Source organism: Pygocentrus nattereri, chromosome 11 (genome assembly GCF_015220715.1).
Source record: "Pygocentrus nattereri isolate fPygNat1 chromosome 11, fPygNat1.pri, whole genome shotgun sequence".
Taxonomy (NCBI): Eukaryota; Metazoa; Chordata; class Actinopteri; order Characiformes; family Serrasalmidae; genus Pygocentrus; species Pygocentrus nattereri.
This window is the reverse complement of record NC_051221.1, coordinates 31,177,516-31,313,447: the sequence shown is the minus strand read 5'-3', so window position 1 is coordinate 31,313,447 and position 135,932 is coordinate 31,177,516. Positions and strand designations below refer to the sequence as shown.

The 135,932-nt window shown below is 39.1% G+C and overlaps 6 protein-coding genes and 1 long non-coding RNA gene across 18 annotated transcripts; 4 read left to right on the top strand and 3 right to left on the bottom strand.

Annotated features, from left to right (window-relative positions):
* Nucleotides 1–10,774: 10,774 nt before the first annotated feature.
* On the top strand, nt 10,775–20,942 carry LOC108429448 (aldo-keto reductase family 1 member D1-like). Its single transcript, XM_017701183.2, has 9 exons — nt 10,775–10,915; nt 11,130–11,297; nt 11,631–11,747; nt 11,929–12,006; nt 12,494–12,616; nt 13,076–13,185; nt 13,428–13,593; nt 20,205–20,287; nt 20,675–20,942. The coding sequence occupies exons 1-9, from the start codon at nt 10,793–10,795 to the stop codon at nt 20,715–20,717; spliced, it is 1,011 nt and encodes a 336-aa protein (XP_017556672.2). The 5' UTR covers nt 10,775–10,792; the 3' UTR covers nt 20,718–20,942.
* On the bottom strand, nt 17,038–22,661 carry LOC119264352. Its single transcript, XR_005130977.1, has 2 exons — nt 22,229–22,661; nt 17,038–18,542 (listed from the first exon to the last, which is right to left on the bottom strand). It is a non-coding gene; the product is annotated as an uncharacterized LOC119264352 (long non-coding RNA).
* A 2,280-nt stretch (nt 22,662–24,941) lies between these two features.
* Nucleotides 24,942–34,566, top strand: LOC108429446 (aldo-keto reductase family 1 member D1-like). Of its 6 annotated transcripts, XM_017701179.2 has the most exons (11): nt 24,942–26,776; nt 27,733–27,785; nt 27,900–28,012; nt 28,208–28,375; nt 28,733–28,849; nt 29,277–29,354; nt 29,841–29,963; nt 30,278–30,387; nt 30,631–30,796; nt 33,246–33,328; nt 33,814–34,566. In XM_017701179.2, the coding sequence occupies exons 3-11, from the start codon at nt 27,914–27,916 to the stop codon at nt 33,854–33,856; spliced, it is 987 nt and encodes a 328-aa protein (XP_017556668.1). In that variant the 5' UTR covers nt 24,942–26,776; nt 27,733–27,785; nt 27,900–27,913; the 3' UTR covers nt 33,857–34,566. The 6 variants fall into 6 exon arrangements, with proteins under 6 accessions (XP_017556668.1, XP_017556669.1, XP_017556667.1 ...); XM_017701180.2 differs by lacking the exon at nt 27,733–27,785 and having other exon boundaries at nt 27,905–28,012; XM_017701178.2 differs by lacking the exon at nt 27,733–27,785.
* Nucleotides 34,567–43,092: 8,526 nt separating this feature from the next.
* slc6a13 (solute carrier family 6 member 13) lies at nt 43,093–61,852 on the top strand. Of its 2 annotated transcripts, XM_037542837.1 has the most exons (16): nt 43,093–43,294; nt 44,757–44,866; nt 47,636–47,836; nt 51,654–51,788; nt 51,879–52,019; nt 52,174–52,261; nt 53,278–53,410; nt 54,017–54,151; nt 56,258–56,361; nt 56,500–56,624; nt 56,963–57,075; nt 57,659–57,796; nt 58,491–58,593; nt 58,872–58,972; nt 59,175–59,345; nt 59,444–61,852. In XM_037542837.1, the coding sequence occupies exons 3-16, from the start codon at nt 47,659–47,661 to the stop codon at nt 59,606–59,608; spliced, it is 1,830 nt and encodes a 609-aa protein (XP_037398734.1). In that variant the 5' UTR covers nt 43,093–43,294; nt 44,757–44,866; nt 47,636–47,658; the 3' UTR covers nt 59,609–61,852. The 2 variants fall into 2 exon arrangements, with proteins under 2 accessions (XP_037398734.1, XP_017556664.1); XM_017701175.2 differs by lacking the exon at nt 44,757–44,866.
* A 3,453-nt stretch (nt 61,853–65,305) lies between these two features.
* LOC119264238 (ubiquitin carboxyl-terminal hydrolase 37-like) lies at nt 65,306–67,878 on the bottom strand. The gene is made up of 4 exons (XM_037542342.1): nt 67,803–67,878; nt 66,616–66,890; nt 66,100–66,166; nt 65,306–65,830 (listed from the first exon to the last, which is right to left on the bottom strand). Exons 2-4 carry the CDS (start codon nt 66,688–66,690, stop codon nt 65,688–65,690), a joined length of 285 nt encoding a protein of 94 aa, XP_037398239.1. The 5' UTR covers nt 66,691–66,890; nt 67,803–67,878; the 3' UTR covers nt 65,306–65,687.
* Nucleotides 67,879–70,288: 2,410 nt separating this feature from the next.
* Nucleotides 70,289–107,401, top strand: mon2 (MON2 homolog, regulator of endosome-to-Golgi trafficking). 5 transcript variants are annotated; one of them, XM_017701169.2, is made up of 37 exons: nt 70,289–70,761; nt 76,859–76,922; nt 77,096–77,223; nt 80,692–80,823; nt 81,833–81,962; nt 82,986–83,083; nt 83,395–83,520; nt 83,690–83,887; nt 85,198–85,322; nt 85,425–85,564; nt 85,668–85,821; nt 86,049–86,254; nt 86,824–86,905; nt 87,023–87,204; nt 88,055–88,167; nt 88,393–88,497; nt 89,548–89,628; nt 89,702–89,775; nt 89,872–89,962; nt 90,815–90,916; nt 91,241–91,243; nt 95,264–95,374; nt 95,549–95,724; nt 95,927–96,089; nt 96,447–96,740; nt 98,069–98,267; nt 98,676–99,310; nt 100,931–101,074; nt 101,655–101,672; nt 102,148–102,276; nt 102,706–102,896; nt 103,095–103,155; nt 103,902–104,025; nt 105,066–105,273; nt 105,488–105,523; nt 106,250–106,332; nt 106,579–107,401. In XM_017701169.2, exons 1-37 carry the CDS (start codon nt 70,654–70,656, stop codon nt 106,740–106,742), a joined length of 5,178 nt encoding a protein of 1,725 aa, XP_017556658.1. In that variant the 5' UTR covers nt 70,289–70,653; the 3' UTR covers nt 106,743–107,401. The 5 variants fall into 5 exon arrangements, with proteins under 5 accessions (XP_017556658.1, XP_017556659.1, XP_017556660.1 ...); XM_017701170.2 differs by lacking the exon at nt 91,241–91,243; XM_017701171.2 differs by lacking the exon at nt 101,655–101,672 and having other exon boundaries at nt 70,290–70,761.
* A 2,076-nt stretch (nt 107,402–109,477) lies between these two features.
* ppm1h (protein phosphatase, Mg2+/Mn2+ dependent, 1H) lies at nt 109,478–129,964 on the bottom strand. 2 transcript variants are annotated; one of them, XM_017701168.2, is made up of 10 exons: nt 129,348–129,964; nt 125,592–125,778; nt 124,698–125,057; nt 123,390–123,502; nt 122,973–123,057; nt 121,679–121,797; nt 119,529–119,592; nt 116,275–116,382; nt 112,108–112,259; nt 109,478–111,098 (listed from the first exon to the last, which is right to left on the bottom strand). In XM_017701168.2, the coding sequence occupies exons 1-10, from the start codon at nt 129,575–129,577 to the stop codon at nt 110,942–110,944; spliced, it is 1,575 nt and encodes a 524-aa protein (XP_017556657.1). In that variant the 5' UTR covers nt 129,578–129,964; the 3' UTR covers nt 109,478–110,941. The 2 variants fall into 2 exon arrangements, with proteins under 2 accessions (XP_017556657.1, XP_017556655.1); XM_017701166.2 differs by having other exon boundaries at nt 124,698–125,060; nt 129,348–129,962.
* Nucleotides 129,965–135,932: the final 5,968 nt, after the last annotated feature.

The window sequence follows — 135,932 nt, the reverse complement described above, 5'->3', positions numbered from 1 at the left end:
TCTTTGGGAAAGGAAACTGCAAAATAGGACAAATTTCATTTAATTACTAAGGCTTCGTGACTAGAGTGCCTTTTTAAATCCTGCATTATAATCTAAACATTGTCAAGTCTTACTGCCTAAGCAATCAACAAAACAATAAAACATAATACAACTGTCTGACATTTTCACATATTGATAACATATATACTGTGTTCCTGTAACATCTTTTACTTCAAGCCTCTTTTAGAAATGTGTACAAGGATGCTTTTTGTCTGAATTTAGTCCTCCTGCAGCTGAAGATGTCCTGCTGAGGTCAAATGTCGTCACAGTATGGATTCAGCCAGCTTTTCTTCAGGAATCACAGATAACTAGGGGGTCATGACCTCAGACTTGACCTCAGGAGAAGTTGGATTAGGTAAAAAAACATTCTCAGAGGTTCCTCCAAAACTCGCTCTGTGTTCTTCCCAGTCTGGGAAATATCCATGCCTGTCAAAATGAGGCTAAGGTTATTGATGAAGTGACCAATTGACCCAGCACAGAGCAGTGTTCTTGTTTTTTGTTGTTCTTCAGAACAACTGAACATGTTTGCGATCACAATGTGCTGGGCGGCCCCTGCCCTTTCTCAGTTATGGTAATAGATCTGATCTAGTCAATCCAAGTGTTCTGAAGGCATTAGCTGAAGCAGATATGGCAGATTATGTTTGGAACTACACCCTGCAGAAAGGTAGCTCTCCAGGAGTAGCATTTATTGCCACTCATTACTATTGTTCATCATTTTCTACGATGAACATTTCTGAAATGTAGCCATCCAGGCTGTGGAAGCCTTGTTTGCCTTATTTATCAGAGCTGGATTCATGTGAGTAGCCTCCCGATATATAACCAATTGCCTGCCCTGAGTCCTGAGAGGAATTTACTCTAGAATTTACCCCAGATTATGTGTTTGTGGCCTGTGGAAAGAGTTCTCTGGATTTCAGCATTGAATGCATTTTAACATAGAACTCATAAATGAGAAACACATTTTCCAGGTATATACAAAAGTAAGTCCTGTTGTATGTTTTGCTATTTATGAGTTCGGTGCATAAGTGTATGCATGTGTCTGACATGCAAAGTCATAATTGTGCTGCCCTGAGGCAATGAAGACATCTCAGTTCACCTAATTACTCATCTCAGAATATGTGAATAAAGTAATTGTTGCCTAAACACACCTTAAGTGAGATAAGAAGAGAATCTTGGTTTATCTGGAATATCAGAAAGATGAATCCAGTCTAAACCTGTTTCATAAACCTTTCTATCTGTAGTAAGCATCACAAAACCTCAATCCTTTCTCAGTGCTTTGGCTTTCTGAGCACTGCCAGTGCTTGTTTCATCTTACAAAGAAGCAAACAAATTATTTTCCACTACCAGAACCAAGAGAGATGGTGTATAACCAATTATTCAAAATCCTAATGTTTATCTACAAATAAACATTTAGTTTGCTGTTCTTTGAGTCCAAATTCCATTTAGCAAATGTGAGGCAGGCGTAAGCAAGTATGGAATGTGTGGCAAGAACACTGTACAGGGGGAGGATTTAGGACTAATTTGCAGAATCAGTGCCCAACCACACCACAGCAGATTTACACTTAATGACCAAAAGTAAGTGGACACCCATTTAAATTATTGGTTTGGCTGTTTCACAAGAACTGTTTATCAGGAGCTTCATGGACTGGGTTTCCATGATGACTATGACAACTGAGCAGCTGCAAACACACTCACCATGTGCAGTGCTAAGATCACCGTGTGCAATGCCAAGCGTCAGCTGGAGTAAAGCACACCACTGTTGGACTCTGGAGCAGTAGAAACGTGTTCTCTGGAATAATGAATTGTGCTTCACCATCTGGCAACCTGGCAGAAGAATCTGGGTTCAGCGGATTCCAGGAGAAAACGACTTACTGGAATGCATGGAGAAGGAATAATGGCCAGGGGCTGCTTTTCATAGTTTTGCCTTCTTAGTTCCAGGAAAATTTATAATACTACAACATACTTATACTGACATTGTGATTATTGTAAGGAATTGTGTGCAACATTGTGACAGCAGTTTGGGGAAGGGCTTTTTCCTGTTTCAGCATGGCAGTGCAACCAGGCCTACATTAAGCTCTGAGCCCAACATGATCAAGCACCTTGGGCGTGAATTAGAACACTCACTGTGAGCCAGGCTTTCTCACTCAACATCAGTGCTCAAATTAATTAACTTGTGGCTAAATAGAAGTGAAACCCACCGGCCATGTTCATAAATCTAGTACTAACCCTTCTTGGAAGAACAAAGGCTGTTAGAGCAACTCTATATTAATGCTCTTACTTTTAGGAAGAGATGTTTAACAAGCATATTTGTTTGTGATGTTCTAGTGTTCACATTTTTGTTGCTATGTAATGTTTGTCATTTTGGTTCTTTTGTCTGACATTTTCCTCCAGATGCTCTTCTTGTCTCATCTCTTTTCTTGTATTTGGTTCTGTAGATGGAGATGGTAGTTCTGGTCTGAATGACCTTGTTTTGAGATTTTTGATTGTTGGTTCTCCACTGTCACTACAATTTAGCGTCCTATAGTGGAGATATCTGCCATGCTTTCTGTGTTCAGTTTTTTGAATGAGGTCAGTTACATGCTGTTTACTTTGGCTAAACAGGGCTGCCCAATCACTTTGATTAGCAAAGCTCTTTGATTAGATGGATCCAATGTGCTTGGTGCCAGGAGGTGAGTTGATGTCCCTGGCTGTAGAGGGAGAGCTTCATGCTCTCTCATGCTGAAGTGAGGGCTTATACCTTGGTTTACCACCATACTGTACCTGAAATGGATATAATAAAAGATAAAAACAGTAACCGGTAGAATATATCAGTGCAGGCAACAATTCACAATAACATTTTATATGATAGGATAAAGTTGTTCATGTAGTGGCATCACCTAAAAGGAAGGGTCTATGGATTATCTTCAGCTTTATAAGCTTGATTTCTGTGCTGTTTGATTCAGCAGGTGTGCCTAAGAAATGTTTCTTTTAAAGCTGAAGAGCTGGCAACTGAGCAATATTTCCACAGTATATCAAAGTGCTTAGGTCCGCCTAAGCAGTAGATCTGCTGAATCAGTTGGATTACTCCTCCTGTTTAGATAAACAAACTCTATTGTATTTCCATTTGGATAAACAAATAAATAAACAAACTGATAATTGAGAGGTTTTGTTGTTTCACTTCAACTTGTGGATTGTTATGTTGCTTGAAAGTTTGTGAACCTTTTATCAATTTGGGAATTTCCACAATCTGACCTAAAATATCGCCAGATCTTCATTTAACTTGTAAGAATAGATAAAGAGAATCTAGTTAAATAACTTACACTAAAACCTGTATCATTTTTTATTCTTTTATTGAATCCAATGTAACCTGGCATCAAATGTCTTTCTTGGGAAAAGTATGTGAACCCCTTATGACCACCAAATCCAAATATTTCCAATAATTGGTGATCAGTCCTGCATTTTGATTTGAAGGAATCTTGGCCTGTTCCTCCTTACAGAATTGCAGCAACTGTTCGTGTGCTTTCTTGGACCAGTCCCACACCTTAGGTTCTGCTTCAGCATTTCTATTGGATTCTATTGGTCCATTTAGGAAAGGTTTCCAGACCTTAATAGATAGATAGCCATTCCAAAATGCAACATTTCTTCTGATTTAACCATTATTTGTGTTGTTTTTCTGCAACACCCTTCTTCTGTTGACGTTATGTTTATGAATGGATATGCTAACATTCTCCTGTAGAATCTTTTGATAAAATCTACAATTCATAGCTAATGGCAAGCTGTCCTGGTCCAATAGCAGCAAAACAGCCTCAAACCGTGACACTGCCACAACTGAGTTTTAAAGTTAGGATGAAGTTCTAATGCTGGAGTGCAGTGTTTAGTTTTGGTAAACATAACATCTCTCATTTAAGCCATAAATATCATTTTTTGCCTTATCCATCCACATAAGATTATTTCAGTCTGGCGTATCCCTGTGTCTTTGAAATGAATGAAATGTATGAAATTTTAAAGAGGCAAAAATATTCTTCCTGGAGAGAACTGGCTAGAGAGAGAGAGAGAGAGAGCAAGGGAGAAAATGCTTGTGTGAGTGCATGAAATATCTGTTAAAAAAAAGGCAATACAAAAAAGACAATCATATTAACTTAAAATGTAAAGCAGCTGTTTTAATATTTCAGGGCATGCACTAGAAATATATGCATTGTAGACCAGGCTTGGAAACCCAGGTTGATGTTTTTTAAACAGAGTATGGTCAGTCACATTCATGATCAAACCTGACCCAAATGATCAGCTATACCAGACTGACAGTTCTAGAGGTTCACATGCTTTTGTCCACAAATTTAACACCAGATTGCTTTGTTCAATAAACAGATTAAAGACAATATGTCATTTCTTTAATTTTGTTCTTTACTTAAATGAAGATCTGATTATATTTTAAGTCACATTTATGTAGAAATGTACAAAATGATAGAGTTCACAAAGTTTCAAACAATACTGTATGTATACACATATACACATAAAATTCAATTAGATAAAATACAATATAAGGACATCGTGCTGTAGTTGGGGCTTGAAGGGCAAGAAGGGCTTGGGTTTGATTCCCCAAACAGGCGACCAGGGTCCTTTGTGTGTGGAGTTTGCATGTTCTCCCCATTCCTCCGGGTTCTCCAGTTTCCTCCCACAATCCAAAGGCATACAGTCTGGCCAACTGGACATGGTAAATTGCCCCTAGGTGTGAGTGTGGACATAGTGAATGTATATGTCTCTCTGTCTGCTCTGTGATGGACAGGCGATCTGTCCAGGGTGTGTCCTGCCTTCTGCCAGATGACAGCTGGGATAGGCTCCAGCACCCCCTGCGATGTGATAGTTAAGTTTGTCTGTATATGGTTTTTCACTTTCACATCCCAAAAAAAGCAGTGTTGTCTCAGGCCATCGGTGTCAGTAATGGCTTCTCGACAGCTACACATTCTTTCAGAGACATAGTGTTGAGTTTTCTCACAGTGGAAGGATAGACAGAAACACCTGTGTTTTTTCATGTCTAAAGCAAGAGTGGAGCTTACTTTTATCTTTCTGATTTTTGGATACTTTCTTTCAAACTCCTGTTTAAACTCCTATTTTCAATCGTTTTCCTTTGTCTTTCGCTTTTCTTATGCATGTGGAAGTCCACATATATACAGTATATCTGTGGTTTGACCTCTGAACAGGAAGCATCTTGTACTCTGGCTGCTACTATTTTATTTGCATGAAAAAAGTCTTGTTGAACCTGTGCCTAGTTTATAAACTACTGTACCATTTTGAAATAGTGCAAATATTATTTTGTCATCTGTTACACATTTTTGTTCAAAGCTGGTCAAGATATGGCATGTATTGACAGCCTCAAAGTATTCTGGAGCTTTTAGAATGTCAAAATGTAGCAAGAAACCTCAGTGGCATTTCCAGATCCAGCTGTCCTCACATGGTATAAAACGAAAACTGCTGTGTTCTTAAAGCTGGATAGTAAGCCCTGATGAAAGATATAAAAATGTAATTACACTATTCATGAAATTGTTTCAGTGTTCAGACATTTAACAAGAACCATTTGTCATTATCATGCAGACACGTCTACTTGATGACACAGATAATAAATGTAACTTGCTATGCCAAATAGCAAATGCATTAAACCTAAGAAAGATGAGAAGGATTTGGAGCTGATATATAGTCACGGTTTCAAATTTGTCTCGTGCAAAACGTAGTGCATACATGTGAAGTTGGTTTAGTCATTTTTTTCTGCAACAGCTTGTTCAAATCAGCATGACGCCATTCAGTTCGTGTATTCATTTGTATTTTAAGTCCAAACACCAGAATGTTCTGTATTGTTCCTTATCCGCCGCAAACCAAAGCTTTCGGATCTCAGACAAAAACACCAGGATACTCCTCCAATAACCCTAAGAGCCTGCACAACTGGGAGGAAGCCTAGACTAAACAACTTAACAAAGCAGACGTCAGCACATGCTCCTCTCTGCCAGCATGTGTGACCAGCTGCTCACAATTTCATGCAATTTACAGTGTGATTTCTCAGTGTTTTAGTAAGTGTCTGACGTATGCCTCTAACAGATCTTCACCCTGCAGGATTCACAGTGCTTTGGGTTAAATAACCGTCAGCTCCATTTGGGAGCAGATCCATCTGCTGACAGTGCCTGCTATAAATTCCATCTGGTGCTTCTGCACTGACACCCACATTCACCTGTGGCAGAACTCCTAGGGAGATGTGTGTGCTTCATATGGGGGTTGTAAACCTCGGGCCCTGCAGAGGCCCAGCAGGGGACCACAGTGTGGGAGTAATGGAAGTGAACACCCCTTTGCCACAGCCAGGCCTGTGGATGAGAAGAATGAATGTCTAGCTAGGAGATAACACCAGCAACCTTTCCTGCATTCTTACTTAGAATAGTATAAATGAAGCCCAGTGAGATTCTGATTTTGTTATAGCATTTTTGTTACAGCATGTAATAACTGGTTAGCAATAAAAAGCTGTCATGATAAAGAGGTGTTGGCTCCTACAACTGTCCTCTTCAACAAAGTTTATGTTGAAGACCCAGAGTTTGAAGACTGTTTGCATTTCATCCTGAGGAGGTTCTTGATCTAGAAAAAAGTCTAAATCAAAAAAGGCATCTTACGACAAAAAGACAATCATTTCGAAGCAAGTGTCAGACAGTGAAACCTAGGGTTAGGGGTAAGTGATTAACAAAGAATGCAACTTGAAAGAATTCTTAAAACTACTACTATATACACTCACCGGCCACTTTATTAGGTACACCTTGCTAGTAAAATGTTGGATCCCCTTTTGCCTTTAGAACTGCCTTAATTCTTTGTGGCATACTTTCAACAAGGTGTTGGAAACATTCCTCAGAGATTTTAGTTCGTTATTTGAGTTCCTGTTGCCTTTCTATCATCTCGTACCAGTCTGCCCATTCTCCTCTGACGTCTCACATCAACAAGGCATTTTTCGTCCACACAACTGCTGCTCACTGGATATTTTCTCTTTTTTGGACCAATTTCTTTAAGCCCTAGAGATGGTTGTGCATGAAAATCCCAGTAGATCAGCAGTTTCTGAAATACTCAGACCAGCCTGTCTGGCACCAACAACCACGCCATGTTCAAAGTCACTTAAATCACCTTTCTTCCCCATTCTGATGCTCGGTTTGCACTTCAGCAAGTTGTCTTGACCACCTCTACATGCCTAAATGCATTGAGTTGTGGCCATGTGATTGGCTGATTAGCTATTTGTGTTAACAAGTGTGGGATTTTTTAAGAAATATGTCCTTAAATCACCTTTTAATAAAAGTTTTGTAATAATCATTACCTTAGAAATGATTAAAGACGGAGTTATGAGCATAAAAGAGAGACAGACAGGCCTATAAGTATTTAACTGAGGCAGGCAGACAGTACAGCAGGCCCAAAACTTCCAAATATGGATTTTCTGCTCCATGAACAGACAGTACAGGCTATGAAAGGAAATCTTTGACAGTGAGTGCACCTGGCCTAGGAGCCTTGAGAAGTGTTGCCCAATCAGTGAAAACAAGCCTGCTGTTAGTGAGTAAAATAGATAAGAACCGGTAGAAACTAGCCCATCAATCAAAATTAATGAGAGCACCAAACAGTTGGTTAAGATGACCTCATGTGCCAGGATAAGGGAATTATAAAAAATATAGGAAACAAGGGTTCCTAAGAAAGCTAGAAAAACAGTTCTATTGATTGGTGATTTCAGGATGTATCAAGAATAGGTGAAGCGATGATCTCACCCTTCTCACCCCAGGGAGGGGTGATGGCTTCACTCATAAGTTGTATGTATGGTTTTTGAAGTGTCTGTACATTTTGGCTTTCAGGTGCCAACTTGTCACATTGGAACTAATAAAGAGGGCCTTTTCTTCCCTTCGAACCGAACCTGCGGCTGAAGTTTGGTTGTTTCACCTGACTTTGATGTTTTTGCAAGATTGATATTTCACTTTTCTTTAACTTTTGCAAGAATGCTTTTTCAATCTTTTTAATTCGCTACCCACTTTTGCATTAGAAAACTGATTAAATTAAAAGTAAAACTTTGATTTGACTTTAATTAATTAGTAACTTTTTTCATATCGTCGGGAACTTCAGAGCAGAGGACGGAGAGCTCTCTGGTCCCGACACAAGCATCTGAACTGTACCTAATAAAGTGGCTGGCGAGTGTATATAACGGCGTTGTGTAACTTTTTTTTTAATGAAGTTGATCAGAAATAATACACTGAGAGTTGATCGAAAGTGGCACAAAAACCTCCATATCTGTAACTGACTGGAAGTTTCCTTAAGCTTTACTCGTTATCCTCATTGAAAAGTTGTGATAATTGATCTCTTGTGGTAACTCTGTAACTTTTCTATTTGCTAGAAATTATAGTATTGGCTAGTAATATACACTGCTCAAAAAAATAAAGGGAACACTCAAATAATACATCCTAGATCTGAATGAATGAAATATTCTCATTGAATACTTTGTTCTGTACAAAGTTGAATGTGCTGACAACAAAATCACACAAAAATCATCAATGGAAATCAAATTTATTAACCAATGGAGGCCTGGATTTGGAGTCACACACAAAATTAAAGTGGAAAAACACACTACAGGCTGATCCAACTTTGATGTAGTGTCCTTAAAACAAGTCAAAATGAGGCTCAGTATTGTGTGTGGCCTCCACGTGCCTGTATGACCTCCCTACAACACCTGGGCATGCTCCTGATGAAGTGGAGCATGGTCTCCTGAGGGATCTCCTCCCAGACCTGGACTAAAGCATCCGCCAACTCCTGGACAGTCTGTGGTGCAATGTGGCTTTGGTGGACGGATCAAGACATGATGTCCCAGACGTGCTCAACCAGATTCAGGTCTGGGGAACGGGTGGGCCGGTCCATAGCTTCAATGCCTTCATCTTGCAGGAACTGCTGACACACTCCAGCCACATGAGGTCTAGCATTGTCCTGCATTACGAGGAATCCAGGGCCAACCGCACCAGCATATGGTCTCACAAGAGGTCTGAGGATCTCATCTTGGTACCTAATGGCTGTCAGGCTACCTCTGGCGAGCACATGGAGGGCTGTGCGGCCCTCCAAAGAAATGCCACCCCACACCATTACTGACCCACTGCCAAACCGGTCATGCAGAAGGATGTTGCAGGCAGCAGATCGCTCTCCACAGCATCTCCAGACTCTGTCACGTCTGTCACATGTGCTCAGTGTGAACCTGCTTTCATCTGTGAAGAGCACAGGGCGCCAGTGGCGAATTTGCCAATCCTGGTGTTCTCTGGCAAATGCCAAGCGTCCTGCACGGTGTTGGGCTGTGAGCACAACTCCCATCTGTGGACGTTGGGCCCTCATACTCCTCATGGAATCGGTTTCTAACCGTTTGTGTAGATACATGCACATTTGTGACCTGCTGGAGGTCATTTTGCAGGGCTCTGGCAGTGCTCCTCCTGTTCCTCCTTGCACAAAGGCGGAGGTAGCGGTCCTGCTGCTGGGTTGTTGCCCTCCTATGGCCTCCTCCATGTCTCCTGGTGTACTGGCCTGTCTCCTGGTAGCGCCTCCAGCCTCTGGACACTACGCTGACAGACACAGCAAACCTTCTTGCCACAGCTCGCATTGATGTGCCATCCTAGATGAGCTGCACTACCTGAGCCACTTGTGTGGGTTGTAGAGTCCGTCTCATGCTACCACGAGTGTGAAAGCACCACCAACATTCAAAAGTGACCAAACCATCAGCCAGAAAGCAGAAAGGTACTGAGAAGTGGTCTGTGGTCCCCACCTGCAGAACCACTCCTTTACTGAGTGTGTCTTGCTAACTGCCAATATCTATTCCATTTGCACAACAGCATGTGAAATTGATTGTCAATCAGTGTTGCTTCCTAAGTGGACAGTTTGATTTCACAGAAGTTTGATTTACTTGGAATTATATTGTGTTGTTTAAGTGTTCCCTTTATTTTTTTGAGCAGTGTAGTTGAAAGCTAGGGCTGAATATTGTGACCCCAGGCCATTTTGATAAGATGATTTAATACAGAAATTGCTAACTTAAGCATCAAGAATTTCTAGCCAGTATTTTTTTTTCTTTTTCAGTATTGAGAGCTGCGTAGAACAAAGAGTAGAATCACCAATGGATTCCAGCTAAATAATCATGTATAATCTGATTTTAGGTTCATTTTAAAGCCGTTATCTTCCAGTTAATTGGCCACTGGGAGCTTTGATTCCCAAATGATCTCACACTTAAAGAGCAACAACACACCACTATTTTCTCCTAACTCCACCCCTGGACACCCCACTCCTAGCATCACAACCGAGCTTTAAGCATGCTGTCTGTTTGATTCCAAGCACAGAAGTATAACAGGGAGACTATCCAGACTAGCCGTACACTGCCTCATCTGTCATCCAGGGTTCGCTGCAGTGGCCCTAAATCTTTACGTTGTGCAAACTGTTCATGGAACTTATCAGCAGCTGGAAACTTGCAAGAATTTTCACATAATCGGGCCATGTATTCACATTCCAAGCAAGGCTGGTGTATATTATTATTACAGAACAATGCCCTACAGCTAATAATGAAAATAATGTCTTAGGGTGTAGGTAGTTTTTAAACATTTATCTAATGATCCCCTTATATCATCATATTTTGTCCTGCAGACAAACCTAGAAGTTTTCAGGGAGATATAGATGCTTATGAACTGGTGGAGACTGAGACCAAAGGTACTCAATAGATTACACATTTCTTTGATAAGGGAAAAAACCTTGAACCTAGTGCATGCTCTCACACCAGAGTGAAAAGATGAGCCTCATGCTGACTGCTAAGAACCACTCCATTCCACTAAGTGATGGCAACAGGATACCCATCATAGGACTCGGGACATATGGGGATCCACGGACAGTAAGACTCTGAATCTATGCAGTTGCTAATGCTACAATAAATGCTAATGTACAAATGTGATTAGGTTTAATTGGCATCAAGCTTGAGAAGAACTTGAGAAGTCTTCACAAAGTTTCAGGCTATTGTATACATTTTTCCATGTAAATAACTGTGTATTTGGTAACATGCTAATATTACAAATAGAAAACACAATGAGTAATTCTGTCTCTTACAGACTCCTAAAGGTACAGCGCGAGAGTGTGTAAAGCTGGCTATAGATGTTGGCTACAGGCAGTTTGATGGAGCATTGGTTTATTTTAATGAGCATGAAGTTGGACAGGCCATTCGGGAGAAGATTACAGATGGAACTGTTAGAAGAGAGGACATCTTTTACTGTGGAAAGGTACTACAGTTGGAAGCTACACCTATTCCTTCCTGTGGAGGTGCAAAAAAGGTCATATGTAGAGTTATACTGAATTACAGATTTAGCCAGTACAGTATATGTGCCCAAACCTGTGGGCTTTGGCTACTTAAAAAACACTTAAAAAATAGATTTGTATTCAGTAAGTGATTATATGAAGCCATTAAAACTTGAAAATTCAAATGTATGATCGCATTTCTTGATCAGCCCACATTGGTTGAATATGATTGTGGGTTTTTAATATTTTATCTTTGGATAAATTCAAACACTGAGTTGCTCAAACTTCATTTGAAATCTTTGTTATTTGTATTTCAGTTGTGGAGCACCTTCCACCCACCTGAGCTGGTTAGACCTGCACTAGAGAGAACACTGAAGACTTTACAGCTGGATTATGTTGATCTGTACATTATTGAGCTTCCCATGGCCTTTAAGGTAAAATCTCTCTAGTAACACCGAACAGGAAACTTATCCAGAAAGCACTCTGAAAAGGTTTGGCAGAGGGAAAGGTTCCATTATTATATGAGAGCCCATATAATGCAAAATGTACCCTGTAAATCACGGCACCGACTGATGTGTTTAATGTTTTTGCTGAAGTGCTGTGTTCTTGTTTCAGCCAGGTGATAAATTCTACCCTAAAGATAAAAATGGTAAATACATCTACCATGAGACAGACCTGTGTGCTACATGGGAGGTGAGAGCTGCTTTATAATTGTGCAAGTCTTTGCAGCACACACTTATTGCTAAGTAAAGCAGTAACTTCATGAATGATTGTGTGGTGGTTTTCCTATTTTTGTTGTATTTCCTCCACTAGAGGTCTCTGCATTGTCTAGTAATGACTGTGGTTACTGTTTATTGGCTGCACCTGTTCCCTGTTTCTGTTGTTTGCTCCTGGTATACACACACTGTCTTTCCATCATCAAGACATGTTTGGATAAAGCATTTCTGTGCTAAATTCTTTGTGTTTACTGTTCTCATATTTCACGTCTCTGATCGTTGCCTTGCTGTTTGTATAGTGTCTTGCTCCTGTTTGCCTTGGACATTTTCAGTATCTTATTATGGCTTCTGGTTGCTTGTTAATGATGTTGGACTATGCAATATAGATTTATTGTTGTCTGATACATTTTGTACTTGGACCCAGCCGGCTCCACTGAGTCATCTTTATGTTGTGTGCTGGATAGGCATTAGAGGCTTGTAAAGATGCAGGCCTGACAAAGTCACTTGGGGTTTCAAACTTCAACCGAAGACAGCTGGAGCTGATTTTGAACAAACCTGGACTCAAACATAGACCTGTTTCCAACCAAGTAAGTTCATTTATGCTTTAAATCTGATGCTGTGCCATGCTTGCAAATATGATCTAAAAATACTCACTAAAAAGCATCGCACAAGAGTCTGAGCTTATAGCTGTCTCTACTAAACTCACAGTTTCTTACAACTTACTATTGACCTAATAAAAATGCTTGATTAAAGCCATATAGACCCATATCACAGCTAACTATATCTGTACTTATAGGTGGTCAAACCTCTTTGGGAAGTGGTTTTGCGGAAAATGTACAAATAAATCTCTGTTGTTTGTGTGATGGTTAGTAATTTGTTTATAAAAGAAAGAAATCCTGCAACTGTAAGACACTGACTGATGGGCTATAGTGAACAGTGATGTGAATGTATAGAGTCAATGACTCCCACAATTTTAATACTTGCTTTAGGTAACTTGAAGTGCTTCATACATACTTGTTATTATCTGTTTCTCAATATTATTCCAGGTTGAGTGCCATCCCTACTTTACTCAGCCCAAGCTTCTGGAGTTCTGTCGGCAAAATGACATTGTCATTGTGGGCTACAGCCCTCTTGGAACCTCTCGAGATGCTTCCTGGTACTAACTGGTCCATATTTGTTGCTCTTTTTTACATGTGTTTTTCACTTTAGGCCTAACTACAACACAGAATTTGGTTTAGTATCCTCAGGAACAGTTGCAGCAGCTCAGAAAAAACAATTTAGTACTGATGCAAACTAGGCCATGCTCTCTTGATGAAAGTGATTGTGGGGCATGTAGTGATTTGATAAACAATCCAGAGTTCACAGTATCATATCTTATTGTGCATTCTTTGTTGTCAGGGTTAACTTGAAATGCCCCCCACTGTTGGAAGATGAGGTGTTAGTCTCCATTGGGAAGAAGTACAACAAGAGTCCATCTCAGGTAGCCCTGAGGTTCAACGTTCAGAGAGGAGTGGTTGTTATCCCAAAGAGCTTCAACCCTCAACGGATTACAAAAAATTTCCAGGTGAGTTTATGGTAATTATTTCTGGAGCTTTGCTTACAAAAGCAGACTGATCCAAACTATTAAACCTAACTCTAGCCCTGTTGCCTTGGTGTTTCCAGGCTGTAATGCTGTCATGCAAGCATTTTACTATGGCTTGGGTGGATGAGGTTTTTCTTTCAGTACATTTCAGATAAATTAGTTGGCTGACATAAATTCATACTTTAAGTCAACATAAAATAAAAATATTACCATGTTAGTTCCATATTAAGCACAATTCTTCAAATCATGCCATTTAACACTTATTTTTCAAGTAATCTTTATTGAAGTGTGACTGTCTCTAAAAAGTCTATTGATTTTTCATTAAATCATCATACACGATCTTCTTCTTCTTCTGTCGGCTGCTCCCTTTAGGGGTCGCCACAGCGGATCATCTGCCTCCATCTTGCCCTATCCACTGCCTCCTCTACTTTTACACCAACCATCTCCATGTCCACCTTCACTACATCTATAAACCTTCTCTGAGTTCTACCTCTTCTCCTTCTGCCCGGCAGCTCCATCTCCAACATTCTTTGACCAATATATCCACTATTCCTCCTCAACACATGTCCAAACCATCTCAACCTGGCCTCTCTGGCTTTATCTCCAAACTGCTCCACCTTCACTGTCCCTCTGATCTGCTCATTTCTAATCTTGTCCATCCTTGTCACTCCCAACGAAAATCTCAGCATCTTCATCTCCGCCACCTCCAGCTCAACCTCCTGTCTTTTAGACAGAGCCACAGTCTCCAAACCATACATCATAGCAGGACGCACTACTGTCTTGTAAACTTTCCCTTTCACTCTTGCTGCTATCCTTCTGTCACACATCAGCCCTGACACCTGTCTCCACCCACTCCATCCTGCCTGCACCCTTTTCTTCACCTCTTTTCTGCACTGTCCATTGCTCTGGATGGTTGACCCAAGATATTTGAAGTCATTCACCTTTACGACCTCTACTCCTTGCATCTTCACCTTTCCACCTGCTTCCCTCTCATTCACACACATGTATTCGGTCTTGTCTCTACTGACCTTCATATTACTCCTTTCCAGTGCAATCCTCCACCTCTCCAGATTCTCTTCCACCTGCTCTCTACTCTCACCACAGATAACAATGTCATCTGCAAACATCATGGTCCATGGAGCCTCCTGCCTGACCTCATCTGTCAACCTGTCTATCACCATTGCAAACAAGAAGGGGCTCAAAGCTGATCCCTGATGTAACCCTACCTTCACCTTGAAACCATTTGTCACTCCAACTGCACACCTCACCACTGTCTCACTATCCTCATACATGTCCTGCACCACCCTAACATACTTTTCAGCTACACCTGACTTCCTCATACAGTACCACAGTTCCTCTCTTGGCACCCTATCATATGCCTTCTCTAGATCCACAAAGACACAATGCAGCTCCTTCTGACCTTCTCTGTACTTCTCTACCAACACTCTCAATGCAAAAGTTGCATCTGTGGTACTCTTTCTGGGCATGAAACCAAACTGCTGCTCACTGATCTGAACCTCTCGCCCTAGCCTTGCTTCAACAACTCTTTCCCATACCTTCATGGTGTGGCTCATCAACTTTATACCTCTGTAGTTACTGCAGCTCTGCACATCACCCTTGTTCTTAAAAATGGGGACCAGTCCACTGCTTCTCCACTCATCAGGCATCCTCTCACTCTCCAGGATTTTGTTAAACAACCTGGTTAAAAAGTCCACTGCCTTCTCTCCTAAACATCTCCATACCTCCACAGGTATGTCATATGGACCAACTGCCTTTCCATTCTTCATCCTTTTTAAAGCTGCCCTCACTTCCACCTTATTAATTCTCTGCCCTTCCTGATCCACTATCTCTCCCCTTGTTGTCCTCCTCTCTCTCTCATTTTCCTCATTCATTAGTTCTTCAAAGTACTCCTTCCATCTACTCAACACTCTCTGTTCACTCACTAGTACATTTCCCTCTCTATCCTTTATCAGCCTAACCTGCTGTACATCCTTTCCAGCTCTACCTCTCTGTTTAGCCAAACGATACAAGACCTTTACTCCTTCTTTACTGTCCAGCCTCTCATACAGCTCATCATAGGCCTGAGCCTTTGCCACCATTCTTTTTGCTATGCGACTAGCCTCACAGTACTCCTGCCTACTTCCTTCATCTCTCTGGTTATCCCACTTTTTCTTAGCTGCCTTCTTCTGCTGAATACTCTCCTGGACTTCCTCATTCCACCACCAACTTTCCTTGTCTTCTTTCCTCTGACGAGACGAAACTCCCAACACATTTTTGCCAGTTTCTCTCACCACCTTAGCTGTAGTTTCCCAGTCCTCAGGTAGCTCCTCACTGCCCCCAAGGGCCTGTTGCAATTTTTCCCTGAACTGCCTGCAACCATCCTCCTCCTTCAGCTTCCACCATCTAATCTTTGGCTCTGTCTTCACTCTCTTCCTCTTCTTCTAATCTCATTCTACAGACAAACACCCTATGCTGCCTTGCTACACTTTCCCCTGGCACCACTTTACAATCTCCAATCGCCTTTAGGTGGCATCTCCTGATAAAGATATAATCCACCTGTGTGCACCTCCCTCCACTCTTGTATGTCACCCTGTGTTCTTCCCTCTTCTGAAAATACGTGTACACCACAGCCATTTCCATTCTCTTTGCAAAATCTACAACCATCTGACCATCCGCATTTCTGTCTTTCACACCATACATACCCAGCACCTCTTCATCCCCTCTGTTCCCTTCACCAACATGTCCATTGAAGTCTGCACCAATCACCAATCTCTCCTCTCTAGGGACACCATCAACCACTTCATCCATCTTACTCCAAAATTCCTCTTTCTCCTCTAACTGACAACCAACCTGTGGTGCATATGAACTGACCACATTCAAAATTACACCATCAACCTCCAACTTCAGGCTCATCATCCTGTCTGACACTCTTTACATCCAGAACACTTTTCCCAAGCTGTTCCTTTAGGATTAGGTAGAAAAAGTAATATTAACCAATAATATCATGTTTCACCACCTTCCATCTCCCCTATCGATCATCTAGTGAAAAGCTCAGCTTCTTCAGAAATCCCTCCCTGATCATGCTTCACTCAAATGTGTCATGTTACAGAATTAAAATCTGCTCATTACAAATCTTTTACTGAATTGAAGTGAGTGTAAACAGAGAAAGCACTAATGTTACCACTTTACAAGAAGATTACTCATATGAATTGCTTAAAATGTGGCAATTAATCATCATTAATTAGGTCAAAAACACATTAAAGTATCTATAATATAAAAATAAAAAGGGTAACAGTGTCCTGTTGCTTGCCAAATAGTGAGCCCACCTTCATTTATACTGTTAAACCTCTTGCTGGTTACAGGTCTTACTTTGTCTTCTCTGTCTTAAACCTGATGTAAAATGACAACTGGTCAGACGCTTGTGGATGTGGTTAAAAAAAGAGGCTTTACTGTTTGAAACATGATCCAAGCTTGTTGTCAGAAAACAGGCATAGGTCAAATCCAAAACAATCCATAAAGGCAAAAAGACAAACATCACAGAAACAGGCAAACAAGATAAAAAAGGGCAGAGACAAAAATCAAAGTCCCAAATACACAAAAACACAGCCCAAATACACAAAAGGCAAAAGACAATAGAAAATGCCTGCAAGCTCATGGGAAAAAAATAAGTTCTAACCTAAAAGCCAGTGCTTATGTACTAACTACTCTAAATCATGTGACAAACAGAACAGGTATGACAGTATTAGTATTTGGGGAACATCAATTGGCTGTGGATGAGAGAGCAGCAGTCATGTGAGGTCCAAGGGAATTCTCTTATTGTCATCCATCGAACCCCCATTCAACCTAATGACATACCCAAGAAAGGCCACATACTGTCAATGAAATTCACTATTTCCACCCCTGGCAAACAGACTGCTTTCCAGAAGACGCCATAGGACACAATGGACATGACTGACATGAGATTCAAGGTTAGATGAGTAAATGAGGATATCGTCCATATAGGTGATCACAAATTTGCCTACCATACTGTGTAAAATGTCACTGATAAGGGCCTTAAAGGTAGACAGAGCATTAGAAAGGCTGAACAGCATTGCTAAATTTTCATGGTACCCCCTAGTGGTGATGAATGCTGTTTTTCATTTGTCACCTTCTCTGATTCTCACTAAACTGTAAACACCGTGGGGGTCTAATTTTGTGAAATATTGGGCTCTTCTGAGTTGTTCAAGAGCTACTGTATTGAGAAGAAGAGAATACAGTTATTTCTTGGTGATCTGATTAGGGCCATGATAATCTATACAAGGATGAAGGCCTCTGTCTTTCCTTTCAGTGAAAAATAAACTAGAAACCACAATAGAAGTTGATGGTTTTATGAAGCCCTGTTCCAATGCTTCTTGTATGTATGTGTCCATGGCTCTCTCCTCTTTCTGATTAATGGATAAACTCTAAATTTAGGTGGGGTGGAGCTCTCATTTGCACAGTCATACGGAGGGTGAGGAGGTAATTTAACTGCATTGCCCTTACTGAAGACTTCTAGAAAGTCTGTATATTCAGCTGGAAAGTCAGGGAGTGCCTATGAATTAGGGCTCTCTGTGGAAGAAGATCTAAATGAAATGGTAGGGAGAGTGATGCAATTCTGGTGACAAAAGTCTGACCATGACAGTAGTTCATGTTCTGCCTGAGAAATTTGCGTGTTATGTTTCACGGCAATCCGAGGATTACAGAAAATACTGAAGAACTAAGTATAAAAAAGGAAATAAGTACTTGATGAAGGGCATGAGTGCTAAGCTTAACCAGTTCAGTCTGTTGTGTTAATCTGCCTCTACTGGCTCCCCATCTAGCACGACGACTTAACATTTTCTTCTGGGGCTCCACTGGAACCTTAAGTTCCTCCACCAGCTTGAAGTTCCCTTCAGCTCCGAAATCAATTAGACCTGAAATGACAGAAGAACTCGAAAGGCAGTATACTTTCACTGGTAAAAGAAAGGTTTTTTTTTTTTTTTTAAAAACAACCAAAAAAATGGAACACTGGAGTGAAAATCCACAACACTTATCTAGGTTGCCATCAAACTTGTCAGGTTTACTCACAGAAAAATTATGAGTAACCTCAATACTAGTAGCATGTATAAAAGCTGTAACTGGGATGTCAGTCTCTTAATGTTAGTGAGTAGCTGAGCTAGTTGAGTTTGTTGTTCCGCTTGTTGCTAGAGATTGAGTAACCTGGACAGTATCTGCTGATGGTGTCGGAAGGGGATATTGATTAACAATGGCCTTCTGAATGGCCTCTAATAATCAAAATCAAGGGGAATGTTGATTGTGGATGACAGACCAGCAGTCAAGTGACACTGTCACCTACATATTCAGATATTCATATTTATCAAATGTAACAGCTCACTGTTGCCATTTTTTTTGTTTTATAACTATTTAACAAATTTAAGATATTTAAGATATTTATAATGTAATTCATAATTACAAATACACTCATTTGAAATAATTGATAAACTTTTTAAATTGGTGGTATTCTTGTAAAGTGATATCACATTAAATGTGCTGAGCAGGGGTCCTCCTACACCTCAGCTAGGAAAACACTGATGTAAACCAAAATCGTTTTACCAACAAGGCTGAGCCAAGCAAGCAGTAGTGCTTTGGTTTTATTTGTATGGAAAGGTACAGTCTCTTGGCACCAAGAAGGCTGCCAATTTTATTTATTTGCTGCCAAATGGTTATGTTGATGCAGTTTATATAGCATATAATGCATCTTTTGTCCTTTTGCAGTATTTGTGGGCTTCTTTTATCAAGCACAGTTAACCCGTTAAAATCCCAGGCTTATTACAGCCTAAGGCTTATCATTCAGTAACTACAGGGACTTCAGTGCAAACTGACTGAGCTATTCTTAGGTTATAGAAGTGTGTTATAAAACTGGGTTGGCTAGTTCGCTCTGGCCATTCAAGGGTTTAAATGTGAGTATGCTGTATACTCGTGTGTGACAGAACTGAATTTTGATCATTTGTGACACATATGGGCTAGTTCAGAGGTTGGCAACACGCAGCTCCGGAGCTACATGTGACTCTTCATGCCATGTTGTGGCTCCACAGCAGAATTTGATTTTTAGGTAAAAATAAAAATCCTTTTTGCAGCTCTGTTGATCATTCCAATACAGTTTTAACAATAAAAGTTCTGAAACTATGGAGCTGTATAGTGTATAATTCACCAACCTTTAAGCCTAATGTCAGCGACCAGAATGCAGGTCATCATAGCAACGCAGACTAGGTAGTGACCAATGAAAAGATTGAGAGAGATTTAAGATTAATATTAATAATGTGGAGATTACTTTTTGCATTCATAAAGAACTCTGTTGGTTTCCTGATACGTTTAATCTGCAGTGAGAAACTGTCAAACACTTAAGTCACAAAGTTGAAGTTTTCTCGCTCCACCTTAAGTGGTGCAGCAGTTACCTTCTGGCGCCTCAGGCACTATTTAAGGAGGAACAGCAAAACAAGAAGTTGGAACAAGAAGCGACTTCAGCCTCGTAAAAGCCGTTACATATGTTACATAATGCTCTCCGTTAATGATCATATTGTTATTATTTTGTTCAGATATTTGATTTTTCTCTTACTGATGATGAAATGGAACTCATTGAAGAACTGAATAAAAACATCCGCTTTGTGGAGCTCCTAATGTAAGTACCAGCTCTTTCAGGATCACTTTTTTTTCCTCCCTGTTGTCAGCTAGATTTAATTGATAATGAAATCCAGAACATGCATTCACAAACCATACACACACACACACACACACACACACACACACACACACACACACACACACACACACACACTCTCATGTAAAATGAATGGATTCTGCTGTCCCTCTCTAGCAGTTAGAATACAAATCAATTGCATTTGTAAAACAAGAATATTTAGTACATTTACTTGATATTGTACATTTAATCTGATATTGTCTGACACTTGAATAAAGAGTTTGTAATCATATTTTGCATTTAGTCAGTCATATGTTGCAGACATGCAGGTTGCCTATAATACTGAAATTCGTTTCCTCTCACTGACAGGTGGAGTGACCATCCCGAGTACCCATTCCATGATGATTATTAAGCCTTAAGATGACCGACTTATTTGATGTCTGCATAAAGGTTTATAATGTTCATACATACCCATTATAATGTAATTGGCCAATAGGGGGCATTATCTTACCATTCATGGTGTAATGTAAAATATTGTTGTAAAAAGTTGCCTCTTTAAACTAATGTAAAACCACTGGAGTAAAGAGCATAAAGGCATAAAGAGCCAGAGGACAGATAAAAAGTTCTGAAAATCTCATTCAGTTCCTTTACATTTTTAACTTCACATTTGACATTTACTCATTAACATTTGCTGTGTCTTTAATGTGTGAAGTTGACAAAGGTGTCATAAGTATTCAAATTCATTACTCAGGTAGAAGTATAGATACTAGGGTTTAAAAATACTTCTGTAGAAGTTGAAGCATCAACTCAAGCTTTTTACTCAAGTGTAAAAGTACTGCTTTCAAAACTACTTAAAGTATAAACAGGGGTGCAACTACATACTTTCTGAGGCAGATGCAAACATAACTTAAAGTGACTGAAAAAAATTAAAATCAAATATTTAAGCAGGCAAGCTAAAATAAGGAACTTTATAAACAGAATACAAATTAAATGGTAAGAGCAAAAAACAAGCAATGAGGATTTAATTAAGGAGAAATAAAATAATTCAGAATAAACTGATAAGTGGACAGGCTAAAATGTAACGCAATAAAATAGAGATTAATAATTAGAATAATAAAATAAGCACAAAGAAAGAGGGTTAAAACACCAAGTTTATATAAGAAAAGTAAATTATGGAAATAAAATAAACAGTAAAACAAGACAGAATAAATGGAAGAAAAATGAAATAAAAAAGGTAAAAGGCGAAAGGTATGGAATAAAATAAATAAAGGTAAAACAGAAAATTCAATAAATAAAAGGACAAAAATAAAAATGTAAAGGAAAACTCAACTAAAACAGTTACAGGCTGAATGTGTCTGAATGTGGCTAGAAACTAAGAGTTTAAGATGATTTAGTGCCACCAGCGAGCTGAGCTTTAGACCAGGCTGCCACGGTTAGGATATTTACTAGAATGTTGACTAGCTAGGTTAGCTAGCTAAACAGGCTACTATAAAGAGCTATGGCTTGACTAATGTCACTCGTTTTGAAGTTAAACCGAGAAAATAACCAGTTCAGGGTTAATCAGGTCGTAGCTGGAGAACCAAGTTTAGCTTTAACGTTAGCTTGCTGCCTCACTGCTATCATTCATCTGGCTGGCTGGGTAATATTAATATGGCTAGCCTTAGCTAGCACAGTAACATACATCTTAAACTGAAAAGGCGATCTCTTCTGATTGTGTGAATCTATTCACGGTGAAATACGGGATCTTTGGGGAAACCATGGAAGGTTTGACCTCTATTAGATTCCTTTATTTTTGATTAAGTGCATTTGGGAACGCAGCAGTGAGGCAGCTTTGCTAGAAACCAGTGGTCCAACGCTACTTTCGTACCCTACAGTCTCGTTTTGGTAGACAAGTAGGTGAATAAAGCGTATAAATTGACCAACCTGCTGTCTTTCAACCACTTTGAGAAGCTTTTCTTCATCCCTACAACATCTTTTTCTCTCTCCTTCTTCCGTTTTCTGTTTTGTGCCCCGGAGAGCTTTTTTTTCTGCCCCTCCATCCTGAACACCCTGCAGGTGCTTGCGCCACGACGGGAAAAAAAAAAAAAAAAAAAAAAAAGCCATTAAGGACAAAAGCTTAGGTCACACCACAGGGGTCTATAGTGCACTAGCCCACCTCCCCAAAAACCCCATTCTTCTAAAAGCCATAATGACTATGTTATATTAAAATGTTAATGTTGAAAAATGGGCACATATGCCCATTGAAAATGAATGTACCTTAGTACAATGCAAAAATTAAAGAACCATATACAGTATGTATACTACTGATCATTAACATGTGTTCATAGAGTGGAACATTATGACTAGTTGCCTATAAGTATTGCAATGATGCAGTCAAACTTCAAAGGCATGTTATCAATAACCTTTATTGGAATGTAAATGTACATCCAAGCTTAGTTGCAGGGCAACTGATAAAACTAAGACAAGAAAATTGGTGTACCCAGGGCAGGTTTAGTAAAAATTACACTTGTATGGTTGTCTATATACAGTAGAAGTTAGTGCTGTCAAAATGAACGATTATCTTAGTGATTAATAAAAAAAAAAAAAAAAAAAAGAAAATTATAAACCTCAATCCTGATTGATGCCTTCCTCATATGTATTATGCTCAATTCTATAGCTAATGGCAACAAGGTCCAACTTTCAACATCAGCATCTACATCAGTCAAGCACAGAATGTGCAACAAAAAGTTACCAATAGGCTTTGTTCAGCCGCAAAAGCAGCTGGTTAAAGTTCTTTGAGCCAGTGCGTGCTCTTTTTGGCCTGAAGATCAGCCCTGCAACAGTAAACAGTCTTTCACAGGCTGCTGAAGCAGGGAGTGCCATATTAAGCTTAAGTGATAGCTGGCACACAGCTGGGAAGGACTTCAGTACCTCTGTGTCTCTTGGGCACCCCAGGTACGCATCCAACTACTGGGTCGTTTCAAGAGTGCTGGTCTTCAAGGAGGAAAAGAAGTCCTCTTCCTCAGATGATTGGGAGCCCTCACTGATGTGATTCTCAGCCTGACAGTCCAAGTGGCTTCTGATATAGTCAAGGCCTGTGGAATAAAGAAAAACAGTACAACTTACATTATATGAACGTACTGTAATTATGTATTGGATAGTGGGGTGTGAGATTAAATGACATTTCAACCTCATTTCACTGTCTCCATAGAAATTATACGTATTAAGGGGAAGTTGAGAAGTGAGACACCAAGTTTGAGGATATTTTCGTCACTTGTCCAGCAGGTCTTAAATTTGGGAACTAAAATGGCTGCGGCTATCAGCTCTGGATCTGTAAGCATCTCTCCGAAGCGTTTTCAAGGCCTAAAAGAAGTGCAGCAATCAAAGGCTCACAGAACTTGGAGGCAACGTTAAGTTGCTGGAGCTTGGTCCTTAGTAGAGTTATGGTGGGGACCAACCGTCCCATCTGCACACTGGTTTCGCCTTGAAGAACATCAAGTGCCTTTGCAACTGGCTCATTGTCTTGCATTTCTTGCAGAATATGCCAAGTTCCACTGGAGTAAACCTGTAGAAAGAAGAAAAGACAAACATGGAACATTTAGCCTACATGATGTAGCATCTTCAACTGGAGGAACTCATAATTAAAGGAAAAATATGGTCATCTGAGACATTTAGAAATGTAGTTGTGTTTCTACAAATCACATCCATAGTAAATATGGGGACTGCATACGTGTTCTACAGCATTCAAAGTATAAAACTGTGACTTAATCTATTGTTAAGTCCCTTCATTAACTGAAAGGCAGAAAAAAAAAAAAAAAAAAAAAAAAAAAAAAACACAACAGCAACAGGCCATAAGAGTTGGAGTTTGCAGTGGTCTTCAATTACTTCAGATGCAGTTGTTGATCTTGAACTTTTGTTCCACAGGCTAGAGCATTTGGCAAATGTTGACCTTGACACATGCTTGTACAATGGGTTGACCTCTGCTTTCAAAGCATCAACTGTGGACACTAAATTGAGAAGGTGGCAGGCTTGGGTAGCTGGTATTCCAAGTAGTCATCTTCATCCAACAGGGCTCCGGCATCAACAAATGCAACACCCTCAACGCTTTCCTCTTCATCGTCATCATTTTGGCCACCTCATCCTCTTCTCCATCACTCTCTCCTACAGGTTCAGGATTGTTGTTCTCATCAGTCTGCCCATAAATTCTGAAGGCTTTCAGGAAGTTTGATCCATTGTCAGTTGTAGTGCAAACGATCTTCTCTCTGACATTGAATTCTGTGTGAATATCATTAAGGGCACCAGCAAGGGCAGAAAAGGTATGTGACCCTTTAAGTTGCTTGCATGCCAGGGCGGCACAAGATCTCTGCAAAGTCTGGGGGTTAAACCAGTGTGCAGTGACACCAATGAAACTGCGGCGGTGTGCCGTCCAGCAGTCTGTTGTTGTTATGAACTCAATTTCCCTAAGGGCAGCTTTCAGATTTCTTCTTATTTCAATAGAGGCCTTTGTGACTTTGTTTACAACAGTATTGCGTGTCATGACATTTGTATTTGGCCGAAGATGTTGCACAAGATCAATGAAGCCCTGTTGCTGGACAATGTGCGGCGGGTGCAAGCCTTGGACAACGAACTTGAGGACAACTTTATCCACACTTGCCTGGGACACTCAGTCTCCCACAGCTTGGTTTGTTAGCAGGGTGGGGCCAAAGAACCTTCAGTGGATGACTTCTTTTGAGGGATGCTGAAGTAAGTTGCGTGTACCTCTCTAGACAAGTGGGGTGTTTCTTCTGCGGAGAAAATTAATGCACAGACACAGATTGAGATTCGTATTTTTTTCTCAAACTACAAGCTCAGACTATCTAGGACTTCCTCTGTATTAAGTGTCATGCTTGAAGATCATGAATGAAGATCAGACTACCAAGTTAGGGAGCAGTTTCACTGGTCTATGCAATTATGTTGAGCAGACCATAATATTGCCACTAAAAGCTGTTTTAGGACCACAAGCAACTGCTGGCATGGCTGAAAAGTAGCATTATTGATTACATAGTCTAAATTTAATTCATTTTAAACTGCATTTGGCTGATAATGGGCCCAACTACCAACTACCTCTTTACAAGAAGCCATGGGGCCTACTATATAGCTTTGCACAATTAACTTACAAATATTGCAAATAGCAATAATATAAGCTCAGTTAACATTTGGCTTAAGTCGAATTTCAAATCTCACAAAGAGCCCAACAAACGAACTTGCAATGTTGAATTATAGCCTACTGCTAGCAAGCAACCATAGCATGTGTTGGCATGAATCTAGTTATAGCAAAAATAGCAAACTTACCATTAGTACGTCACTAGGTTACTACAATATTTTGTCAATTAGCTCGTGGTGCTTGGGTGCGCAGAGCTTGCAGCGCATTCGAAAGGACTTGTTTTTGCATCCAACCACTTCGGAAAATTCATCCAGGCACGGCCAGGGATGTACAAGGGTTGGTTGGTCTTCCTGGCTACCAATCTCCTCGCTGGTGCTTAGTTGGGACACTCCGCTCGAATTCTCTTGAGTCTCTGCCACGGACATCTTTATACTAAGCCACATACGTCTGCTACGTCCTCGCTGGAGTGTGACGTGACGTGTGCAGGTGCGATGGATCACGTACAAACCAATAGGGTGTCGGAATATTATATGTTTATACTTCTCATCCAACCACAATCAAATTCACTCTATCCGGATGGCGCGATTAGTCAGGATAGGGGTTTTTTAAACGATGACACGCCGGAATGAAAACAAGTCGAAATGAAACAGCAGTAACGAGGCTTTTTTTAAAATGTAAGGAGTAGAAGTAAAAAGTCATCTAAACAATAATTACTCCAGTAAAGTATAAATAACCAAAATTTCTACTTAAGTAAGGTAATGAAGTATTTGTACTTCGTTACTTGACACCTCTGAGTTTTGTACAGTATTCTGTGTATTTTAGAGACTGTCTGTTTTCAATGAGTTCTCTCTGTCCTATAATATTTAAAAGTGTTATTCCGTTACTAAACAGTCAGCCTACATGAACTTATCTGTCTTCCTTGCTTTTTGTTACTGAAGCTGTGGACTAAACTTGAGTAAGGCAGGAAAAGGTCCAATCCCTTTTCTTGTTTTAGCCCTACACCTTGTGTGTCACCTTGCCCCTTGGAACTGAGTTATGATATGAAATGGGACAACCCTCAAATAAAGACGAACATTACTTCATTAACTGGCTATTAGGCGCCTGTAGTTCTGTAGGCGACCCTGCAGGTCTGCAGTGATGGTGTGAGAGGTCAAAATGAATGAAGATGTAAAGCTGTTTAATTCTGGGAACCTGATCTAGAGCAATACTAGTATTTCCTGACCTGCAGTACCTGACATCGCCTAAAGGTGGAGTAGTGAACTATAAATAGAGCAAGCAACTCTCTCCCTCTTTATTCATTAAATGTGTTAAAAGAGCTTGCGTTGCTGAACCTGAATGAGCCGGAATAGGTCGGAATACTGTTTAAAAGTTCAAGTATTTGTTGTATATAGTTTGTATATTTGTTGTATATAGCGCGTTTGTCGAAAACGCCGGCATTTTCTAGAGGAATCTGTTCTTTTTTTAAAACCAGTGTACATATGCTAGCTAAGGGAAAAGTTAACTTAATGGTGCTGTAGATAGCTACATAGCAACGGTTTTATGAGAAAAACCAATATGAAGCTACGCCCAGTTTATGTAATATAAGTACTAAAAGTGTGATTTAAAAGTTAATTTGTTTTTTGCATGTTCTCCCTGTGTCTGCGTGGGTTTCCTCCCACCGTCCAAAGACATGCAGTCAGGCCAATTAGACGTGCTAAATTGCCCCTAGGTGTGAGTGTGTGAGTGACTGTCTGTGTCTGTCTTGCGACCTGTCCAGGGTGTATTCATTGTTGCCCACCCCTAATTCCTCAGTAAAACGAAAGTTAGCTGTTCTCCAGCTCCTTGTTAGAATTTTCCTGTTCCACACTCAGCTTGGAGTGTAGTGGTCTACAAAAATTGGACACTCTTACCCTAGACGTGAATGCGCAGAACGGAAGGCTAAGGGCTAAGTGGTAGGGGCAAGTGGTGAAATGGGATTGGGCCAAAGAGTTGATCAAAAGTGGCAAAAACCATCCGTATCTATAAATGACTGGTCAGACATTTCCTTTCTCTTAAGCTTTACTCATTATGCTGTTGAAGTCTTGTGATAATTGCTCTCTTGCATCAACAGTTTCTAGCCAGTTTTTCCTAACTGAGATGTGTTGAGAGCTGAGTAGAACAGGTAGAGTAGAATCACTGATTGATTCTAACTAAGCAGAATTATGTTTAATTCGATTTTGGGTTCGTTATAAAACCAGAATCGGGCAGTTGTGTTAAGTGGCCTTTGGAAACTTTGACTTTCCAAATGACCTCACACTTAAAACATTTTATCTAATGATCCCATTAGATAATCTCTTTGCTGTCCTGCAAACAAACTGAGAAGTTCTCAGGGAGGTTCAGGTGAGGTTTTCAGAAAGCATTAATCAAAATGAACTGGTGGAGACCAAAGGTACTCAATAGATTACACATTTGTTTGATAAGGGAAAAAACCTTTAACATGGTGCATGTTCTCAGACCAGAGTGAAAAGATGAGCCTCATGCTGACTGCTAAGAACCACTCCATTCCACTAAGTGATGGCAACAGGATACCCATCATAGGACTCGGGACATATGGGGATCCACAGACAGTAAGACTCTGAATCTGTGCAGTTGCAAATGCTACAATAAATGCTAATGTACAAATGTGATTAGGTTTAATTGGCATCAAGCTTGAGAAGAAGTTTCAGGCTATTGTATACATTTTTCCATGTAAATAACTGTGTATTTGGTAACATGCTAATATTACAACTAGAAAACACAATGAGTAATTCTGTCTCTTACAGACTCCTAAAGGTACAGCACGAGAGTGTGTAAAGCTGGCAATAGATGTTGGCTACAGGCATTTTGATGGAGCGTTGATGTATTATAATGAGCATGAAGTTGGGCAGGCCATTCGGGAGAAGATTACAGATGGAACTGTTAGAAGAGAGGACATCTTTTATTGTGGAAAGGTACTGCAGTTGGAAGCTACAGCTCTTCCTTCATGTGGGACAAATAACAATGGACAAGGTCATATGTAGAGTCGTACTGAATTACAGATTTAGCCAGTACAGTATATGTACATAACAATCATATAAAAATAGATTTGTATTCAGTAACTGATTATATTAAACCATAATTACACATTTGAAATCCAAATGTATGACCACATTTGTTGAACGGCCCACATAAGTTTAAATATGATTGTGGGTCTTTTATCTTTGAATTTATAGGTCACATGTACACTTTTTAGGTAACATTAAAACAATGAATTGCTCAAATTTCATTTGAAGTCTTTGTTATTTGTATTTGTTTCTTTTGGGTTTCAGTTGTGGAGCACCTTCCACCCACCTGAGCTGGTTAGACTTGCACTAGAGAGAACACTGAAGACTTTACAGCTGGATTATGTTGATCTGTACATTATTGAGCTTCCCATGGCCTTTAAGGTAAAGTCTTTCTAGTAAGACTGAACAAGAAATCTTATATTCATTTGTTCTTAGAGTACCTAGAAAGCCCATATGATGGAAAATAGTAGTAATAATAACTGAAATATATATATTTTAAACTAAGCTACAAAAAGTTCTGTTTTGTATTTACCATAGTTATGAGATTGCAAGTGTTTTTTTTTTTAACAAGGTGCAGTGCAGGACAGCTAATCAGAACAGAGAATATTTACATATATCAGTTTTAAAGACAAAGTAAAAACAACCTGTTTAATTCAACATTGTAAATGTGAAAATTAATTATAACTTTATAAATCACCTGTCTATAATCAGTAATATAGATTATCGACAAATTATTATAGACCCTGTAAATCACGGCACCGACTGATGTGTTTAATGTTTTTGCTGAAGTGCTGTGTTCTTGTTTCAGCCAGGTGATGAATTCTTCCCTAAAGATAAAAATGGTAAATGCATCTACCATGAGACAGACCTGTGTGCTACATGGGAGGTGAGAGCTGCTTTATAATTGTGCAAGTCTTTGCAGCACACACTTATTGCTAAGTAAAGCAGTAACTTCATGAATGATTGTGTGGTGGTTTTCCTATTTTTGTTGTATTTCCTCCACTAGAGGTCTCTGCCTGTCTAGTACTGACTGTGGTTACTGTTTATTGGCTGCACCTGTTCCTTGTTTCTGTTGTTTGCTCCTGGTATACACACACTGTCTTTCCATCATCAAGACATGTTTGGATAAAGCATTTCTGTGCTAATTTCTTTGTGTTTACTGTTCTCATATTTCACGTCTCTGATCATCGCCTTGCTGTTTGTATAGTGTCTTGCTCCTGTTTGCCTTGGACATTTTCAGTATCTTATTATGGCTTCTGGTTGCTTGTTAATGATGTTGGACTATGCAATATAGATTTATTGTTGTCTGATACATTTTGTACTTGGACCCAGCCAGCTCCACTGAGTCATCTTTATGTTGTGTGCTGGATAGGCATTAGAGGCTTGTAAAGATGCAGGCCTGACAAAGTCACTTGGGGTTTCAAACTTCAACCAAAGACAGCTGGAGCTGATTTTGAACAAATCTGGACTCAAACATAGACCTGTTTCCAACCAAGTAAGTTCATTTATGCTTTTAATCTGATGCTGTGCCATGCTTGCAAATATGATCTAAAACTATCATATATCACTCACTAAAAAGCATCGCACAAGAGTCTGAGCTTATAGCTGTCTCTGCTAAACTCAGTTTCTTACAACTCACTATTGACCTAAAAAAATGCTTGATTAAAGCCATATAGACCCATATCACAGCTAACTATATCTGTACTCATAAGTGGTCAAACCTCTTTGGGAACACAATTTTAATACTTGCTTTAGGTAGCTTGAAGTGCTTCATACATACTTATCATCTGTTTCTCAATATTATTCCAGGTTGAGTGCCATCCCTACTTTACTCAGCCCAAGCTTCTGGAGTTCTGTCGGCAAAATGACATTGTCGTTGTGGGCTACAGCCCTCTTGGAACCTCTCGAGATGCTTCCTGGTACTAACTGGTCCATATTTGTTACTCTTTTTATACATGTGTTTTTCACTTTAGGCCTAACTACAACACAGAATTTGGTTTAGTATCCTCAGGAACAGTTGCAGCAGCTCAGAAAAAACAATTTAGTACTGATGCAAACTAGGCCATGCTCTCTTGATGAAAGTGATTGTGGGGCATGCAGTGATTTGATAAACAATCCAGAGTTCACAGTATCATATCTTATTGTGCATTCTTTGTTGTCAGGGTTAACTTGAAATGCCCCCCACTGTTGGAAGATGAGGTGTTAGTCTCCATTGGGAAGAAGTACAACAAGAGTCCAGCGCAGGTAGCCCTGAGGTTCAACATTCAGAGAGGAGTGGTTGTTATCCCAAAGAGCTTCAACCCTCAACGGATCACAAAAAATTTCCAGGTGAGTTTATAGTAATTCTTTTTGGAACTTTGCTTATAAAATCAGACTGATCAAAACTATTTATTAAATCTAACTCTAGCTCTGTTGCCTTGGTTCTTCCAGGCTTTAATGCTATCACGCAAATTTTAACATGTTAGTGCCATATTAAGCACGATTCTTTAAATCATGCCATTTAATACTTACTGTTCAGGTAATCTTTGATTGAAGTGTGACTTTGTCTCTAAAACGTCTTCTGATTTTTGATTACATCACCATGCACCAGCATTCAGGGGAAAAAAATATTAACTAACATAATGTTTCACCACTTTACCTTTCCCCTATCTATCATCAAGCAGAAAGTCCAGCTTGTTCAGAAACCCTTCCAAGCTTCTTGCATACTAAGACTTATTATTGAGGAACAACAGGGACCTCAATGCAAACTGATTGAGCTATATAAAAGTTTGTAATAAAACTGGGCCAACCGGTGAGCACTGGCCATTCAAATGGTTAAATATGAATGTGCTGTTTACTTGTGTGTCACACAGAACTGAATCTATCTCAATCATTTGGGATACATATGTATTAGAGACCATATATATATATATATATATATATATATATATATATATATATATATATATATATATATATATATATATATATATATATATATATATATATATATATATATAGAGACCATTTAGGCCAAAATCCTAACCAACCTCTCACACTCACCACCCAACCCTTTTCACAAACTAAGCATAAAATTAAATAACAAAGAAACAACAATGGAATAAAGGGCCATAAATTACTTATCCAAATGAAAAAAGCTGTCACTTTAACCTGAGACAGACGTTCAGAGGGCACAACTGGTTTCAAAAACTCAGAAATCTCTAAAATCAGGCCTATTTGTCGGGGTTGTGCAGAACCATGACTCCCCTTTGTATGCACATGCCTCTCACAGGCATACGGATACTTGAGATTATACTTGTTGTTTCTGTGTGTAAACAATGATTAATCCTCACTTCTCCTTTATAACAAACAGCACATCAGGACCTAAAGCCGAACACAGTCCCGCAGCGAGAGTTTAGTTTAATGTACCGAAGGCGCTGGTTGGTGCCTCACTCTGAGATGACTGTGTTGGTGAAGAAGACACAGGAGAGGCTAGAGAATAACAGAGATAACACACACATACTTTTTAGACTAAAAGAACAACCCTAACATTATTAAACCACAACACCGTTCCTTAAGGGGCGGAGCCACGGCACAGCTCTGCATAAAGCGCCTCTAAAGCTCTGTCCCTAAACCAGAGCCACCACATTATTATATGAACAATATGAACCCAGGACAGCGAGAAGTTTGGAGCTGTGACACAGTCACTATAACTAAGTTCACATCTGACATGACATTCATTCCTCTTTAATTTTGCTGTTAAATGGTGGGAGTCCTATAGAGTCTCTTCCCCATATCACTTCAGTTTTTTTGCTGGTAGAATAGCTGCATCAAATATACAAACACCTATAAAACATAACGTTGCCACCCCAAATTTCAGACTAGTCCTATCCTCTCAACACTCATGTCTGATCTTTTCTGTCTTTATCATTTTAACCGCGATCGCCTGATTTTTGAGCTTGTACGACCATATGTGCCCTTTACACATTTATTTCTGGTTAAAGTGAACTTTTTACATTTGCATAAATAGAATACAACCCTTTTTCTACTCGTGTTTTGATTATATGCTTAGTTTGTTATGCGACAATACACGGACCGCTATAGCATCAAAAGGACTGCATCTGCAGCACATTGTCTATGAATCTGTAGAACCATTTTGCCATGCAAAGAGCTCTTTAATCATGCAAATGGTTCTTTTTGTGTTCCTTGTTCTATATAGAACCACTGTCTTTACTAAAGGACCTTTTGAAGAGTCACCTGTTTTTAAGAGTGAACTACATATTTGACTGAGCGAATCAGAAACTGCTCATTTAAATGATAACTCTCTAGGCCAGTCAGAAAACACGATCATCAAGCTCTCTCATAGTCACCATCAAGAACGGCTTAGAGTGAGTGTGAGAGAGTTTGATAGTGAGTGAGAGAGGGTTTGATAGTGAAAGAGGGTTTGATGGTGAGTGTCAGGTTTGACAGCGAATGTGAGAGTTTGATGGCGAGTTTTTAATGGTGAGTGTCAGAAGGTTTGATGGCGAGTGTGAGAGGGTTTGATAGTGAGTGAAAGGGTTTGATGGTGAGTGTCAGGTTTGGCAATGAGTGTGAGAGAGTTTGATGGCGAGGGTTTGATGATGAGTGTGAGGTTTGATGGTGCGAGAGGGTTTGACGACGAGTGCGAGAGGTTAGTTAAAATTTTGGCTTAAATGGCCGCTCATACATATGGGCTAGTTGAACACACCACACACTAAAATGTACATTGCATAATGCTCTCTGTTAATGATCATTTTTTTAATTTGATCTCCCTCAGATATTTGATTTTTCTCTCACTGATGATGAAATGAAACTCATGGAAGGACTGAATAAAAATATTCGCTTTGTGGAGCTCCTCATGTGAGTACCAGCTCTTTCAGTATTATGAGAGGTTGTTTTGGCCAAAATCCTAACTTACCTCTTATACAGGACCACTCTTTCTCCTTTTTGTCAGCTAGATTCACTCACTTCACTAAATTTTGCTTACTTTTCCATCAGGTAGAATATATTTCAATTGCATTTGTAGGAATGATTTTATATATATATATATATATATATATATATATATATATATATATATATATATATATATATATATATATATATATATATATATATATATATATATATAAAATCATAAAAATATATTTACTTCTACCACATAATATGGTAGAAGCGCAGACTATCGGTCCCAGTACCAAAGTGCTCCATTTAGTCTGTTAAGAGCATTTAGTACATTTAAATGACTTTTAAACCATCCAAGATTGTCTGAGCATATGTAATCATATATTACATGGTTGTGTGTTCAGATTGCCTTATACTGAAATTCATTTACTTACTGACAGGTGGAGTGACCATCCCGAGTACCCATTCCATGATGATTATTAAGCCTTTATAAGACGACCAGCTTATTTGATGTCTGCTTAAAGGTGTATGGTGTTCATACATTCATACCCATTAAATTGTAATTGGCCAATAGGGGGCATTATCTTACCGTTCATGGTGTAATGTAAAATATTGTAAAGTTGCCTCTTTAAACTAATGTAAAACACTGGAGTAAAGAGCATAAAGGCATAAAGAGCCAGAGGACAGATAAAAAGTTCTGAAAATCTCATTCAGTTCCTTTACATTTTTAACTTCACATTTGACATTTACTTCATTTACTCATTAACATTTGCTGTGTATTCTGTATATTTGAGACTCAGTTTTCAGTGAGTTCATCTCCATGAACTCTGTCCTTTAATATTTAAAGGTGTTATTCTGTTACAAAAGTCAGCCAACCTGGAATTGTCTTCCTTGCTTTTTGTAATAGAATGCATTTGCGCTGTTTTTGCTGTGTTTGTGTTGCTATATATTGTGGTGTCAGGGGAATATATAATATTTGTACTTCTTAGCAGGTTGGATAGGTTGAGTTGGGTAGGTTCTGGGACTGAGAGTTTCTGTCACCCAAGTTTGTGTTCTGAGTAATAACCTTAGGTGGGACTAGGACAGACAAGTTATAGGTTCATAATGCATATTTCTGTCTTGAAAATAAGAGCAGTTTTCCTCTCTTGTACACTGGCTGTTGCGTCAAAATAAAGCTGCGTTATGAGCATGAATTCTGAGTTGTTTATGCTTCTTCTGTGTACATCCCATGCTATACTATGAATACTAATGGAAACCATTGATGATAAAAAATATATTCCAGAAACAGCCACAGTCACTGAGGAAGAACGAGTAGGCACCCCTTCCCCCTCTGATGCAGCTGAAGACATAGCGTGTTCCAAAACTAGCTTTTTTTTTTTGGACTTCTAAGCCACTGTTTTGATTAAAATGGCAGGAAATATATTTAAATATATCCTTTTGTTTTGTTATTTTAATCCACTCTGATTATGTTGTTTTTTTTTTTTTTTCTCAAATGGAGACAAAGCATGAAACTTCCTTACTGAACTACAGAAAGATTGATGATTCAAAGCGCACTTACATTGTTGACTGTGAGCTGTTTAACCCTTAAATGCATATCAACCAACCTCATAAAGAGATAAACCATAATAAATACATTATTTTTTTGCTTTTCTTTGTTTCATGTTCCTTTCCTTTATTCTTATTTATAAGGGAACCTATATACGTGTCTCTGAAATAATATTAATCAGAAAATGAATGAAAATGATACAGTACCACCGATATTGATCGGTGAAATAACTCAAACTGAGCCATTGTAGCAGCAAAACAAAAATAAATAAATAAAGTAATTTATCATTGTGGTATGTGTGAGAGAGAGTACACTCCTCTGTATACTCCTCTGTACAGTGGTGAACTGTGACTGACTATTGGAGATTCAAATCAGGCCATAAATGTCAAAACTGGGACAAAACATGAAGAAAAAATAATGCTACTTTTTGCTAGCATCGTTACAGGATTTTAGTAGTTTGTTAGCACTAAGCTAATGGCAATAAACATGAAATTTAATTGCTACTGTAGATTAAACAAAGACTTTCCATCTTTCACTTCAAGTTTGTGACAGACAAATTAGCATATTTTACTTTGTAGTAGTTTCACATTGTAAGGTCGTGAGGCTGGTGTTGAGCTACTGCTGCTGCTGTTTTCCATTTCTAACAGCTCATTGATTAGGCCACAGTTCTTATTCACAGTCAGTGACGAATACGAATCTAGAACTTCCAGAAGGCCTAGAATGATTTGTTTTTACTATACTGGTCCCACTTATTGCAAATCAAAATGTGTTAATTGATTCCTCTATCACTTCGTACATATTTGGGGCTTCTTTTCAGCTGTTGAAGTTCTTGACCAATAGGAAAGCTCACTTAGCTACATCTATCTAGAAACCACAGAAAAAAACTGAATACTTGTAGAGTTTCAATACAAGAATGAAGGTTAGTTCTCAGAAACCAGTAGGCCTCATCTGAAGGCTTCAGAGGCCCTGAGGGTTCTGTGCACCTTTGTCTCAACAGGATCTGAGAGATAATATCTATTATCTAAGATAAGTGAACATACATCTTCTTTCGGCTGCTCCCTTTAGGGGTCGCCACAGCGGATCATCTGCCTCCATCTTGCCCTATCCACTGCCTCCTCTACTTTCACACCAACCATCTCCATGTCCACCTTCACTACATCCATAAACCTTCTCTGAAGTCTACCTCTTCTTCTTCTGCCCGGCAGCTCCATCTCCAATATTCTTTGCCCAATATATCCACTATTCCTCCTCAACACATGTCCAAACCATCTCAACCTGGCCTCTCTGGCTTTATCTCCAAACTGCTCCACCTTCACTGTCCCTCTGATCTGCTCATTTCTAATCTTGTCCATCCTTGTCACTCCCAACGAAAATCTCAGCATCTTCATCTCCGCCACCTCCAGCTCAGCCTCCTGTCTTTTAGACAGAGCCACAGTCTCCAAACTATACATCATAGCAGGACGCATTACTGTCTTGTAAACAGACAAGTTTACATACATAATTCCTGGAAATTCATTGGAAATGCATATGAATTTAAATCACTGGAGTGACTTCATGTGTGTTGAAGTGTTAGTTTAACAGTTTTCAAATGTCTACACAAGTGTAACTTTCAACCACTTGCTCCTGGATAACATCATCGATTCTATTCAAGCGCTATCATGAACATCCTGTGTATTGGATTCTGAACATTTTGTCAGAAATGATTGATGTCACTATGAACTGAATTTCTTCTTAATAAAAGCAAGATAGTGACAGCTATCTTAATTCTTCTGGAACACATTCAAGGAGGCAATTCCATAGGTGTTCTGTAAACAATCCAATGTACTGAACACAAGGCACACCTAGATCACTGAGGAGACAACTGCAGTGTCTCATCTGACCATTCAGTCTTAAAATGTGTTCGGTGTTTGTCCTTGAAGTAACAATGGCCATGCAATGACTGGTTCAGTTGAAGCTCTTATTATTTTTAAAGAAAAGCTTTTATGAAAGAGGTCTCCCACTGTTTCTTTTGGGCCACTGAACAACGGTAATTATTCACTCTATAGGAGTTCTGTAACTGCATGCTTAAACTCATAATTAAGGCAGGCTTGTTATGCCTAAGGCTGTATGATTTTAATAAGGGGAGACAGAGCATCTTCTTCGGATGAGGGCATGGCTAGTCAGTGACCTGTGCCACCAGAGTGAGGAACAGTCTGGACTGTAAATGTCTGAGAGGAAAAACACAATCTCTTGCTCTGCCCATTCCTGTGAAGTGTTGGAAAATCACATAGTGTAACAATTACTTTAGACAAGTGCTTTTGGCCTTTTTTCAGATAAGTGAAATGGAATGTGAGTGCAGTAAAACTTCTAGAGAACACAATATGACCTGTAATGTAGTTGTGGAATGCCGGAAATCAACTCTTTTACACACTTAAAAAGATGGTTCTTCATGTGTTCTTACATATTAATAATAAAGGCACTGGTTCAATTGAGAAAAGTGAGTTATATAAAGAACCATACACCTATATGGTTCTTTGTGTAACACGGAGCGAGGAGGCGGATGCATATGCTGAGATAAGCGAGATTTATTAGGGGCAAATCCAGGGTCATGGTCAAGAGAGTCCAGGGTCGTAGAGCCAACACGGATAGATTGGGGGGCAGACATGACATAAACCAGAATAAACACAGCAAACAGAGACCGAGACATCAAACAAAGACCGGGAAACACAGAGCTTAAATACACAGGGATAACGAGGGTCAGGTGAAAACAATCAGGGTGGAGTAACCAAACAGGGGGCAGGACTAAAACCAAAACAAAGGCACATGGAAGACCAAAACAAAGGAGCGCATGGAGTAGTGGGAGGAGCCAAATGTGACACTTTGCATGGTGAAATGGTTCTTCAGATTGATGGAGAATGTATTGTAGATGGTTCGATATAGCACCAAAATGGGTCCCACTATTGTTTCAAATCAAAGAACCCTTTTTTGGTACAATATAGACACTTTTTGCCAAGAGTGTATGTTTTCGTCTTTAGCATGACATTAGCTAATTTTGTTAATGTTTCACTTTTGGAGACAATCGTACTGTAGTCTGGTCATTTTTGCAGTATATTCTTACTGTGTAGGTCTTTTCTTTTTTCTTTTATTTCTTTTTCACTTTTTTCTCTCCTTCTGGTGGCCTAACAGTCAGTTTTTGCATTATAGTCCATTATAGAAAAAGAATATTACCTACAGGGTTTTAGGAAAATTATTTGTGTTAATACAGTAATCGCATTATTCAATCTTTTGACCATCTTGACCATCTTGTATTACAAGTTAAAAAGTATAAAATAAACTGTCATTTAAATACAGTGGTTGTACACTTTAACTATATTTTAATATACACTTAGTAGTGCAGTGAAGGAAGGTTACATATACAACCTCATTTCCAAAAAAGTTGAGATTCTGTGCAAAATGTAAATAAACATAAAATGCAATGATGTACAAATCATATAAACCCTATATTTAATTGAAAATAGTACAAAGACAGAGAAATTATATGTTTAAAAATATATATGCCATATATATGTATAATGTATTGTATAGTGTATAGAGCACTGTGCTCTGTCTCACACATATACACTTATTTTTTTACTTATCCAACCGTGAATGCATACTTAAATATATGCCATTTTGAATTTGATGCCATGTTCCAAAAAAGTTGAAATGGGGCAACAAAAGGATGGTAAAGTTGTGTAATGCTGAAAAACACCTTGAGATTGACTGGCAGCAGGTCAGTACAATGATTTGGATATAAAAAAGCATATCAGGCTTAGTCTTTCAGAGCTGAAGATGAGGAGGGGTCCACCACTCTGTGAAATGTGTGCATGAGCACATAGTGCAATAATTTAAGAATAACATTTCTCAATGTAAAATAGCAAGGAACTGTTGTTTTTCATCATCTAGAGTACATAGAAACAATAAAAGATTCAGAGAATCCACAGAAATTTCTGTATGCAAGGGACAAGGCCAAAAAACAGTATTTGCTAGTCTCATGATGTGGTGCCTCAAGTGGCACTTCATTAAAAACAGATATGATTCTGTAGTGGAAATCACTGCATGGGCTCAGAAACGCTTCTGAATACCATTGTATATGAAAACAGTTTGTTGCTACTTCCACAAATGTAAGTTAAAAAACACAATGAAGAAACCAGAAATAAACAGGATCCAGAAATACTGCCACCTTCTCTGGGCCCGAGCTCATTTAAAATGGACTGTGGTGAAGTGGAAAAGTGTCCTGTGGTCAGAAGAATCAACATTTGAAATTCTTTTTGGAAATTATGGACACTATGTCCATCGGGCTAAAGACCACTCAGCTTTTTATCAGTGCACAGTTCAAAACCAGTATTCATGATGGCTCCCCCATTAGTGCGTATGGCATGAGTGACATGCACATCTGTGAAGGTGGCAATAATGCTGAACGATATATAGATGTTTGGCAACATATGCTGCCATCCAGACAATTTCTTTTTCAGGGAAGGCCTTGCTTATTTCAGCAAAGCAGTGTCAAACCACATTCTTGATGTATTACAGCAGCATTGCTAACCAGACCTGACTGCAGTTGAGACCTGTACCCCTGATAAAATTTGGTACATTATTAAATGAAAAATATGATAAAAGAGATTCATTGCAAGAGCACAAGACAGCTTCAGCAAATATACTAGACTGAATTTGTAAATGCTAAATGTACACTTGGACTATAAAACTTGATATACTACTTATGTGATTAAAGAGCACACAGCATCAATAGTATTACTTAAGTATTAAGTGACCCTTATTAGTCCCACAATGGGGAAATTTCACCTCCGCATTTAACCCATCCATGAAGTGAAACACCACATGCACTCTAGTGAGCACACACACGCTAGGGGGCTGTGAGCACACTTGCCCGGAGCAGTGGGCAGCCCTATCCGCAGTGCCCGGGGAGCAGTTTTGGGTTAGGTGTCTTGCTCAAGGACACCTCAATCATGTGCTGTCGGCTCTGGGGATCGAACCAGTGACCTTCCGGTCACGAGGCTGGTTCCCTAACCTCGAGCCCATGACTGCCCCCAAAGATACTTTTAGCACAATTTAAAAGTACTTTTCAGTTTTCTGTTCAGTTTAGCAGCATAGACTAGTATACTTAAATCATATCATAAAAGTGGCAAAAATAACACACGATTAGTATATATAGGATACATAAAGCATGACTTTAATATATAACAAGTACACATGAGCAGTGATTTAGTACAGTTTGGTGGTTCCAAAATAACGTAAGTATTTTACATTTTTAGCTGTACTTCACCAGAAACGTTAAACAAACTCCCCTAGTTAAACTAGTTACTTAGCAGACCGTTCTGAAGAAGTGCTCTAAAAGGAACACCAGTGTAAACAGACAGTGTGAGTATACAAAAACTACAACAACTGAATCTTCAAGGCTTGTGGGCTCAAGGGGTCCTTACAATTAATATCCATCCATCCATCCATTATCTTCCGCTTCTCCGGGGTTCGGGTCGCGGGGCCAGCATCCTAAGCAATGAAGCCCAGACCTCCCTTTCCCCAGCCACTTCCACCAGCTCTCCAAGGGGGATTCCGAGGTGCTCCCAGGCCAGCTGGGCGATATAGTCGCGCCAGCGTGTCCTGGGTCTTCCCCGGGGTCTCCTCCCAGGTGGACTCGCCTGTGACACCTCCCGAGGGAGGCGTCCAGGAGGCATCCTAACCAGATGCCTGAACCACCTCAGCTGGCTCCTCTCGACGTGAAGAAGCAGCGGCTCTACTCCGAGTCCCTCCCAGATGACTGAACTTCTCACCCTATCTCTAAGGGAGAGTCCAGACACCCTGCGGAGGAAACTCATTTCGGCCGCTTGTATTCGCGATCTTATTCTTTCGGTCATTACCCAAAGCTCATGACCATAGGTGAGGGTGGGAACGTAGATCAACCGGTAAATCGAGAGCCTTGCCTTATGGCTCAGCTCTTTCTTTACCACAACAGACCGGTAAAGAGCCCGCATCACTGCTGACCCAGCACCAATCCGCCTGTCAATCTCCCGCTCCCTTGTACCATCACTCGTGAACAAGACCCCGAGATACTTGAACTCCTCCACTTGAGGCAAGAGCCTATCCCCGACCCAGAGAGGGCTCTCCACCCTTTTCCGCCTGAGAACCATGGTCTCGGATTTAGAGGTACTGATTCTCATCCCAGCCGCTTCACACTCGGCTGCAAACCGATCCAGCGAAAGCTGAAGTTCGCGGCCTGATGTCCCCAATAGGACCACATCATCTGCAAACAGCAGCGATGTGACCCTGAGGTCACCAAACCGGACACCCTCCATCCCTTGACTGCGCCTAGAAATTCTATCCATAAAAATTATGAATAGAATCGGTGACAAAGGGCAGCCCTGACGGAGTCCAACTCTCACTGGGAACGAGTCTGACTTACTGCCGGCTATGCGAACCAAACTCCAGCTTTGTTTGTACAGGGCCTGAACGGCTCGTAGCAAAGAGCCATGTACCCCATACTCCCGAAGCACCTCCCACAGAATACCCTGGGGAACACAGTCCAATGCCTTCTCCAAATCCACAAAGCACATGTGGACTGGTTGGGCAAACTCCCATGAACCCTCCAGAATCCTGGAGAGGGTGAAGAGTTGGTCCAGTGTTCCACGACCAGGGCGGAACCCGCACTGTTCCTCCTGGATCCGAGGTTCGACTATAAGCCGGACTCTCTTCTCCAGTACCCCTGCATAGACCTTACCAGGGAGGCTGAGGAGTGTGATTCCCCTGTAGTTGGAACACACCCTCCGGTCCCCTTTTTTAAAAAGAGGCACCACCACCCCAGTCTGCCAATCCAGTGGCACCGCCCCCGATGTCCACGCAATGTTGAAAAGGCGTGTCAGCCAAGACAGCCCCACAACATCCAGAGCCTTGAGGAACTCAGGGCGGATCTCATCCACCCCTGGAGCCTTGCCACCAAGGAGCTTTTTAACTACCTTAGCGACTTCGGCCTCAGTAATGGACAAGCCTATTCCCATGTCCCCAGACTCAGCCTCCTCACTGGAGAACGTGTCGGTGGGATTGAGAAGGTCCTCAAAGTATTCCTTCCACCGCCCAATGACGTCTTCAGTCGAAGTCAGCAGCACACCATCTCCACTCAGCTCCTCTCTTTACCCGAGTGTCCAAAACACATGGCCGCAAGTCTGATGACATGACTACAAAGTCAATCATTGAACTGCGGCCTAGGGTGTCCTGGTGCCATGTGCACTTATGGACATCCTTGTGTTCAAACATGGTGTTCGTGATGGACAAACTGTGGTTTGCGCAGAAGTCCAAAAACTGAACACCACTCGGGTTCAGATCAGAGAGGCCATTCCTCCCAATCACACCCCTCCAGGTCTCACTGTCATTGCCCACGTGAGCGTTGAAGTCCCCCAGTAGGACAATAGTCTCCAGGAGGAGTACTTTCAAGCACCCTTCCCAAGGACTCTAAGAAGGCTGGGTACTCTGAACTGCTGTTCGGTGCATAAGCACAGACAACAGTCAGGACCCGTTCCCCAACCCGAAGGCGTAGGGAAGCTACCCTCTCGTCCACCGGAGAAAACCCCAACATACAGGCACCGAGTCAAGGGGCTATGAGAAAGCCCACACCTGCCCGCCGCCTCTCACCATGGGCAACTCCAGAAAAGAATAAAGTCTCAAGGAGATTGGACCCAGAGCCCAAGCTGTGTGTTGAGGTGAGCCCGACTATATCTAGCCGGTATCTCTCAACCTCGCGCACCAACTCAGGCTCCACAATTAATATGGAAATTAAAAAAAAAAAAAGATGCCACAGGATGTTTCTAATCCATATAGTTGAACCAAACTGGATATACACCAAAAGCATGATGTAATGTCATACAGTATGCAAGTACATACTGTATGTATTCACATATTTATTTGCAATATTGCAACTATTGAAACAGCCTCTTGATCATTTCACCCAAAGCCATTGCCAAGTGTCTCTGAGTGCTGTGGCCTTGCAGTGTTTTAATGTCAGTTCAGTCAGTGTGGTCTGGCCAGGGTGGTCTTCTGACCCAGTGCCATATTCTCCCTGCTCAGCCTCCTTTCTCACTAAAGACAGACACTTTGTGAGCAGAATGGGAGAGTAAAGAGTTATGCAATCTTTCAATCACTCTCAGAGGCTGCACAGGGCTCCAGTGTGCTGTTTCATGAATGAGGGAGACAGAAATTGGGGGGAGGTGTTGGTAACGCTTCATTGAGGGCTGAGTGGTGAGCCTTAGCAGGATCCCTCCTGTGCCTTCAATCACATTAAATAGTCAAACCTTGAAATTTATTGGTCACATCTCTGAGCTGACGACTGCACTGCAGAATTCAAATGACAGGTGAGTGATGCCAGGAGGAACTTTTTTTCATTGTCATGCCATTTGTATGCTTGAAAACAAATGCTTTTATAATCTTGAGCAAGTCATCTGCATGAATCTAGTGCTTCAAAAGATGTCATATTTATTAGTTTGCTAATCACAGCTGCTGGCTAAATGTTAAATGTCTAATTAGCAGATTGGTAATCAACCATTTGCTTAATAAAAAATTATATTGACTGTATCTATATTACAATGGCTTCATAAAACATCAGTTTTCTTTTCTTAGTTTAGTTTTCCAGTGATGTGTAGGTCAATGACATTTGTCTATGCACTTGCCTGTGAGTTAATGATTATCAATCTGTTCTTTAAAAGCTACACTATACATTGCATGCAGGCTCTCTAAACTGTGTGACTCTTCTAGGGATTCGCTCAGCACAGCCAGCACTGAATATACATTTGTGAACTATTGTTCAGGATATTTTGGACATTTACAGCTAGCAAATTTGCCATCACTTTTATTGATCAGAGTAGAAACCTACAGTGTGCAAAAACTGGCCAGCGATTCTGTTGCTTGTGTTGGAAAGTTACAAAGTCTCGCCTGAGCTACTGTTGAGAAAGGCATATATTGCACAAGTATGAACTTGTCATGATGTACTTAAAGAATGTTGCAGTGTTTTGCTCTTTATGTGGTACTTATCCATTATGACATACATTATATACAAGAGGTGAGCTGACACATTTATATAAAGATGAAATGTTAAAAACTAATAATTCAACAATGATTTGGGGCATTTTTAAACATTAAGTGGACTGTAAAGACTCAGTAATCAATATTTACTAATGTCAAATGTAATTAAGTATATTTTTGGGCAAAAGAGTAAAGGACTTCTGTACGACCTGTACTGGCTTTTGTATGGAAACATGCCTCTGAAGCCTTAGTTTATTTTAACCCCTTAAAAGCACAGGGCCCACCAACAGGCTTAAACTTTTATTACACACTCCTACAACCTAAGAAAAGCTCAGCCAATTTTCACTGAAGACTGAATTATAACCCTTAGCATGTAATAAGTCTGAGATTTTAAGGGGTTAAAAGGGTGTAAAGTTGTATCATCTGAGGCTCAACCACGTGATCCTTTAGGATTTAACAGGAATACTTTTGCTTGTTCCAGCTTTCAGTTCCTTTTAAATATTTGGAGGGTTTTGTTCTAAAACATTATAAGACCACTTTCAATAATTTTCATTTTACATTGTTCACGCATCTTCTTCTTCTTCTTTCGGCTGCTCCCTTTAGGGGTCGCCACAGCGGATCATTGTTCACGCAAAAAATAAATATTTTTTAATACCATCTGTGTTAGAGAAATACAATGTTTTTCCATGAAACATCAGGTGCTGTTCCAAAAACCTTTAGTATTTTAATTATAGCCAAATTTGTTACAAATGGATTCAGAGCATTTTGGAATGAAACTCCTCATTTATTTTGCAGCCAAATAGCACAGTCTCGAAGAGTTCCTGACCACTGTTTTGTCATCTGACAAGGATCCCCTGAAGTTTGTTTTATTTCTGAGGTGCATACTAAGTCACACCATGTAAACGGTGAGCACATCTTGAGCCTCCTGTTTTTTGTCTAAGGAGCTGCTGTGAGTTTTTTACTGCTTGGTAATCAGGCCACTTTGTCAGCTCCTCGAGCCTGTGAAAATCAAGGTAAACTGTGATCAAACTGCCTGGCACCAAGGCTTCTCCTCAAACACAAAGGCCTCCAAGCCACAGGGCCTTTTTCTGCTCAATGCTGCCAACCCTTCATTCCCACAAGTTCCTTGTTAAAGCAAGAGTCTATTTTTACCCCCCTCGCCAGGCTTTTCAGTACTGGGCTGGCAGTGGATGGAGGGATGTGGGGTGGTGGACCCCCAACCCCCCAAGCCCCCCGCTCCACAAGGGAGAGAGATGGAGAAGGAGAGAGAGACAGAGTGAGAGCACATTCTCAAGGCTTCTGGCACTGTGGGATGCCCTTGTCGTTTGTTGTTTGAAACCTCAAGTATGTTGAGGGAACAGTTGTCTCTGTAACCCCTGGGGAGACAGACAGAGGTCTGGAATATATTTCTTCTCTTGGATCCCTGAGCACTGGACCTCTACTGGCTGAAGACTCGGGGCAGTTTCTTTTAGCTTCATCATTAAATTTGTCTTAGAAATGATCGATTACTGCTAGCGATAACAAAAGTCATCACTTGTCGCTTTTTGTTTTAACAAGCAGAGAAATACTGTCATAAAAAATGATAGTTACTGAACAGCTCTTGAAAAACATCCTTTGAAGGGTTAGATGGGCAGGCTCAAACCTGTTGATAGAGAATGTAAATTAAATAGAAATGTTATTTGTTGTGTAATTTGCTACATAATTATAGAGTTACATAATGGACAAAAAAGGTAATTAATCTCACAAGTAGTAGCCTTAAGGGTTAATTTGCTTGTTTCACACTCTACTGGGATTTTTTTCTTTCTTTTCTATGGCCAAGCCAGAGCAGTGCAGGGCCTCGAGTGGCACGGAGCGGGTTGTTAATGCGAGCTGACAGGAGTGAACACAGTCAGAGAGCGTTCTGTTTGTGGGACAGAGAGAGCTCTTTCACTGATGCCACTGCCAGGTCAGGAGAGCGGCCCACAATGCTGCTGTAATTTAGCACTTATGGCTTGTGTGCATGTAACACAACTGAATGATATGGGCAACAATGTGTCTATAAGGGGTGTTATGAAGAGGAACTGAAATGTCAGTGAGTTTCGTGGGATGTGAATAAATTGGCCTTGGGCTCTTGAGATATTTTGTTTGAAAAATTACTTTTTTGCTGAAGTCTAAAGGTCTAAAGTCTTTTGGGAACAAAAAATAAATGTCTGTAGTTTTTTGCTAATTTTTTTTTTTATAATATTTTATATTTGAACATGTCAAATATAGTAGAAATACTTGTGATTGTAGAATCGCTGTTAGGTTTTAGTTGGAAAGAAAAGTGTTAAAATCTTGAAATTCATGGAAAATGGTCTAATCAGAATTTTTCTCAATGGTATCTAGGTAGACACAGCAAAGCTTATATTCCTATTTGTTAGGCCTTCAGGAGCTGCACAGTAGGCCCTCCAAGTCAGATTAACTACAAACCTAATTAAGAGTTGACAGTGAAATCAACAAATCGCGTTTTCCTTCTCAGATGAACTGGACCAATTTTGAGAGAACAAACATCACCGCAGGTCTTCCAGATGATTCTATAAATCACCAAAAGGGTCCCACTGTTGTTATGAGTCACAGAGCCCTTATTCAGTACTATATATTATCTTTATTCCAAAAAAGAATAGATACGTCACTGACTATGAGCATTAATGCTAGCCTGACCATTTAAGTTTTAAAAGGGGTTAGAAATACTAATTTACTTATTTACTTGAATTGGCAGCAGCCATGAGACTGATATCTTCACTCAAGGGCACACTGTGAAACTACAACAGACAAAGTCAAGTATATGTTGAGTACCAATTACAAGTTTTAAAGGTTTCTGTTTTAAGTTAGAGGTGACATAAAATTTTCATGTGTAACACTGTTACTTTGGCACTTACATAACACTGTAAATACCATAGACATTGTACTATAGCAGTTGGCATTATCAAAGCAGTGGAAATTTGATGAACAAAGGCTACATATACAACATGATAGATGTGTTAAACACTGCTATGGAATAACATGCACAGCTGCCATATATTTATCATTTTATAATTATACCTGTCTCTACTGCATTCGTCAAAACAAAAAAGAAAGGTTATGCAAAGACTGGAATATCCCACACTGTATTTATGTTACTCCAGTTATCCAGTTGTTTTGGTGTGTTATCAGTCTCTCACCAGGTTTGATAAATATTTCCACTCAGGTCCACATACGACCATATTAGCATGTTAGGAGTGATCTGTCTCACCTTTGAAGGTTTTTTGTTCCGTACGTTTTATTCATTTAATAATGACATATGCATTTTTACAGCTAAATAATTCTCATTGAAATTTGATACTGTTATTTTCTTGACATTTATGGCTTAAAATGAAGCTCAGTTTTAATAGTTATGATTCACCACTGCTCATATGGAAATGCATAAGTCCAGCTGCAGCAGAATTGCTCTTTCAAATGCACCCTGTATTATTTACAGTGACAGTAGAAATTTAATAATCTCTGGATATATTCTACACATCTTTATGTGCTGCAAAAACAGGAGCATGTAAGACCTCTTTGCATGAGTGAAGAGTTTTTCATTACATTCCATTCATACAGGAGAAAGTAAACATCACTGCTCTTATCTTTTGCCTTCTACTGTCTCTTTCATTCAAATCTTTCTTGCATTGCTACAGGCGAAAAAGACATCAGGTGTAAAATGGACCCTTCTAATGGTTTGAATCGGTCACTGGATATTGTGCCTACCACTGAAGAGAAGATGAAGGACAGAGGCCAGTGGAGCAACAAGTTGGAGTTTGTGCTGTCTGTAGCTGGAGAAATTATTGGACTGGGCAACGTGTGGCGTTTCCCTTACCTCTGTTATAAAAATGGAGGCGGTAAGCATGAGAGAATGTAAAAAGCAGAACACTGCATAATCTCAGTTTTTAGTTTCTTGGTTTTCTTATTTTGAGCAGAAGTGCTTTAGGCCTTTAAAGAATTATATATTATAGCCATACACGACAGTACAGCAGCCAGAAATATAGATATTAAAGTTAAATATGTTAAGTGTTGAAGAAAGTTTAATAAAGTTTGGGTCTTATTTTAGTACTTATTTAAGTTTATTTAAGTTAAAGTTCTCAGTACATATTTTTTCTCTAATAAAAAAGTACTTCAATATAACCATTATTTATTATTATTGCGGACTCTCCTACAAACACCCCTCTAGTAATTCTGCCCACCAGTTTTACCTCAACTGACACATAAGTATTGTGTGCTTTTTTAAAATCAGACAAGCATTTTGCATTGAACCACTATAACAGCTGTTTGTTTTGTTTGCTGAATCATTCTTGTTCCAGAATGAGTCTGTGCTGTGTTTTATAGTGTAATATTGTTGCTTGTAAAACTAAAGTCAAACACATGTTTCACTAACCTCTCTGTGTTACAAGAATGGAATTTGGTATATAAATTTGTCAGACGAGGGCTTTTTTTAACAGAACACCGTGATTGAGCATCAGTAATTCAGTGCTTAATGATGAAAAGCAGCAGAGGCTAATTACCCAACAGAATGTTCTGCTCTATTTTTGGGCTGTAGTGGTTATTTTATTTTACAACCAAACTTCACCTGAAGTTTGTTGTTTTTATTGTTTTGTTCATTTATTGTTCCATCCAAAAAAAGACCAGAGGTTTTTTTTTTCCATGGGTTTGCAGAAAAGGGAAATTAGTCAAACATGTATAACCAGTCTGCCAGTTTGGTAGCTCCTCTGTAAAATGACAGTGCAGCAAACATTTATTATACAGTGCTGGCCAAAAGTATTGACACCCCTGCAATTCTGTCAGATAATACTCAATTTCTTCCAGAAAATGATTGCAATCACAAATGCTTTGGTATCTTCATTTATTTTGCTTGCAATGAAAAAACACGAAAGAGAATGAAAAAAAAGTCAAATCAATTATTATTTTACACAAAACTCCAAAAATGGGCCGGACAAAAGTATTGGCACCCTCAGCCTAATACTTGGTAGCACAACCTTTAGACAAAATAACTGCGAACAACCGCTTCCGGTAACCATCAATGAGTTTCTTACAATGCCCTGCTGGAATTTTAGACCATTCTTCTTTGGCAAACTGCTCCAGGTCCCTGAGATTTGAAGGGTGCCTTCTCCAAACTGCCATTTTGAGATCTCTCCACAGGTGTTCTATGGGATTCAGGTCTGGACTCATTGCTGGCCACTTTAGAAGTCTCCAGTGCTTTCTCTCAAACCATTTTCTAGTGCTTTTTGAAGTGTGTTTTGGGTCATTGTCCTGCTGGAAGACCCATGACCTCTGAGGGAGACCCAGCTTTCTCACACTGGGCCCTACATTATGCTGCAAAATTTGTTGGTAGTCTTCAGACTTCATAATGCCATGCACACGGTCAAGCAGTCCAGTGCCAGAGGCAGCAAAGCAACCCCAAAACATCAGGGAACCTCCACCATGTTTGACTGTAGGGACCATGTTCTTTTCTTTAAAGGCCTCGTTTTTTTTCCTTCCCAAAAAGCTCTACTTTTGTCTCATCTGACCAGAGAACATTCTTCCAAACGTTTTTGGCTTTCTCAGGTAAGTTTTGGCAAACTCCAGCCTGGCTTTTTTATGTCTCTGGGTCAGAAGTGGGGTCTTCTTGGGTATCCTACCATAGAGTCCCTTTTCATTCAGACGCTGACGGATAGTACGGGTTGACACTGTTGTACCCTCGGACTGCAGGGCAGCTTGAACTTGTTTGGATGTTAGTCGAGGTTCTTTATCCACCATCCGCACAATCTTTCGTTGAAATCTCTCGTCAATTTTTCTTTCCCGTCCACAGCTAGGGAGGTTAGCCACAGTGCCATTGGCTTTAAACTTCTTGATGACACTGCGCACGGTAGACACAGGAACATTCAGGTCTTTGGAGATGGACTTGTAGCCTTGAGATTGCCCATGCTTCCTCACAATTTTGCTTCTCAAGTCCTCAGACAGTTCTTTGGTCTTCTTTCTTTTCTCCATGCTCAATGTGGTACACACAAGGACACAGGACAGAGGTTGAGTCAGCTTTAATCCATTTTAACTGGCTGCAAGTGTGATTTAGTTATTGCCACCTGTTATGTGCCACAGGTAAGTAACAGGTGCTGTTAATTACACAAATTAGAGAAGCATCACATGATTTTTCAAAGGGTGCCAATACTTTTGTCCACCACCTTTTTTATGTTTGGTGTGGAATTATATCCAATTTGGCTTTTTGACAATTCTTTTTGTGGTTTTCCATTGAAGACAAATTAAATGAACATTTTAATATCAAAGCATTTGTGACTGCAATCATTTTCTGGGAAAAATTGAGCATTATATGACAGAATTGCAGGGGTGTCAATACTTTTGGCCAGCACTGTAAATACCAAACAGAGTTTTTTGGAGTGATGCAGTCAAATAAGCACTTTCACCTTTCAACAGATTTTTTGAGATCATTTTTGAAAATGTGAAGCACTTTTTTGGACTTTAAAAGAATCTCCATGTAAAAAGGTTCACAATTAGACAAAAAAGTCAAAAATGCACCATTGTCATAATGTTCTTGTATTGAAACGATAGCAGTGAAGATGCTTCAAAGGTATTCTTTAGGAAGGAGAACTGATAGAACTAGAGGACTTACTACAAGACTTAAACAGAGCCCAATTTTTATTAAATATTAAGGTAGACAGTTATTTCATGGTTAACCAAAGGCATATAAAGATTAATTCCAGAGCACCTCTGCTATGACAATGGAAAACACCTCATTCTTTAAATATGTAAAGTGCATGGATGTAGCTCTGGAACTCCTGCTTAGCAGTCTGATGTATCTCCAGCAGGGGCGCTATGAGCAGTCAATTCACTTTCTGCATTTGTCATTTAGAGAATAAACTGCAGCAGGATCTAACACATGCATATGTTTGCAGTAAAAACTTTCAAAACAAGAGGTAAGAAAGTTTGAAAAACATATTAAGTTACTCTGTATTATTCATCCATTGGAGATCTACTTAACTGTTTGCTTTTTTGAAAAATTTCCAGCCTGGTTTTGTCTTACAGATGAAAATGAAAGGGCTACTTTTGATCATTTTTGGTGGCTTAAATTTCAGTGCATGTCTTTAATAAACAGGTTTTCTCATAACCATCCCCCCAGCCAGGAAACCTTTAGGAACCATTTAACCTTTTAAGTAACTAAGCCCAAATATTTAGAACACACTTTTTAAAGCTAGGAATAGCTCAGTCAGTTTGCTTTGAAGTCCCTGTAATTACAGAATAACAATCCTTAGTATGTAATAAGCCTGGGATTTCAAGGGTTTAATAATGCAATAAAAATGTAAGTTTAATAAGTGTCATATGTTGTTATGAGTTTTGGATTAATTGTTCTGATTCTGTTTTTTGAGTTCAGCATCCCACACAGGCAGAGTATTTGTAACTTGACTGGCAGGTCTTGTCCATGAGTTGTTTTGCATTTACCTGTAAAACTGACCTCTTGATCTGCTCACTGGGGTGTTGAGAACAGAGCTGGGTCACAGATGTTGTTTGATGAGTCAGTGATGCCTGGAAGTGGAACCAAGACATGTTGGGGATTTGCAAAAGAACTGACTCCAAATATTGAACAAAACCTGTGTTACTGTTCTGCAGATTAATTGAAAAAAAAAAGGTTGCTGTGTTTGAAATCTCCTCTTTTGTCCCTCTACCACATAGGTGCTTTCTTCATCCCTTACCTGATCTTTCTTGCCACATGTGGAATTCCTGTGTTCTTCCTGGAGACGGCATTGGGTCAATACACCAGTGAAGGAGGGATCACCTGCTGGAGGAAAATCAGCCCACTGTTTGAAGGTTTCAGCATCACCTGGGAAAGCGCTACAGAATATTTCATACTGTCACATTGTTCTTTTCTCATTTTTAATCACTCTTTTTTATCTACAGGTGTGGGATATGCCACCCAAGTCATAGTGGCCTTGCTGAATGTCTATTACATTATAGTGCTGGCATGGGGGATCTTTTACCTGGCCTTCTCCTTCTCCTCAAGCCTGCCATGGTCCTCCTGCAACAACACCTGGAACACAGGTGCGGATTTATTTATCATAAACGTATTTGACTAAATCTTTTGCTTATTTTTGAACTCGGCATCTGACAGTTCAAAATAATGCAACTGAGAGTGCAAAGTAATGTCAAGGTCATCTTACTGACCCTGTTATTCATATCATATAATGTTGTTTAGATTCTTGCATGGAATTTCAGCGGAGGAATAAATCTTTTGACCAAAATCATATGGAGAACGCCACCTCTCCAGTCATTGAATTCTGGGAGTAAGTATTTTAATGTAGGCTAAAAACATCTTCCTCACAACCACGGCATACTGAATACACTGGACATTTCTCAACAATAGCCTTTTGTGTGGCTAGACAGAATAATGAGCTAACCTCATCAGTTAATCTTACAGTGAGTCTTTTGTTTGACTAAAGGTGTAATGTTTAATCTGTGTTTAGTTAGGGTGCTCTTTAGGGTAGTTGTCTTGCTGTTTGCCTAACAGAACCTTACAGTGATTATTTGATGAAAAATGAAAATGTCAGTCAGCCAAGATATATTTAGTATTCAAAGTTTGCTTCCTTTTTTATACATTAATGGATAATTTGGTGTAAGCTCCATAATTAGATCATCATCCAATTGTCTCAAACCATGTCAAGATTTTGAAAATTCCATCAAATATTTCAGACTGCATACTCAAATTTTTAAGATATAAACAAAATCATTCAGAGTGGTTTGATGTGAAATGCTCCAAAACTTACTGAGCTTCCTCACAGGAAGTTATTACATGAAATTATTACAAATATGCTGCCTGATGCCTGCATTGTTTCATTGTATGATTTTGGGCTAAAACATATTTTAAAGCACAGAGGTACATGCAGTATATTCTAATGCAAAATAGTCCCCAAAGAGAACCCAATCATATTCATTCATACTTATTATTTAGTGCAAGACAAAGCAAGGGAGAGTGAATCCTCGTCGTCAAAGCTGTTAAAATGTGTAGAAGCCAAACAAAATTGGGACATGCGATGGCAGAAAACCTGATGCCCACTGTAGGTTCTACTACATGCTTGCAAAGGGAGGGGTGAAGGTAGTGTATTCAATCAATTGCAAACTGCAACATCACTGCTAGATGTCACAAAATCTTACACACTGCAGCTTTAAGTAATCTCAAATATATCTGCTTATATAGTTTCTAACACTGAAAACTCTGCAACCTTCAACTTTTTCAAACAATTTTCATTAGTGCTGAGCTCCCTTTGCTCACCTACATTTCTGTTTGCATCTGTGTTTTTAGGAGGAGGGTCCTGCGGATCTCCTCTGGGATAGATGAGATTGGTGAGCTACACTGGGACATGGCCCTCTGTCTGCTTCTCGCTTGGATCCTCTGCTACTTCTGCATCTGGAAAGGTGTCAAGTCCACTGGCAAGGTGAGATCCTGTGGATGGTACATTTGTAGTCCAAATGAAAAAGAGAGAAAGACTCATGCTTGCAATCTGGCGCTACAACATGAGTCAGACTAAAAATGTAAAATTAGCTGTATGATCTGATTTAGGTACCTTGATTGAAATATACTTTTTTCTAGGTTGATGGAATTTATTTCGGAAACGTATATATTGACATTTATAAAAGTGTTTAATTTATATTTTTATTGTGTCAACTGTACATATTTTTATAACGATAAAGCTGCAGTTGTGCTGTTTTATCTTTGCACCACTATCTTTGTGCATAGATATACGTTTTTTTTACTACAGAGGGTTCTCACTCCTCCCCTTTCACACTCATTGCTCACTAGCATCTCAACATAGAGAACCAACAGTGCTCTAGTCATTCTGAGAGTTACAAGGAAAGATATTTTATTTCATAATGTTAAATAAAATATCCATTATAGCGCCTGTAGAAAGAGGCTGTAACTCCATTATCTAAATGTTACTAAATGTTTAAGGATAACCTTATAGCATTGAAGTTACACTGCAAATCTGATTGAAGGTGAGTCACTTTTTACTTAATATTTCCATGTTAATGTAATCTACCAGGTTGTGTATTTCACGGCAACCTTCCCCTATGTGATGCTGATAATTCTGCTAATCAGAGGGATCACTCTGCCAGGGGCTTCTCGAGGGATTCAGTTCTATCTCTATCCTGACCTGGGACGCCTGGCAGACCCACAGGTATTGTATTTTAACATGATTTTAAACAGTCATCTGATTTGTTTAAGTATCTTTGAGCTGCAGTGTAAACACAGTAAAAAAGAATAGAATAGCACAATGGTGCCTATCACTTCATTATATGGGACTTTTTTTGGATTCTATAGTGTGTTTTGACCTCTTTAACAGCAGATTATCTTGAGGCTGAGGTCTTCTGGGGTGAAAATAGTAATGGATTTTTTTCCCTCTTCCTACACAGGAGGGTTTCGCCCAGGTGTTTGATATGTCCTAGAACTGGCCGCTCAGCATGAAAACACTGTTTGTTTCATCTCTTGGTTGTGTCCAGCTGTGCATTTTGACCTTTGCTCCACTTCCCCATCTGTTCCAAAAAGAGGGCTCCCCCATGGGGAGGAAAACAGTGTTCAACAGAGCCAAAAAGACCCTGAGATTTAGTACTTACATCTATTCCACTTAAACATCATGAGTCTTAAGAGCTGTGAGGGTCTTTGTTTTGTATTCAGTATATATCTGTTGTAAAACAATGTTCAGAGTATGAAATCTGCTGAACAACCACACTGAGAAACAAAAGTGTCATAAAAGTTTGTTTGGAGTGATGCTATACCAAATAAAAGTGTTTTGTAGAACCATACATTCAATTTCAGTCCATTTAGGAAGATTTATGTTTGAGAATGTATAAATAATTTGATTACAGCCTCATCAGATTCATTATAAAATAAAATTTCCATGTTGATTGGGCACTAGAAGATAAGTGGCATCAATGTCACTCTGTATCAGATTGATACATGTTTATGTACAATCATAGGGAATTTACTTGCTGTTTTTAATAATAATAATAATATTAACAATAGTAACAATAATACTAGTACTGAAAGGTAACTTTACACAAGCAAGATATACACTGGAATACACAGACCAACAGCTGACAAAATACATAAAACATAAGACATGCAGAAAAAGACTCTAAAAAGTTGTGTAGCAGAAGAAAGAGAGATAAGTTTTAAACTGGGATTTGAAAGATGGGAATAAAGAGAATCAGAGATTTTGTGGAAATAGTGATAGTCCATAATGATAGTGAGCAGACCAGAATTGGCAGACCTTTAGGGTGTGGACAGTGAGGAAGATGACCAATATTTCTCAGGTGGAATCCTGGACCTGTCCAAGTTTGACAATAACCTACCAACTACCAGTTTCAGCAGGGGTGGTACCTGCGGTGGCCAATCAAATTCCGCCTCAGCCTCCAGACACGGAACTGAATAGCACCCCCCTGTGGAGTGTCAGTGAGTTACAGTTTCAGGGGGGTCACCACCTGACTTTCCTGGATTGTCAGAAATTTTGGTTGTCTGTCCAGAAACAAAATGACATCCATTCCTGGACACAGAATGTCCTGGAATCCAAGAATTTGCATATGTTAATATTTCACATGAAGTTTAAATTGCTTCTTTTTTAATATCAGCATCTTGACAAATATTTCAGAAAGCTAACGCTGCAACATAATAACTGAGAACTGACATCTATCTACTTTAGAATGTATTATGAGCCATGCTAACCATCCGTTCAACTTAGCAGAAAAACAAACCACTGATTGAGTGTTTAGGAATTTTACAGGATTTAGGTGCCAGCCCATGTTCCATGGTTACCTCATACCCAAACGCCACTCTACATGGAAATACCACGGAAATTGAAGGCTCTGTAATTCAGGCTGGACTAGCTGAGTGGAAAATATTGTCATCCATACTTTTATGAAGAAGCATAGGAGATGGTGTTTTGTCACTGTCAGGGCAGGGTTAGAAAAGCATTCACTACTCACTGCTTTTTTCCTTTCAGCTTATTTTTCTCATGCTTTTGGCCTGGAGCAATGCACAGGGAACTGCTACTTGTTGAAGAAGATTTTAAAGATTATTTGAAATTATGAAGCAGCTGCAAGATGCATTTGCTGATATTGCTGACATTGATTAATCTGGCCTCAATCAGACCCATAATTCTGTTTTCTTTAGTACTATAAATAAACCTCATGGCTAATGTTTGTGAAGCTGGTGAGTTCTCTTAATTTATACTGAAAAAGTGCTAAATCCTGAGATACTGAGTTTGCATTTCCCTGACCTTTTTCAGGTATGGATGGATGCAGGAACCCAAATTTTTTTCTCCTATGCTATCTGTCTGGGGTGCCTCACAGCACTGGGTAGCTACAACAAATACAACAACAACTGTTACAAGTAAGACCACTGTTGCAGGACTGTTCCTTTAGCCATTGCATAGAGGCTAATGTTATTTTAGTTTATTGTGTATGATTTAAATAGAAAAAGAAAGCTTTATAGCCCTCTGTTCATCGGTTGACTCTTTTTGGTTTGCAGAGATTGCTTGGCTTTATGCTTTCTAAACAGTGGCACAAGTTTTGTAGCGGGATTTGCTATTTTCTCTATCCTGGGCTTCATGTCTTTTGAGCAGAATGTACCGATTTCAGAGGTTGCAGAATCAGGTTTGTACTGTCTGCTTTCTCATTTCTGTTGGAACTTGTAGATATAATATGCTTTCGGCAAGCTTGCATGTACATGAAAAGTTGGACTGACAACTAACCACATATAACATAAATAAAGGAATCAGCTGTTTTTTACAAAAGGGATCATTGTTCCCAGCATGATTTGAAGAATGGGTTATCATAGATAACACATGCTGTCACTTGTCTGCTAATGTTTACTCTTATTTATACAATCTATTAATGTCATGTTCATATGTTTCTACGCTGACATATTGAATGATGGCTGCTGGGGAGTACATGCAGTGATTCATGTAGAAACTGATCTTCATATGTTCTAGGTCCTGGACTGGCCTTCATTGCTTATCCACGTGCTGTGTCTATGATGCCTTTCTCTCCTCTCTGGGCCTGTTTCTTCTTCATTATGATTGTTTTGCTTGGCCTGGACAGTCAGGTAAGGGCCACTCATGTAGTAACTTGTTGAATATATAATATAATATAATATAATATAATATAATATAATATAATATAATATAATATGAAACTCCATGCCAAACAAATGCTGCTATTTTATGACACCGTTAAATAAGAAGTTTCAGCAAGTTACATCAGGTACAATTTCAGGTTAATTCAGAATGCTGTCATGTTTTTGAGCTCTGGAGATCATGAAAGGATCTTAAAGCTACTCAACAGATTTTGTGTCCATTAGGAAACAAAGGCTTTATTCTGAAAACAAGGGCATACAGTGCCACTGATGCAAAAGACTGCTTTAATGATGCACCAAAAAATAGCTGTGTGCTAAAGGTGCTCCCCTGTGGAGAATTTTCTAGCTGCTACACATGAGTGAGTGAGTTAGTGAATAAGTGAGATGGATGAGTTGAGGTGAGTGGGTGAGTGAATGAGTGGGTGAGTGACTGTCTGAGTGAATGATTGATTGAGGTGAGATGATTGTGAATAATAGTTTTATTAAACTCTGATTAGCCTCTGCTTTGACTCAGCTTTACCCTTGTTATCCTGCTTGCTCTCTCATCACTTAGTTTGTTTGTGTGGAGAGTCTGGTGACGGCAATAGTTGACATGTACCCATCAACGTTCCGTCGTAAAAACCGCAGAGAACTCCTCATCCTCGCTGTGGCCATTGTCTCTTTCCTCTTTGGGCTAATCATGCTGACAGAGGTAGGACTACCGACAAAAGAACTGCATCTTCAAAACTTAACCACAAATCGTATATATATATGCCCTATACGTAAATTGACACCTGTGGCATGAATTTGTGGTAAGCAACCACTGAAACATTGACAGAGGAAAAACAGAACAGTTAGTATGACCATTGGATATTGCAGCATGAATGTGATGCTGGTAACAATACATCTACAGGTCATTGTTGAGGATGTAGACCTGCTTAAAAAGAATACCATTTTAATGGGATTTGTTAAAAAAATAACAAGTGTTTTTTCAATCTTTTTGTTTTAAAATATTTATTTGATAACATTATACTACAATATTTGCATGCTGTATAACTGTATATTTTGCATATTTTGTACGCTTGTGTAATTGTTTCTAAAATACTTAAAAATGCAATTTTAAAAGGTTTAAAACCTTCTATGTTAAATATAGTATGAAATATATTTGTTCTCTCATTGGGTGAAGTGGTGGGTTTAGAGTAACTTTCTGATGGGCCAAATTAAATGTAATCACTGGCCCAAATTTAGGCAGCCCTGGCTTACAGAGAAAGACAGAGACAAGTCAACAACTCCAATCTGCAGTACTGTTACAGTAGACCTTTAATTCATAAAAATACTTAATGATATTGCTCTCTCTCTCTCTCTCTCTCTCTCTCTCTCTCTCTCTCTCTCTCTCTCTCTCATAGGGTGGAATGTATGTCTTTCAGCTTTTTGACTACTATGCAGCCAGTGGGATGTGCCTCCTGTTTGTTGCCATTTTCGAGACTGTTTGCATTGCCTGGATTTATGGTAAGAACATGATTACAGATTCTTTTAATATAAAAAGATGTATTTTTTATATTTTTAATTCAGCATTAGATCATATTGGTGTCAAACTAATTAACTGTCTAATGATGTCCAAAAACAAAAGCTTCATAGCTAATTTAATGCTATGTTTCTCTATTGACAAACAACAATTGGGTTGTGCCCATTTTAATGCTGCCCTTGACATCTAATCCATCTGGGCTGCATGTCTCTTTATGGAATGGCATTTATCTTAAAACTGACTACTCTCTTTGTCTTGTTAGGTGCTGACCGTTTCTATGACAACATCGAGGACATGATTGGCTATCGACCTGGACCTTACATTAAGTATTGCTGGTTGTTCCTGACCCCAGCCACCTGTTTTGTATGTAACAATTTATTGTTACTGAGGGTTTTAATCAGCATAAATGGCAAAATTAATCTGTTACTGAGACATTTTTGTTAATTGTACATTTTTATAATATGGTATGACCTTAATAGTCATATTTTATAGAACCAAATTCATTAACAATTTACTTCATGTTCAGCCACTTATTTACTATTTCGCCAATTTTTTTTTTCTGTAGGGGACCTTTGCCTTCTCTCTAATCAAGTACACCCCTCTGAAGTACAACAATGAATATGTGTATCCATGGTGGGGCTATGCATTGGGCTGGCTGCTAGCTTTGTCCTCTATGGTCTGTATTCCTCTGTGGATCATCTATAAGATGGGCACTGCCAAAGGAACTCTCAGAGAGGTGCGACCCACCGAACACAACAGCAACATGCAGGCCCATATTTCAGTCTTATAATTCCTGCTTGCTCTCATGGCTTACTTCCTTTTTATCATATTTAGAGATTCCATGAACTGTCCACTCCCTCTCCTGACCTGCCTAAAACCAGACGTGAGCAGGAGAAGCTGCAGGCCATCTTTTCTGCAGATGGAGACAGTCTTCGCCAGAGAGGAGCTCCCACCAAGGATGGATACTTTCCAGTCAATGAGAAGGAATCTCACTGCTGAATTCTTCATGGGCCATGATGGACCACCTTATGTTTCTGTAAAGGTGGTGCTTGGAAACCTAATACCTCACACTGTCAACAGCAGCCAAATAGCACCAAAACAGAGGAAATGGGGGGCCGCTCTTCAGCTTCGTTTGAATCTAAGAAAAGACCTCTGTCGCCCTCTGTAGGTACATTTTTGATGTATCAACAGCTCTGGCCCTTTTCTGTTGGCCAAACTATTACCTTGTTCTAGGCCAGCCAAAAGTCACAAAGTCCTTCTCTTAGTCCCCTCTTGCATTTTCCTTCTAATAAAATCCACAGTTATTTTTAAGCATTATGGTAAACTCAGCCAGTAAACCCAACCCCAACCTTTTAAAGTGTTAAATAGTCCTGTCAGATTTAAAGAAGGGCTGAGAAGAGTGAGGCATGAGATGAGACTGCATTGTGATTCCAGTTTCTGCCTTTGACCAGCTTGAGCAAAAAAAGAAAAAAAAAACAGAAATCTTTTTTTTTTTTTACATTTGGTCATGTCCAAAATGTTTATAGTCAATTATAGTCAATGTTGACTTCATTTAAAATGACAGTACATTGCACTGATGACTGCCCTGCAAAAATGTCCATCATTTTCAATGTTTTATATACATATCAATATTACTTTGAATAAGCATTTAACAAAAACCTGATGATTTTGCATGGAGGGATGGATACTGCAACCCTACGCTGAAGTGCTTGCTGTGATCTGCTTTCTAAGGAAGCAAGTTTATATTTTAGCTTTCACACAGAGACTTATTTCATTACTGAGTTAAAGCACTATGCACTAGTGCAGTAGTGCCATTGTGGTAGAAAGGACTGCAAAATGCATGAAATATACATACATCAAGACTTGTTCCTTTGCTCTTCATTGAGAAAAAAGGACCGGACTAACTAGGAAAAGCTTCACTGTAGTTTAAATGATGTAGCAAGATGCATTAATACAGTGCAATGCAATGGACCAATTTCACATTTGTACATAAAAGACCACAGAAGCGCAGAAGGCAGTTCAAATTATTTTAACTGAAATTCAAGTGCTTCTAAAATTATAAATATTTAACCTCTTTTTTTGAGATAATCCTTTCAAACATGATCAGAGTAATAGTCTCACTGTACACATTCTTTGGCCACCAAAATTCAACATATTGTATTCATGAACAAGACATTTTATGTACCTATAGTAATGAGGTTGGAATGAATGCAACTTTCTAAGAAAAGGATTTACTCAGTGTGTGTAAAAATGACATGGTACAGTGTAATACACATTAAAACAAAGATACACATTAAAACAAAGTAATGGTAATTGTATAGCGGTGGATGGAAAATGAAGACAGCCTTCATGTTCAATTAGAATGTACTTGTATGTACTTTGTCATTATATAAGCACATGAAGATTGTTGACTTTTGGTTAAAATTATTTGTATTAAAGCTTATCAGAAACCTGTACAGAGGTTAAACATTATTTTAGCTTTTTAGCTTTTAGGTTTCAGATCTAAATTCAAGTATATAACTTTTTGTATTGAAAATATTATTTAACTAACCAGCTGTCCCTTCTTCATCCAACATTCTGACCTTATGTGTGTACAGAAGTGGGTAGTGACTAGTTCTATTTACTCAATTCCAAGTATAATTTTGATGCTTTTGTATTTTCCTTAGTGTTTCAAATGACAAATTTTAATTCAGATATACTTAAATTCTTCACATCAAGTTCCTAATTCCTTTGTTTAATCTCATTGTATGTTATGTTCATACAGCTTCTGTACTGCTTTATGGCTGGTCACATCACTTACTTTACATGTTTTATTTTCCAAGAAAAGAACTTAAATTCAAAAGAAATGAATAGAGCCTAATAGTTTTTATATTAATACATGCTGAATGTAGATCTTCTGCAGTTTTGTAAGTTATTCGTAAACACTTTTTTACTAAATACTTTTCTTCTCCTACTAGTTTCTTTTTTTTTTTGGAAAGGTATTTACTTCTACTAGAGACATTATTTTATTTGAGTAAACAGTACTTGGAATTGAGTATGTTTTTAAGACACGCTACCCACCTGTACACACTTCTATTCTTTTTGTGATGTGATGAAGCATGCTAACTGTGACCAGCATAAAACTGTGACCAGTCTATATGTATATAATATGTAAAGAATGGTTAAGTTTTATTTTGAAACATTAAAAAAATGTATTGGGGAGACTATGATTAAATATACCAATTAAATCCGTACTGAGCTGTTTCTTTGTCTGTTCAATTCTTCAAGACTGTAATGTGAGCATAACTGTTTTGCAGCTAAAACGTCTTCTTTGATCTTAAATATAAGCATATTGATGATGCAACAATGAAATGTTTAGTCTGTAATTATAAAAGAAAAATAGATAGGGATTATGCGGTGTATATACAGCAGGTATTGTGCATTATGCGTTGCTTATAATACTACATTATAGGCTACAAGTTCAGAGATGTTAAGTCATCATGTTTTTTTACATGGAGGACAGCAAATCTCTTCTGCCTGCTGACTGCTTTTTCATGTTGTTAACACATGCAAATAAGAGTCTAATGTGCTGGTGCTGGTTTCCTTACAGCTTAAGTTGATGCGCTTGATCAACACTTCAAGTACGTCACTCTGGATCTCAAATCTGCTCTTGATTTTACTCAGTCACAAACTGATGAACTGTGAGGGCAATGCATCACACATAGGGGAAATCTATCTGTCATGTGCAGCATGTCTGTTGTGTAGTACAGACTTGAAATATGAATATGAAATATGCAACAATAAAAAGTAATATAAGGAATAAGTATGTAGTATGTATTTTTAAGTATGTAGTACTGATGGTTGCACTTGAAGAAGTGAATTTCAGTGCTTCAAAATGTTTGTGACACTACTGTGACAAAACAGTACTGAGAGTCACATATCAAAGTAATCAAAGTCATTTAAGCAAATAAACTTTCATTCTGTCTAATCTCGCCAGCCATACATCTGTCTGGCATTAGAGAGTCTGGTGTGTCATACAACATGGCCAAGGCCACTTACTTTGACAGGAAAAGACCATTTGACCTACATGACCAATCACAAACATCTGATGTAGAGTGAAGTATTGGGGTGGGCCATAGTCAATACCGGGCCACACCAAAAACAGACCTGCATGAAACAAAGCAGTACATGGGAGGGATTGTGTTTATTCATGATCAACTGCTTTAGACAAAATTCTTCAATAATTTAGATTTGCTGAAGATGCTGTGTCTGATCAACTTGCACCAGCACAACACACACTGACACGGCACCACCAACATGATCCACCAACCAAGTAACACCAGCTCTGTGGCCGTCCAGTGGGGGTACTGACCTTTGATAAACCAGGTGAAAGGGGGTTAACAAAGTATGCAAAGAAACACATGGACTATAGTCTGTAACTGTAGAACAATAAAGTGCTCCTATATGGTAAGTGGAGCCCATAAAATAGACAAGGTGTGTAGACACATATACAAATACTATAGTATGTATGCATTTATATCAAGCATGTGTGTATAGAGTGTAATATGGATCATTATGTAGCATTTAATATTCATCTGTAGTATGTTCTATTAATATATATTTACGATGTTTAAAAAATGTAGTATATCCTATTACATAGCACATAATCTGTAGTATGCTGTGTGCATTATATGTATTAAGTTTATTATGTACTGTATACTGCATGTAATCTGTAATATGTGACATGCATTATAACAATGTTTCTGTAGTATTTTGTGTGCAACTATATAATGCAGAATGCATTATTTAAGCAGTAAAACATGAGAAAGATTGTGTTACAATACACGATAAAAAGAAAGATATTTTTGTGATACATCACTATATATGGATTTATTGTGTATATTGGAGACATTAAAGTGTAAACAAATATACATTATTTGCAGGCTTTGTGATTCTGTTGACTATTATCTGTAAATTATGTTGCAGGTTTAGTTGATTTTGGATTTAGCAAGAACCACAGGGGGATTCAACTCAGTCTGGGTATGGTGTGTTTTAATACCCTTTTTAATAGCAGATATTTGCATATACAAGCCAAAGTAATTTCTCCAGATCCTTCTCCTTCAGTACTTTCTGACAGCCATAAAGTTTACATAAGTTCTCAGGTCATTATTAGGATTATTAGGATTACTGAAACTACCATCAATCAAAGATGTGTTAATGTTAGAAAATGAATCAGATCTCAATTCTGAAACATTCCTTCCCCTCCCTCTAAATATGTTAATAAATATGAGGACAGGACCAATTTTAACTACCATACAAGTTTAAGAACACGATATCTTTAGTACTAAAAACTCAAGCAATAAATAACATTAGCCCAACATGTCAAGAAGCCAAGTAACGACAGCTGTTTAATCCTCAAATATTAGTGAGTTTGACTTTAAAATGTATCATATTGTTATAACTACACACACATGTTGGTTTTCCATATAAATATTGTAAATCAATGTATTTATTAACTGCCAATTACCAAAAGACGCAGTTCTCTCTGTGTTTACAGACAAATTCTGTTCACAAACCTGTCTGTAAAACTCTTGATATTATTAATTGGCCTGTTGTTTACTAAATTTGATTTCTTGGTTATGCATTTTGTTTTTGGACCTCAAAACTGTTGGCCTTACTTTGGCGACATTTGTACTGGAGTGTTTTGTCTGAGCAGTGTGTTATCCGGGTATCTGTTGCGCACTGTAGAAATTCATGTTGGTTACTACTGCATGCAAATGCCAGCAGTATGTAGTAGAGGCTATTTGCTGTATCTGCCCATTGTTGTATTGAAAGATGGGATGACAGGGATGTCCTTCAAATGTCTTCTTTTCCAAGATTTAAGAATTTTGTTATTGAATTTTGACGAATTATAATTGCGTGTTCTCTGTCTGTAGTGATCTTAAATGGCAATCGAATCTTCAGGAGGTTTTAGTACATAAAATACACAGAATTATACCATTAACAAATACAGACTGAGAGAAAGTCAGAGCTTTTGTTAGTTCTGCTGAATTTATTGAAATGTCCTTCAATTTCTCTTTGCCAATTCATGCCACACATGAATGTTAACTGCAGTCTCTTTTTCTGACACCCAAAGCCCCCAGTGAGCACACCTAGGGCTACAGTGGCAAGGAAAAACTCCCTCTGCGCCAAATGAGGAAGAAACCTTGAGAGGAACCGAGACTCACTGGGGGAGCCAGTCCTCCTCTGGCCGGTGCGGTGGTCCAACTGACCTATCCGGCTTTGCTCACAAATGTGTTGTTTCATAGAAACTGTTGTGAGGTTGAAATAGCTCTATAGAACACGGGGAAAAATCCCATTCAACCAAATGAATTTAGGTTGGAGATCAGATTCATTTCATAATGCGGAGTTTTAAGTCCAATCAATCAGTATTGAGTTTGAGTTGAATGGGATTCTTGCATAGGTTCTAACTATGGGGAAGGGCATTGAATCGTTCACACACCAAAAAACTTCAAAATTCTAGCGCAAACCTTGAGAAATTACTCAGTAGTGAAACTTCACAGAGTAAGTTAATCTGAAAATAGCTGCTATAGTGAAACTGCATTTCAAAGTAAGTATTCTGAGCTGCAGGGTCACTACGGCAGCCATAAAAACAGATCTGTTTTCTGCACGTTTCAATCATAGACAGCCTGTGGTTTCAGTCACGGGATCTTTCTCTTTCATAGAGAAAAAAAATGGCTGTTTGAAAGTACAGTGTGGGTGGAAATTTTATAGCTGCAGAAAAAGAATCATCTTATGAATAATAAGCCTCATTCAACAAAACCTTACAAAGTTTTTTCTTCCATTTTTTCTTTCAGTATTTGTTGCCCCCTTAATGTTCAACCCAAGTTGGCACAGATGGATGAGTGCCAGCGTTCTGTAAGTTAGACCAACGTTGTAACAGTTGCTATGGAAGAAGACCTCTATGGGCAGAGCACGGAGATGTCAATCAGAGACTAGAGGTGAGAGAGTTGGTGTGCTCTCCAGGGCTCAGAGACTAAGTTTGGCTGCAGGAGCTGTGGAGCTGAGGGAGAGAAAATCAGGTTATATATTACAGAGTTCACTTTGTCTCATAGAATAAGACATAAGCGCTGCGCTGCCTCTTCTTCACAACTCGCTCCTCCGTCATCATGGTGACGCTCTCATCGTTGTATGACAGCCAGCAAGAGCCTGACCGACTGTAGCAGTCACTCAGATAGTGTCCTGAGAGAGAGAGAGGGGAAGAGAGAGGGGGGTGGAGGGCGTCAGAGAGAGAGAAAGAGGGAGACAGAGGGAGAGTCAGAGAAAGAGGGAGAGAAAGAGAGAGAGAGAGAGGGAGAGTGAGAGAAAGAGGGGAGAGAGAGTGAGAGCGAGAGAAAATAAGAGCACAATACTATATAACTCTTCAAGTTCCATTACAACTCATACAAAAAACATCATTAATCTGATTCTTATGATTGTGCAGCTACGTTTTATTGTGTGTGTGATCTTACCAGAGTGTATGCTGTGTCCAACATAGTTCAACACGCTGACTAATGAAAACCTGAACACAGATTCACCCTGTAAAACAGAGACAGCCCTCAGTCCACACATATACAGACATATAACAGTCTCCACATTTCTCTTCAGTCATCTTCATTCTATCATTCTCCAATCCCCCTCCAATCTACTGTATCATTCTGTCATTCACCATAGCCTGTTACTTTCTTTCTTTCTTTCATTCTATCTTTCTTTCTCTCGCTATTTGTCTGCCTCACCAGTTCTTTTCAGTCTGTCTGTTGTTTGGTTTGCTGTCTTCTAGATTATGAAGGAAAGTGCACAGAAAGGAAAGATCAGCTCTGGTCAGTTGCTCTGGGTGTGATTAATACTGCCTGTCTCTATAAAGTACTCTGGAATGACTGTGAGGTTGGACTGACATAATCTATTGCCTCTGTTAATTAATTAATTGGTTATGTCTATATTGCATTTCACATTAGGGGTAATGTGAATATTGTGTTTCTGTGACGTACCATCTGCAGATGTGTGTAGACCCAGATGATCAGGGGGCTTGGCCTCTTTGTGGGTGTGTTTTTCAGGAACTCCATATAACACAACAAACTCTAAGTTTCACAAAGTGTGTGTTTGTGTGAAAAACTGAGAGAATGGTTTATGTGTGTGTACTTGTGGTCACCTCTGCACTGGTAGGGTCAGCTGTAATTCACTGTCTATGTGGACCCTATTAAGCTGCTTTAATATAGTAAATGCTGAAGACACCTGAAACCTCTTCAGCTGCAGAACCAGAATTCTGTAAAAGAGAGAGAGAGAGAGATAGAAAGGGGGGGGAGAGAGAGAGAGAGAGAGAGAGAGAGAGAGAGATAGAAAGGGGGGGGGAGAGAGAGAGAGAGAGAGAGAGAGAGAGAGAGAGATAGAAAGGGGGGGAGAGAGAGAGAGAGAGAGAGAGAGAGAGAGAGATAGAAAGGGGGGGGGGGAGAGAGAGAGAGAGAGAGAGAGAGAGAGATAGAAAGGGGGGGAGAGAGAGAGAAAGAGAGAGAGAGAGAGAGAGAGAGAGAGAGAGAGAGATACAAAGAGAAAGAAAGGTTTAAAAATACACACTAAGGATCTCCATCTAGTGTTGAACTGCTGAATTGTTGTTTTCTGTGTTTCTCTTTGTGCTGCAGGACAGCAGAAGCAGTGGTCAGTTTGATCAGTGAAGTTCTGCACCCCCACACAGTGTACAGGGTAAAATGGTACAAAGTAACACATTACAGTAGTTTCTTTTTCCTGCATCAAACTAGTGTAACGCGGTGGAGTTGACATTCTTGTAATCACATTACTTGCGTTACTGACGTGTCTATAAGAGTAAAGATCTCTGAGCTGAGGCAGAAAGAGCCCCAACCTCACCTAAAGAAGCCCATCCTGATTTTCAGAAACAGCTCTGTAAGCTTTACAATTAAACTGATAGATATTTTATTTTGAGGCAGCTCTTTTTGAACTGTTTCTACTGCGTTTTCAAAGAGTATTAGCCTTTCATCATTTTAATAAGCATAACAGGCTGTGTCTCACCTCAAAGGCAGACAGTGGAATCCCATTTACCTTACATTTAGCATATTTTACTGTTTATTTCTGAATAAATAATGACTTTTACTTTGCAGTTTGACAGTATTCGTCAAAGCACATTTATAAACTTTTAAAGAACAATCTGGGTGTAACAGCTTACCTGGGCAGTGTGTGGAATGCCCACCTGCAGCTGGCAGAGTTACATTCGCACACCTCACACCTGCACTCAACTTCTGCCTCATCCTACACACACACACACACACACACACACGTCACAGTTAGTGCTGAAATTTACACATAAAAAAAACAATCATGAATCATCACATTTCAGAAAGTGTGAGTGTGCAAAAGGCACATTGTCACAGAGAGCATATGTGAGTGTGTGAGAGCTACTTACATTGAAGAAGAGTCTTAGGCAGTCCTTCACTGAGCCCTGAGCTGGCAAAGCCGATATGAAGTGTTAATATACTGCATAGGTTGTTGATCAGTGTGGTAACTATCACTGTCTGAATCTCAATTGGCTCCCTTTTCCCTATATAATGCACTACGTAAGTTATTAATTTGTGTGAGCGAATCTTAATGTAGTCGAGTTCTTCGTTATTAGATGGAGTTTTACGCTAATTTAGCACTCTTACGTATCCAGGGACACTGAAGAGAACTTCTGGCTGACCCCTTTATTTTCTTCAGTTTTCACAGCCTTCAGGGTCGCAGTCAAGATCTCTATAATGGTATCATAATCTACCATGGAGATCTCATTGACTTCCTCGCTTAACATGGAAATCAGAGTTGTCAACTGAGTCTCACTGGGCTCCAAAGAGATCTCTGGAATGGCATCGTTGTTCACTGAGACATCATCGGACAACATGGGTGTCACAGGAAGCTCGCTGATTGCCACAGGAATCTTTTCAACAGTGTCATTCGTTTCCAAGGGGATTTCACTGTTACATGCTGTTGACACACGAGTCTCTGTGGTTGCTGTAGAGATCTCAGGAACGACTGTAGCAATGACCTGGCTGAGATCAGGGCTATCAGTGTTTGCCTCTGAGCTCCTGAAACAACACAAGAAACCTGTGAGTCACAGAATGAACACATGCCGTTTAGACGGTTTCTATGACCGGCAGACAAATCAAGTTCACTGATTCAAATACTAATTTACCTGTATAACAACACACTGTATGTCCACCTTCATTATACAGACCAATTAGAACCACTGTAACCTGTATTCTGTTACAGCACCATCCACAGTGCAGGCATTTTATCTGTTAAAACTTTAAAGATGCATTTTAGCTTTTGCAGTTTTGCTGAAGTTTGACCTCAATATAAAACATTGTGAAAAACCGTTCTTTACCTTTCAGCAGCTCTGACAGCCTCTTTCTTAAAGGCTGCTTTTTTCTTCTGTTAATGATAATACAAACAGACAAAATCAGTTTTAGACAAATAAATAGCGAAACGTTTGTCATTAGTGTTGAGTTATTGTTGAGTTACTGAAACAGGTTCACAAAAAGCAGTGAGGAGAATATTATTTTGTCTTTAGTCTTTTCCTCTAAAGTTATCGTGTAAGTAACGGAAAGTCTTACTCCTCTGAAACAACAATACGAGGACATCAACAACTTTCAGTACACGTATAATTTAAACATTAAACTGAAGCTGCAGTGGTGAATCCCTTCATGTGGAAAGAGAAATATTACCTTCCCCCGGTGATGTTACAGATGCAGGGTTTGCTCTTTTGTGTGGTTCTGTTGTGTAACGGCTCCCTCTGCTGGAGAGGCTGGTGTCTCGGCTGCACTCTCATTTTTTAGCTTAACTGAAGAAATATCATCTCTAAACTATGTCTTCTGAATGAAATTGCTTAAATATAGCTTTGTGCTCAAAACCCTTCAGTGGATCAAAGGAAACAGACACTGATGTTAATGTTATTTATTAGATATACTATGGCAAAATGACTAAACACATTTTTTAAATACTGTGGGCTTCTTTGTTATAAAATTTGCAGTGTTTTTGTATGCAGAGGTGTTGTATGCCTTCAAAATCAGTAATGTTGTACTCAGTAAAAGTAGAAATACTTAACAAAATAACTGTATTTCTGCTTGAATACAGTGCTTGCTTATAAAAATACTCACCTTGGCGCAATACTTTAATTGAAAACAGCTCATTTTAAAGCTTAACTGTTTCTTAAACATAGATATTTCACCAGAGTCTGTGTCAGCCGATACTTAAGGTTAAAACATAACTTAAGTGTTCCTATATTCCTATATTTCACACTACATTCTTCCACTGAATGTAGAGTGAAATACTATGGTATTTAGTTTGTCGCTTGCCAGTTAGCTGTGGCCGTGATGTTCTTGGGACATGGGTGCTTCTGACTGATTCTGATGGGTCAAACTTCCCTACCAACAGCTCAGAAGTTCTTAGTTACAAGGATAAATTTTCCCACTCAAACCATAAGACAACGCTGTCGATATTCTATAATGAATTCTAGAATTCTATAACTGTCAAACCGCGATTTCGGTATAAAAACGATTTATCAGACCTGTATCACGCTAACGCTCCTCCAAAGTGCTGTAGTGCCTGTTGTGGTCCGGCAGGGGGAGCCACTGTCTCTCTCCAGAAATCCGCCACTGTTTACGGAAGTCGGTGTGACGTGTCAATATTCGCATAGGCATTATGGGATCGGAAGCTTCGCTCCTGCCATGGAGAAGCCAGGGAGTATGAAGCTGAGCGTGAAAACGAGGCAGTAAATCGGCGCTCTGCTCCGAGACTGGGAGGATGACAGTGTTATAAAGGCCATCCTGACGAGTATGGCCGGTGAGGAGGCTTCTCGGCGAGGATAGATGTGCGAGCGTGTGTTTATCCGGGGGGACTGTACCGTGTGTCGATGGCCGCCTGTGCCGCGGCCACTCGCAGAGCTTTCGTTTTTTTCCGTTTAGGCCGAGCCGTGTTTTAGGACTGCAGCTGCATTCCTCTTCGTTTTGGGACATTTGCTGAAAGACAGCTACGAGGGGAGGAGGAAAATGTCGACCACCAGCCCCGAAGCGGTGAAGAAATTGCTGGAGAACATGCAGACGGACCTGCGGTCTCTGTCCATGGAGTGCAAGAAAAAATTTCCTCCAGTGAAAGAGGTAGAGCCGCAGACACACCGTCAGCACGGGGGACAGAGGGGCTGTGTTATTTCTGTTAGTGCTTGAAAAGAGCTGCGGACAGCCTCCTTTATCGCTCGAGTCGTCTTATTGTCAAGTCGGGTTTGTCTGAACTCCGCTTCTAATTCGCCAGCCTCTCATTCGAATTTTCCCGTTCCACCTTAAATGCTTACATGTAGCCGGTGCACCATTTAAGGTGGAACGGGAAAATTCGGACCAGGAGCAGCCGTAGAGGAATTCAACTTCAGCCTCCTCCTGTTTGACAGGTCGAGAGTAGGCAGGCTGATGGAAAGCTAATTATGAACGCGAGGAGCGGTAGCTTTAGTGCTGGCGTGTCGTTTTCAGCCTTTGAGACTCATTGTAGACACACACACACAGGGAGGGACACATTCACATTAGCTTACTTAGTCTATTAGGGCATGATTATGGTCATCTGTGCTATCATCCGTACAGGAGTCGTGTTTGTGTTAGTTCTGGTCAGTTCATAGCAGGGTCCGTCTGTGTCATCCTGAAAACTGGGTGTCCTACATTTAGCTGCTGGCCTTTGTGTTTTAGCACAATGACCCAGTGGAGCAGTATCCTGTGTGTGTGGCTGGACTGGTTTCAGCTCTGTTGACTGTTGACACTATTGTCTACAGCATTACATCACACGTGGCGCCTGTCACTGCATGAATTAGGGGTTATAGCTTCTGTGTGTTGCCACGCGAAGCTGATTGATTAGTTTATTAAGTGAGAGATAAGTTAAGGATATTATTTGCAGAACTACTTCTTGTATTTTGTTGCCAGGCCCATGTTTCAATGGCTGGTGTGTTATGAAACTGAGCATCCTTGTTGTATGTGCAATGGATCCTGTGTCATCAGCATCTGTTATATGGAAAAAAAATAAACTTTTAATAGCTCTATCACTGATATATATGATTTAGTGTACCATCAATGCACTGAGCGTGCAGACAGCCTAGCAGTCTCTGATACTGTGATGGTTTAGGCTCACATTGTTTACATTTTCACTTGTAGACACCAGGCTTTTGGCTTTAGCACTTAAAGCAGTTTTTAGTTTCCTTGTCAGCATGAAAGGTCCTCAGCATTGTGGCTTGTTCTTCAGATTTGTTCAGCAGGTGTATTGCCACTGCGTTAGAATGAACATTATTACAAAATCCAGGTATAATAGCATGAAAGTGTGGCCAAATAATGGTATAATGTTTTACTGATATAAAATATCAGACATTTCAGCCTCACTGCTCATCTTGTTTCAATAAAATTAGCTCTCAAGCTAGAAAATTCATAACCTCTCTTTATGTGATGATTGTCTGTTTCTTTAGGGTATGTGTAGTACAGTATTACATGTAGACAATTGGCACAGGATTTAAGTAGTGTTTTTCCAAGGCCCTTCAAATTCTTGCCATACCATCCAACAATGATATTTGTGCTAATTTTGGTAGGCTATGCCTGGTCTGTATGGCCTTACACCTAAGCTGAATGGGTGTAAACATTTGTACCAGTGTTCTGTTGTAACTGTGGGCATTTTTTACAGATCCGGCCAGATGTGATTGTTTTGTGTCGACTGACACCATGCTGTCCTTTGTCCCATTTAGAGAAGTAAAGAATAACATTGCAGTGTTGCTCAAGCTTTCTACTCAAGAAGCCCCCCCCCACATACGTAATCAGTGGGAGAATTATTGGCTCCTTTCATAAGGATCATGAACAGCAGTCTCTCACCAATTGATTTGCTATATTGTTATTTTTAATTAAGCCACAGTGTTCAGTTTTGCTTGCTTTCATTTTCTTCTCCTGAAGAAAAAAGTTTGGTTGCTTGCCTCAGCAATGTTTTGTTGATAAACTAATATAGAAATAGTTCCATGGAAGGTTTTACTTGTGAAAGTTTCTTGGTTTGACTAATAGTCTGACTAATATCTGGCCTATTATATTCAATCTTACTGTTAACTGCATTAACATTAGCTTGTTTGGTTATACAATAGTGTTTCTTTGGTGATTGAAACTGTAAGGAACACCCTATCGGTTGTCTTAAAGGGGAGTTCTACTGATTTTTGTTAATCATTAAGATGAAAATAATAATTCAGAGTAGTTTGATGTGAATTGGTTCATTGTGGTGATAATGAGAACCAGTGGTTACAATGTTTTCAACACAAATATAACCAATTTTTATTTACTATTCAAAACCACCAGTGAACATAAATGTGTCTTCTGGGGTTTTGTAAGTAATGCTGATTACAGTAAATTGGCAGTAAATCATAAAAAAGTTACTATCTTGCCTTACAATCTCTGTGCTATGAGTAGATTTTAAAAAATGCTTTTAGTCCAAAATCTTTTCACTGTCATGAAAGAATGTATCAGGTATTGTATTCTTAATCATAATAATTTTCTGTGAGGAAGCTATTAAAGACATCACACTGGTGGTGATTTCATAGTCTGTGTGAATTCTATGGCCTCATATAATCTGAGTTTAGCTTTTGAGGGAAGTTGTATGAACCTATTTTGGCATATTAGACACTGTGTCCTACAGTAAGCTAAGTAATTGTGCTGCGTGGTGCTTGTCTTCAGATTTTGTTAAATCCCATACGTTCAAAAGTAAATACAGCATACATGAGAAAAATACTAGGTCTTAAGAGTTTTTGGGAAGAGTGAGGTTGTGGCGAGTGAAACAGATAGATACTTTGAGGTGATTGTAAAATCACGCATTTTCTTCTTTGTGTGCAAGTGGATCTGTATTTAAAATAATAGGACACTGTAGAGTCTCTCTATGTTTATAGTGCTTTCAAAGTGGGCTGAAGGGAGAGTTTTGAAGAATAACTCTAGAACCTGTGGCTGAAAATTCAGGAGTACTGTGAATCAGTTAGTGCTTGTTGCTAAGTAACTGGCAGTTTAGGAGGTCAGGCACGGTTGACTCCCACTGCTTACCATTGTTGAAGGTCAGATAAAATATTAAATCATACCACTGTATAATAACTTGGGTAAGGTCAAGTGATAAACAAGCTACAAGAAGCATAATCTTGAGCTGTGCCTCCAACTGTTTTAATGTGTCTCTTGTTGTATTGAGGTTAAAGTCTTGATAATGAATAAGGACCTTTTTAGCAAGTCAGCTCCTCAAGTGACAAAAGATCTATAAAATCTGTCAAAATGATCCACTCTTGAGATTTTCATCTTAAGTTGAATAGTGTGTCTGTGTGATAATGGGTTTCTGGGGCTGAATGGTACTGGTTTTAATTTATACTGTGGTTTAGTATGACTAGCATGGAAGTGTAATGTCTCTGTCTGTTGAACGTTGAAGGAGCTGTGCAAACCTTCACTTCACAGTCCTAATATATTTTTTGACGTTGTCACCTAAAAATGCAATTTTTGTTATCTTTGCCTTCTTTAATCTGTCACTGTCGTTCAAAATGTGCCCAAGAAGTCTGAGCCTTGCACAGTTGCATTGAAGCTAAAGTGCAGAAAATTTTAATTTGGTGTGTAAGTCCAAGTGTTTGATCTTAGACTAACACAAACTTTATAATGCACTGCAGCAGACATAGAGGAATGACTTTTAACTTGGGACTAGCTTCTCTCTAACATGGGCACCATACACGAAACAAGCTGCAGACCAGCTGGTACTGAACTGTGAATGATTGTAATGGTTTTTAATATTCCAGCAGTGTCTGGCAGTCAGAGACACGAGTGTATGGGATGTACGCATGAGAAATATCTTGAGAAATTTGACAGAGCTGAGGTTGGCTTCTTAGTTAAAGCCGGTACAGGTGGCAGAATGGAACTGGTATTCCATTTAAGGCTTAGTGGAACATTGAAGCAAAATGCAACTGAATAAGAAGTCAACTTCTTCAAACATGAGAGAACCTTTAGCCCTATTTTTGCTGGGCCTGCAGTGCTAGTGTTAGAAAACACTATTGACAAGTTTATCTGTGTGTTTGTTCTTTTTTTTAATGTTTTGAACGGAAAAAATATTTATAAATATTTAAAAAATATTTATATTAATAAATTGTTACACATTTTTTGATTAAAAAGTGAAGGGACGTCTCAGAATAACATTCCATTATTAACCTGCAACAATCTTAAATGATTTCATTTGAAAATGTGTGTGCACTGTGATATATACCAATACCACTAGGAATTTTAGTTATATTGTGATATAAATTTTTGACTAAATTGCTCACCCTAATCACAATTATTTGAACTGATGGCAATCATTTTAGCTTTCAGTGTTATATGTTTGTCATAAATAAACAGATGTTTATTGTCTGCGTTTATCAGTTGAGTAAATAAAAGAAAGCAGAAAATGCATTCATTGAGACACATCATGGGTCTTATGAAAACAAGTCTTAACCTCTGCCTTGGTGATATGACACGTTTAAAGGGCAGAAGAGAGTAAAGTCTATTTATTTGAGCGTGATGTGTTGTAAGTTGGGAGCTACTAATAATGGCAGCTAGATATCTAATCAGCCGACATCACCACTTTAGGCTTTATTTAATAGTTGCGTGAACAAAAATAGTTGATAAAATTGTTCAGCAAAATAAATTATGTGTAAATGAATTGGTAGCTAAAATTTCTCAATCATAACAGGCCTAGCTGAAAAAAAATCCTTAGCAAGGCCACTGTCATTTTGTGTTAGCTCCAGCTGTTATTACTGCATTCTACTGGATCATCAGTCATCAGGAATTCACAAAGTGCAAAGAACAGCAGAGTTAAGCATAAATGTTCAAAAGTGTGGACAAAAATGCAGACATAATACCAAAGAGTTATCTTAACCTTTGTAACTGGTAATCTCCACAGTTTCAATGCAGGAATGTTAAAACAGCATACAGTGTTTTAAATTTGAACACATCTGTGCTTCCATTTAAGAACACATGTTGTTCTGCTTTACTCAAAGACGTGCTCTGATTGATCAGTCTGTCAGAGATAGGCTGAGTTCTCGTGACCCCCACAAACTGTGTTAAAGCAAAATGTTTGGGTGCGTTTACCTGTAAACCTCAACCCTGTTAGTTCACTTGCATTGCAGAAATATGTTTTGTGACCACATTGTATCTGGGAACAGTCAGGCCAAATTCCATTTACACTTTTTGCTAAAATGCCTCCTCAGTGTGAGAGACACTGCTAGATACATTACATGATTTAGTTTTGTTTATCTTTCTTCCAGTTATTGTATAAGTATGATTGTCTGTGTGTGTTCAAGCTTTCTTACAACAAGTCCTGTTTGCTTTAAATATAAAGGTATCCTGTTATCCTTATCTTTCAAGCTCTGCTCACTGTGTTTACTTATTTTCATCTATATGACCAAGGTAATCAGACATTTGCAAATGGCCACCATCCATGCAGCAATTCTGAGAATCTTCAGAGCTCCCAGGAATCAAGGGCTGTATATCTGTGGCCAGTGTTACTGATATTTATACCACATACAAATCTAAATATCAGTTATGCCTGTATACCAGGCACATTTATATGTATACCTGCTTTGTGACTTTATCTCCATTTTTGAAATATGACGAATTCCAGATATTAATTTTATGTATTCTCATTATTCTATAGCCTTTTCCTTCACTTTAGAGTCTTCTACAGTCCTGTTAATCTTTCCAGACAAATGTGTGAATTTGTACAGGACTAACATATTTAAATAATTTTGTACACTTGCAACAGTATTGGTTTTATGTCATTGAAATCATTGATTCCAAACTTTTGAACAGTGGTGTAGTTGGATATGGTGTTTAATAATGTAAAAGATGTATGTGGTGTCTTATTGCTATTAGCAGGTAAAGAAGGCAGTGTAGACTATTCTGCTTATTTATAGGTATTAATGCAATGTTCTCACTGCACTACTATGATTTCTGTGGGAAGACTGTTCTACAGATGAGTAGGTAGTAATGCAGTATCTTATGGAAAAAGACAGTAAGCAAGAATGGTCTATACTGCAGTATCCAAAAACACAAGGCACTGTAGACTTCTCATCTCATCTGTAGGTAGTATTACAGAATTCTCAGAGCACTACTTTGATTTCTGTGGGTGTTGAGTGAGAGGCATACAATCTTTGTCAAGTAAATGGCCAAATTCCAAAGCTTCTTATTGTTGTGTCTGCAGGCTGCAGAATCTGGTATTGTCAAGATTAAGACAATCGCTGCAAGAAACACCGACATCCTTGCAGGTAAGAATATTCTTGAATAGCGACTACAGTGTTAAAAGCTTCAAGTAGTGTGCCTACGCCTACTGCTTAATTAATCTCCTGTAAACATCCAGTATTATTATGTACGGTTGTCTTTGTTTCACCTCAAGTTGATGTGGAATGTTACTAAGTGTCTGTGCTCTGTCGTTTCTCAGCTCTAAAGGAGAATAGCTCAGAGGTAGTGCAGCCATTCCTTATGGGCTGTGGCACCAAGGAGCCCAAAATCACTCAGCTGTGTCTGGCTGCCATTCAGAGACTGATGTCCCACGAGGTGGTGTCAGAGGTACTGTCTCACACATGCTAAAGCCCTCCAGAATTCACATACTCCTCTAAATTCATGGGTGTATTTTAGGTATATCCATAAGTCCTTGAGTACTCTAACCATTTGAGGTGACTGTCTTTGAATATTGAATTCACTGTTTGGTATTCTTTGAGTTTTGTTATGGGAAGACGTGGAAAAATGCAGGCCAACAATTCAGTGAAATGGCAATTTTTATGTTTTAACAGAACTGTAAAATGTGGAAGTTTTTAATGGTATTTGTTAGTAAATGTTATTTTTATACTTTGCTACTACAGAATGCAAGTGCGAGCATGATGCCAAGGATGTAGTGTTAAGGACATGACTGAGTAGGCAGAGATAATTAGGCAAGGCTCTAGTTTTAGCTCATTAGCTCATTTGAGGCAGTTTCTGCCATGTTACTTATTCATCATAACCTATTTTTTAATTATAAAGGACATTTTGAAATGCATTCCTGAACTCATGGATACTCAAAGATCAAAATGAGTTAGAATTCACATCTACAGTGTAGTTACTGTACATGTAAACTGGGGGAAAAAAAAAAAAAAAAAAATATATATATATATATATATATATATATATATATATATATATATATATGTGTGTGTGGTATGTATATGTAATATGTAATATATAAACTCTTTTAAGATGGTCCTCTTCAGATTAGTCTATTGCTTTACATACAAATGCTGTACTTAAATGCTAGGTGACTACTTAAGATAGTTAATCTATAATAAAACCAAGAATGGACTTAGTCATGTTTTCATTGTCAGAGAGATTTCAGCAGATTGAAGCTTAAAATACCACTAATACCATAATGCTGTGCAATTGTAAGCCTCCTAGAAAGACTCCTAGGTAACACCCTTGCCCGAACTAGTGACACATACAGTGGCTTTGGGTGGAGAACTGGAAACCAATAGCTTTTGATGCCGTGTTTAATTCTAAGTTATATCACTAGGAGTCAGTTTGACATTTTTGGTTCAAAGACCAAAATAAGTGAGCAGCAGGCAGTCTGCTAGTGGAACAGTTAATTAGTTAAGTGTACATATGATTTTTTCTGATTTATTGTCAATGAGGGGAAAAGACACATAAGCATTTTAATTGCATCCCACAGCTTTTAGTTCATAAAAGCTTTACTTTAAAGGTGTGTTTTTTTTTTGCCTAAATTATCTTTGAAAACTGTGCCACGTTTGTGCTGTTATTTCAAGCTTGGTGAATCCGTGACAACATCTGTGATTCCTGAGTCTGTTTCATGTTGCTTGGGATGCTGGAGTGATTCACCCTAGACCCTGCAAACTGCATTCCTATACCCTTTTGCCAGAAGGAGGAACAGACCTGACTTGAATTTAAGTTTATTTTTTAGAAGGGCATTTATATTTCAGAGGTCCATCATTCTGACTTCTGACAGTTCTGTGTTTTCTTGGTTTGATTACTAACATGCTGTTTCAGTACGGATTTTCTCTGCTGGTGTGGAGAAGTGAAATTATCACTGATTAAGATTCTGAGCTTGCATATTTATAAAAAAAGGTTAAAAAGATGGTATCAGTTAGGTTACTTACTCTTTGCTACTTTATATATTTCTCTGGCCAAGTAATCAGATATTCAATGGTTGTCACATCTAGGCTTGTGCCAGTGGTTAACCCAGCTACCATGGTAACAACCCCAGTGATGGTGAAAACTCATTTGCCATGCATATAAAAAATGTCATTCGGTTATTGATTTATTTCTTGCAAATCAAAGCATGAGACTGGTATTCCCACACATGGACATAATGTAACTTTTATGTTTTTTTTTTTGTATGACAAATATTAAGCTTCAACTCACATGCTGTCACTTTCTTTGCTCTTAAGCCCACTTCAGTATTAGGAAACATCTTAAAATTCCTGGAAGAAAAGGTTGGAATGTTTTGATTAATAGCAGAAAAAAAACAGTAGCCTATTAGTAGCAGGATCTCAAAGTACATCAGGTTGTGTTTATAAAAGTTGGGATGCTGTGTAAAATGTACATAAATGTAAATTATAAACACAATTATTCACAACAGAACAGAGAACAGATGTTGAAAGTGAGACATTTTACCATTTCATTAAAAACATTAACTCATTTAGAACTTAATGGTAGCAGTGCAACTCAGAAAAGTTGGGACAGGGGCAACAAAAAGCTGGAGGAGCAATTTGGAACTAACTCACAGGACACATGGGTATAAAAAGAGGATTTTAGAGAGGCAGAGTCTCTCAGAAGTAAAGATGAGCAGAGGTTCACCAGTCTGCAAAAAACTGTATCTAAAAATTGAGGAACAATTTGAGAAAAATATTCAGCAATGTACAGCATATAATATAAAAAAATTCAGAGACTCTGGAGAAATCCCTCTACAAGGCCAATGGTCAGTTTTGGATGCTTGTGATCTTCAGGCTCTCAGGTGGCACTGCGTTAAAAACAGGCATGGTTCTGTACAGGAAAATGCACTGCATGGGCTCAGGGACAATCCAGAAATTATTGTCTGTGAACACCGTTCCATCCACAAATGCAGGTTAAAGCTGTATCATACAAAGAAGAAGCCATATGTCAACACAATCCAGAAATGCTGCCGTCTTCTCTGGGCCAAAGTTCATTTAAAATGGATTGAGGTAATTGGAAACCTGTTCTGTGGTCAGATGAATCAGAATTTGAAATTCTTTTTGGAAACCATGGGCACCGTGTCCTACAGACTTAAGAGGAGCAGGACCATCCAGCTTGTTATCAGTGCACAGTTCAAAAGCCTGCATCTCTCATGGTATGGGGTTGCGTAGTGCGTATGGCATGGGCAGCTTAATCATCTGGAAAGGCTCCCATCCAGACATCATCTCTTTCAGGGAAGACCTTGCATATTTCAGCAAGACGATGCTAAACCACATACTGCATCCATCACAACAGTATGGTTTCACAGTAGAAAAGACCTCTCACCAATAGAAAACATTTGGTGCATCTATTGTGAATAAAATATGGATCTATGAAATTTGCAAATCATTGCATACTGTTTTTATTTACATTTATTTACACTTTATAGAGCTTGCCAACCTTTTGGATTGTACTTAAAAAGATACTGCTACTGTTATTACTACTAAATGATGATAATTCTTTTTCAGTCAGTAATTTTGTGGTTGCAGGAGGAGAGGAACGGTTAATCATAGTCAAATAAAAGCTAAAGCATGGAAAACATCATTTGTTGAGATTATTTTCTACATTGTTATCCGAATAGAGAATTCTGTTACGGGTGCAGGCCTAATCGCATCTTTTGTCTAAGCACTTATTTTCTGCAGCACAACAATATAGATACAATATATAAACCAATACCAGAAATGTACATAATGTTTCACAGTGCTTGGAATACAGTCGTAAATGTCCAGAAAATGGCATGTGACACAGGTAACTGCCTTGAATCCAGAGTGAAATGGTGCAAAATGTGTGCATTTTCAGGCAGCAGCGGGAAACATCATTAATATGTTGTGGCAGCTTATGGAGAATGGCCTTGAGGAGCTGAAGCTACTACAGACTGTTCTTGTACTGCTAACCACCAACACCGTAGTGCATGATGAGGTCCTATCAAAGGTACCATACACACACAGACCATCAATTATAGTAAATCAGTGTGGTTCTATATTTAATTAAAATATTGCAATTTAAGATCTTTAACATACTACGGCTGTTTTGTGTCACATATACAGAATTAAGGTCACAGTGTGAAAAACAAAATGTCAGTGTTGTTGTGTATTGTTGACTTAATTTTGTACGTTGTTATTTGGCTCTTCATAGTTTACAACAATGCGCATCACCTTATTCCTAACTTTGTTTTTGAAGACAGTGTGTAAAGATTTCTCTGTATTTTTTGATGGGAAAAGTTATAAAGACAGTAAATCACTGCTTATATTACTTTTGAGTTACAAATGGAAATGCAGAGAAGTGTTTTGATAACTGTGTAGACTATATTTTGTACTTCAGTTTACTCTCTTACAGGTGGAGATGGTGTGAATACCTAATAACTTGCCTTTATTTATTAAGATGTCGGCTGATGCAACTTCATGAAATCATGAGTTACAGACTTTGATTGCATGCGGCTAGAGTGTTAAACCAGACAAATTGAATTCACCACAGTGTGTTCAAAATGGAGTAAAACTGGAGAAATATTGTTTCTCCTTAATACTGCTAGTTAGACTTCACCCGTTGGCAGGGTTGCTTCCTGAATCAGTAGAGTCTAATTAGATTTCTAAATTAGTTTGATTGGTTTCCTCCCTTTCTGAGCACCACATCAAGGTCATTCATTTTCATAAAAAGGAGTTTACTAGCAGTGCACTCATAGCCTGGAGGCATATTCTGTTTGGTGATAAATCTTCAGTGAATCGTTTAGCATATTCCAGCTTTCTGATTAGAATTTTCATGCAGTCTGATGCATGAAATAGAAATAATTTCTGACTCGCACAGCTAATCACAACTGAGTTGCAAGCAGTTTTTCAGGTAATACTCCAGGCAGTCAAAGTAATCATCCAATTAAAATTGCGTTCTGCCTGGATCGTGACATGACTTAGAGCTTTCGCATTCAGTGTCTCCTGTTCTTTTGCAGGCTATTGTGTTGTGCTTTCGTCTCCACTTCACTAAAGACAACATCACCAACAACACAGCAGCAGCTACAGTCAGACAGGTTGTCACTGTGGTATTTGAGAGAATGGTTGCTGAGGACGAGAAATTCAAAGGTATGGGATAAATGTACAGGTTTTGTGGTTGGTTAGGCCTTTTAAGCAGTTTAATGCAGTTACTTTGCTTGGTTGTGTTGGGTGAATTGGCTATAACATTAAATCCATTTGGATAGATAAACTTCTGAAGTTGCCGCTTGTCATAAGTATGCTTTGATTGTTCTTGTCTTACTTGTACACTCATGTACAAAAGTGTCCAGACACCTCTTTTAGTTAATGAATTTGGGTACTTTAATATGCACCTGTTATTGACATGTGTTCGACTGCACATAGACGGTTCATATAATCTCCATAAAAAAGCTTGATCAATAGAAAATTATGGTCCGGAGAAGGTGTGCATTAGCTGGAGGTCACCATATGTAATGCCCTACATCAGCATGAGTGGTATAAAGCCCACCAGCACTGGGCAGAGGAGCAGTGGAACTGTGTTCTCTGGAGTAATGGAGCTCCATCTAGTAGCTTTGAGAAGTTGGTGTGCCGTTGTATGTGACCCAGAACTTATCATCCAACATCAGTACCTGACCTAACTAATACTCTTATAGGTGAAAGCAATCAAATCCTCACAGCATTGTTCCAACATCTAGTGTAAAGTCTTCTCAGATGAGAAGAGACTGTTACTCCAGCAAAAGGACAGACTTACCATTAATGGCCATTTTAGGAGAAACATTGGATGAGTAGGTGTCTACAAACATTTGGATGTATATTGTAAGTCCCATTGGATAAAAGCATCTTCCAATTGAATAAATGCAGTGTAAATTGATCACTCACCCTAACCTCATTTAAGGAATGTTTAATGCTGTAGGCATTCTGACATCACTATGAAATCAGTTATATCGCCTACCAAGTGAAGCCTGGCAGCAACATTAGTGAGCAAACACATTGTTCTATAAGATGAGAAAGTGTGAATGTGTCCCATTCTCATTTGAATCAGTTGAGATGTGACGTTTATCTCCCACATCACCTGCTTTGTTATCTAGCTCTATTGCCAATTGCCTTATGCATGTCTCCTATTTTTCTCATCAGGCATGGCGGAACAGCCTCCTGCTGTCCAAGGCAATAGTAACCGCAGGTCTGTGAGCACCCTCAGACCAAGTGCTAAAGATGCCTACATGCTTTTCCAGGTACAGTTGTAATCACAGCAGCTGCCAGAAGTTCCTGTGTGCATTTAGCAGGGTACCTCTCTCTTTATGAATTTTTATAAATAATTGGCAGGTTTATTTAGACAGAGGTTACATACTTCTAATTCTAGGTAGATCTGTCTGTTGAATAGTGTAATGTTATTCCCTACTGTTGCTTCAAACTAGGGATTTTGCTAGAACAGCTGTGCTAGCAGATCTTTCTTTAGTGTTTGAAGTTTACATGGCTTTGGATTGTTCTGTTGAATTGGGTTACCTATTAGTCATCGGATTAATTTTCATCCTTGCCATTTTAGGACCTGTGTCAGCTGGTAAACGCTGATGCGCCCTACTGGTTGGTGGGTATGACTGAAATGACCCGGACATTTGGACTGGAACTGTTGGAATCGGTTTTAAATGACTTCCCAGGGGTCTTTCTGCAGGTGAGTGCACAGTTACTACTTAAACTATGCTATTTATGTTAAACCTTTACATTTTGGCACAATTTTGATGCATTCGAGATGTCATTACCCCTCTGTTTATCATGGATTCTCCACAATAAGAATTATTTTCCATGGTCTCTGACTGCTCTTTAATCTTTATGACCCTCAGCACCAGGAGTTCAGTTTTCTGCTGAAGGAGCGTGTATGTCCTCTGGTGATCAAGCTCTTCTCTCCCAACATCAAGTTTCGGCAGGGCAGCAGCAGCAGTGCTGCATCTCCCGCACCTGTTGAGAAGCCCTATTTCCCCATCTGTATGCGCCTGCTCCGCGTTGTCTCAGTGCTCATCAAGCACTTCTACAGCTTGCTGGTGAGGCAGCGATCCAAACTGATTTGTTAAACCTCCCTGAGGCTTTGCTAACCACAAAGCCGAGTGAGACAACAACAGGGTAGTTCACAGTGCAGGATTTCTCAGTTACCTGCACAGCTTAAGCAAGACATCAAGCCGGACCAATAGAAGAAGTGCTAATGGCTATTGGACAGCTTTCACATTTGGCTTAAGATGTCCAGCTATTTGAGAAATCACACATTTACATTTGGTAGATGCTTTTATCCAGAGCTTTTGGTAGCTGCTTTTAAATGTGCCAATTCTAGTGCATTGTGTGTGTGTCAAAATATCATATGTATCATGAAAACATCTAAGTATCATGATATGATGTTTTGCCGTATTACCCGCTGCTTATGTTAAGCTCCTTTTGTATTCAAAGCTCAGGATGTTGTCCGGATAATTTTACTAGTAACGTTTAAGCTTTGAATTATTCACACACGCAGCCCTTAAACAGTGCTTTAACCAGGATGATCACGTTCATACATGTCATGAAAATCACGGTACATAGGAGGTGAAGTTCTCAGCACGAATAGCCAACAGCTACTTCATTTCCAAATCAGGTTCAGAAGAATACTCTTGTGACCTTTTCTCATTAAAACTAAAAACTTGCCTTTTCTGCTTTGTTGGTTGTGCTACATCATTTTTAGATGGATACAGCATTGCATGTGCAGGGTATATTTTTGCAACACCTCTCTGAAATCATCTGTAAAATACACTTGATATCAATCACAAAACTGAACTGAAAAATTTAACTTAAAAAAGCATCCCAGAAATGTTCAGCTTGGTCAGCTGTAATCTAGATAGTCTTTCTGTTTGTTGGTAATGTATCAGCTTTTATTCATACATGGGCTGTCCTGGAAATTTCCAGTGTTGTGCTAGTTCATGTCTGGGAAAATTGCATGTTAACTTCACCAGGATTTTGTCTCTAGCTTGTGTTCAAACTCAGCTCTTCCTTTTTATTGGCATTAAATTCCCAGCGTGTGCATGTATGAAAAGTTACTTACAGATTCAAATATACTGTTGGGAGTGTCGCCCCAGTCCTCTCATTGAAATAGCATAGTGTGTTTGCTTGAGTAGGGAATTGAGCCCCAGTCTGTTTCATAGAGGGAAGCAGTGTTACCCACAACTTTATGTTTACCACCTTGTGAAATAGTCCTCTGTATTGATGGACTGGAAAAGATTTAATTGTTTTGCCTTACAGTTTACTGCACTGAATGTCATCAGTTTAGTTGAAGCTTTTCTTGCCTTTCTGTCTCACTGATCCTCTCTGTGTTTTTGTGTACGTTGCATAGGTGACAGAGTGTGAAATTTTCCTGTCCCTGCTAGTTAAGTTTCTGGATGGAGAGAAGCCTCAGTGGCTAAGAGCTGTGGCTGTGGAGTCGGTACACCGGCTATGTGTTCAGCCACACCTGCTACGGTGAGAACACACTGGCACTGGACATTAAAGTTCCTTAACCTCAGCTATGACTCTGAGTCTGTGTCAGTATTTGTCAACATATGCTCTGTACACTGTGTTCAGATCTTTTTGCCAGTCATATGACATGAAGCAGCACTCCACCAAAGTGTTCAGAGACATTGTCAATGCCCTTGGCTCCTTCATCCAGTCTCTATTCATTGTACCCAGTGTGGGAAACGCCTCCTCTACCAACACGCCCACAGGTCAGATGTAGATCAGTTCATATTGGAAAAACCAACCACCTCCTTTTGCGATGCGTAATACATGATTTACTTTTCTTGATTTTCTTTTCTTGCTCACTTTCAGGTGGTTCAGCATCTAGTGCTCAGGCATCAGCTCAGGGCGGCACAGGAGCAACAGGGGGCAGTGGGGGATTGACCACTCAGGCTGCCTTTGAGTACCGTGGCACCTGGATCCCTCTAATGACTGTCAGTGTGCAGGGCAGTGCCAAGGCCACCTAGTAAGTACCTCTCTCCCTCCAGCACCCACTGTGCCATTAAATATAACAATATGCATGCACATGTATGCATAAGCAATGTTTAAAAATGAAAAAGTCTGGGCTAAATATTAAAATGGCCTTTTTGTTTTTTATCTAGCAGAATACTTCTGGATTAGTATGTAATTTTGTATACCTTTTACAAATGAACCTGTTCTAAATACTCTTTTCTGACCTCTCCCATGCCTCAGTCTGGAGATGCTAGATAAGGTGGAGCCACCTTCCATCCCTGAGGGCTATGCCATGTCTGTGGCCTTTAGTGCCCTGCTGGACCTGGTCCGGGGCATCACCTCTATGATCGAGAGAGAGCTGGCTAAAGAGGAAGAGGAGGCCGCAGCCAGGGTCGGCTCAGAGCCTGCTGCCTCAGCACAGAGTGAGGACAGCTCACAGGAACCACGTGAGTCTTTTTCCATAATAACCTTGTGAGTAGGAATCTTAGCCCTGTTTTGTTGTTTATTTTTGTTTTTATTAATTTTCTATTTTTATTAAATTTACACAAGCTGTCACCTTGACTGAAATATAGTCAGTTAGCCACAACATGACTGTGGTCTGAAGTTTGCTTCTGTAGTTTTGTACAATTAACAAGGCTAATGTGACGGCAACAGTTCTTAGAAGCTTATAGTCCGTCACCTGGCATTGTACAATTCTTCAGTCATTAAACAGTCCCTTCAAACCATGCCAAATTGTTAATTATCTCAAATCCATACTTTTGTCTTTTTTTTTCTGTATGATTCCATTGTCCATTACGTACATTAGCTTTGTAGCTCCAGTGCGAAACTAAAGAAACGACTTTCAGACACAAACATGCTTTGGGTGGTGGACTACATTTGGAATAAGGGAAAATGTGTATTTTTTTTGTAGACTCGTTTTATAGACTTGTGTAGATTATAATACTGTATAGACTCTGTGTGGTGTTATATCTATTTGATATTACTTGCTGTCAGCATTGTTGTTCCTTTGTTACAGAACCTCATCAGGTATGGGAGGAGATGGTGAGTGCATGCTGGTGTGGTCTGCTGGCAGCCCTGTCTCTCCTACTGGATGCTAGGTAAGGGGCACCTGTAAAAGCACATAGAGGCAAGTCAGAGTGTGTACATATACACTCCAGTCTAAAAAAATCTTTTATTACATTCTTTGTAAGCTTTTATTTTGTGTGTGTTTGAAGTACGGATGAGACTGCCACCGAGAGCATCCTTAAGGCTGAGTTGACGATGGCGTCTCTGTGTGGTCGCCTTGGTTTGGTGACTCCTCGAGATGCGTTCATCACAGCCATCTGCAAAGCCTCACTGCCTCCGCATTACGCTCTCACAGTCCTCAGCAGTAACGCGGCCAACCTCTCCAGCAAAAGTCAGTGCCTGTGTGTGAGGGTCAGTCTGTCTGTGCTGGTCTGTGGGTGTTTGTCTTTGTTAGTGTGGCATGCGTTATAATGTGCTTTATTTGAGAAGTGTGCATCATTATGTGTTTAGTGGTGTTGTGCTCAGAGTGCGTGCATTGCATAAAGCTTTGTCTGTCACTTTTTAAGGCCAGTAAATGACATATAAAATTGTACCAACCTGCACAAGCCTCCTATACCTTTTAGACATAAAAATACTTTGACTTAATTTAACAAAAAAAACTTTGTAGAAAGTTACAGTTCCCTTCGATAGCCTTTTCTGTAACAAAAATCCACAAGGCTGCAATCACAGGGATAATTATAGTTTGTTATCAATATTGTAATTGAAGTATTGAAAGTAATAAGTACATTTTGACTAAAGAAAAGAAACAACTTAGATTTCTCTGTAATGCTTATCCAGGCAGATTTAGTCCCAGTTAGTACATGTTCTTAATGTTTATATATCAGCATCAGCAGATATGTACAGATATGTACGGGCCCACAGCCCGTGTCAGTGCATCCGTAGTGATAAATTTTTTTTAGTCGTTTGACTAAGACTATTTGGCAAAAATGATATGAGTTTCCATCAGATGCTGTTTCTTGCTGTAAGAGAGATGAATAGGAGATTTTAAGGTTTTAGCAAATTTATCTAGAAGGTAAATTATGATTTTTAACATTTTTTTGTTTTTTTTTTGTTTTTGTTATCGGGTAATCAAATCAAGTTTAATCAAGGAGTAATGACGGCTCACAGCGCAGCATATGATGTAAATGCATTGACTTTGGTTGTATGCATGCTAATGTTTCTTTGGTGTAATTGTGTTGCAGCATACTCTATCCAAGGCCAGAATGTGCAAATAATCAGTCCATCCAGTGAGTCTCATCAGCAGGTGGTGGCAGTGGGACAGCCCCTCACATCACAACCCCAGGGCACTGTAGTGGTAAGACACAGTCAGATTTTTCATCTAAATGTTTTAGATAAATCTAAAGTTGGTCATCTAGTTTTACAGATAAGAAACTATTAAAGTCTCACACAAACACACTTTCGGGGCTTGTATTTCACATTTCTTATCTGTGAAACAGGATGTCTTATTTTATAGATTTATCTTCCTTGTTGTGTACCAGTTTCATATCTCTTTCATCTACCTCTCCTCTCTGTCTTTCAGCTCACAGCCAAAAACATCCAGTGTATGCGGACTCTCTTGAACCTGGCTCATTGCCACGGGGCTGTATTGGGAACCTCCTGGCAGCTTGTGCTTGCTACCCTGCAGGTATTAACACAGTTTTCCCTACATCCTTCTGTCTGCTATCCACTTCTCTGTTTGTTTTGTTTTATTTGCCTAGTTAATATCTAGTCCTGGAGCAAATTTCACCACACATGCTGATTCTGTAGATGTAGGCTTCTTGGCCTTAAAGTTTGAAGAATATGGCTGAATATGAAATTCCTGTCCAGTATATCCTAATCTTTAATTACCATAGACGTCCACTAATTTTCTGTATTTCCATTACTTGGCAGTACATGTAACAAAATACATTTTTATTTATGTAATCAGGGTTGTGTTAATCATAATATAGCATTAATATGCCTTGTAAAGCTGTTTAAATGTTTTAGAATAAACTCAACTGTAGTTCAGTTGTAACAGCATGCTGTTTTAAATTGAAGACGTGAGAAATATTGGCTGCAAATTGTATTGGCTGTTATCTTTAGTTCAGGTATAACTGGTGAGACTGGTAGTGGAAATGTTTAAAATGTTATTTATGATATTTTTAGCTATATACTGTATTTCCTTACCTTAGTTTTTATTGGGTCTTCATGGGATCTGTTCATGCAGAGTTGTTGACCACTATACAGTGCGAGATTACATACAGAGTCGGTTTTGAAACAAAAAACAAACAAAAAAAAATACTGAGAAGTGAAAAACCTCATTATATTTCTCAACCTATCAATCACAACTGCCCCAAAATCTGCAGACTAGAGGCAGCCTGCACAGACTTGGCATGTTAGATTGTATGGATAAAATTAGAGTAAAAATCATGTGGTCTAACCAAGTAGCATGTCTGTTGTGCACAAGGGAAGCACAGATCTTCAGTTATTACCCTCAGTTTCATGTCATTTTTGAGAAAACATTAATTTTTATACAGAAACTATGCAGTACTGGTACAGAGTTTTATGTGTGGTTTGGTGCTTCAAGGCTATGAGGCATGCTGGCAATGATTACTATTCAGAGATGCTGTGATAAATGAGTAAGCATGTTTATTCAATACAAATACTATGAAATTCTTCCTGTTCTTTTTTTTGTCCTTCTCATTCTCCCTCTTAGCATCTGGTATGGATTCTGGGTCTAAAACCAGGAGTTGGAGGAGCGTTGAAGCCTGGCAGAGCGGTTGAGGGTCCGAGTACTGTAAGTTTCTTTTGAATCACTGAAACCGCCTCTTTATGTATGGATAAGCCTGTAGCTGCTATTTTTTCCCCAGGTTCTTACAACTGCTGTAATGACTGACCTGCCCGTCATCTCCAGCATCCTCTCCAGACTCTTTGAAAGCTCACAGTAAGCCATTGACTGTGCCTGCCCATCCTTTAAAGTGCAATATATCAGATGTAAGGTCATTCCATTCCTGTATTAAGTGTTGGTCTGTGGTTGCAGGTACTTGGATGATGTCTCCCTCCATCACTTGATCAATGCCTTGTGTTCCCTGTCCATGGAAGCTATGGAGATGGCATATGGAAATAACAAGGTAGATTTCGATCTTTCTCTAAATGTGCCTTAGCAATTCATTGTCATGACTTCAAACACATGGTTGTATATTCATTGTGGTGGTATTGGCCTTTACAATATTGATATAGTAGAAAGCAATGTGCAGATTAATACATTCTGTCATTCCCAAATGTGCCAAATTCTGTGGGTGTTTTCATGAATCATTCATTTGATCCAACTAACATAAATCATTTTGGCCGCCTGAATTATAATTGTGTATCACATTGACATTGTAATATATTGTAATATATGTAATATATTGTATTTGCGTAACAGAGTAAAAGAGGAGACCCTTTATTGTTAGATTTGCCGTTCAAGTTTAAAGTTAATGTTTGCTTGACGTGCTGCCTTGCTGCAGTTTAAAATTGGAGAAGGTTATAAAGCTTGAGAGCATCTTAAGCTGCTGATAAATATTTCACTTTAAGTTGGCAGCAGCCAAAAAGACTGAGAAAATAAGAAGTTAGCAGCCATATCAAAGGCCAGCAAATATGGTTTTGTTAGTAAAGCATGTCAGCTTGTTACGTGAAATGATAACATGTTTTTGTCCAACATTCTGTACAGTTGTTTTTCCCAATATTTTAATTACAGCAAAATTGTGCATTGTAATTTGACCATGGGTGCCCAAAATTCTGCATACAATGGTATATTACCAGAACACTTGTCTTGCAAAACATTTCTAAGCAGAGACTAAGTGTAATCACAGTGAAGTATTTTGTTCTGTATTGTGCAGCCCAGCTTTGCTATGATGTCATGTGTTTTTAGTCAGGATAAAGGTAGTTTTTTCAGAGGTGTATCTGGCATTTCTTAATGATAATTTTCCTTTCTCGGACAGGAACCGTCTCTGTTTGCAGTCGCTAAGCTGTTGGAAACGGGCCTGGTGAATATGGACCGTATAGAGATCTTGTGGAGACCCCTAACTGCACATCTACTGGAGGTAGGGCCACTAACCACAAACATAGCGTTAGAGTTCTTCAGCAATTCGTCTCTGAATGTGAAGGAAAGGATCAGTTTTTATGGAAGACTGAGGAGTATAGAGATGGTGGTATGTAGGCCTGTCATCATTAACTTGCTCTTTCTGCCTGTAGCCATGTGTGTCTGTCACTAACCCAGAACCCCTTCTGTAGTCACTTGTGTATGCTCTGACATGGAAAGCTTGTCTTCATGTTATGTTTTTCATTTCTCTCACTGTCTCTCTGTCTGTCTTCTTCTCTCTATCTCTGTCTGCTCTCTTTCTTATTGCACCATGTCTGTCTTGTAGAAGGTAAGTTTCTAAACTCCGTTCTTTCTCTCAAGCTTCTCTCACTCTTATCATTTGTACGTGATTTATCTTTTAATTAAAAAAATCCTCAAGGTTTTCTCAAGCTTTTCACTTTAAGCCTGCTTGATTACCACAGGATTTTTTTGTCAGTTTGATTTCATCCAAAATTTTATTTATTTATTTATTTATTTGTTTGCTTTTTTCCTTTCCCCAAGAATATCAGAGCTAATCAAATTGTGATTGAAGTAAATCAGCCAATCACATTTCAATTTACAATATCCACAATATGTTTAGCTATTTAACTATAGCCTCTTTATAAGTATTAATCAAGTGATTTAACCAATCCATACAAACTTCCCCAGTCAACTTGCTTTCTTTCTTAAAACGTTTGTGTAAACTCTGTGTTCTTTGATTATCATCTTTTGGCATCTGTTGATTCGTTTTTTTTAATGGCCCAGATCAGTGTATTAATTTATTGATTTAATGAGAGCTTTTGTCTTGCTTATAGGTTTTAGAGGTGTAACAGTACAGAGATGGTAATTATACTACATGAGATATATTCACAAAGCTGTGAAACATACCAGTGCAATTGTTACAACAGTAATAAATATAAGATGTTGATTTTTTTAAAATATCTATAAAAATGCAAGCTGAACATCTTGTGAGGTTTTTGTTTGTAGTCTTTTGAAACCAGTAACCTGTTCTGCATGCTGAGACTGTTGGCTGAATTAAAAAATGTTTGTGAAGGGGCTCCCAAGTGGTGCAACCGTCCAAGCGTTGGTCCTACCATCAGGAGATCGCGAGTTCGATCCCTGGTGATGCTACAGGCATAAGGCCTCCGTGGCGAGGAGTTCAAGAGAGGCCAGGAGTTCAACAATTGGCATCACTTTCTAGGAGGGCAGGATGGCCCCTGCTTTCCTCCTTCACCCAGCACAGTAATAGTCAGCACAGGAATCTGTTAGCTGACCTAACAAATCTGGCGTTTGGTGCTTTCCTCCGAGCGCATTCAACTGTGCAGTGATGGGTGTAGTTCCAAAAGATGTGGCAGCACTTCACAGGTCTCAAAACAAGCCTATGCTCTTTTAATTAGTAACCAAAACAATCAAGCACATTCATTGTATTTTGAAGAATTTAATGATCGCCGATTCAACAGGGGCATTTGAATCAACAAAAGCTACTGTGATGTTACACCAATGTGACAATCCACGTAATTTCCACTTGTCAGAACTGTTTGTCAGCTGCATTCTGTTGTCATGCCTTATGTTAAGCCATAATGTATTGGATTTTGTTTTGCCTTTGCTATGGTGTGTGTGTGTGTGTGTGTGTGTGTGTGTGTGTGTGTGTGTGTGTACAGTGCCTTGCAAAAGTATTCGGCCCCCTTGAACTTTTCAACCTTTTGCAACATTTCAGGCTTCAAGCAAAGATATGAAATTGTAATTTTTTGTGAAGAATCAACAACAAGTGGGACGCAATCGTGAAGTGGAACGAAATTTATTGGATATTTTAAACTTTTTTAGAAATAAAAACTGAAAAGTGGGGTGTGCAATATTATTCGGCCCCCTTGCATTAATACTGTGTAGTGCCACCTTTTGCTGCGATTACAGCTGCGAGTCGCTTGGGGTATTTATCAGTTTTGCACATCGAGAGACTGAAATTTTTCCCATTCTTCCTTGCAAAACAGCTCGAGCTCAGTGAAGTTGGATGGAGAGCGTTTGTGAACAGCAGTTTTCAGCTCTTTCCACAGATTCTCGATTGGATTCAGGTCTGGACTTTGACTTGGCCACTCTAACACCTGGATACGTTTATTTGTGAACCATTCCATTGTAGATTTTGCTTTATGTTTTGGATCATTGTCTTGTTGGAAGATAAATCTCCGTCCCAGACTCAGGTCTTTTGCAGACTCCAACAGGTTTTCTTCCAGAATGGTCCTGTATTTGGCTCCATACATCTTCCCATCAATTTTAACCATCTTCCCTGTCCCTGCTGAAGAAAGGCAGGCCCAAACCATGATGCTGCCACCACCATGTTTGACAGTGGGGATGGTGTGTTCAGGGTGATGAGCTGTATTGCTTTTACGCCAAACATAACGTTTTGCACTGTGGCCACAAAGTTCGATTTTGGTTTCATCTGACCAGAGCACCTTCTTCCACATGTTTGGTGTGTCTCCCAGATGGCTTGTGGCAAACTTTAAACGAGACTTTTTATGGATATCTTTGAGAAATGGCTTTCTTCTTGCCACTCTTCCATAAAGGCCAGATTTGTGCAGTGTATGACTGATTGTTGTCCTATGGACAAAGTCTCCCACCTCAGCTGTAGATCTCTGCAGTTCATCCACAGTGATCATGGGCCTCTTGGCTGCATCTCTGATCAGTCTTCTCCTTGTTTGAGCTGAAAGTTTAGAGGGACGGCCGGGTCTTGGTTGATTTGCAGTGGTCTGATACTTCTTCCATTTTAATATGATTGCTTGCACAGTGCTCCTTGAGATGTTTAAAGCTTGGGAAATCTTTTGGTATCCAAATCCGGCTTTAAACTTCTCCACAACAGTATCTCGGACCTGCCTGGTGTGTTCCTTGGTCTTCATGATGCTCTCTGCGCTTTAAACAGGACTCTGAGACTATCACAGAGCAGGTGCATTTATACAGAGACTTGATTACACACAGGTGGATTCTATTTATCATCATCAGTCATTTAGGTCAACATTGGATCATTCAGAGATCCTCACTGAACTTCTGGAGTGTGTTTGCTGCACTGAAAGTAATGGGGGCGAATAATATTGCACGCCCCATTTTTCAGTTTTTTATTTCTAAAAAAAGTTTGAAATATCCAATAAATTTCGTTCAACTTCATGATTGTGTCCCACTTGTTGTTGATTCTTCACAAAAAATTACAAACAAATTGAAGCCTGAAATGTGGCAAAAGGTTGAAAAGTTCAAGGGGGCCGAATACTTTTGCAAGGCACTGTGTGTGTGTGTGTGTGTATGTATGTATGTATGTATGTATGTATATATATATATATATATATATATATATATATATATATATATATATATATATATATATATATATATAATGTGTGTGTGTGTGTGTGTGTGTGTGTATGTATGTATGTATGTATCATACACAACTTGCTGAAAGTATGCCACGAAGAATTAAGGCAGTCCTGAAGTAGACTCATCATCTTCTTACAGGTGGTATTTTGTTGTCAGTAATAATATGTCAGAAAAATATAGAGATAGAGTGGAGTAACTGGGCTGGAGTGGATGGCGCTATAGCCATGGAATCTTCCCTTCTTAGTCACATCCTTAACAACTCTTCCATGACAACAAATTCACGTAGAGGCACTTGTGTTTGGGAAAAGCAAGTATAAAATGTATGCATACGTCCTCACAAATATGAGCAAACTCAACACATTGTCTTGTCAAACTGTGAAGGAAACATCCCAGGACAGAATCAGTTCGTTGAGCATCTTTGTTTCTCCACTTCTAATGCTGCTCCCCCAGCATACTGCTACAGAGAAGACAGTACTTCCAACCACCACAGAGTCATCTGAAATTTTCTGCAGGTGTCAAAGGTCTCACTTGTACTGGAAGTCAATGGTGTTCAGGGTGAAAAGGAAAGGGGACAGTTCTCTGTGGTACGCTGGTGTTGCTCAGTAGCCAGTTAGCTTCCCAGCTGCACAAGCTGAGGTCTGTCTCATAGATAGTCTGTGACCCAGGAAATCCTGGAGGTGTCATCCTGCGTTTTACCCATTTTCTAACTTACGAGGTGAAGCTGGATAGTGTTGAATGCACTTGAGAAATCATAGAATGTGATTCTCACTGTGGTGTTGGTGCAGTCCAAATAAGAGTGCTAATACTAGCATTGTGAACAGTTACCTGAGTACCTGTGCACATTCTGACAACATTCATATTAATACCATACTCTTCTCATAATATGAATGCATTGTTATCCACTTCTCTCAGACTTGTGTTTCTGAGTATGCATCTTTTCCCCTATTGGGCACTATGTTTGTTTTTTTTTTAGGTGTGCCAGCACCCTAATGCTCGTATGAGGGAGTGGGGAGCCGAGGCTGTTACGTCTCTAATCAAAGCTGGCCTTGCCTACAAGCATGACCCTCCCCTGTCTCAGAACCAGGTAGCTGCTCTTTCCCATAAAGCAATCTGCTCTTCGTGTTTTCTTATTTTTACGTATTTGATTGTCCTGACTGAGCAATAAATAAGAGTTGAACCTGAGAATAAGAACTTGGGGTGCTTACAATGTCTTTGGATAACCTATGACTGTTTTGATTTAATGGTTTCATGTCCGCAGAGGCTGCAGCTGTTGTTGTTGAACCCTCTGAAGGAGCTGTCTAACATACTGCATGCTGACATCAGGCAGAAACAGCTCGAATGTGTTCTGCAGATTCTGCAGAGTCAAGGAGATAGCCTTGGTCCAGGCTGGCCTCTAGTGCTGGGGGTCATCGGAGCAATCCGCAATGATCAGGGGTAAGACACACATGTATTGCATTTTTCAGTCTTCCAGAGATAGTCTGTGAATGCAAAATAAAGTTCCCTGCAGCAGTAAGAATTTTGAGTAGATTTATGTTTTTCACAGTATTAATGATTTTTACTTTTGCAAACTCTTGCAGTCTTGTTTAAACTGGTCCACATTTGTAAATCATGAATGTTCTTCCCTGTGTTTTTCCAGTGAATCCTTAATCCGAACAGCCTTCCAATGTCTCCAGTTGGTGGTGACTGACTTTTTACCCACCATGCCTTGTACGTGCCTCCAGATCGTCGTGGATGTAGCTGGCAGCTTTGGTCTTCAAAACCAGGAACTGAATATCAGCCTGACCTCTATAGGGCTTTTGGTAAGATCCTCTGCTTTAAAGTGTCCATATCATGGAAGATTTTTACGTGTTTTTTTGAATAAAAGAGTTTATTGTATTATGTAAATACTGTGATCAATTCAAAACAAACCATTCATGTCCCTGGCCATACAGTCCATATATGGGAACTAAGCTGCAGAAACAGCCTGATTTAAGTTTGTTTTGTCACAAAAACTCAAGCCTTTACATATATCTGCTTGTTCAGCCTACAGCAACAAGAAAAAATGTAGGATATGGGCCATTTAAGAACCTAGCTTTTATAAACTGTCAACAATAAAAGTTTCAAAGATTCTAACAACCTCAACTCTTTTGTCCATCTCACCCCCTTATCTTTTGCAGTGGAACATTTCAGACTATTTCTTCCAGCGGGGAGAGATCATTACAGAGGAGCTAGAAAAGGAGGAGGCTGTTCTGCTAAAACAGTCCCGAGAGAACGGAGAGCCTCTGAACAGACCCTTTCATCCTGCTCCCCCGTTCGACTGTCTGTGGTTGTGTCTCTACGCCAAGCTGGGAGAACTGTGTGTAGATCCTCGGCCTGCCGTCAGGAAAAGTGCTGGACAAACAATGTTCTCAACTATTGCTGCCCATGGAACCCTGCTGCAGCAGGCCACGTGGCACATAGTGGTGTGGAAGGTAAACTCGACAAACTGATGCATTTAATCACTACTGGGTTATGAAAGGTTAAATGATTGTTAAATGTTTTCTGAGAATATGCAGCATAGACCAAGTCATTTGGTCAAGTAAGAGCAAAGATTTCGTAGTGAGCGGTACGGATGGTATTTTATGTCACGGTATAATTAAAATATCTTATCGGTTCAGTAATATAACAGCATTTTTTTTTAATCAAAGCATGCAAGATGTTTTAGTTTACTTTTGTAGTTTAAGTTTAACAGTGGATTATTGTTCAGGATGTACCATCAAATATAATAAGAGCTATTTCTAACAACCAAAGTAAGTCCCATCTAAATGTTTTTATCGTACACAACAGTAGAAATAAAACTCAATGATACGTAAATAAACCTATGTCAGTATTACCTTTTAACGCTAACCTTGTGGGCCTGGCAAATACAGTGCTAAATTTTGTTTCATAAGTTAGTTACTTATTCAGCAGCTTTTTGTTCACATTTTCAAAGGAAAGTTCACATGTTAAATGGAGCAGCAGTTACATGATTTGCTGCATTATTTAAGGTTGAGTAGGAAATTTGAATAAACAGCCAGTTGCAGTTCCACTGAAATTAATTTTTCTCATATATGCGTCCTGTACATTTGTGTTTATGACCATCAAACACTGCAGGAATTTACAAAATATTACATTATTGCTTCACTACCAGCTTGTCCACAGCTTGTTGCATGGATAAGGCCTGAAGACTTTCATGCTACTGACAGATTTAGGTGTCTTCTCAGGCAGTATGAGAGGTCTGGCATTCACTTTGGTGTTCTTGTTTATGGTAAGGCTAACCCCAAAAGAGTTTACATTCCTTTATGTCCACTGCCATGAAAGCAAAGTTGACTACTTCAGATACAGTGGTCTAGACCGCAGGAGGCTAGGGGCTGCTTAATTTTCATTTTCATTTGAAACGTGACTGAAACACCCATGACTCAGCTGGCTAATATTCGCATGGTTTGCGCTGTTTGGATGTCACATTATCTGTGCTTAGTTGTGGCATGCTAATATAAGGTTCATGACAAAACTCATACCTGTGGTAGAGTTGCAAGTGGAATGCTACACAATGCTACCAAAAAGATGTTATTTTTTTCTGTGTCAGTTTAAGTTTGGGTTTGCGACTGGGTTAGATGAGTGTAAAAACAAAACAGGCTGGACAATTTACATTTAGCCATTTTTTGCTGTTCATGAGAGATTGTCATAAACAGCAGGGAAACACCTGGTTTCTGACAATAAAAAAAAAGTATATAAAACTCCAAAACACTGCAGGGAATCTGTTTTGTGCTGTAACCTGCAGGTGCTTTTTCACTTACTGGACTGCGTGAGGAAGTCTTCCACCACTGCAGATAAGGAGAAGATTGAATCAGGTGGCGGAAACATCCTCATCCACCACTCACGGGACACTGCAGAGAAACAATGGGCAGAGACTTGGGTGCTGACCTTAGCTGGCGTTGCTCGCATCTTTAACACCAGGAGATACCTGCTCCAGCAACTGGGTAAGAAATGACAGAACAGCTTTGCAGCACTGATTCTGGGAAAAATAATGTAAATGTTTATCCTTGATGTCCAGCTTCCACTAGTGTGATGGTTGGCAGTATCGTAGTTGAATTTAGGGAATTGGAGTATGTATCAAATACAGCAATAATCAAATAAGTGCTGAGGTGTAATGAAACACTGCAGAGGCACTGACTTCTTCTTTGGTATGTGGTGTACGTAGCACCAGAATTACGACTGGTTCTCTATTAAAACATGACTGTTTCAGTAGCTTTCATCATGTATAAATTTTATGTACAGCACCATAGACAATGCATAATTTGTTTCTGTCCACATGTAATTTATTTTAGCCTTGTTGATTATATTTTTTTGTCACGGTTTAACAAATCCCTTCTCTGCTAATCTGCTAGGTGATTTCTTCAATGCCTGGGAGGTCTTACTGGACCACATTCAGTCAGCAGCACTTAGCAAAAACAATGAAGTATCCCTCGCTGCCCTTAAGAGTTTTCAGGAGATCCTCCAGCTGGTCACACCTGTTAAAGACACGGACAAGCCAGATGCTCTGGGTGCTATGGACATTCCCCCTGTGCTCATGGACCCACTCACGGCATCAGGCCCTGGCAGACCCCTGCCTCGCTCAGACTCTCTCGCTGAGCGACTGGCTCAACGCTACGGTGCCCAGCCTCCACCGCCTCCACCTGGAGAGGAGCAGGACGACTCTGCCCTCTGGTGGTCAGCATGGAGCACTTGGTACCGAACAGGGATTGAATGCACGAGGCCTCCGAGTGGTGGCACAGATAAACTAGCCTTTGTGCCCAGTCAGCCCTTTCTAACAGCGCTGATCCAGATTTTTCCTGCCCTCTACCAGCACATAGCAGGCGGATTTAGCATGGAGGACTTGCGCAAGTTGGGGGTCATACTGCATGGAGCAGTGTCTGTACCCATAAGCTCAGACGCTTCCCCCTTTATTCTGCCCTCCTACACAGAGGCAGTGCTCACTAGTCTACAGGAGGCTGTACTCACAGCACTGGATGTGCTGCAGAAGGTAAGCAGGAGGATGAGGAACTTTTTATTGATCCAGATGCTGTAACACACTTGAGATAAAGATTAGAGAGAAAAGTCAGACGTGTATAAAGAAAACTAGACAAAAAAGATGGCTACTTTGTTCAGAATGACCTCTACAGACAAATGTTGTTTAATTCAAATTGATTTCACCATTTTTCCAATGTATCAGCATAATTTTGTCTGTATTTAAATCTTAATGACTTTCATAGTGTTTTAATGTGAAATGGTGCAGTGTAGAGAAACTTACTTAGATTTACAGATAATCGGGGATCACAACGTAAATATACATAAATAAAAAGGGTTACTTTCTTTCTAAAACAAGTGAACCTACATGTTTCCTTGGAGGTTTTGTATGTAATATTAATAACAGTCCCAAAAAAAAAATTCTCAAGTACTGTTTTGCTCTACAGCGACCCGTGTCTCTGCCATGAATGAAATGAAAAGTCAAGTCAAAAAATTTTTTAATTAAGATTAAATTATTAACGGTAACATTGAGGCATTAATGCTTCAGGTGCCTGGTTCCTATCATCACCAGCACTGTGATCTATTCTGACTCTGAGTTTCTCTGGAATGAACCAAACCAATCTAACTTTTTCATCTCGCACTCGCAAGGTTTTTTTTGTGATTGTAGCGGACTAAAATACTTGATTTTGTAGCAGCCTTTCTCAAAATTTGCAGTGATATTTTTAATTAAGCCATTTTTTTTGGATGTGTGTGTGTGCGCGTGTGTATATGTATGTATGTATGTATGTGTGTGTATGTGTATATATATATATATATATATATATATATATATATATATATATATATATATATAAAATTAAAAATTTGTGAAGAGTCTAATATTTATTTAACTTGTTTTAAATGTAGCCTAGATAGTTTCTGTCAAAACAAATACCAAATAAAGTGTGCCTTTTAGCTAAAATTTTTATTGGTAAATGTGATCTATTATCCAAGGTCTTAACATGACCGGGGACCTCGTACTTTGACAGAAAAGGACCGTTTGACTGACACGCAAAATAACCAGCAACGGACAGGTGCCGTGAACTTCACAATCCAGTCCACATCTATATTACTATGTGTCCTCTATCACAGCTCATAGTACGGACAACTGTTCACAAAAGACACAGAAGAGCGTTCATATGGTTGTTCATACAGCTGACAAAATCACGATAGTTGTGGCCAGTTCAGCTTTGATAATAGATGCTCCATCTATGTGTGGACAGAGCGGATGAGACGTTGTAGTATATAAGCTACATTTTTTTTTTTAAACACTTGACACATTTACTTGCTTAGTGCAGAAATAATGCAGTGTTTGGACAAAGTTTACAAGCGCTGGCAAATACTGTGAGGATTGGTTAAATTTGCATCAAGTCTTGGGATCACAAGATCGAGCAAAAGATCGAGCAGTGCTTTTGAAGTAAAAATTCATTTCCTGTAGTCTGTGTGCAGGGAGTATTTTTCTTATATCCCCCCAGTGTGAGTTTCAGATGTTAAGATGAAAATGAAAACAATAAATAAATGTCTTTTGTGCAGTTTAACTGTAAAACAGTGACCACTGAAAATCGTTTGTGTTTTTGTATGTGTGTGTTAAATTCAGGCAATCTGTGTTGGTCCTGAGACCCTGCAGGTGATGTACCCTGCTATCTTTGAGCAGCTCCTACAGTTTGTCGAGTTCTCTTGCAAGCCGCCACAGTACGGCAAAATGGAAACCAAGCATGTGGCTAATGCTAAATATAATCAGGCAAGTCTTCAGTCTACTCATGTTGTAACTTACACTTAGAAAGTCCTTGTGTAGTTTAAAATCATGAAATTCATGTGCATTCATCACATAGATGTGAAATATATAGTATTTATTATTTTTTGCAAATGCACAAAGTGACCAATGTATAATTTTGATTGCCTTTGGATGTGGTTGACATTCTTAAAGTGGACAGAGAGGTAATTGGTGTGGGATTTGGGGAGGAGGGTATGTCTTCTGAGGGCACTACAGAGGCATCAAATTTCCCTGTCCCAATCCATCTTTGTTTTTTTTGTTTTTTTTTTCTTCCTTTCGTTCAGCATCATTTTAAAACCTTTGCTTTTCTGCCACACAGTCACTCTTACTCATCCACTCTTCTCTTGTCTTGGCCTTCATCACTGCTCTTTCAAATGCTACAGTTATAGAGCAACGTATCATCTTCAAGAACCAGTCTTTCTCAATCCTTTATCTGTTCATTCTGAAGTTTTCTGTCATTACTCTGTGCTGTCATGTGAAACGGTTAACGTTTGTCCACTTTTCTCTCGTTCTGTTTTTTTGTACTTATCATATGGATCCACTTTAGATCCAACTGTTTGCACCGGTGAGTTTTTCCCAGCCCTCTCTCTGCCCCTTTTTCAGCATAATGCGGCTCGGTGGTAACACTTGTGACCTGGGACGACTTTCTGCTATCTTGATTATCATCACTTATGCTCATTCTTTCACCTGTCCTCCTTTCTTCACCAGCCATGCCTACCTGGCTTCCATTTGCTGTCTTAACAAGCTCCAACACGTCTCTAATAATGGATGTTTTCAAATGGGCTGCTGGTCAGCTCTTTTCCAGACTTGTGAAATAAACATTGAACAAATTTTCAGTAGTTGTTGGAGTTTGCAGGGCAGTTTACAGTCTGTTGTAGGGTTTTGATGTTGACTGTGTGTGTGTGTGCACGCTTTGCTTTAATCAGTGTCAGGCTTATAACGATAGTAATTTTGCTTCTGTGGCAATGATCATATGCACACATGGAATTATTTACCCCTTCCCTTTTTCCCCCTCTCTCTTTCTGTGTGTCTACCTATAGGCAGAATGGGTGGCCTTAAATTATGTGCCGTTTGCTGAGAGGTCTCTTGAGGAGGTGGTAGACCTGTATCACAAAACTGCCTGCCACAAAGCTGTCATTAATGAGAAAGTGTTACAGAGCATCATTAAGGTAATGTTCTATTTTAAGCAGTTCATCAAATATGAACAAAGCACTGAGTAGTCTCTTAGCACACAAATTTCAAATGTGCTTGTCTGCTGTGTTGGTACTGCTATATCAATGTATCAGTGATAAATTACTTCCAGAATTAGAAATTAGGGAAAATACTAAAATCTTAATCTTAAATATGGCAAGAAAAATCTTCACCTGTTGTACATACACTACTGGGCACAGTCAGAGGCCACCCTCAATAAATTTCATATCAAAATGGCCAGTAAATTATTTATTTTTGAGGAGATTAAATAAATGAAGGGAAGTCTCTGACATTTGTACAGTACTGTAAGTTGGAGTTAAAGTTCATTTTCAGGTCCTTCATTGTTTACATTTAGCTGAATATTTCATGTGAGTTACCTGGCTTCCTCCCCTTTCTGACTGCTGTAGACTCTGAGAATGCCCTTGGGGCTGAAGTATGCCTGTCCTGCAGAGAGCACCTGGAAGCTGGCAGTTTCCTCTCTGCTCAAAGTTCTCTCCATTGGCCTCCCTGTCGCCCGGCAGCAGGCCTCCTCGGGCAAGTTTGACACTATGTGGCCCGAGCTAGCCAATGCCTTTGAGGACTTCCTCTTCACCAAAAGGTTTCTAGCACAATTAATGTGTCACCTGTACTCAGAAGCCATTTTTAAAGTTTGTTTTTTAATACTTCTTAGTTCACATACCTAATGGTAGAGCATTGCTTCTGGTGTTTTTTTAGACTATTTTCAGGGAAAGCATGTTTCTGATTGCGTTTACCTTAGAGACGAACATGACAAATGTACTCAACTTTCTGTCTCCAGCACACCTCCTGATAACCTGTCCATTCAAGAGTTCCAGAAGAATGAGTCCATTGATGTTGAGGTAGGCTATAACCTTTCAAATTCATGATTGGGAAGGTACTAATAGATGTTTTTCATGTTTTAAACAGTTGTCTATAAAAATTAAATGTTTGCTCCATACACTTAATGATCATACCAATAGTGATTCTGAGATCGCGACTGCTTACCTGGTTGATTTGCATAAGTTATCACTGTGATCATCGTGCTTGGTAGTTCATCAGTAATGAACTTGAGAGTTGTTTTCAAGAGCCTCCACTGTAACAAATGAGAGGGAAAGGGCTACAGTTGTGAGGAACTGGATGCTTTGAACCCGGCATTTACTGGATGAAAATAACGTCGTCAAATTATTGAAAGTAACATGAATGTTGAAGAAAAATATGAATGCAGCACTTCTGGTTTCATTCTCTTTCTTACAGCAGTTTGAATGAATGAAATCCAGTGTTTTTTTCCTAGACATGTCACATTGCTACAGGCAAATGTAGATACGGATATATATTTACAGATTGTAATATTTGGGAATTTTGTCTCATGACCCACCCTGTTTTTGTTGGGTTTCGTAAAATCTATTCAGTAAAAAGTCTTGCGTTTTATATATTTTTTTAGTGTACATTTCATGTCTACTTGTATAGCTATAACAAAAAGCAGTGCTGCTGAACAGTGTAGTTCACATTTTTGAAAAAGCAAATTTACAGCATGTACGCTTTTGAAGACTCCTTAGATGTTTTTGACAGCACTTCTTTCAATGACATTGTCTATTTTGTCCTCTAGGTGGTGCAGTTGATTAGCACAGAGATTTTGCCCTATGCCAATTTCATCCCCAAAGAGTTTGTAGGTCAGATCATGGCCATGCTCAACAAAGGATCCATCCACTCCCAGTCCTCTTCCTTTACAGGTGAGAAATAAGCAGTTGTTGCATCCAACAGTTTAAAACATATTATTACATTGAGCAAATGTGCTGTACTTTGAGTCTCTGAGTTGTAATGGCATAAATAATTGCTGTCATTAATAGATCATATAAACAGTAGCATACTTTTAACATATTAGTAAAAATGGTATGCATAAGGTTTTTAAGATTTGAAAAGATTGAACCTTTTCACTCATCAGCGAAAAACTATCTATATTAGAATATCTGTTACTGTCTGCTTTCTCCACATAACTAATTGTTACTTATTTTGTCTGTGTGCATTTAGCGACCATACATTATATTACTTTGAATATGACCATTGTGTTTCCTTATTTAACACAAAGTGTGTGCAGATTTTTAACACCAACCTGAGTGCTAATTTCAATTGTAACTGAGTTATGCTGCGTTCTTGTGGCTTAACATGAAATGTGTTACAATAGCACTAATGCAGAAAATGCATTGTTAATTAGCTAGGGCCATCAAAGTTAACATTCCAAGAGAAGCCTTTCCTATACTTCTCTGAAGAGTGCTTGTAGGAGACCTATGAATAAATTAGCAAGCAGCAAATGAAAGAAATCAACAGCAAAAGTAGAAACCTGGAGTTACTCTTAGTAAGTCTCTAATTGAATTATTGAAAGTAATGAATATACTGAACTAGAATATAATTTGAGGAGTTTTGGTTTTGTGCCCAATGTACAGCAGTTTGAATAAAAAAAACTTCCAGGATTTTTTTCTAGAATGAGCCACGCTTATACGGGTGAATGTTTTTTTTTTCTATGTAAGAATTCTGTTTCATGATCCACCCAGTTTTTGTAGGGATTCAATAAAATCTTTTTAGTAAAAAGTGTTGGATCTGTATTTTTGTACATGTCCACACTTATGGTTCCTGAAACTAAAAAGCAGTGTGCTTTTTTTTTTTTTTTTTTTTTTAAATGAAAATATTCTTCATAATATGAAAAATCATCTTTTGACAATCCTGCATCATTATTGAAAATGTGTTTAGTCCGGTCATGCTGTTTTGTTTTCAGAGGCAGAGATTGATATCCGGATGCGGGAGGAGTTCTCTAAAGTGTGCTTTGAGACCCTCTTGCAGTTTTCCTTCAGTAATAAAGCAAGTACACCACAGGAGGGCTATATCTCGCGCATGGCTCTCTCAGTGTTGCTGCAGAGAGCACAGGACGTGCTCCGCAGATATGTCGAGGACGAGAGACTCAGCGGACGCTGCCCACTGCCTAGGTAATTATACATACACAAACATATGGTATGAGCACAGAATTCTCAGATGAACAGGTAAGACACCTCAGTTTGACAGAGAGAGTCCCCTCTTACAAATCCATTTCTCTTTTGGCCATATGACTGGCATGAACTACTCATCTAAATGTGCTTTTACAGTGTGTGAATCTGCCACACACTCAGAACCATAACAGTCTTCTCACTGTGTCTCCCTCAGTGCACTCAGGATGGAGCTAGAATGCCATCCGTACAGGTTAAGCCCATTTGCATCTTTCATTGGTCCTTCATTCATCCGTTGAACAGTGCTCCATTTTGTTCTCAGTCCTCTTTGGTTCTCCCCCACCATTTGTTGGCACGAATGTGACACAGTGTGATGGCTCTCTACCTGTGGGTGACCAACTGTTGCCCTTTGCAATTTTAGTGCAATTATGTATCTGGATTGTTGGACTGGAGTGATCAGTAATGCAGTGTTGGTTGCATGATGACATCCATTGATCCATGTACAGTTTTTAATGGATATGTCATTGCATAGGACTGTAATGCTATTTTAGCTGGATTAGTTTTGCGGGGGGAAGTTCTTGAATGCAGTTTTATAGGATTTGACTGGCTGTAAACATCTTTAAACATCATAGACCAGGTGTTCATGTCAGTGTTACACAACAGGCACCACACTCAATAGCAATAACAACACAGCCATGTCTACTACTAGGTTTTGTTCTTGTTTTACAAAATGACTATAACTATTGCTAATGACCATTAATTAATAGAGCGGCAAGTTCAGATGTTCATTCACTCTGGAATTATTACTGTCAGGATTTGCAGATTTATACCACCTTAAAATCACAGACCTCAGACCTAAATCAAGTTACAGTATCTCCCTGTGTAAAACTAATCTGGCTTGAATAAGACTTCTTATGTCTGACACTGACCAGTGATTTTGACCTTTTGTATTTTTGGTGTATTTTTTTTTTTCTCCTAGGCAACAAGTGACAGAAATCATTTTTGTCTTAAAAGCTGTTAGCACGCTCATGGATTCCCTCAAAAAGACACAACCTGAGAATGGTGAGTGTATTTATTAAAGCAGCATAGTGGACATTTTAATTCTGTTTGTCTTGTTTTTAATTGCTAGTTTTTATATCACGTTTTAGATGAAGTAGAATGTTTTTCCTCTTTATTTTTAAGGTAAAAAGCTTAATCATCAGTTCTTATCCTTGTATTCTCACCCTGTCCATTTTGTGTACTCTGGTGTTGTGTCCATCTCTCTGTCTTTCACTCCTCCACGCGCTGCTGTCTTGGTGGTCTCTGCAGTGGATGGGAATACCTGGGCTCAGGTGATTGCTCTATACCCCACGCTGGTGGAGTGTATCACCTGCTCTTCTCCCGAGGTCAGCTCTGCTCTGAAGGAGGCTCTGGGGCCTTTCAAAGACTTAATGCAGCCGCCAGTGTCCAAAGTGCAGAATGGGGAGTCGTGATCTGATATACCTCCCCCCACAAGCTTTTTATCCAGCCGGAACCATGAATGTGACTCTCACATGCGCGTGCACACACGCACACACACGCACACACACGCACACACACGCGCACACACACGCACGCACACGCACACACACACACACACACACACATGCGCACACACACACGCACACACACCACACAAATGGACTGTTTCTCACCCCAGCGCATCTTATTGCTGTCGTCATGGAAACCAAGCTCCATCATTCTGAGCTTCTTCTAACACATGTTTATTAGATTATGATTGGCTGCCTGGACAGTAACAAAATGTATTAACTGCTCCATAAAATTTGCAGTGTTCATTGTTTTTATTGCCCCCCGCCCCAAACCTTTTTTTTTTTCTTTTCCATGACAGGAGTTAATGTACAGTGTGTGGTGATAGTGTTAATGATGTAACAAAACAAATCAACATTAATAATCTCAAATTTGAGAATGATTTAAAAATACATCAATTATTAAAAAAAGATTGTCTTTTTGTGACATTTTCTCAACAGCAAAAGATTTTATGCAAGAACTTACTGTAACATTCCATGCCATCTTTAGTCAGCTGGAGAAGGGATGTACCCTGTGTGTGTGTGTGTGTGTGTAAAATAAATGGTACAGTTCTATGAACACCTAATCCTTTTTTATATACGTTTGGATCTAATGAGATGTGTCTGGTCTTATCTGGATCACCGTTGTCAGTGTCGTACATATGGCAAATAAGCAATTATTCATAATTATTTAACTTGAAGGAATTCTTATTGTTATTGTTTTTATTATTATTATTATTATTATTATTATTTATCCATTACTTCGTTTCAAATAAAGGTCATGGATGTGAGGTAATATCTCTCTTCTGCCTTGAGAGGATGATCTTCTCCAGGAGGGTACAAAATATTGACCGGAAGAGGGATGGGCGTGGTTCTCTTTATTTCATTGGCTGCCCGATCAGCCAATCGTATGTGAGAAGAGAGAGTAACCCGCTGTACAGCAGAGAGCGCCAGTCTGCCATTCAGCGAGGTGGACGACCTGCGGAGGAGCAGTATCTCCTTTAAAACCGCCGTGAAGAGTCCCTGATGTGCGTCCTCCGAGACTGTCTGGGGAGGCGGCTCTCCGCGCGCAGCCTGCCATGTCCTGGCTGAGGTAGTAGTTTGTGCTGTTGGTTGGGATGTGAGATTGCCCGCTATGGAGGTGACTGCGCAAGCTACTGCCTTGCTAGTGCTGGTGATCAACTTCAGCCGGAGCGGTAGCGGTGAGCAGCGTGTTTCTGCTCGCTGCTGAATTATAACAGACCGTACAGCGCAGTGAATGTGATGTATCTGTTGTAGCGTTCTCCTGTGCTGCTACTCGGCTCCTCAACGAGCCACGAGGATCAGCTGACGCCTTCAGAAGTGAGCCTGCAGGAGCCGCCTGTGTGTCCCGGTGTTCATTCTTCATCTGCTCCACTGTGTGGTCGATGTGGTGTTGCTATGGGAGAGAAACGCGCCCTTCTGTACCCGTAAGCGGGGCGTATCTGTGGGCCGTGCCGTTAGCAGGTGACTCATTTCCGAAGAGGTGTTTATTAGACGTTAATCTCAGAACTGTGGGGTTTGCCGTAGAATAGGATCTTAAAACTCTGTAAAGGGTCATTCAGAGTCGACAGGACTGCACATGTTCATTACTAAGCTATAGACTCATCGTTGAGGGGTTCAGTCGTAGCTAATAGGACTGTGTTAAAGGGCTAAATCTGCTAAATTATAGATCAGTTGTTGGGATTGAGCCTTTAATTATGGGGGAGAAAAATGAAAATGTACCTGTTTTCATGTTCCGACGTGGAAATGTATGGACTGTATGAATCCTAATGTCTTCTGGTCATTCTCTCTCTCTGTCTCTCTGTCTGTCTCTCTGTCTCTCTGTCTGTCTCTCTGTTTGTCTCACCTATCCGTAGAGAGAGACCAAGCAACTTTTAGAATAGTCAAGGACAAGTCACTGAAAGTTATGTGAATTAGGAGTAGATAAGTATAATTTCTGATATTTGCAAATGGGTTAAAGGAATAGTTTAAACTAAATAAATATAATATAAACATTTCACCCCATGTCTTAGGTGTAGTTTCTCATCACTCAAGACAAGTCTGGACTTAGCTTCTTTAGTCCTTCACTGGAGCCCCTTCTGTGATATAGGTCTGTTTTGGGTGACACTTAAATGACTAGTTAGCTACATCTGCCCCATAGCTCCAGTGCAAAACGAAATGTTTTTTGATTAGTTGACTACATTTCGGGAAAGAGTTGAAAAGCTACATTTAAAAAAAAAAAAAAAAAAAAATTTGGTGAACCGTCCCTTTAAAGAGGCCACACAGCCTAAGTGACAGGTCTTCCATGGGAGAATTCCTCACAGCCCCTCCTTTAGGCCTCTCCTTCAGTAAGCATGTGGATGACCTTGAGGGCCCATCCTCCCATCCTCCTACACTTAGTGCTCACTGTGCTCAGGGACTGTGCGTGTGAGAGAGTGATGATAATGCCAACGCTGATGGCACACACTCTGTCTTCTCATGCCAAATGAGTCTTGTTGTAGTCACACTCGGGCTGTGCTGACCAGATGGCCTCTCTCTTGGGAGTGTGTTGGTGGTGCCCAGCAGATCACACAGCTCTGCTCTGAGATCACCCACTCATACCTCTCTTCAGGCAATGCAGTGATGAATTGAAAACAGTGCAGTGTAGATATTTTTTTTTATTGTTAAAATACTAACGTGACCACACCTTTTAGAGCAGGACTGGCCTTCATTTTTCCTTTTCACTTTTCTAGTGCTGTTCTGCTGAGATAAGTCAGATGTTAGTGCAATCAGTCTAGTTCAGTAATGCAACATTAGAAAACTACTTTGGGAAAAGCTACTGTTACGGTCACTGATTCTCACCCGAGTTTTACTAAATAATTTGGTATGACCTCGAAAGCGTCTATTAGCCACTGAAGGTAACTAGCCAGCATGCTGGGTGACTCTGCCTCTGATGATCCTTTTTAAGACATAAGCAGTAAAGTTTCTATGAATTAAGTTAGGATTACATGATATAGATAAATGCATAATTGCATTGTGTTTTGCCATAGAGCTAAAATACATTGGTTATTTGTAACACAGCTTAGCAACTGGCCTGTATTATTGTTGGACCAATGGAAAATGTTCAGTGATTGGTTAGAAGCTCATTTGAATATTGAAGACGTCTGTGATATCAGAAATATTAAGGCTGCTGTTGTGATAACTAACAAATAGCACATTGTGGAGCCCGACATACAGTAAAACCTGTCAGAGCTGGAGAGCACAGTAATAATTCAAAGGTTTCCCGGTAGTGCAAGCACAGTTGAAAATGTCTGTTCTGTTTTTCGAGTTTATTGGACTGTAGTATCATTATTAGAAACGCATGATCGAATCTTATGTGCTTCTTCAGTACTTACAATACCCCAGGCATAATGGAAAGATAATGTAAAAAAAAAAATTAAATAAATAAAATAAATCAAATTAAAGCTGCACGGAGTTTCGCATCTTGCATGGAACGTTTACATCAATAAATGACCAGAAACAAGCAAAAAGTCTTTACGTCTCTCATCCTAGACCACAATTCCTACATATGTACAAAAATGCTCTTCAGCTTTGTGCTGTTGGAAAACACACACACTGAAATGTGGACCCCCAGAGCATATGAGAGAGCACACATCGTGGATGGGAAGTTAGTCCCCCGCCCCCCACCCCCAAATACATCTCTAAATTTATTTACACCAGTTCTCAGTTCTCATTAAAATCTAGTTATCCAAATCTCAATAGTTTCCCTTTGTGTTCCATTCACAGAATGGACAAGAGGAAAGAGACAAAATCATGTGTTAAGAGAATAAATAAACAGAAGGCAATAGGAAGACTTCAGCACAACCAGGCTGTGAGCAGTAGCTTTTGAACTATATATTAGGAACTGGTTGTTGAGAATAGCAATTGTAGAACACTGACATATGAAGTCCTACAGTTTGTCAAACTTTAAATTTATGGTTAATCTACTGTGACCTCCAGTGAGGAGTCAGAAGTCTTAAGACAGCTCTTGTGATAGCTCTATATCTTCAAAGCCTTGGGGCCAGCGCAGGCCATTCCGAACGGCTCTATGATGATGAGTCAGGGGAGCTCTTCGCTTCCTCCTTTACTGTTCCTTGGCTCTCCATTGGTCATCTTGGCTGTGGTGGTCTGTTTCCAAACATTAGAGGAATGATGTAAACAGATATGTCATCACCAGAGCCCAGTCTGTCATTGGCTATCCTCCAGCCTCTGTCACTCAGCACTCCTCTGGCTTTCATCACCAAGTCTTGGGCTGCCATAGTATACCTGAATGACCGGGGGGAGATAGAGAGTAGCTGCTAAAGAGACTGTCATACATTATATAGGGCACATTATGTGCTTAGGCAGTATTGTAGCATAGTTTATATAAGCAATTTTTACCACTCTGGCACTGTAAAGACAAAGCAGAAGGCATCATCTTTCCAAACAACCAGAAACAGAGCAGTGACATCTCCTTAGATATTTCCTTAGCATGCTTAGATAAAAAAACTTTAATTGCTCAACACTTTAGGACCTTGGAAAAGGCCAACATTGCTTATTACTTGACTAACATGGTCAATGGTCTTCTTGCCAAATCATTGTACTTTCCCTGTTTGAGAAACTAGCATAGCTGGTCACCATCAAAACCAGCATGTGCTGTGTGTTGGATGCTGGTGAGCAGCGATGGAAAATATTATGCTGATCACCACCAAAACCATCATATCTTGTGCTTTGGATGTTGGTATGCTGGTCAACCACAAGCACCAGACCAGGAAAAACCAGTGTAGTGGGTAAAACTTTTGATCTCTACGCTGTAAACTGTGTTCAATCCCTCGCCTGTATAAGCACCCAACGCTATACCAATAAGTCATTATTAGTCACTCTGGATAACAGAATCTGTCAAATGTCATAAGTGTAAAGTGTAAGTGTGGAAACCAGCATGAGATTCATGCTGTCTAAGCTGTTTTTTCCACCAAGGTTAACTAACATCAATCAGTAGCCAAACTGCTGTACTTGGCTAACATCAGTCTGGTTTTCTTGCCAAACTACTGTCTACTGTTCATTCAGGCTGCATCTGATTAGCTGCCCGGGTTATTTAGTAAGGTGGTTAATTTAGCATCTATACATTTGATATAAAAGTGTAATAACTGATTTACTTTTTTTTGTACACAAATGCACAACCATGCTCTAAGAGACTACTGATGCCTTAATTTAGCTTGGGTCAGCCTTTCAGGGCATGCTGGATATTTACTCTTGTGATCTGCTTTAGCACTGTTTCCCACACTTAAGAACTTGCCTGTGATGGTCGTCAGGGTCACAGTTTCCAAGGAAACTAGCAACTGCCTCAGCCACTTCCTGGTTGGAGAGAACGTCCCATAATCCATCTGTTGCCATAACCATGACATCATCAGCTCCATGCTCAAACTGCTCCAAGTTGTACACTTTCACCTAGACACCAAAACAAAACAAGACCTTTATGTGCATCAACTTTCTTTTCAGATAAATGCAAATGTTGTGCTGTAGTTTGACTGGGTGATGATGCTGGTTGCGAACAAGAACTGAGGCTCTGTGCATCACTAAGTTTTGTAAAGATCACCCTTTAATCCAAATGCTTGAAGTATATTTTTGGTTAAAATTTCATTTGTTTTCACTGTCATAGCACACTTTTCATTTCCTTACTGTTTGTCAGAGCCATAACAAATACATTTTCCAGGATCAAGTTTCTTCATTAGCCTCTTCAAAAGCTTATATTGGCTTCATTTATGCAAATCATACCACCATACACTACAACCTCAGCACAACATAATTCACCAAAGCATTGTGTTTTTTGGAATGTAGATCAGTGTCATCCCAGTATGGACAGTTAAGGGTTTAAGAAAGACTATCGAATCTTTATTCTAACTGTATTGTGTCTACAGTGAATTATCCTTACTGTCACTGCACTTGTTTACTTCATGCACACGAGGGCTAAAAAAGATTTGATTCTAGATGTGGGATTTGTATCTGAACTTTTTTTGCTGTATTACTCAACCTGAAGACAAAGAAGTGCCAATGCCTGTAAAGTAGACAGTGATGAAAAAGAAAACTTAAAACATCAACACATGGGAGTATAAAGATAGTGTTAAAACTGGTATAAAGCTAAACTGTAATGAAAAGCAACACTTTCACATTTACAAATGGTTCACATGAATAATTCTTAGTAGCAGTAATAATAAAAATAGTAATAATAATACTACTACTACTAAAAATGCTTTAATTGTGTAGCACATTTAATACACATAATGTAGCCTAGAGGGTTTCACAGAGGGTTAAAAGATGAAAAGAATCCAAAATCTAAATACAAGCTACTAAACACAGCAAGAACATGGTAACATTCAATAAAAATAAGAAACATGAAATCAAAATAAGATCCAGCTTCTTGCTCCACAATCTGGTCTGAGAATATCAGCCGATACCATTTTTTTTGGGGGGGATTAAAAAAATGTGAATGTCTGCATTTAAATGTGATATTCTGGACTGATATGTTTCTTTTTTTGGTCCTAATTTTTCAAAATGTCCATTTTGTTGTAGTTTAGTAGTATGTTTAATACTGGCTTATGATCAAATTTGAATGAATGACCTGATGATTTGGCTGCAAGTTGCCTTAATATTTTGCACTAAAACTACCTTTTCATATGTGCATAATAATGTGTCCTCTGAACAGATATGTTTGTTTTTTGTTCAGTTATGTGATACATGTGATAAATTATTTAATACAACTATTTATATTGTCTTCACATTTTTTTAATATTGCTCTAATGCATGCAGTAGCTCCACCTTTCAATTGATTCAACACACTACTGATGCAGTTCATGCAGACATACATTACGCTGCCGTTTACCAGCTAATATCAGAGTTAATTTTTTTAAAGGTACATTTTATTTTCTTTTTCTGTCCACTGGTACCTGCCACTGACTGCCATGTTTTGAAGCTACTGCTGAGCAAAAATGGAAATAACTAACATTTATTTTGACAACTGTGTTCCCACCATGATTTATCATATTTTGTTTTAACGGCAAAAACGTTTATCCACTTCATGTTAACTTCTTGTTGTTGGTTATGTGAAATTTCTTGTACAAAACATGTGGATGGAAACTTACTGTTATTGTTTTATTTAAAATCCACAGCCAAAACAACAAAAATGTATGACTGTACTTAGAGACCTGCCCAAAGAACCTGCCCAAAAAAGCTCTGGCAGAAGGAGGAGGGGATTCTTAAGATTAAAAACTTAGAGAAGCTAAGCTTTCCTTATCTTTGTATGCTTGAACTGTGGCTGAACTCTGCACAACTGTGAATTAAAGATCAAGAGAGCTTCAGAAGATTTCACAGGCGCAGCACAGAGAGACTGCCATGCCGTCAGGGGCTGCAGTGCCTGAAGAGAAGGCAAGTAGAGTTCAGCTGTTTAAAAGTGAACATGCTGAAAGAGGCTGCCAAGTTCTTTCCGCTCACAATGATGGGATAGCTAACAAGAACATAATGCCAACATCCTGACAACCAACAACCACATAGAGTGTGAGCATGTTATACTTTTTATATAATTGTATCAGGGCAAAAAACACACCTTAAATTTAGATTACAGTTACATTTTAACCAGGGATGCACAATGATATCAGAATCATATCAGTATTTTGCTTAAAAAATGATCAGCACTGGACAGATGTTTAGATTTGGCCAATATTTTGAACCAATATTTGATGACATACACTATATTTCCCAAATTATTCGCTCGTCTGCCTTCACACACACATGAACTTGAGCAACATCCCATTCTTCATCCATAGTGTTTAATATGATGTCGGCACACCCTTTGCAGCTATAACAACTTCAGCTCTTCTGGCAAGGCTTTCCCCAAGGGTTAGGAATGTGTTTATGGGAAATTTTGACCATTCTTCCAGAAGCACATTTGTGAGGTCAGACACTGATGTTGGAAAGGAGAAGGCCTGGCTCGCAGTCTCCGCTCTCATTCATCCCAAAGGTGTTCTATTGGGTTGAGGTCAGGACTCTGTGCAGGCCAATCAAGTTCTTCCACACCAAACTCGCTCATCCATGTCTTTATGGACCTTGCTTTGTGCACTGGCGCACAGTCATCTTGAAACAGAAAGGGGCCATCCTCAAACTGTTCCCACAAAGTTGGGAGCATGAAATTGTCCAAAATTTCTTGGTCTGCTGAAGCATTAAGAGTTCCCTTCACTGGAACTAAGGGGCGAGCCCAACTCTTGCAACTCCTCTACTGGCGGCGCTTTACACCACTTCATTTAAAGCTTTGCATTGTGCTTGGTGATGTAAGGCTTGGATGCAGCTGTTTGACCATGGAACCCATTCCATTCTCTCTATGCACTGTTCTTGAGCTAATCTGAAGGCCATATGAAGTTTGGAGGTCTGTAGCTCTTGAATGCAGAAAGTTGGCAACCTCTGCGCACTATGCGCCTCAGCATCCGCTGACCCCGCACTGTCATTTTACATGGCCTACCACTTCGTGGCTGAGTTGCTGTGGTTCTCAATCACTTCCACTTTGTTATAATACCACTGACAGTTGACTGTGGAATATTTAGTAGCAAGGAAATTTCACAACTGGACTGCACAGGTGGCATCCTGTCACAGTACCATGCTGAAATTCACTGGAGATGGACCTCCTGAGAGTGACCCATTCTTTCACAAATTCTTTCTAGATTCTTTCACAGATGTTTGTAGAAGCAGTCTGCATGACTAGGTGCTTGGTTTTACACACCTGTGGCCATGGAAGTGACTGGAACACCTGAATTAAATTATCTGGATGGGTGAGTGAATTCTTTTGTCAATATAGTGTATATATTGTACTCTTGAAGAGCTGAACGTTTAAGCTAAAATGTCTATAGTTTATTTTTTTCACTGCATTTGTAACATTATAGCAATAAGCTAACTGGATTTAGTACCATTTACTGGATTTATAAACATTTATGCATTGGACATCAGCATCACCCCTCAATTCCCATATTGGTGTATGAAAAAATGAATAAAAACAGGGAAAACATTAGCAATAAGGTTTTGATATGATATATGAAATATAATAATACCTCATGTGCAATACTTGTTGTGGAATATTCCATGTACAATCCTTAAATGTCATATCCTATAATATAATATAATATATAATATAATATAATATCCTAATAGTGTAAAGATTATTTTGCTTTTTTATTGATAATGTTTATATTGTTCATTTTTTGTGAAGGACAGAGTTTATATTTTTACTGTTAGTTTATTTTTATATATTTCGTATATATGGTAATAAGTAACAAACTGTACTTTGCTTTGCTAATTCTCTTCTTGTTACTCTTTTCTTGAATGTCTTGCTATCCCTTTACTGCTGTAGCTGCACTGGAAATTTCCCCTGTGTCAGGACTAATAAAGGATTATCTTATCTGAAAGGGAAGAGTTATCCTACCTCTGGGCAGTTGGAGAGAAAAGGTTTGATGGAGATATCCGTGCCATGAACCTTTAGATCGTGGTCACCAAATCCCCTTGTAACACCAATGGTGGCCATCACTCGTGCCTGCAACCAAAAAAAAAAACCACTTAAAATTCCAAACTCATTACTTCACCAGTTATAATCTCATCATTTATTACCTAATTTAATTGAAAGTACATAATAAGCTCTAACAGAAGCTACTTTGGTTAATGTCCTTACACTGAACCAGAGTCTAACACACTTGATTTAATAAACCTGACATGGCTTTCTTGCTCTTTCACTATGTTTTCAGCCCTCTTCTCCTTATCCACCTTTTCTTTTGTTCTTCCCCTCAGAGCGCTCTCAACTTTATTCTTATCAGTGTGCTCTATGCTCCTTGTATGCCTCCGCATGCTCATAGCTAAGGAGGGTAAAGAGTTCACTGCAACCTTATCAAACGCAACATGAGAGGAGAAGGAGGACTACGGAGGCACCAAAGAGAGAGCCGAGCAGATGCTTAATGTGTGTAATATGCACGGTAGGATGCGTGCATTTACACTGATCTACAACCAGCTTCCTCCACTCTAATTCTTTATTTATGCATTGAAACAGCTGCTGCAAAACTGGTCTGAGGTCAGAGAAAAGAATCCAAATCTATGAAGAGCTGCGAAAGGTCCTCAGGCGAAAAAGAAAAGTATCCTGAGATGTTTGGCTCATTATTGGGTCTGGCAGGTTCCCCGGTGGGCTTTGAAGTGCTTTGACGTTCCACTAGGGCAAAGCCAAGTTGTGATATCTGCACCACCTCTCTTGCACTTCAACACTTCAAAGAAAGTGATGTATAATTCCTCTGCTGGGACCCACTACACTGTTTTTTTTTCTTGTTTAAAGGAAAGTTTCACCAATATACTGTCTCAGTGTGTAAACAATAGTATAACAAGTATAATTTATACATTCACACTACACTGAAAAAGGTGACTCTTCAAGGGTTCTTTAGTGAAAACAATCGTTTTGTATGAATTACATTTACAGCATTTAGCAGATACTCAAACATATGTATGAAACCATCTGCATGCTTAAATGGTTGTTTGCATGTTGAAATTGATCTTCAGATTGATGAAGAATGTGTTGTATTTGGTTCTATAGAGAACCTTTTTGAAAAGGATTCTATATAGCACCCAAATAGGGTTCTTCTACTGTTGCAATGTCAAGCTTGAAACAATAGAAGACCCTTTTTGGTGCTATATAGAGTGTCTTTCTGAAAGAATTTTTTAAGAACCATCTTTTTTTAAGAGTGTAGTATGAGTTTGGTCTTATAAACTCAAAACTCACTTGCCAGACGAGGTTTTTTGGACATGCACTTGCTATATGATGCAACTTCATGAAACCAGGCAATAGCTGCCTCTTACTTTGAAAGGTAAGGCTGAATAGGTGGATATACTGTTATATATAAATTTACTTCTTTTTTATCGAGAGAACAGGCTCTGTTAACACCAGGAAAAGTAGATTTTTTTGCTTACATTTACCCAGCCATTAATATCATGCCAATTGCAGCAGAAAATGTTGGATGGCATATCAGAGGAAAAAAGAACAAATGTGATCCTAACTTGTAACAAATCTATCCTGAAACAGTATCTCTGCCTGAGGAATAGTAGAGTGTTTGAGTATGATAGTCTACTTTTAGATGATCATCTTAAGTGCTTCAGTTAAAAGTATGTAGTAGATTTTAAAAACAAGATATTGTCTTTAAAAATATATATATACAAGATATCTGTAATGGAAAAGAAAAAGTGGCGTTGTGCCATCTCTACTCTTAAAAGGCTAACGTTCTACAGTGTTCTTGCACTTTTACATGGCATCCAACTTCTCTTTATCCATTACTGTGGTTTTACTGTGCCTTTAAGACTGATATATGCAAATGAACTCTGTTCTAATTTGCTGTCCTGTATTGTCTCATTCAAAATGCAGTCCAGGCTGAAAACCTTGTGCAGAGCTAAACTGCTGTAGGCATAATAGGTGTAAATGGGTTGTTGTGTTTTTTCACATTACAAAAAAAATGAATGGAAAACAATGTTTGTATGTTTTGAAACATCAGCAATGCTCCTACTACTAAGCATTTTATTTAAAAACATTTTTTTTCTGTGGAATGGGCGGTGATATTCTTTGACCTTTACATGTTTTTCTGTTAGCGTCATGAGCCATTCTTTCTTATATCATATTTTGTTTTTTATTTTGGTCTTCTCAGATTCACTGCAGTAATTACTGTTGAGTTATAAGCCAGGACACACACATCCAACAGGACGAGACAATTGTAGCATTAATTTAAAGACACGTTTATCCGTGTCTTTAAGTTTTATAGTTTTGGATGCTGACAGTTTTAAAAATGTCAACAGTTCACTTTTAGAGCACAGTTTTAGAAAACTACATCATTTAAAAGGTAACGCTACTTATTTTTATGACCAGCCAACAAGAACTAACAAATGAAAGAAATGGTGTAGCAGATAAAGAGAAGAAAATCGAATCCACTTAATAATCCAATCATAATCGGATTTTAGACGTGATCTGATTATTGAAGTGGTCATGTAAACAGTATACTCAGCATATTCTTAGATTAAGGCTGTTATCAGATTTCTAGAAATCTGCCCCAGAAGTAGCAAGCAGCATTTAGCACAGCATCCACAAGATGGCAACAAAACACTTTTGGAGTGACTCTGACACCAAATACATGTTAAGCAAAATGAAGAATTTGAATATTCTTCCTCTTCTAGATGAAGTATAACTTACACTTTATGGTAAAGTGAATCAGTGTTAAAAAATGTTTACATATGCCTTATTCTGTTACCTTACTGGCTGGTTGCAAAAGCTAAAATCTGATTATTACTTGACTCATGCAGACCCAGAGTTTCCCCATTATATAAGTGCAAGTAATCATGTTGAACGAATTACTGACAAAATCTGATCAGATCATTAAGTGCATGTAAATGCATTTGTTGTTGTATAACTGCAGCGCTTAAAGTTACAGTAATAAATTCACAAAAGGGATGGCACTCCAACGAAGAAACCAAATCCCTAACCAAAACTATTATATGCTGATTAGGATACAAACCGAACTAAAATACATGAAAAACATAAATTACTGACTGGTGTAGTTTGAAGATTTAGAAACTGTCACATTAAACCATAATTCTACATCCTTTCAGTCTGGACACTTGGATTTGGTTACAGCACTCAGTCTACAGTGTTCTCACACTCACCTTCTTCCCCTCTCCAAACACCAGAGGAAACTTCAAGTCATCCTCCTGAACAGTTTTATATGCCCTGCACACAAAACAGAGATAACATCAAAGAGTTTATTTTACAAAATACAGTGCAGAAAACTCCCCCTTCATAACAACCGCGCACACATATGGACCCACCAAACACATTTCTGTATGCATGAATGTCTCATGCATGTCTTTTTGCACTGATCTTGGACTCGTTTAGCCTGTGTAAAGTGTAAACAGAAGGCAGTTAATCTAGTTAATCTCAGTAGATCTTTCACATCAACAAGGCATTTTCATCCACACATCTGCCACTCACTGGATATTTTCTCTTTTTCGGACTGTTCTCTGTAAACCCTAGAGATGGTTGTGTGTGAAAATCCCAGTAGATCAGCAGTTTCTGAAATACTCAGACCAGCCCGTCTGGCACCAACAACCACGCCACGTTCAAAGTCACTTAAATCACCTTTCTTCTCCATTCTGATGCTCGGTCTGCACTCCAGCAAGTTGTCTTGACCACCTCTACATGCCTAAATGCATTGAGTTGTGGCCATGTGATTGGCTGATTAGCTATTTATGTCAACCATACACATTGTATTGTACCTAATAAAGTGGCCAGTGAGTATATGTATGTATATATTGATATATGATATTTACAAGTATTGTAGTAAATATCATATTTAAGTTAAGGGAGTTGCTGAGAAATAAATGCAAATTTGGAGATCACAGCTGAAATCTGGCTGCTCCTCTGGCCACTTGAAGAACACAGTGTTTCATGCCAGCAGGGCATCTGTCTGTAGTGCACAGGACATCTGTCTATATACACACTACATATGTATATATACAGAGCATAATTTATTATATATAATAATAATCATAATCATAATCCTTGAAATATTAAGTAAAATATCTAAAAATACCATTTCTGGTGTGTAGATTATGAAATGTACATCTACATAATATGTTAGTATTATGTATAAAATAACACAAATAATATAACAAGTAATTCCAAACTCTTGAATGGTAGCGTGTATTTTCTCCTGATACAGCTTACTGGGATCTAGATCACCTCTCTCTCTCTCTCTCACTCTCTCTCTCACACACACACACACAGTGCGTCCAGCACTTTAACACAGTTCCACACATCACTCATAGCAGCCCCTCGTCTATACAGTTACTCTCACTATCTCACCTTCCTGTCGAGGGAAAGAGGGGATGAAAATGACAGAGGGCAAAATCACAACACACAGCCTTCTCCAGGAGTCCTTAGTCAGTTGTTACATTCCAAGAGCACAGTACATTACACACAGAGCACACACACAAAATGAGCTACAGAACCAACTACAATACAGGAATGATTATTGTCTCTATTCATTTCTCTTACATTGAAAATTCAAGTCAGACACACAATTAGTAGTCATTTATTTTAAACTATTTGAATATTGTATCAGATAATTTATTCTTGAAGATGATTTCGATTAGAGCTCAGCAACTCTCCTCATTATGATCCATTATAAATGGGTTAAAAAGTACTAAAAATTGACAGTTGAAGCAAAGTAAGTAGATTTTCAAAGTCTTCAAGCTTACAAACTTGTTCAGAATTCCTGTTGGAGATACAGTAGCTTCCCAGTGATTTGTGTTTGTTATAAAACTGAGCAGTTCAGTAGAAAAGTCTGCTCAATGCAGCTCTCGGCTTCATTAATTACAAAAAAATACACTGAACCCTAAAGGATGCTCACAACTCTGAACTCATTTTATGCTAATTTTGTGCTTTGAGTGTTCTGAGATTAAACTTCATGATTTGCTAAAGTAATATTCTGTCCCACAAGGCAAACTTAGGCCTGCAATTATAAATGTTACATCAATTATTTTTAACCTTTTGTATTTTATGTTATTGACTTGGGTGTTTCTGAATATGATACAGTGATTTGCTGAGCTTTGAGAGATGGAGACATCAATTATAAGCTGTTTTAAATTCAGAATCAGAGAGCTAAAAGACAGAAAAAAAAATGTGAATCTGAAATCGACAAGTAGATGTAACAGACCCTGGTTAATATAATAATACACATTAATATAATAAGTGTAAAATACTCATCATTCTGAACCATCAGAAAGAGTGAATCCTAAAGCTGATGTCCACTTACCAGCCCTTCATGCTGTAGTCTCTGTATAGGATTCTCTTCCCCACCTCCTTCTTGCAAACTGTTCTAGGGAACTCCAAGTGTGTGAACTCATTCCCTAACAAGTGGGGCTGCATGTAAGCCTTGGAGAAAAAGAGGATGAGATAAGGACAAAGGAAGTCTTCTCATCTGCTTCAACATAGACAATATCTTTTTACTCCAGAGGCAGACTGAATGATGTTGGGTAAAAAAAGTACTAATAATAGCTAAGTAATAATTCAACAATTAAATATGTTTGCAGGGTTAATATAAGTTTAAACAAGCTTGCTAACTTTCAAGACAGTTAACAATAAGGTACTGCAGGACATTGCAGGAGCCAGGCTTCCAGTCTGTGGGTCCTGCAGTAATTTCAGGGTTTCATTGTTTTGGACAGCAAGTACTGGAAACATTCTGTATAAACTGACTGATATAAAACTCAAAGGTGGATCTTTTTACTGCTAGATGATGGAGTGCATTTCATGGAAAATGTAAAGTTAATCTGCCATGGAGACATTGTAGAAACAGAAGACAATTATCAACACAAAACTATGAGTCAAGCAGTCTGAACAACAATAACAGAGATCAGGCATTCTCTTCTGTACCACTGATGTGATTTTCTGGCTTTCAAGTGGTTCCGTTTGAGCTCCATGTGGCTGATTTTGCCTGTATTGAGAGTAAGCTACAGCTACCTAGTACTGCTGGACTTCCCAGTCACATAGCTCAGGAGATATTCTCTTGTGTGAGTACTCTATCAGTTCAACCCACGACCCAGTTACAGCATCTGAATGTTCTTGCCAGCTTGCCTATTCACAAAACCAATAGAAATGAAGACTTACCTGCTGTTCATCTGTGAGTAATTAGAAATGATATGATATTCTTTATAATCATGAGTACAGGCTTTCACCTATTGAGAACAACAAGCTATTTTCATTCATATTATCCATATCATTTCATCCATCTCATGATAAATTCTGTTCACGTGATGTCACTGCACAGGAACAACTCACTTTAATTCTAATAATTAGCAGAACAAAGCAATGATTTAGTTTATTGAAACTGACTTCTAAATGAATTAATCCATAAAATTCTTGCAGTTATTAACAGCGCATTCTCTTCTTTTAAGTCTTGGTTTTTCGAATCAGCTGTCTGATAGTCCTGTCCGACTACAAAATGTCTGGATAACATTAGTTAAACTCCTACAAACTGACCTTTAAGAACCGCTTAAATAAAGAAGGATTTGGCAAGGAATTCTGAGCTGACTGTAAGCTTATGGTCTCACCAAACACTGAATTCTCTGTCTCTCCGACTCTGGAGTGAAGGCACTTGACATGGGAATGATCTCTCCTCCTCGCACAATAATGGCCCTGGCAAAGAAACAGAGTACACTGAGCAGGAAGAGATCACTAAACTCTTTCTTCGCTTGGTGCAAAAGGCTGTTACATGCATAAAATAAGGTTTTCACTATGCTAGATAAAGAGAATGTTTATATTCTGGATATGGCCCTCATACACTGAATATGAATCACCTTTGAACTGTGTTGTAGGACATGCACCACTTTATTGCCAGAACATGAACCAGACATAAAACTACACTTTTACCCTTCACTGCGACAACTGTGTGAAAACATGCTGTGACAACTTGTAATTCCATATCAGCAACAATGAGTGTGCATAATATCAAACAGAAGGGGTCTTACCTGCTGTCCCCTGCATTGGCCACAAAAAGCTTTCCCAACAAACAAACCACTGCCAAAGCTGTACAGCCTCCTGAGACATCATACACACTCCTCTCTCGGCCGATGTGTTTGTCCTGCAGGTACACGTGTTCCCATTAGAATGAAAAATATTAATGTATTAATATTAATTTATTATTAATATAAGAAAAAAAATATTAGCAAAGAATCATCAGAAAACTGAACACATGACCAGCCATTAACTGTTCAATGTACAGTATGTTCAAAATGAGAGTCTACATGGCTGCACATGATTCAAACTGTGTCTGCCATCTAGTGGCTGTAAATGAGCAACTACCACTTTCATTGATTAAGCAAAAATTAGATTTTTTGAAAGTTTGAACATGCAAAGTCAAATTACAGTGAAAATAACACATCAGATAACACACTAATACAGGGAATACCTCTTAACATACCTCTACAGGGAATAAACAAATGTAAAACATAACATATATGTTGTAATTATATGTCATAATTGTTGCACAGGCCATATTTTATGTTTCATTTTTTTTCTATATGTAAAGTTCAGCAAATAAAAACTAATAGTATATTACAATGTGCAACAGTGTGTTCTCCACAGAGGATGTGTTTATTTCCACTTAGAAAATGTCATTTGACCAGGAGTGCTCAAACTTTTGCACACAACTGTATGTACATCAGTTAAATTGTCCAAAGCCTACACATTTGTTATTAGTAGATAAATTAGCTTATTGATTCCATATCCATAAAGGTATATTTATTATGTATAATGCTTTAAAATAGTTTATGAACATTACCTTGTGATCAGGTTTTATAGATCATCAGAGCTGTCACTATGAATTTTATTCATAATTAAGTATTCTACTAGTTATTTTAATGGTTAGTTAAGTAATCAGACTTCTAAAAAAGGCCTAAATAGTAAAATATGCATGTTATTGTAACACTGAATCTACCTATAGCCTTTTAAAAAGTTCCAAAATACTTTATTGGAAAGTAGACAAATTAGAAGCCTTTAAAGAGAATTATATATGAACACTTTCTGACAAATAATATATAAAAATGAATATTTCTATCAGCCTCTTACTGTAAAACAGCCCAGTAGGAGAACCTAAAACATTCACTATAATCACGAAAACTGTTGTTTTCAATAAACTTTGATTTGACTTGACATCTAGTCATTGCCAATTTATCAAGAAGGTAAATTTAATCAATTATTTTTTTAATCAGGTAATTAAGTTCGATTGTGTAATCATGTCAGCTGTGCACCCTGTTATCTTCATTATTAAAACTCACCATCTCTTTGAATGCATTCTCGATTGCTCCGATCACAAGGCTCTCCTGCTTCACCTTCTTCTCCATGAAGAAGCGTGGAGCAACGGTGTTTGGAGAGCCTGGAGCCCCAGCGGCCCCCCGCAACGAGGCCGCCCTGGACAAAGATCGCTGAGACGACCCCCCAGAGGGGTGCAGGTGGAGGCTGTTCTCCTCACCCAGGCAGGTGGGGGGCTGGAGTGAAGGCTTCTGCAGGATCTCTAGCACACTCTGGAGCTGCTCCTCAATGTGCAGGTGTAGAAACTTAGAGGCAAAGACTGCAGCACCCGAACCAGCATGTCCATCAAACAGAGCCCAGTAGTGGAAGTACATGACCTCTTCTTCCTGCTTTACAAACACAGTAATAAGTTAGCACGCATACACTGAACATGTTAGATACAGTCAACCGAAAGATTATTCTACATTTTCTACTCACTATCACACAAAAACACATGTGTGTATGTGTGTATAACCTTCTCTGCTATTTTTTAAATAATTATTATTATTAAGTCACATAATGGGGAAATTTCACCTACACAATCTAACCTATCCATACAGTGAAACACCACATACATCCTAGGGAGTGAATGCACACTCTAGGGGGCAGTGAGCACACTTAGCCCATGACTGAGATAATGGGAAACTCCACAAACTCCAGAAAGGAGTCTGGATGGCCAGCTGGAGAATTTAACCCAGGGCCTTCTTGCTGTGAGGGGACAACATCACCCACTGCCATCCACAGCATTATTCTACCCTTTCTACCCATTAAAAAAAGAAATCACATCTAAGCATCTTTTTAGTGTTTTCCTTGATGCATAATGTTGTGTAATGGATAAAACAGGTGTGACAGTGGTGGAGATGAGCTGGGAATGCTCTCACAGTGTTTTCCAGACTTGTGAGTGAGTTCTCTCTGACTTCCAGGGCTTCTCCGCTGGGCAGTGAAGAGCGCCTCCTGGGGGTTGGAGTGTAGTTTGGGCTGGACAGGTCTGCAGGTCGTCTCCTCAGCTCCACCACCTCACAACAGGCCTGATCTTCATTCAGAGCACTCTTACCAGCATTAATCACCCTGAAGAACACAGAAGGAGAAAGTATTAACACTTAGCAAGATGGCATTCTCATTTGAAAAAGAAGGATTTGAAAAAGGAGAAAATGTGGTCAAAGCAGATAGGAAAAGGAAATTCTTTTTAAGGGAAAGCTTTTGTCCTCTCTGACCAAAATTTAGGAGCTACACTACACTAATGTGGGTGAAATAAACAAAATAACACTGTAATAAAAATACACTAGTTAAATGATGCCAGCCATAGAATTTTAAAAGCACAAATGTAATGTAAACATGAGAACATTTATCTACAGTTTAGGACCAGACGGTGAAACAACGCGCAACATTGTAGATGGGACTGTGTCAGTCCAGGCTGAAACACTCCTCATAAGTAGGGTAGGAAAGTGCTGTACGTTGAAAAGGGAGCTATATAAAAATGAAAATCTAGCTTTGTTTCCACTTCGGATCTGGAGTGGGAAGTGAATGGTAGATTTTGAAACTTTGACAATGTTTACATACTACATCACTTAATGGACATTTTAATTTACTACATGTATATTATTTCAGGGGCAGGTTTCCTCCTGTTTTTCTCTGGCACTATATCAATGAGCCCAGAGTAAAACACTGATCTACACAAAGGCATAAAACTGTCACTGGTGCAGTTCCCCTCTTGTCACTGGGGTGGTTCCCTCAAGGGTTCATCTCAGTACCTTTAGTATCCATTGAAATGATATTTTCTAAGCTGTATTGACTCCAAACACCTCACCAACAAACTACATCCTCACTGGTTAAAGAGAACGATTAAAGATGTTAGGAAATCAGAATTTTTTTGTTACAGTATGACAAGAAAACCAGCCATTTTTTTGTGATCAGCTACATTACAGCACATATGAAAGATAAACATTGTGGAATCTTATTTATTTCAACAGAAAAAAGAGAAGTCTGGCCTTTTGATGTTACACTTGCTCGCGAATGAAAACATTCGAAAAATGACTTCTACTCCACTGCATTGTAGTTATAGGGGAAGTGAAAATAGGGCCATTTCTGCTTATGACCCACAGCGTTTTACTGCACATCCCACAATGACCCAGTTGCTTCTGAATGATTTGCCAATCCCAATCTCTAACGTTCTGTCAGGAGATAAAGCCCTCAAGGACAGAGAGCTGCACAAATGCTGACTTCAATCTTCACCGTTCCATCTCAGTTTGATTCAATTAATACTGACAAGGCAGGTCAGATTACTTGTTCTGGGCTTCCTAGTTAAGACATTATAATGACTATACAGTGAAATGCGTTACACACTAGACCAAACAAGTATTTCTGTTAAGGCAAACACTGCAAGCTTCCCATCATGCAATTGCAGAAGCTATGACACACGTTACATCACTGTAGTGGACTGACTCAGCTGCATGACTGAGGAAACTGCTGATATAGATAATCAGTGGTCTTTGGCAGGGAAGACACAGTTTAATGATGTGGATGGAGAAGCAGTGAGGCCTCTTCCTCTGTGTGCATGACTTTGTACAAATTATCCATGATTTTTTGCAAGCCTGTATCGAGTAGCCGGCAGCAGTAAGCACACTGTGTCTGAACTGCTGCTCTGTCTGAAATTCTACTCTTCAGGGCTGGGTGTCCCAGAAGCAGATGAGTCTTAAATGATAGAGTGCACATCACACTGATTCTCAGATTAGTTAATAAAGCAATGTTATTCTTTTCTTTATTTTATTTGACTTTTTTACCAACACAACTGCAGCTGCAAAAGACATATCAGATATACAGTCGTATGCATGTTTGGGTCAATTTACACGTTTGATTGATTTCCAAAGTGAAAATAACAAATTTCTGCATAATGCACAATTACTGTTTATTTGATGAATTTTACATATTGGAAGCAAATGTGGCCTGGGCAAAAAGTATGATCTAATTTATTATTTTGATATTTTGAAGTTAAATTCAGCACATAAACAGAAGTTTTGAAAAATGTCAAATTTTGTTGTTCCCTGAAGGTAATCAGACTGTATGTGTTCAAACTTTTGTACATAACTGTAAGCCTTAGATTTTATGTGTACACTCATACTCTCACGTCAGGTCAATCAATGTATTGATCATCCACTGATAGCAACATCCCCCACAAAACTGTCTGACCCTGGCTTTTATACTGCAGAGTCTACTCTCTGCCTGTGAGTAGCTTGTTGGCACATAACATTGCTTTTAGAGCAGTCGAGTGTGAGGCACCCCGACACACCCTGGGAAGCTTTTTAATTGACTCCGGTATTGATGCAGGCTCCAAGGTCTAAAAGTGATTTTCAGCTCGATCCAGACAGAAACCTCCTGACCAAGGTACTGGACTATCAATGAAATTGAATGATGAGGTCACAGTTCAAACATGGACTCTCTGACACAGCCTTGCTGCATGTTGACAATCTTATAATGCTTAACTGTTGTTTTTATGTGCAAAGTAGAAGAGTATAAAGAGTCAGCGGATTGCTTGACAGTAAAGTACAGACTAGCAGTGAACACCTGGCCACACTATCCATAAGAGCAGGGATGCAACAATATAGGAACTGCTGATATCCAATATTTTGTATGTCCATATCTACCAATGCTGATAAAAATATCAATATGGTGTAGAAATCAGAACTAGACCCACCTGGAATAGCATTGCTGAGAAATGTAATATTTTGGCATACTAGCCCAGCTTCGCTTTACTGTTCTGCTCTTCTGAACAACAATAAATACGTCATCAAATATCAGTTTGAAATAGGGGACCTATTCAACCTGTGATGAACCTGTGATGCCTATAATAATAACAATAATAAAAAATAATATTAATCCTACAACTATCATAATTTTAATTTAACGTTTTACAATCTGAACTGCACTAAATCCATTTAAACAGATCTAGTTATACTGACATTGCATGTACTCATATAAAACATGTAGTTAGCCAGTGTTCTTTAAGTACTGACAATATCCACAATTTACTAAGAAAAGCACATTGAGACATAATTTGTCAAGAAACAGTAAAATATTATATTGCCCAGCCCTACATTAAAGCACTGGTCACACCTGAGTGGTATTTAAAAAAGCAATATCACTGTGATTCTGATATCACCATGCATCACTAAATAAGGGTTTATACGTGTATACAATTTATTAGCTGTGACACTATATTACAATAATAATGATAATTCCAGTATCTTTAAGCAAATTAGAGCTGTGATTAATAATGAATCATGAAGGTATAATACTGGATTTGTGTTTGTAAATGTATATATGATGGCACACAGACAAAAATGTCTATTCTGAACTACAAACACAGACTAATTCGTGTTTGTGCAAACCTGCCCGTACGGGGTGACTGGTGTGACTGTGTTTGCGGCTGTGATGAAGCCGGTGCAGGAGAGCAGAGATGCAGGATGGAGGGAGGAAGGTGGATCAGCTACACCGCGATCTGCAGTGGTTTATCTGGCCTGATCTCCTTCCCTAGACTGAACGTGTTGACTGAATGACCCTCCAAGCTCTGTGGGCTAATCGGCGCGTGCAGCAGCAGACACACAGTCACACCGTCACACAGTCGGCGTGTAGCTACTCACTCGGCGTATCCGGTGGACCAGTGCAGGCGGCTGGTCTCCTTCACGATGAGGATGGGTCGTGCGATGTGGTCAGCTGAACACTCCACCTCGTCTGGACTGAGGCCGAGGAAGTCCGGCCTGCAGTAAGAGAAGCGCAGCGGCAGGTCCGCGCGGGGCTCAGCGGCGCTCGCGCCAGAGGCCATCATACCGCCGATGATGGAGGAGACGGCGGAGCGCACCCGCGTGAGCATGACGAGGAAGAGGAGCGGAGAGAGAGCCGCAGTGCGGGGACTCACACACACTCACACACACACACACACACACACACACACACACACACACACACACACACACACACAGGTTTACACACCGCTAAAAGCCAGACGCCGCCTGCGCCTCATTCACTTCAGTTAAGGAAAGAAGGCGGAACTGGACTCCCACTGGACGCCGTCATGTGATAGACCTGCTGTAGTGTGTGTGTGTTTGTGTGTGTGTGTGTGTGTGTTTGTGTGTGTGTGTGTGTGTTTGAGCTGATAGCAGTAGGGCAGTGCAGAGGCTGTTAAACAGACCAGCAGCACGACCGTCACACTGAACTCTGTACAAGCATCAGGTCATTTATGAGCTTCATAGCCTCAAAAGCAGTTCGTGCCTGTAAAAGGTTATATAACATTATTATTATTATTATTATTATTATTATTATTATATCTTTGACATGCACCCGTTGTTACTGGTATTGTGCAAAACAAAAGGCAATATTTGTTTATAAATAAATGTAAAACATATAGACAACACTGTGTAAATGTCTAAGCCCGAAAAAAAATGTTTTGAACCATTTATTTCTGCAGTAAATGTGTTTTTTTCCAGTAAAATCATCATTTGGACCATTGAACAAACATCAGTCCCAGTTTAAAATACGAAGTGTTTAGAAACAGTTACGAATTCAGATCTTAGATATGTACAGTATTGTGTTATGATCTATTTAAACCCAATGCATTAACTGAGATAGTAATAAGCTAAATATATACAAAAATCAGCACTTTCTATTGGGAGGTGTCTCTCAAAACTCTAACCCCTAAATTTCAACTTTTGAAAATGATATTTTGTGTGTGTGTGTGTGTGTGTGTGTGTGTGTGTGTGGGTGTGTGTGTGTGTGTGTGTGTGTGTGTGTGTGTGTGTTGTGTGTTTTCAGTTTTGTTTTTAAATACATCTTTTGGATTTAATTTAAAGTGAAGTTGAAATATTTAGATTTATCCTTAGTTTATTTTAATTGAAAACTTTATTTAAGAAGCACTGTCTCTCATTTTCGAGACACTGCTGAGTTTACGTCCATAAATTCCTTTGTGTTTTGCTAAAAAATATTCATATTTATGGTTCAAAGCTGTGTTTGCTTGTCACGGCTTGGTTAGCACTGTTGAGTTCTGTTTACCACCAACTAACGTAGTCAGGTAGGGGACCTTCAAACATTTGTGCGCAGTGGACTGGCTGTGATTTCTAACAGCTGAGGGTGCAAACTAAAATGAAAAGTGGTTGCTGCTAATTTGCTCCCCCTTTGTTCTAGACACATTTGGCAGTGTCTTAATAGGTAATAATGGTAATCTTTTAACTTTAACATACATTTAGAATTGTTTTCTTGGACAGAGATTAAACCAGTTCCTGCACTTCATTTTTCTTTTAACAGAGAATCTCCATTCAGAAGGCTGTGTAATCCAGAACTCTGCTTAACCCCTGTCCAGGATAATTACTCTTAATGTTTTGGGGTTGTAATCTACATATATAAACATAAAAGAGGAACTTATTTAGTATGTTGGACTTTATTAGATTTTATTGGCAGAGTCCTGGTTCTCAACCTGTTCCTTAAGGGTCTAGCTGAAATGGAAACTGTGAGTGAGTTTGCCAGAGAACCAAGAGCAGCAGATCTGTCATGACCTCTTGTGGCTAATCCTCAAGATGGGGTGCTGTGTGCTTTGGCATTGACTTGAAATGTGAGGATATAGTTTTAAGTGGTAGTGAGTGAGTGATTAATAATATTTGAGTAAACTGTAAGTATATTTGGCCTTAGTCAAAAGAGCAGGTTAACTATATCAAAAGCAGACAGACAGATAAACAAGCGCTCTGCTGGCTCCACAGTATAGGAGGCTCATTTGTCATGGAGTAAAATATGCTTTAAGGAGAGAAATTTGCCACTAGACAACACTTAGAGTGTCAGTCTTTGGCCATATGACATACCATTTTGCCAATTTGATCCAGCTGCATCTGGAGCTAAACACGCAGAGATAAAAGTCCAGAACTGTATAAACATTTTTGTTCATAAATCTGTTTTATGATAGAGTAATCTTGTTGAGAAGTAGGCGTAAAATCTAGATTTAGGCAGAAATGTTCCATAGAGCTGCACTGCTGGAAAGGAAAAAACAGATTAAAGGGCTGTTCGTTCATAAAAAAATCAGCTTATTTTTTAGGTATGAAAATGTTTGGGAATAACAATTATTCACATAAACTTAAACGAAGATTCACCCTGTATAATCCAAGCTGTGTTTTTATAAAGCAGTCTATGCCCAGTTGGCACAACTGTCATTTATCTGTATTGATCTACACTTTATTCCCAGAGGAAGACCATTGAGGTGGTGGGATCCAAATGAGCTAAGAATGTTTAATAGCGCTCTTGTAACTTAACATAATTCTCACGTCAGCCTATAGCTCAATCAGCCCCAACACCCATCCAAGAGGTTCAGGCACATTCCTCTTCTGTGTTTCAGTCATCAGCAGTCCAGCTGAGGTTATAGCAGGGAATGTTTTGAAAAACAAACTCTGTAGTGCTGATGGGTAAATTTATGGACTTAACAATGTGCAGACTCCAAATGCATCTGCTGCCTCTCACTGCTAAGCTTGAGGATGTTCTGCAAGCAGTGCTTTGGATTTACCACTGGTGGTTTATTATTTTTATTGCTGTTTGCCACAGTTATGCTGTCCAGTGTGGAAAGGTTTGTGTTTTTACTGTAATAAATTGAGAGACTTTTAGACAGCTTGTACTTATTGCTGGTTTGCTGTTGATGTTGGGAGGGCATAGAGTGTCCCCTAAACACCTTCACTGACAATTTCCATTAAAAGGCATATTTATGAAACTGTCATACAGTATGTATGAAATATTTATTAAAATACCTTAGTTGAAATATTACTGTTAAATAACACACCATGCCATTATTTTACGTTGTTACTAGTCTGCTACCTTTGGTTTCCCATAGGCTGTTGTAGAATTTGGAGAATTTAAAGCCCTTTAATGGTAAATTCTACAGTCTGCTCTTTATCTTAATAGTATTGATAATGGTCAGCATGCTTGTTGGATGAATCTAATGATTTTAGGTAAATACGGGCACTATAATACCTCCTTTATGATCTGATTTACAGCTATTTGGGTGCACAGATCTGATGAAAATGTACAGGACACAAAAGACTTTATTCGTGTAAATTGCATAAATGCATGTATGTGAATTTCTTCCAGATGGATAATAGCTGAAATAAATGTTACAAGGATGTGTGTGTTAATAAGTCATAAAAGGGCCGTATAATTTCTATTACAGTTTTAGGTTCTGAGGTGAGTATTAAAAAGTTACATTTGCTTGTGTTCTACGTACTCCAATAAAATTTTGCTAGATTTTTACTTTATTTTCAAACGATACTACTCAGTGTTGATTCTGTTTGCATTTAAATCATTAAGAATTCTCTTTTGAGAGCTATTTTGATGTTATTTTGAAAGTTTGCCATGTCAAGGATTTTGTCCTGCAATTCTACATTGCTCCAGTTTTCCCCCCTTAGTTAACATATTTATTTTTTTGCAACACTAAAATAGAACCTCATCACTCTGAACTAGTGATGAATGTAGAGGGTGCGCGCCACACTATACGCACCCTGGTGGACAGGTAGTCGAGCTCACACCATCTACCATCTTTATTCCAACAGTAAATTAAATGATTCGTCTGTGAATAACAAAACATTTTTTTACTTTTAAATAAACAGTAATAGTACAACACATGCAGAGGTGTGTTCTCTGCAGAGGATGTGTGAACCTAACTTAACTTTTTTGCGCACGACTGTATAAACATACACACAAATTTGTCATACACTATGTTGATAATGAACTTTAAATGAATATATTGCTGCTATCCAAAGAAAAACGTATCTCCAAAACATACCGGAGGAGGACAGAATAAAGGGGCACAGCACCTCTACACTTTTATTCCTTGAGGGTTCACCCCAACACCACACGTGTAATATAAATGTGTAGGAGTTTACAGTGTATTTTATATGTTCTCATAATATAAGTTAATGTAATGAAAATTTATTCCAAGTGATTTTCTAGCATTTCTATTGGTCCATTCATCATGAAATTGTCACACAATCTAAAACACAGATGCCATGTTAAAATGATGTGCAAAAATAAATATCGACAAAAATGGAGATACATGTTTTTCTTTGGATAGTGATGATAGGCTTATACATGGCTTTGAATGTTGTGGCCTCAAATGCCACTCCTTTCATCTGTGAGTTTGGGTTTAGGCAGCTCTACTCACCTCTGCTTAGGTCCATGTTTGTGCTTTATTTACATTGTCTAGGTGACTGTGAGGCCTCTCTTGTCTGGCTGGTTCCGCTACACCACAGTAGACACTTCATTCTACATCCAAAAGGGGGCAGTGTGTGTCCTAAACTCCATGAAAAGAAGCCAGCAAAGACAGGGTTGGTGCACATCCCCCACACCTACCAAACAAATTTATGCCCATGACTGCACAATTTAGAGTGTGTATTCCTCTCCAAAGTACACAGTGGAAAATCAAATGGGCACAGGGGCTGTTTGCCTAGAAAAAAAACAAAACAGTATATATGGTTTGTTGTCCATGGAAAGTCACACTGCATGCGAGAAGACTTCTCAAGGGGTTTGACGCATCATGCCCTGTAATCACTCTTCACATGCCACAGACAGGAAATATTAAAAATAACCCCTCTTATTACCACGGCATGTCCCCATGTTTTGGGTGACGTCATTGCCAGGGGCATTGGCCTGTTGGGGGTCACAGAGTGAAGTTTAATTCATCTCAGATTTAGAGAGGAAGACCTTGATTCACCCCTGATTATACAGAATACAGACAATCATCAAACTGTGTAAAAGATGCCTTTTTGCAGTATTCCATATCCAACCATTTAAATTGAATTCAGGCCTTTATCTCAGAAACCTCAAACCACAGGAAATGGGCTTTTTCCCTCCATACCTCATTAGTTACCAGCAAGTGACTCTGAGTGAAGAAGCTTAGAGTCAAGGGGCTCTCAAAGACTGGTATTAAAACATAATTAAAACATAAAATTGGAAATGTCATATTGTGTCTTGTTTTGTGCTTGCGTCATGATTGGCCCCTTCCAGTCCTGTCCATGTGCTCATGTTGTGTTTACTTCCCAGTCTTGTCCATGTGCTTCTTTGTTTTGGTTTTCAGTCCTGCCCTCTTGTTTCGTGACTCCACCCCTGATTGTCTCCACCTGTGTTTCCACCTGTCCCTTGTTTACCCTCATGTATTTAAGCCCTGTGTTTTCCCATGGCTGGTCTTTGTTTGTATGTTTGATCGTGCTGTTTGGTGTTTGATGTTAGATGTTCTGATTGTTTGTTGGTTTGTTTGTTGGTGTTGTTTGATTCAGTGTTTCATGTCTGAATCCCAATCTCTCCGTGTTGGCTTTTTGAACATGGAATGTCATGACCATGACCCTGGATTTGCTCTCAATAAATGTCGCTTATCTCAGCGTATGCGTCCGCCTCCTTGCTCCTCGTTACAGCTGGAGTTTTGTTTGAGATCAGTTCTTTGTGATGTTTAACTCATTTCAGCAGAATGCATGCATGTCCTTTAGGAACTGTGAGTGAGATCTAACTCAGATTAAAGTTGCAAACATTCTTCATTAAAGAATAAAATGCTCAAAATGTGTCAAAGATAAATAGTGAGAAGTAAGGCTGTAGTCAAGATCATCTGTGTTTAGTCCAAGACAACAGATGTCTAAAGATTGTGCATCATGCCTGAGTCTGTAGTTGCCATCATGCCCATAATTGGAACTCTGGGTCTAAGCTGGTTTTCTCTATGACAAAAATGATTGACATTTTTGAAATGTGTAGCTGTTGTGATTTATATTTTTTTCTCAGAGATTTGCCAGATCCTCTGAGCAACGTTCTATGAGGTCATGAAGGTGATGAAATATGACCATTGCAACATGCAAGCTAACACTGCTGTTCACTGAGTCATCCTAAGACTATCAACCTCACCAAAATACCCCACACAAGCTTTGGCAAATGTTGGTAGTTCACAGGCTTTCACAGTTTCATGTTCCTGTTTGAGTAGCTGGTACTTAACAGTGTTGAAATTGAACAACAGACTTATGCACTGTCATTTCAGGGTGCTTGTAGCGTGTAGAATTATGTATATTTTGACTCTAAGCAATCACATAATAAAGCGGATGACACTTGGGGTAAAATGGCCGCTGTCCAAAGAAAAACAAGTAGCTCCAAAATGGAAGCTTTCCAAGAGAAGACAAAAAGTTATTTACTTTTTATGTAAGTTAATGTAAAGAGATCTTACTTCA

Coding starts and splice junctions, on each gene's coding strand:
- ppm1h (XM_017701166.2), bottom strand. CDS start 129,577: ATGCTCACGCGGGTGCGCTCCGCCGTCTCCTCCATCATCGGCGGTATG. Junction 125,779..129,347: donor TGGTCCACCGGATACGCCGA/GTGAGTAGCTAC, acceptor TGTGTTCTTCAG/GGTGATTAATGCTGGTAAGA. Junction 123,503..124,697: donor AGAATGCATTCAAAGAGATG/GTGAGTTTTAAT, acceptor GTGTACCTGCAG/GACAAACACATCGGCCGAGA.
- slc6a13 (XM_017701175.2), top strand. Junction 53,411..54,016: donor GTGTCAAGTCCACTGGCAAG/GTGAGATCCTGT, acceptor GTAATCTACCAG/GTTGTGTATTTCACGGCAAC. Junction 58,594..58,871: donor TTGCATTGCCTGGATTTATG/GTAAGAACATGA, acceptor TTGTCTTGTTAG/GTGCTGACCGTTTCTATGAC.
- mon2 (XM_017701169.2), top strand. CDS start 70,654: ATGTCGACCACCAGCCCCGAAGCGGTGAAGAAATTGCTGGAGAACATG. Junction 105,274..105,487: donor GGACGCTGCCCACTGCCTAG/GTAATTATACAT, acceptor TGTCTCCCTCAG/TGCACTCAGGATGGAGCTAG. Junction 106,333..106,578: donor AAAGACACAACCTGAGAATG/GTGAGTGTATTT, acceptor TGGTCTCTGCAG/TGGATGGGAATACCTGGGCT.
- LOC108429448 (XM_017701183.2), top strand. CDS start 10,793: ATGCTCTCACACCAGAGTGAAAAGATGAGCCTCATGCTGACTGCTAAG. Junction 12,617..13,075: donor ATAGACCTGTTTCCAACCAA/GTAAGTTCATTT, acceptor ATATTATTCCAG/GTTGAGTGCCATCCCTACTT. Junction 13,594..20,204: donor GGATTACAAAAAATTTCCAG/GTGAGTTTATGG, acceptor TATTTTGTTCAG/ATATTTGATTTTTCTCTTAC.
- LOC119264238 (XM_037542342.1), bottom strand. CDS start 66,690: ATGGAGTTCCTGAAAAACACACCCACAAAGAGGCCAAGCCCCCTGATC. Junction 66,167..66,615: donor TCTACACACATCTGCAGATG/GTACGTCACAGA, acceptor TCTGTTTTACAG/GGTGAATCTGTGTTCAGGTT. Junction 65,831..66,099: donor TGGACACAGCATACACTCTG/GTAAGATCACAC, acceptor TCTCTCTCTCAG/GACACTATCTGAGTGACTGC.
- LOC108429446 (XM_017701176.1), top strand. CDS start 27,890: ATGTTCTCAGACCAGAGTGAAAAGATGAGCCTCATGCTGACTGCTAAG. Junction 28,376..28,732: donor ACATCTTTTATTGTGGAAAG/GTACTGCAGTTG, acceptor TTTGGGTTTCAG/TTGTGGAGCACCTTCCACCC. Junction 28,850..29,276: donor AGCTTCCCATGGCCTTTAAG/GTAAAGTCTTTC, acceptor TTCTTGTTTCAG/CCAGGTGATGAATTCTTCCC.